At 39.0% G+C, this 144,179-nt stretch overlaps 1 protein-coding gene and 1 pseudogene across 1 annotated transcript; both read right to left on the bottom strand.

Moving 5' to 3' along the window:
- Window positions 1-525: 525 nt before the first annotated feature.
- On the bottom strand, window positions 526-78,946 carry ZC3H12C (zinc finger CCCH-type containing 12C). The gene is made up of 6 exons (XM_030828629.1): window positions 78,580-78,946; window positions 35,136-35,887; window positions 19,558-19,697; window positions 12,896-13,130; window positions 8,967-9,073; window positions 526-7,994 (listed from the first exon to the last, which is right to left on the bottom strand). Exons 1-6 carry the CDS (start codon window positions 78,601-78,603, stop codon window positions 6,598-6,600), a joined length of 2,655 nt encoding a protein of 884 aa, XP_030684489.1. The 5' UTR covers window positions 78,604-78,946; the 3' UTR covers window positions 526-6,597.
- Window positions 78,947-121,866: 42,920 nt separating this feature from the next.
- Window positions 121,867-122,496, bottom strand: LOC100600619 (annotated as a pseudogene).
- Between the last annotated feature and the right edge of the window lie 21,683 nt (window positions 122,497-144,179).

A 144,179-nucleotide genomic window follows, 5' to 3' on the forward strand; every position in this document is an offset into this window, starting at 1 on the left:
TCCTAGTAAATACCACTACACCAATATGAGTCTTTTTGATGCATTTTTTTTTTGAGACGGAATCTCGCTCTGTCACCCAGGCTGGAGTGCAGTGGCGCAATCTTGGCTCACTGCAACCTTCTCCTGCCTCAGCCTCCCGAGTAGCTGGGATTACAGGCATGCGCCATGAAGCCCAGCTAATTTTTTTTGTTTAATTTTTAGTAGAGATGGGGTTTCGCCATGTTGGCCAGGCTGGTCTCGAACTTTTGACCTCAAGTGATCTGCCCGCCTTGGCCTCCCAAAGTGTTGGGATTACAGGTGTGAGCCACTGCGCCCGGCCTTTTCAATACAGTTTAAATCAACTGGCAGCCCTCATAATCAGAAAAGAGGACGTCCATGCCATCTAGCATTATCTTACAAACTCCCTGGACGAGGTCCCTACCAACAATACTCTTAGCCAGACACCTGATGATATTTCAAAAGCACTGGGAACCAACACTATAATGACAGGTTCAGGAAAAAAAAACACTCTCATCATGCCTTAAGTTATGTCTAGTTGTCTTTGACATTTAATTTCAATTTTCATAGGAATTAATCATGGCTCTAACATTTACATTGATACTGACCATGTGTTTATCTTACACAATGCTCATAATGTTAGCCACTGAATGCAGGCAAACTAGAGAAGTATGATGCTTTTATTTATTTAGCATCTATGGTGCCATATGAGATCAATTTCTTCATTAAAGAAAAACAAACCAGCATAAGAAAAACGAATTAAAAAAATTTTTCTCTCAGTGGCAGAATCACATAGCTGTTTTGATACAGATTTCCAGTAGGTCTAAAATACTGCTTTGGGAATTGTAAAGATTCCATTACAGAAATACACAGAACAGAGGATAAATACAATCACATTAGTTTATCAGATGGTTGCACTAAACATCCTTTGTCTTACTTTTCCTTTAAGAAAAGTTCGCAGGATCAAATAAAAAATTCTACTAGCAGCATACGACTCTGGTTTGGGAGGAAAAAACCCTGAAAGGAAAAGATAAAATCAATAACCTGGTACACTTGCAGTGAAATGCTTTGTCTCTGCAGAAGTTTGCACGTTTGTGATGAATATTTCACATAAGGTAAGAAATTTATAATTTCAAAAAAACTTAAGAAATTTGAACACATATTCTTCACAAAAACGAACGATTGCTTTTCAATGCCTTTTTCCCTTGGAACATAAGCTGCTTTAAGAAAGGTGGCAAAAGCTTTAATGAACAACATTTTGTTATTCATCTAAAATACTTGGACAGAAAATTGGCAAATTTGGTACATGGTTCAAGAAGTAAAACGTTACGGATTTTATAAAACTAAGTTAAAACATGCACATTTTCTACTGCCAAATGGCCAATACCTTAAATTGTCTTTAAATCTAAAAGACTAAGGATCTTCGGGGAAAAGCCACTTCTAATACATAACAGTAACACTGCAACAAGAGTAATAAGTAAGTTAACAGAAAGTGTTAAGGAAAAACGAAGTAACCACTTAAAAAACAATAAACATTGTTAAAACCTAGAGTTGCATTCCCATTTTAAAAGAAAGTTTAACTATTTAAGTGGATAATGATGTTCATGCTGTTTAAATGTTCTTATGAAAATGATCATTGATGCAACACCCGGTATAAAGCACTGTGAATGAACATGCTCAGCAGCGTGTACTTCCAATGAATTCAAAATTCATATGATCATATGAAGAACATCATTCACCAAGGACAGTCCCAAGGCATCTAAAAATCCTAAAGATCTGGACAAAGTAGAGATACATTTTATTTCTTATAAAGAGTTACATTGTAACATGCCACTCACATTACAGCTACAATTATACTAGTCACAATTTTTAATCTTACAGAATAAAGCTATAGCATGTGAAATTACAATATATTTATCTTCTTTAAAATCATTTTTAAAGAATGGCAGATATGTCATTTATTAGAAGCCAAAACCAACAGAAAAATATAACTGGTAAATGCAGCCAAACTGTATTTGTGGCTAATGAAATGCTGCAACAGACTTTTTTTGGTCCATGAGACTTTTAAAAAACAAAAGGTTGGTAAGGGATTCCCATTTATCAATAGAAATGAGAAGTTCATGAAAAAAATTCAATACATATTAAAACATTTTAACAGAGTGCTTTTTTTGTGGCTAAACACAAGAAATATCTCTAATAAATAATGGGTGTAAACAGGTAAAAAAACTCGAATTAAGATGCTTTAATATGAATGTCTAACAATCCTCTTTTGAAGGACATCAAAAACCACCAGATTTTCTTTTAATGTCAAGTGAAATGCAATTATGATTTCTTCTATTAACATATACTAGGATTTACTGCTTGAGATCAGCAAACTATGGGCCACAGGCCCAATCTGACCGGCTTCCCGTTTCTGTAAATAAAGTTTTATTGGAACACAGCCACACTCATTTACATGCTATCTGTGGCTGTTCTTACGCTATAAAGGCAGAGATGAGTAGTTTTTACAACGGCATTTGAAGTCCATATGATTCCTGTATTATTTACTATCTGATCCTTTACAGAAAAAGTCAACCCCTGCCCTAGGGGGCTAAGATAGTGTATGTTTCTTTACTTTTATTAACACTCTGTTTTCTCTTATTCTAATGCATGTGTGTAATCCATCTCTTTTTAATACCTCATTTTATTTGTTGTTGTATACCTTGGAAACTTAACCGTTAGCTGAATTACCATCTTTAATATGTTTGGAACATAAGCATATGTCCAGCCAGAATCTGTTTGATTTCAGGTCACGTGGGAATTCTCCAGGAGTTAGATGACAATAAAATGGGTGCACTACACACCAACAGAATGGCCAGAAAACTGTACATCTTATTTTATATTGAATAAGGAAGTTGGAGAGCAAAAAGAATAATGAAAACCAAAGATACTTTAAAGTAAATACCATTGTAAATCAGAGGGAAAATAGCTTGAGAGTTTTCAAAACACACACACACACACACACACACACACACCCAGAGCCATCCTCCCACCTGTCACAAACTAAGAGCTATAACATAAGCAAAGTATATTTGTTTTATAAATATATTACTGTCTATATACATATAGATACATCCATAAGACATGTTAAATTATTTGTATAATCAATACTACTTTAAGTTTTTTGTGTATTTTAAAATTACACATTCTATTAAAAATATCAAAATAATTCTTTTAAAATACCAAGAATAAAACCAGTGAAGAACTGCTTTCCATCCAAGTGGTTCTAAATCTTATCATTGGCCATCCAGACCCCAGACTTGGTCGTTCACCACTCAAAGAAACATAGTTTAAAGTTAGCCATCAGAAGCACTCCCCCCAACCCCCATTTTTTAATACCTCATAACAAATACATATTTGTGTATATAGATATATATAAAATACTCCAGTTATATTACATATTCTCATAAATGAATTTTCATAAAAACACAAAGTTCAAGTTTCCACCAGTATCAAATATATTATACTGGTGTGCATTTCTTCCAAATGTGTAGCTCAATGACAAACTCTTATCAGGATATATAGAGAGATCATAAAAACAAGACTGAAAACGTTTGTATCCCATGCAAGAAAGGAGGAAATACTAAGGGCCAGTATTTGGCCACCTGGGTACTATTCCCTCTGGACTAAGACACAGAGACAACAGACTGGCTAATTACTGTGTAAAGTACAGTCAACTGTCAATTATTCAGGGGCAAAATACTCCAGTCTGAATCCTTTTTTTTTTCGATCTGTTGACTATTTCTGGCAATTTCACTTATTAACACATCTCTCTGGTTATTTATTAGCAAGTCTGGTAAAAGATTTGGTTAGAGAGAAAGTTTTGGCTAAAATGAAGGCTTGTGATCAGCTATGGATTTAATTTAATGATGGACTCCTTTGACTTACTGCTTTAGATAAGTAAGAATTGGCTATACCTAAAGTCTGCCAATTATCTCATTCTACAGCTCTGAACGCAACATTGGTGCTTCAAAAAAAGGGGACAAATTGTCCTCTTCACATAAGAAAACTGCTATTTTTAAACTCATAATTAATGACACTGAAGGATTTAGTGTGGGTAGTTCAGAGCTATTCACTTCAGTAGAGGTGAAGCTGGCTACACTATTTTCCCATAATTTAAAATCCATGAGGCAATGACAAATAGTCAGCTAATAACACAAGAAGGTCAAATTCAAAGTGTCACACACATCTCACTTAAGATCTCATTTAAATAAATGTAGTCAAGTTTGGCAAATGTTCAAATAATTAAAATGGTAAAATGAACAAAATGGAAGCAAAACCTACATGTATAATTTAAAAGAGATTTCATACTAAAAAAAGTCTCAGAATATGACTAAAATAAAAGATATTACACATTTGTAACCCTGTTTTTGGCACTGAGTTAGCCTCTACATTTAAACTTGCTTTATAGTGACCAACCAAATCAAGGAGAACAATTTCACATGTGAGTAGGGTTGCTTTCAGACAGACACCACTCAGAATGGGTTGTGTGGCCTCATCCATATTATTTCTGGGTACAGATGAGTGCCACACTCATTTCAAACACAACAGCAATAATTGTGTAGAATACCACTTTCCTGAATTAAGTTTGCTGAACACGGTTCAGATTATTGGTTATGTCAATATGCACAATGCCTTTTAGAAGCATTTACTATATACCCAAATCCTACTTCGTGCAACACACAGTGTCACACAAGTAGTGAAAATGTTATCCTAGTCAAAGGTGCTTGGACATTATTTTCAGGCAGCATTTTACCTTTATTTTAAGTTCACACTAGGTAAGTTTTAGGAGAAAGAAAATGCCAATAAATTTATGTAATGTGTTTTAATATATAAAACTAAGACAGACACTTTTATTTATCTAAATTGTTATTTTTATTTTCTAACCTATTCTAGACCTCAATTTTACTTTAAAAATTTGTATTTAAATAAGGGATAAAATGTTGCCCAAAAGTCTAATCATAGTTTACGTACTTGTGTTTTAACTAGATCTACAAATCAAAATAGTTCTTATAGTTAAAAAGATACAATTTGTATCAACAGTAAAAGGTACTTTCTGGTTTTTCAGGGCTTCACTTCAAACTGTAGCATGTAGAATAATCAGAATAGCCAGGGCATCTAAGCAGACTACAGAAAAAGATCTGAATGCGTCTGTTACATGAAGTACAATTCAAAACCCGGACGCAACAGTCAAGTGATGTCAATCACACAACTGTCTGCCACTGACTGCAAAATCTATCTTCTACTCTGCAGAAATGTATTCGCCGCTAGCAAAACCCATGACTTTGAAACCAGAAATATCCCTTACTAATACTAGAACAGACCTTAGTCTGTATCTAAAACTACACTATTTGTGGCAAGAGTCTGGCCTTAATAATATAACAGGCCCCCCAAGAAAACTACCTTCAGGAAAATGGAAAATATACAATATCTTACAAAAATTTTAAGTTACCATTTACAACTCCTCCATCACCATTTCTATAGTGCAGTTATCAAGAAATGTTGCATATCCTCAACACATAAACCCACCTCAGGCCAGCCTTGATAAATAGCAGGAAAGCTAGAGTATGTTAAATATAAAAGTTGCATTGTGAATAATTAGATTCATTAAAAACAGGCAAGTGCTGTGAAAGGGTTATTTTATCCAGTATTGTTGTGCCCCAAAACAAAAAGACAGACATATTAAAAATACAGGTTAATGGAAATCTAGGAATTCAATTCCACTTCTACTGTCAAGAAGCACATCATAGCTGGATAACAAAGCTCTAACCTGTAACAGTTACAGCTTTTGCCTTATTCATTTTTAAAAAATGGAAATATTTTTCCATTGATTGCATCTGCTTTCTTTTAAATTGACCGTATTAAATTAACTAATTTCTTAACAGAAAAAAAATCCAAACAAAAATAACACATCGAAAAGTGCCATATTGTAAATCATTCTAATATATATATACTGTAACCCATTTCAACATAAAACTGGTAACTTACATTTCGTTTAAAATATAAAATCAGTGCTGTAGTATATCTTTGTTTCTATAAATAATGATTATAGCACAAAGAAGCCCACTTTCCCCAAATAAAAATAACTTAAAAAGCTGTAAAAGAGTCTAACTAAGCTTGGCTCGAAAAAACAGTTTGCTAGGTCTAGTCAAATGTCCCACATTCTGAAGGTATTGTAATTGCTTGCAATTGATAGACAAACACCAAGTTAATAAAACACAAAACAAGGATAAAAAGTGCTGCATATAAACCCCTGATGCACCAAAGATTAATATCAAAGATCACAGATACATCTATTAAATCAAACTGGAAAAATTTCCAGCCAAGGATATAGCTTTAAAAAGGAAATGTTAAAAAAAAAAAGTTTAAATGTAAAGCAATCCCGTGATACTTCCACCATGTGGGGCTATACATACAGATTCCATGATACAGTATTTCACATAAATGGATACTATATAACCTCCTTGCTGAGAAGGAGATCACATGTGCTATTGTAGCAAACCTCCCTCAGCATTTGAGCTGAACAAAAAACTACTAAACACCACAAAGATGCATCATCTTTCAATAACCCAGCTGGGATTTCTCCACTAAAATGGCTGCGGCGAGCTGCTGGGCGTCTGTCATGTGAGGATTCCTTTTCATGACAATTCTCACAAGGTCAGGTGGGAAGATGTTGCACAAATTGATATAAATCTTTTCTCGGTTGTCTTGATACCTCGGGGGATCTTGCGGCATTCCACAGTATGGGATCCGCCAGGCTGGCTCCTGCTGCTCAGGGAGGCTCTGGAAAGTGAACTGCTCATAACACGGCTGTGTGGAGTTATCGGGCAAGGAATAAGTCTGCCGGTACCCATAGGCGTCGATCCCATAACCTGGCCTCTCCCAGCTTCCCAGGCCTTCCTGGCGGGAATAAGGCTTTCTTTGTCGTGAAGGAGAACTGTCATAAAGTCGAGAGTCAGAGATGCTGTCTATTCTCGTGGCCACCAAGGACCTCCCTAGGTGTGGTGCCTTAGAGTGTGCTGAACTTGGAGGAGAGGGGTAGTCGCCAGGACAGCTGGTCCGGGCGCCCACAGCGGAGTGCTGCAGGTGCAGAGCCAAGTGCGGAAGAGGAGGCTTGTGATGGAACTTTGGTTCTTCGTGACTGTAACTTTGCCCTCTGGTTAAGGGGTCGTGGAAATTCTGCAGGAACGGTTGAGGATTAAGGCGGCTGTGAGGGTGCATGTGTTGACACTTCAAATTCTCCTCTAGCTGTGGGTCGGGCGAGCTGACATAGGACTGGTCATTGTAACCCACGTAGGAGTCACTGCTCCCACAGCTCATGCTCCCTTCACTGCTGCAGTCAGAAGCTACGGAACTTATTCTATAATCTGTGTCTAAGGAGAAACGCCTTTCAGGGCTTCGTGGGCCTGAGAGACTCAGATTTGAGTATGCATTCAACATGGAATAATATCCGATGTCGACAGGTGAGTCACATTTTGGATACTGTTCATAAGGCATTGGCGTTCCATGATTTTTGGTTGCCATCATCATTGAAGGATATTGACCCTGTGGTCTTTGATCCTGAGGTGGGAAATGAACTCCAGATGGAAGGCCATTGCTTAAAGATGTAGTGCTTTGGGCTTTTGCAGTAGAAGTAGCTGGGATGCTAACTAAGGAAGGTACAGACCTGGTTTCCAATTTGTTTTTGGTGGGAAGCTTTTCTTCTAGGTCTTGGTAGACTTGAGTCCTTATGCTTGGATCTGATTGCCTCTTTGGAGCACCTCGTTTGACATCAGAAGTGCTATCAGCCTTGGTGCTACAAGGAACACTGTTGCTTTTCACCAGTCCTCCTTCGTTTGCAGTTTTGGCTGCCGTATTTCTAGACATGGCACGGAGTTCATCAGCCACTGACCGCTGTGGCTGACTGCCCCTTTCGGGATGGTAATATTTGCACTTGTGTCCATAGGTACACTTCTTTCCTAAGAAGAGTAAAATTAATTAGGCAAAGGAGCATACCATCAGATCCTGAAAACTCAGTTTGGCCCTATGATTTTAACTTGTAGAAGAGACAACAATAGAAATGGGAGCTGTGCTAAGTGTCACCCTGTTCTTTACTCTTGAGAAATGTCACTTCTCAGTCTTCTCATTTCTTTACTATCAAGAACAGGAGGAACTTGGCCGAATGAGTAATAATCACCTCCAGAACTTTTTTTTTTTTTTTTTTTTTTTTTTGAGACAGGGCCTTGCTCTGTCACCCAGGTGGAGGGCAGTGGTGTGATCTCAGCTCACTGCAACCTCTGCCTCCCGGGTTGAAGCAATTCTTATGCCTTGGCCATCTGAGTAACTGGGATTACAGGCGTGCGCTACCACGCCTGGTGAATTTTTTTGCATTTTAAGTAGAGACAGGGTTTCTCCATGTTAGCCAGGCTGGTCTCAACTCCTGGCCTCATGTGATCTGCCCACCTTGGCCTCCCAAACTACTGGGATTACAGATTTGAGCCACTGCACCCAGCCACCTCCAGAACTTTTGGCTAATACCTCCGTGTCCTCAACTCCTACCTGCCCCTTCTCTTCCAGTAGGACTTTATAATTAGGTAGGAAATTCTGTTTTGAAGAGCACAGTGTACTACTGTAGGGCGATAGAACCATGCTCATCTGATTTGTATCTAGATGAAAAAACTCCAAATTTTTCTTCACTTCAAAACTAACTTCATGTAGAATTAACAGTGTTTTTTGAACCATGTTTTAATATAAGGAAATGCATTTGTATTGAATCCAAACAGGTAAAAATAATTCTTTTTCATGGCTAAGACGTTTTCTGAAATTTAATTGGAATCCAAAGAACTGCATATTATGCCATCCAAAATTTTAAGTGTTTATTTTTGTTAACAAAAGTTTAATAATATATTGTGTTCTAAAGGCATATACCCAATATTCATAAAGCAAGTTACCATATGGACAAGGCTGCTTTTTGTGTTCAGGAACAATAGGTTTCTTCCTCAGAAAATTATCCAGACTGGGGCCATGTCTGCCAAGAGGGTCATCAGGGGGCATGAACCTGTCATGGAGATAATAAAAAAATGATACCTAAGTAGGAGGCTGATAATTTAATTCTAAAAAGAGTACAAAGATTTGTTCCCTCTATAAGGAATTTTTTTTGCAATTTTAATCCAAGTGTTTTGATTCCATGTTTACAGAGTAAAAAAGAAATCAGTAAATGAAGTTCTCATTTCTTAAAATTGAACTGTTTCGAGCTGAAATTGTATTTGTTTTAATTCAAGTAAGTTTTGAGTTGAGCATGTCCTATTAATTCTTCCTTCCTCTCAGTCTTGGGATTTTGTATGGGTTTTAGAAAACGATTTCAGTGACCCTTTAGGAGAGTTTTATCAACATACACCTCATGAAGTGGATTGCTGCAGGTGGGGTGAGGTGGAGCACCTGAGAAGAAGGGAGGGGGCTAGAACACAATGGGAAGGTACGAACTTACCAAACGCTGGTTAGTACCAGGCACTTTACACACTACCTCACTACCCCATGGCATCCTAACCATGATCCCACGAAGTATTAGCTCTATTTTACAGATATGTAAACTTTTCTAATTTAGGTTTAGATAAATTAAGTGATTTTTATCCAATGTTGCATGGCACAGTCAAGATTCAATTTTATCTAACTCCAATCTATTCTCTTCCCCTATTTGAATGCGCTTCTCAGTTGAGATAGAAAAAAATGCTAAGGAAATAAACCTACTATTTTGGATGGACTAAGAAAGAAGAGAAGGATTTATGGCATGAATAATGAAAAGAAGTTATGCTTGAAGAATTCTGCTATTCATTATATCACCATTTGAATTTAAACCCAAGTATTTACCTATAAAATGTGAATAATGGGAATAATGTATGAATCCTTATAGGAGTGTCAACATGGCTGAGTAGTAACACTTAGCAACCACAGTGTTTATTATTATAAAACAATATGGTAACATTACATGTTACAAAACAAGATAAAGTCACTCAATCCCACAATCTTAATACAATTACTTTCTAGGTCTGTGTTAGATTTAAGTCATTTTCATTGTGCACACATCATTTTACATGGTTTTAATCAAGCACAAATATAATTTTACACTTTGTCTTTTTAACATAAAAAAACTTTCCCATGTTTCTTAATAGCCTTCATAATAATTCTTTTTTTCTTTTTGACACAGAGTTTCGCTGTTTTACCCAGGCTGGAGTGAAGTGGTACCATCTTGGCTCACTGCAACCTCCACCCTGCTGGGGTTCAAACAATTCTCCTACCTCAGCCTCCCAAGTAGCTGGAATTACAGGCGCCTACCACTATGCCCAGCTAATTTTTTTTTTGGATTTTTAGTAGAGACGGGGTTTCGCCATGTTGGCCAGGCTGGTCTCAAACTCCTGGTCTCAGATGATGCACCTGCCTTGGCCTCCCAAAGTGCTAGGATTACAGGCAGGAGCCACCACACCTGGCATAATTCTTTTTTTCACAATAACTCTGAAGAGCTGAATAATATTCCAGTAGGAGATGTATCATAATTTGATTGATTTCTCTATTGTACATTTAGTTGCCTTTGAATTCTTGCAATTATAAATAATACAGAAATGAACACATATGGTCTTTATTTATTCCTCATTATATATTCCAAGAAATGAGATTTGTGGGTTGACGGAACACAATATTCTTGAGGCTTCTGTGAACCTCTGCCAAATAACGTATCAGTGCCTCTTCAAAGGCTCAAGGCATACACGAAATTATTTTTGTGAATTAAATGAGAAAATATATTCTTTTTAGATTCATTTGCATTTTTAATTAGCACAAGAGGTGGACTTTTTCTACATATTTATAAATATATTTACTTCTCATGAGACATGCTTGATGTCATTTGTTCATTCATCAACTTTTAGACTCTGATCATGACCAGAGTCTTACATTAGTATAAGAACTTTAAAAATGCAGGTACAGTCACGCACTGCATAACATCTTGGTCAACAATGGACTGCATATATGACGGTAGAGCTGAAAAGTTGCTGGTAACGTAATAGCACAATGCATTACACATGTGTTTGTAATCCATGCAACATTGGATAAAAATCACTTAATTTATCTAAACCTAATCATGCTGATGCTGGTACAAAGCTACTGTGCCCCCAGTCGTATAAAAGTGTAGCACATACTATTATGGACTGTGCATAATACTTGATAAACCACGATGTCACTGGCTGTGGGTGATGGCTCATGCCTGTAATCCCAGCACTTTGGGAGGCCAAGGCAGACAGACCACTTGAGGCCAGGAGTTTGAGACCAGCCTGGCCAACATTGTGAAACCTCGTCTCTGCTAAAAAGAAAACGAAAATTAGCCAGGTGTGATGGGGCGTGCCTGTAATTCCAGCTAGTCAGGAGGTTGACGAATGAGAATTGCCTGAACCTGGGAGGCGAAGGTTGCAGTGAGCTGAGGTGGCGCCACTGCACTCCAGCCTGGGTGACAGTGCACGACTCCGTCTCAAAAAACAAAAAACCAAAGAAAACAAAAAAATCCCCAACTATGTTACTGGTTTATATAGTTACTACATTACACTTTTTGTTTTTATTTTAGAGTGTATTCCTTCTACTTCTAAAATAATGTTAACTGTAAAACAGCTTCATGCAGTTCATTCAGGAAGTATTTCAAAAGGCATCGTTACCATAGGAGATGACAGCTCCATGCATAGTACTGCCCCTGGAGACTTTCCAGGGGAACAATATGTGGGGGTGGAGGACAGTGATTTTGATGATCCTGACCCTGTGTAGGCCTAGGATAATGTGTTTGTGTCTTAGTTTTTAACAAATGCTTAAAAAAGAAAGAAAAAAATAAAAATAGAAAAGAGCTTATAGAATAAGGATATAAAGAAAGAAAATGTTTTTGTACAGTTGTACAATGTTTTAAGCTAAGTGTTATTACAAAAGAGAAAAAAGTTTTAAAAACTAAGAAGTTTATATATTAATAGTAAAAAAGTTATAAGCCAAGGTTAATATATTATTGAAAAAAGAAAAGTATTTTTTGATAAATTTGGCACAGCCTAAGTATACAGTGTTTATAAAGCCTCTAGTGGTTTACAGTAATGTCCTAGCCCTTCACATTCACTCACCATTCATTCACTGACTCACTCACAACTTCCCGTCCTGCAAGCCCCATTCATGGTAAGTGCCCTACAGAGACGTACCATTTAGAAATCTTTTATACCATATTTTATGGTATATATACCTCTTCAGCGTTTAGGTATGTTTAGATATACAAACATATCGTACCATTGTATTACGTTGCCTACAGTATTTAGTACAGTAGCACGCTATACAAGTTGGTAGCCTGGGAGCAACAGCCTGTATGTATCACATTGCCTAGGTGTGTAGTAGGCTGTTCCAGCTAGGTTTGTGTAAGTACACTGTATGATGTTCACACCCACAGTGAAATCACCTGAGGATGAATTTCTCAGAACGTATCCCTGTTGTTAAGCCAAGCATGGCTTATTTAGTAAGCTATCAATGCTCTAAACTGATTTTAAAAGGTAGTCCTTTGAGGGTGAAGATGGGAATTCCCCCTGTGTCTGTTTCCTCAGGTTTTCCAGACAGAGTCTTAGAAGACTTCCTCTGCCTCAGGTGTTCTATGAGTGACTTACAGGGAAAGGTGGGGCCTGCCACTCACACCGGGCCCCCTCCAGCAATGATTCTGCAGTTTTCCTGACTCCCACTGAGGAACAGTGGAGAGATCGGTTGTTAGAAACCTGTGTGAGGTCTGGACAGTGGCAAAAAGAGAATTCTGTAGCAGCTGCCAGGGATAGTTATATTTTCACAGAAGCATTATCACTGGCAAGTAAATGGTTTTACTTACTTGTCATTGACAAATGAATACATTAATAATCGTTCATCTATGAACTTCTTCCATTCTGGTTTCTCATTAGCCAAATCCCTGTAGTTATCATTGGACACAATGATACCGTCCGACTCAAAAGCCAGCTTCACGATGAACCTGTCGTCATAGCACACCACTCTCCTCCCCTGGACTCGCCGGGATGGCGTGAACACCAGGATTTTCTCCTTCTCTAATTTACGTAAAATTTCCTGATCTGCAAGAATAATGACAGTAGGATTGCAGAAAGTAAATACACAGATAACACACATGGCAACTTTCATACAATGTGAAACTCTAAAACATAAGCTGTATATATGTAATCCTTTAATTAGCGATTATGATTTACTTTGTAGATACAGCGTCATTTCCAACTCTCAATAGTATTTTTTCCTTCAGGAATTTTAATAATCAAGACTTTGAAACTAGTTAAAAAATATGAACAGTGTAAAATTGAAACATGACTGGGCAAATTCTGACCGTCATTATGTGAAGCTTTTGCTTAAGAGCTGGAGCCATCAGCACGACCACTATGGACACAGCTTCTTCCACGTTCCCACTTGAATGCCATTCTAATAAAGCAGCTGTATGTTGTGTGGGGTTCAGGTGTGAGCAATACATTTTTTTCCTCCTAAGTTTGTTTGCATATTTTGTAGTTATTTTCTTCTAACTAGTGGGAGAGTATGAAAGGAAGTAGAAGTTGTCGAGGTAGAAAAGGGAAAAATCTTTAAATGCAGAAAGTTCAAAGACAGAGGAGGCAGTGAGGTCACAAGTGTTGTTATAAACATGGCTACAGTATGCTCCATGACCTTTCTGTGAGACATGGTAACGAATGCCAGCATTCTTGTGGGGTCAGACTGAGTAAAAGATAAGAAGACATTATGTGGAGAAGACATATGTTGATTAGAAAAGGCCAGGTAGAGATATGCTCATTTTGTCTGTGGTTGGCATATTCTTTTTTTGTGTGTGTGTGACTGAGTCTTGCTCTATCGCCCAGGCTGGAGTGCAGTGGTGTGATCTTGCTCACTGCAACCTCCGCCTCCCCAGTTCAAGTGATTCTTGTGCCTCAGCCTTCTGAGTAGCTGGGATTACAGGCACCTGTCACCACGCCTGGCTAATTTTTGTATTTTTAGTAGAGACAGGGTTTCACCATGTTGGCCAGGCTGTTCTTGAACTCCTGACCTCAGGTGATCCACCTGCCTCAGCCTCCCAAAGTGCTGGGATTATAGGAGTGAGCCACCGTGCCCGGCTGGTTGGCATACTCTTATAGCACTTTGTAACTCTATTGACTTGTTTTGTGATTTAAAAAAGGGTACTAGAGTTCATATGTTAATCAATGATAAAAATTCTCTTTCAACCATCCTTTCCTTCTACTTTTGCTCCTCTGTCCCCCATTTTCCCACCGTTGTAAGTTCTGGCACAGAGTGCAGGGCACAAACCTAAAGATGTCATGATTTTTTTTTTTTTAAAAGCTCACTACTTCTCAATGCTTATTAACTGGACTTACTAAGTTTTTTTCAATCCATCTCTGCAACAGATGATTACTACATACCTTCCTGGTATTGTGCTAGGTATAACAGCCATCAAGATTAAAAATGGCCTCTCCAAAGGAGCCTCAGTCTGACTGCACTGGACAAACACATAAGCCAGGTAAGCAAGGGTTGTAATTGCCACAGCAGAAGTGTGAGCTGGGTACAGATGGAAGAGTGACACGCGTCAGCTCTAATCCTGGCATACAGATTGATGATGCTCCTGACAGATGAATTCATTAAGACCAGACATTTGGGAGGCTGAGGCAGGCAGATTGCTTGAGCTCAGGAGTTCAAGCCCACCCTGGCCAACATAGCAAAATCCTGTCTTTACAAAAAGTACAATAATTAGATGAGTGTGATGGTGCACACCTGTAATCCCAGCTACCTAGGAAGCTGAGGCAGGAGAATTGCTTGAACCCTGGGAAATGAAGGTTGCAGTGAGCCGAGATCACGCCACTGCTCTCCAGCCTGGGCAACAGAGCAAGACTCTGTCTTAAAAAAAAAAAAAAAGACCAGACCTTTGTATGAGTGGAAGAAATGCAGGCATCAGCAAATCATGGACAAATCTCAGGTTCTGCCACTTTCCACATCAGACAATAACAATCTTGTTGAGCCTGTTTCTTCATGTTGTTAAATGCAGTTGATAGACTATGAGAAGTACAGAGTTAACTTGCGGCAAAGCAACTAGCACAGTGCCTGGCAAGCTCTCAATAAACACCGTGCTCTTCAACTTAATTTTGTTCAATAGATGTAACTGCCGATCTGGTTTTTTTTTTTTTTTTTTGAGACGGAGTCTTTCTCCGTCACCCAGGCTGGAGTGCACTGGTGCGATCTCAGCTCACTGCAACCTCCACCTCCCAGGTTCAAGCGATTCTTCTGCCTCAGACTCCCGAGTAGCTGGGACTACAAGCGCGCCACCATGCCCAGCTAATTTTTGTAATTTTAGTAGAGACAGGGTTTCACCGTATTGGCCAGGGTGGTCTCGAACTCCTGACCTCGTGATCCACCTGCCTGAGCCTCCCAAAGTGCTGGGATTACAGGTGTGAGCCACTGTGCCTGGCTTACTGTTGATCTCTTTTAGAAATGACAGAATACCAATGCAAAATCAAGTGCCCCGTCTCAATTATAGGAGTTGTCATATTATAGTTTTGTGTATTAACCTGATAAGCATTTTGAGGGCAGGTGCCATGAGTCATTTATCTTTGTATCCATCAGCATCCAGCCCATGAGGCACACCAGTAGGTGTTCAATGACTGTCTGTGGAATGAATGAGTTACTTAAACCTATATACTCTGAAGTCTTTCAGTTCTTTCATCGTCTTATGTTCATGAGTAATCTATGATACTTTATTATTTGTGAGGATGTCTACTCATCTATGCCATGTCTTGATCCTCACCAAAGTGAGTTGTAGATTAAGTTCGGTGGCCTCACAGTCATCATGTTGCTTAATTTGCATTTCTTTAATTGTTAATGAGGTTAGGACATTAATTAGGATGACAAATAACCCTGACATAATATGGGTTCAGTAAAACTAGTAAGTTAACTGAATTTCTAGTTCTTAGCACAGCACTTGATACATAGCTAGTGCTTGTTAAATATTTGATAAATGAATGGAAGATTGGCAAAAGTGCTAATCGGAATGTATGATGCTGACGACTTAAAAATATTTCTTATCAAGTGTCTTTTTTGGTGCAGTGAAAGAGTACTGGGCCACTCAATTTACCAGGTATTATCTGGTTGTGGGTTTTAGCCAAGAGAATTATTACCCTGGGGTTATAATACCTAAAAGCCTCTGACATTAGTTTGGCATTTTACAAAGCAATCTGCATACTGATGTGTTCCAGGGACTGGCATGCTGGTATTTTTAAAACTAAACTTAGACACACTTACACAGTGTACTACCATTTTCTCTTCTTCTCTTCATGTTCAAGAAGCTTTAAAGTCATTTACATGCTTAAATATTGTTTTTCTTTTTTTTAGTTTACTTTATCCCTTCCCCCATTATCAAAATATTGTTAAGTTCCCTGTAGAAAATTAGAAAGGTATGGACAAGTACTAAGAAGCAGGGAGAAGTAAAAACCTCACAAAGTTGCAACTAAGAGGCAATTACTCTTAACAGTTTGGTATATTTCCTGCTCATCATTTTCTGTGTATTTTGTTCTTTCCATTGTTGATATATGTGTGTGTATATATATATATATATATGTATATAGATATATATGTATATATGTATATAGATATATATGTATATATGTATATAGATATATATGTATATATGTATATAGATATATATGTATATATGTATATAGATATATATGTATATATATGTATATATGTATATAGATATATGTATATATATGTATATATATATGTATATATGTATATAGATATATGTATATATATGTATATATATATGTATATAGATATATGTATATATATGTATATAGATATATGTATATATATGTATATATATATATATGTATGCCTGTGTGTCTGTAGAGACAGACACACAAAAATGAAATCTGCCTTTTATGTAAAAGAGCATTTCTGCAGATCATTAAAAATTCTGCCTGAATATTCTAATGCATATTCTATCATATTGATACCTCCTAATTGATTGAACCATTCTTCTAATGAATAAACGCTTTTTTTCTATTCTAAATAATGATACTGCATGGGATGTCTTTGGTCATAAATATTTGTCTGTATTTCTGCTTATTTTCTTGGAACTTATTCTTAGAAGGGGAACTAGTGGATCCAAGAATATTAACATTTTAAGACCAACTACTTTCTTGACAGGTTGTAACAATTTCCACAGCAGCCTATGAGTAACTGCTTCAGGGCATTGAATGCTATCAGTTTTTTACTTTCTGCTATTTTTTTTTTTTTGAAATGGAGTCTTGCTCAGTTGCCTAGGCTGGAGTGCAGTGGCATGATCTTGGCTCACTGCAACCCCCAGTTCCTGGGTTCAAGCTATTCTCGTGTCTCAGCCTCCCTAATAGCTGGGATTACAGGTGCCCGCCACCAGGCCAGGCTAATTTTTGTGTTTTTAGTGGAGACAGGATTTCACCATGTTGGCCAGGCTGGTCTTGAACTCCTGACCTCAAGTAATCCATCTGCCTTGGCCTCCCAAAGTGCTGGGATTACAGGCGTAAGCCACCGCATCTGGCCATCTCTGCTAATTTGCTGGGTGAAAAATAACATTGTTTAGATTTGCATTTATTTAATTACTAATGGGGTTGAACTGTTTTTCTTCTTATTTGGTGCTTATATTCTGGGAGTTGTCTATTCCTAGCCTTTTGACGCTTATATACTGGAAAGAAGTTTTTTTTTTTTTTTTTTTAATCAATCTGTATGAGCTCTTTATATTAAGGGCATGATTCTTTGTTGGATTTTTTTCCCTTAGGCAACTTGTCAATTATCATTTTTAAGAAAGTTTCTCAAAATGCAGGTGCTTTAATTTTGATATAATTTTATCTCTCTTTTCCTTAGTAATTTCTTCTAAAAGTTTTAAATTTAGAAAATTCTTATGGTCTCTGATGGTTTGATTTTTGACAATGAGTCTTCAGCCACCTGGAATTTATTGTTATATGGTGTAAGATAAGGGTCTAAACAAGTACACTTTTCCCAAAGGTTTATCCAATATTTGGTACTACTGGTTGAACGATGACCTCTCTGCTTTACATTTATACATAGGCTGGGGTCGGGTTCCACTTTGGAATACACCATGACTTGCCTATTCATTCTTATGTTAATTTAACAATGATGTAATAATTATACATAAAAATGAAGTCTTTTTTTGAGATGGGGTCTCACTGTGTCACCCAGGTTGCAGCGCAGTGGTGTGATCTCAGCTCACTGCAACTTCTGCCTCCTGGGCTCAAATGATTCTCCCACTTCAGCCTCTCGGGTATCTGGGACCACAGCACATGCCACCACACCTGGCTAATTTTTTGTATTTTTGGTAGAAACAGGGTTTCACCATGTTGCCCAGGCTGGTCTTGAATTACTGAGCTCAAGTGATCTTCCCGCCTCGGCCTCCCAAAGTGCTGAGATTACAGGCATGAGCCACTGTGCCTGGCCAACAATTAAGTCTTACTCATCCCCTTTGGGTATATAGTAGATGGTCTCTTTATTTATTTTTGATTTAAAATGCTTGACAGTTTTCTTTACACAGGTGCCTCAGTTTTTGTCAATACTGGATGCAGAGAGAAGGACAAGAAAGGTTGGATGTTGATTGTAAATCACTGTAATTGAGCAAAATGTTCAACAACAATAATTAACAGTTACAGAGGACATCATTGCCTGAAACTCATATATTTAAAAACTACAAAATAATGCAAAATACATTTCTTTCTACTGGACTGAGGCACATCCTACAGTCTTACGTGTCTTTTTTGAACTGTTGTTATTAGAATCTGACCATCACCTAATGTCACAATAGCACATGAGAAAATTGGGGCCTAAAGGGGTTCATTGTGTAGCTCAAAGTCTTCATAGCTAGTGAAGGGCAAAGCCAGAATTTGGATCCAGGTCTTGTGACTTGTGGCATCTCTCTAAAGGTCAGAATTTCACAAAATTTGAAGTCAGAGTTTCCACAAAAGTAAAGAAAAAAAAAAAGCTGGCTTATGTAGTGATGATTAATGTTTAATTAATAAAACCAGATAGTTTTCAAACTCAAATACTGGACAGGCATGGTAGCTCATGCCTGTAATCCCAGCACTTTGGGAGGCCGAGGTGGGCAGATCAGTTGAGGTCAGGAGTTCGAGACCAGCCTGGCCAACAGGGTGAAATCCTGTCTCTACTAAAAATACAAAAATTAGCTGCATGTGGTGGCACGTGCCTGTAATCCCAGCTACTCGGCAGGCTGAGGCATGAGAATCGCTTGAACCTGGGAGGCAGAGGTTGCAGTGAGCCAAGATCGCACCACTGCACCCCAGCCTGGGTGACAGTGCGAGACTCTATCTCAGAAAACAACAACAAAAAACAATGTTTGTGTCCCACTGCCTGCACTGAGTAAGTGAAATGGATTTAGGATACCTGACAGTGTCAGACACCTGCATGGGTATTATAGGAAAGCTAGGTACAAGCAGCCGCCTGGAATAAACCTACCTGTAATGAGGGCATCAGGTCGGGATTGCTCTTTCCTCCAAGCAGGAACAAAAACTGTAATGTCTTTGTGGCCTCTTTCCAAAAACCAATCCACTGCCAATTTTATTCCTCTGCAGGAAAATACTTCTTTGTTTCCATGGCTGAAAGATTATTACAGAACACTTAAAACACAACAAAACCTAAATTTAAGTAAATTAATTCAAGTTTAGAAACAGAAAGTGTTACATAATTACAACGGTAATAAGAGATGTCAGAGTTAAAATGGAGTTTATAGCTCAGAGACACATAAAGAAAACTAAGTTGAAAATCAAGGTCTGTGAGGAAAAACAAAAAAGAAAATTGGGATGATTATTTTCCAGAGAAGAAACAAAAGTGAGTTTTCAAAGGTAAAATTGTAAAGGTTAACTAGTCAGAAAGACACAAGCTGTTTTTGATCAGAATAAAGAAAACAGAAAGGGCTTCCTTCAACCACAGCAAGAAGAATTTCAGTCAAATGTCAAGAACTCATACAGAAAAAAAAAAATCTGTAAAAACAGTGGAACTGAATACTTAATGAGTTTCTAAACACTTTTCTTTCTCAAAAGTTCTTAGTGTATATTTCAATACTCAACGACTGAATAAAGCACAAACTTTATCAGGTGACCAATGTAAAACAACATACTATACACTCACTGAAAGGAAAAACATGTTCACAATGCTTAATCTCATAGAAGAAACACTTTGCATATACTGCAGTGAAAAGACACCTAGTTTCTGTTCAACTATATTGTGTTGGACAAGGATTAATGATGACAAAAGGGCATTCAAAATTGGATTAGCAGCCTTAGTGCCTAAAAGAAAATGCCCAACTAAGAGTGTAGTCATTCAGTAAGTGTTTATCTAGCACCAGGCCCTGCTTGTACACTTGAACCTAATAATTCAAAAATAATACTCATTCCAATGTTTTTGAAGAAAAAGCCTCCTATTTTGAATGCAATAATTATGTTCTTTTATAATGTGAAGGCTCCATTTGTTATCTATAATGGAGATATTTTTTCTTCTTAGGACTAAGGAAGGCTGAATGAAATATTGAAGGTAAATGCTTTATTAACTTTGAGCATAAACTAAACATTAGGTATATTAATATTTTGTTCTAGAGTTCCCTGGGAAACCCTAGAACCATCTAACATATGGCTAATCATTTTTAGTAAAAAACAGAAATAGACTGACTTGCTTTGTAGATGTCGAAGGCTCCAGATACAAACAAGAGAAAATACATGGTTCCGTAGTCCTGTCCTAATGGTCCAGGGCATGATTAGATGGGAAATCAGATGCACTAGAAGTTTCAGAAAATGGGATAAGGAAAGGGAGATTTTGAGGTCATTTTCTAGATAAGAAGGGTGACCCGATAGCCTGGTGAATGCCCCAGCAAAAGGTACAAAGTGATATTAGGTTTCATGGAAAATAATGAAATACTGAAATCAGTCTTCCGAAAAACTGTAGAAAATGGTATCTCTAGAGAGAACACATGTACCAAGTATTCCTAGATGCAAAAAGTCAGCTTGCTAAAACCTCACTATAATTTTACTTTGCATTAATGCTTTGAAATCTATTGCATTATGTCTATGGCCATGCCACCCTGAATGCACTGGATCTTGTCTGAAATCTATTGTATTAAGCTTTGCTAGTAAACTAATGATACTTGGTTTACTGAGAGTTGAGCATTTAATTGCTTCTGGCTCTAACAACAGGCCTGCATAAACATTTCTTCCTGGTAATTTCATTGGGTAAGGATAACTGTCACATTTACTCACTCTAGAAATAGAAAATTCTATCTCCTAAGTAACTAAATAACTTTTACTTTCATAAAATGTGTGCAAACAGCAAACCATTTATAATTATGGGATAAAGATTCTATAGATGATAAAACAGGATACTACGCAATTCTGATAATAAAGGTTGTTTCATTATCCTCCCTCTCCACAAAGACTCACAGGGAAAAAACAAGAATGAGAATGAAAAACGGCACATTGTTAATGGTAAATACCTCCATCTTGTTGAAAAAAACATAATCCTCCATGTGTTTAGGAAACTGTGGTCAAGTTTTCTGTTATTTGCAGCTGAAAACATCCCTCATTGCTGTGCTAGGCACAGCTCTATGAATACCCAGAAAAAGAATATGTTTTATGGCAAAAACCATTATTAGGAGCAGAAAAGTTATTATGTAACAGTTAATAGGAAGCTACAGTCATTCTAAACTCATTTCCAAATTAGTCACACAAAAGATCACAGTATTACTAGAAGAAATGAAAAAAATCCACAACCATACTAATTGACAGAAGAAGAAAACATTTAATAAGGATATAGATAATTGGAATAATCAATTACAAGCTTGATCTAATGGACATATACAAATTCTCCACAAAACTAAAGAGAAAAAATTATTTTAAAAAATATGAAAATTTTATAAATAAATTGGCTATGTACTAGGTCACAGAACAGATTTCAACAGATATCAGGAATCTGTACCATACATACAATACACTGTTTCACCACAATATGTTATTACATTGCAGATATAACGTCCTTGTCAAAAAAATTAATGTTGCTATAGCAGCAAAACCAATTTACAATTTTAATTTAAAAAGATCCAATTTGTAATGTAATAAAAGCCATACAAATCTTTAAAAAAAGACATGCAAGAGCTTTATAGATAAAATGAAAATTGAAAACCTATATTAAAGGGCATAAGGGAAGACTTAAAAGAACAATATACTATTTTTATGGACAGTAAGACTCGATTAATAAAGATGGCAAATGATTTCAAATTCATCTGTATGTTGCAATTCCAATCAAATTCTCCAAAGGTTTTTTTCACAGAACTTGAGAAGCTAATCTTAAAATTAATATGGAAAAACAAAAGGCCAGCAATAAGGTGACATTACAAATCAACGAGGAAAAGATGAACTATTTAGCAAATGGTACTAGGGCAACTGGTTATTCCTGTGGAAAAAATAAAACTGCATTTTAATCCCACATCATATACAAAAAATAAATTGTTGATAGATCAAATATTTAAATATGAAAGGAAAAATTATAAAAGTTTTAGAATAAATTACCAGAGAATTCACATCAGGATAAGAAAACACTTCTTAAACAAGACATAGAACTACATGCTATTAAGAAAAATAGATATATTGGAGCACATGAAAGTTCTTTATACAAAAGACTCCATAATAAAAAAACAGGTCATAGCTTTGGAGAGGAGATTTGCAACATATAATACCAATCAAAAGGTTAGTGCTCAGAATATAAAGTACTCTCATATATTAAAAGAGGTAGCCAGTTGTTTTTTAAGGCAAAAGATATGAACAATCAATTCACAGAAGAGGAAACTCAAATGACCAATGAAAATAGGAAAAGATGTTCAATAGTAAAGAAATGCAAATTAAAGCCAAAATGAGACACTACTTCACACCCATCAGATTGGTAAAAATAAAGTCTGCAAACACCAGATGTTGCCAAGAATGTGTGAAAGTAGGAACTCATACATCACAGGTGGGAGTGTAAATTGGTATAACTATTTGGGAGAGCAATTTGGCAATACTTCCATAAAGCGGAAGGCGTACTTTCTCTAAAACACAGTAGCTCTGCATCCAGGTACAGTAAAACCCCACAGGAACTCGAAATTAGATTCAATACAATTGGCAGCTGCCTTTCATCCTCCTCCCAGCCTTAGATGGCACTTGGGGGCAAGCTAGTGTTCTTATCTTTTAAAAGGCGAGGGAAAGGCAGGTAAGTGGGGATGAGCAGGGTGGGTCCCTGAGTTACCAGGACTTTCCCAGCCAATATTCCCCTGATCAGGCCCCAAAATGAATGCTAACTGAGAAATCTCTACGATCGCTGCTGTTGTCTTGGAAGTCTGTGTCAGGCATCAAGATCCAGAATCATTCCTAGTATAATAACTTAAGCCTGAGCAGACAGTTACCTGGTGGCTCAAATCAGCAGATGGGACTTGTCACACTAGGAGAGGTTTTGGGAGACTGAACTTAATCTAACCTTACTGACGCATGATGAAGGATGTGACTCATTATACGTGCTAGATACAATATAAGGGACAACTGGAGGAGGTGCTGATAAAGAATTACAAAATCAGAGTGAGCCAGATAAAGAATGATGAAAAACAGGATGTCAGAGTAAGTGCCATGTAGCTACTGATGCAAATGAACTATCTGTTGACTATTTACTAAAAAAAGGACCGTAGCTTTAATTGCTTATAAATAGAGAACATTCACCATAGCTCTATAGCCACTTATGGGCTATCTGCATGGATGCAGGGGTTTTCCGCTCAGTAACAAAATTAGTTAATCCTATATTTATGAATTAGCATGTTCCTTTGGGCCTTTATTACTTTTTTATCCCAACAATTTGGCAATAAGGAAGATTGGTATATCTCAAGTGAGTCCTTTTGGTGGGTGAATTTGTTGGAGGATTTGTGGTCACCCGTGATTAGGAAAGAACCCTGAATGTTTGCCAAAAAGTCTCCCTCTGACTACTTTGGCTGAGTGGGATTTGGTTCCCAGGGAAAATTCCAAAGCCTTTCTGCAAATTCCAAGTTACAATTGAGCAAAATTGGTAACTCACGGAAGGTCTCATCTGATTCATCAAAGGCTTTAACAGTAGAAAAATATGAGATGCCTAGAATATTGTCAGTAGGTCTCTTTTTTAAAAATAAAAGGCTTCTTTTATTCTCTCACATTTGGCATAAGCATACTTATAAAAATCCTGCTTTGCCATGGTCAAAAGAAGGCTCATTTGAAGTAGACAAATTGATGTATTTACAGGAATTCTCAGAAAAACCCCACTCAAAAGGATTATTGGTATCTCTGGATCTCAGGAAATAAAAGAAGGAATGAAGTGGGCAGCCACAAAGAATGAATTAAGAAACTGGAGAAAGAGATTAAGTAACTGAAAGCTCCTTTCTCTTCCTCTGGGTTCTTGACCTCTCTCTGCTGTTGCTCTTTCTGCTTTTTCTGCTTCTTGTTGCCCTTCTTTGCCTCTATCTAGGTCCTAGAAGAGTGGGGCAATGACCTTCTGGATGGATGGATGATTCCCAATGGCTACAGGATCTGGAGGTAACTTCCCCTTGGAAGGGAGAAAATTGCTAGCCTTATTAGAATATTCTAATGTGGATTCCATCTCCAAAACTTCCCTAAACTGAACATGCAAAACACAGCTGCAGAGGCAGAAATGATGAAGAAGAAGGAACAAGGAGTCTGAGAACCTGGATAAGAGACTGTCCTAGAATTAAGGTATTAGGTTGGCAAGTGGTTGCCTTGGTAACTTGGATGAAAGGGGAGGCAAAAGGAGTAAGGATACCAAACAGCAAAATGAGACTGACACTACAGTGCCATACAAACCAACTTATTGTTTCTTTTTTCTTTTTTTTAATTTTACTTTAAATTCTGGGATACATGGGCTGAATGTGCAGGTTTGTTACATAGGTATACATGTGCCATGGTGGTTTGCTGCACCTATCAACCCATCACCTCAGTTTTAAGTTCCACGTGCATTAGGTATTTGTCCTAATGCTCTCCCTCCCCTTCCCTCCAACCCTGACAGGCCCCGGTGTGTGATATTCCCCTCCCTGTAGTCATGTGTTCTCATTGAATCAACTTATTTTTCCATCTCAATGTGAAGAAAATCAGCCCTACCCTTTTGTAGCTCCGGTGGCTCAAATGCCTTTTTAAAGTGATCCGGGACTGCCAGGTACATCAGACATGGTAGGAGTGCATATGACCTTTTCCCCAGCTGATGGTACCCATCTTAAAGTTATTTCCCAGTGCTCTGAAAAGATCTGGAAACATCTGCCAAGGTGCTCTGTGGCACACTGGCTGCTGCATAGAGTTGCTCTGGCTGACTGTGTTTGACTAATGGAACACGTATGATGGGGGCAAATGATAACCCCTCTTGTAAGGGAGTGCCCTGGCCTCAGGAAGCTGACTGCCTCCTCAAACAAGAAGAGACTATCTCCTCTCATGCCTTAGAAACCCACCGCGAGGTGACCTGGGAGAAGCTGCAATGCTGCTGTTGGGTGAGTCCCCACTGATTTTCATCAGTGGCTGACTGAGGCATTTTCTAAATTAACAAGGATGGATTTAAGGGCAGATCAGAATAGACCCTTATTCTTCTCTACTTTTATGGCAGCCTTGTTACTGGGAATTCAGGCCTAGGTAAAAGAAAAGGTATGCGGATGGTAAGGATAGACAAGTTTCTCAGGTATTGGCAATAGCAATCCAGTTTTGGAAAAAAAAAATGTAGAAAGATAAAGACAAAGAAACTTAAGACTGCAGTGTTACCTTCCCAGTTAGAACTGTACACAAGGGGAGCAAACCCCTTTCTGGGACTACCAACAAATAAGAGACGATCCTCTAATGAAAAGTCAATAGGTCACTACTATAGGAAGCTAGGACATTGGAAAAAGGGATGCTGGAAGAGACTGAGGAAGATGCAAAAGATGCAACCCAATCATGAAGCTTTACTACCCCCTCCAGAGATTTCTCCCCTCGGGAAATCAGACAGGAAATAACGGGCAAGTGGCGCAAACTAGGAGCAAAAGTGACATAATAGGAAAGCCTCAGTGCTGGAAATGGGACAACCTCATCTGTTTGCTTGTTTTTCGTGCCTTAATCTTTTCCTGCTCTGTCTTGTGGAGACTAGGGCCACGAATTCTGCAGTTTCTGTTCATCTTTCTTGTTTTAGCCTGACCCATTAAAACAAGTTATGGGGCTGGGCGCGGTGGCTCACGCCGGTAATTCTAGCACCTTGGGAGGCTGAGGCGGGCGGATCACGAGGTCAGGAGATCGAGACCATCCTGGCTAACATGATGAAACCCTGTTTCTACTCAAAATACAAAAACAATTAGCCGGGCGTGGTGGTGGGCGCCTGTGGTCCCAGCTACTCAGGAGGCTGAGGCAGGAGAATGGCGTGAACCCGGGAGGCGGAGCTTGCAGTGAGCCGAGATCGCACCACAGCACTGCAGCCTGGGCGACAGAGGGAGACTCCATCTCAAAAACAAAACAAAACAAAACAAAACAAAACAAAACAAAACAAAAACAACAAGTTATGGGTTTCTCTCAATCACCTTCTACCTTTTCTTTTTCGTCTGAGATTCCTGAGCCAATAGGTCCTCTGTTCGAAGAACATGCCTCTCTCTTGTTTCTTACTGCTGTTAATTTGTTGTGAAGGGACCTGCTGTGTAACCTAAGGGCCATCACATTCTGTACTCTGGGTATTTGGAAGATTCTAGGAGACAGGGCACTTGAGCTGGTGAGTATGTGCTTGTTTATATCAAGAGTAAGTATGTGCTCGGGATCTTCCATGCTATGGGCCACATTTTGAAGAACAGAGGCATCCTAACATCAGTGGCAACTAAAATCCCACATAGGATATGAGATGCTGATTTACTAGAGTCACTGCAACTCCCCCCCGCGCCAATTCTGCAATTTGTTGTAGAGCTCATATTGGATGATAAGATGCAATTAATCTGCAGACCAAGCTCTGAAAAGGACTACTACACTTTGGACTGGGATAATTGAAACCTCATTACTTCTATCCAAAAATGCCTACTCAGTTTCAAGTAAATGCAACTCCTTATGAACTAGACAATTGGAAATTAGGGTGAGCTAAATGAACATAAATTATCTTAACAAACATATGCTTCATAAGGCTTTCACTATTATAATTTTTCATTTTTCTGTAAATTCACTTTGTCTCATAGCTCTAACAAGATTATCTCTACTCAAGACTAATATATTGGAAAAGCACATAAATTCTACTTTTCTGTCCTCAACAGAAGGACCTAAGAAGTCAAAATAATATCTTGTATCCTGTAACACCATATGAACTGCCACCAGAGAATTATGCTTGTTTATTAATGGCACTACATTAGCCACCTACAATGGTTAATAGATAATAGAGGTGGGTTTTGTAATGCAGAGAAAAATTCAAGGGACCACATATTGTAATGCAATGTGCCTCAGTCTGGGGCCTAGAAGGGAAGATGATGGGACAACCACTTTTAGATCTGCCATATCTAAAAAACCATAATGTTACATATTAATGTTTTCTTTAGGTATATATACAGATACCATTAACTAGGTTAACCACAGAACAGGAAGGGTTATTTTAGAATTATAACTGTTACCTTCCAATGATAGACACGGGGAGTAATTGAAAAACATGGAAAAACCTAAAAAGAGAATGAAGGCGTCTATAAAAAGAGACTGCCTCTTTTTAATACTTTATATGGCAGTGAAGAAAAGAACAAAGGAACCTCTTTTCGGTTATCTTTTTATTTCCTCAAATTTGATTTTACTACAATTTGCATATTATATAATGCTTGTTAAAAACCTTGGAAGTTACGGGTGATCTTTATTTCTAAAACTTATATAATACGTATATTATTTACATGATTAAAGAAGACCTATTCTTAAAAAGTCTTTTTCACAAATCATCTAAAATCTAATGATACAAAGTACCTAGAATGGCACATTTCAGTACTCCAAACAGAAATGGCTCTTGAAGATACTGAAAATAACATAGCCTCTGGAATTTGACAGGAGTTTAAATCTTTTCTTTACCACTTTTCTGTGTGAGCTTGGGATTCTTATTCTGAATCTTAATTTCTCATCTTTAAAGTGAAAATAACCTCACCTACCTTATAGCATTGTGAGAACTGAATAAGGTGATAAACCTAGCCAAGTGCCTGGCACATCGAAGTCTTCAACACATGCTAGTTTCTTTACTTTCTCATGTCCTCTCAGTCTTAATGTTTAGAAAATGGAAAAAAGCTTGTTTTGGAATCAAAATGAAACCAATAAAATACATCTTTATTTAATAGCTTTAATCTCACAATACTAAACTGTGACTTTTAGAGCAAAATGCATGATGTGTAGAGATCACTAAACAGTGTTTTAAAAAGAAACCAAACAAAAGATCAAGTTAATTATGGGATTCAAAAGGACATGCAACTGATTTTCTATAACCTTCTATATATCATCTTTTATTTAAATTAAAAACTTGACCTGTAAGTTTGCTATATTCTAAGATGTACTTGCATAAGATACCCTCCACTAGAAAAATAAGTATGATTATAAAACTTCTATTACTTTAATGGGTAATTAGATTAACCTACCTATTATGATAAGGACACAAGTTAGCAGGGTTTGTCCATGAAGTGACTAGAATGGAAATATAAAGGTATCTTTTTAGGCTGGGCACGGTGGCTCACGCCTGTAATCCTGGCACTTGTGGGAGGCTTAGGTGGGAGGACTGCTTGAGCCCAGGAGTTCAACCAGCCTGGACAACACAGCAAGACCCTGTCTTTATACATATATACACATACACATATACATATACATATATGTGTGTGTGTTTTTAAAAATAATCTTTTTAAACTAGAAAATCATACTTGAATCTTTAGTATCAAAATCCTTCCAGTTTAGAAATAGTTAATTATATTAGAGAAAGAATATACATTTTAATCACAGAATAATTATAATATTAATAAATATTTATAGAACATTAAATTATTAATATAAAGTCCAGGTACTCTTCAAATATTTGGTGAATTAATTTTATTTTTTTCTCATATTTTAGGCCTGATTTTACAGAAACCATCTTGGATACATGAAAATAGATTTTAATTTTAAAGGACTCTAAAAAAAATGACTTTAAGACCTTCTTCACTGATATATTTTTCAATGTTTAATGATTGTTAAATTCTCTTACATCTATTCCGTAGTCCTTAAGCAGGGGGAAGAAGTGCAGCTGCCTCTCATCTTCAATAGGAAAATACAGAAACGTAGAAACAGGATATTTTACTTTCTCTCATTGTAGTCCAATTAAATTTCATATTTATTTGAGAATCTATAATTCATCTCATGGGGATCTGGAGTTTTTTCTTTTGTATTGAAGGCTCATAACTATTTATGCATGCCTATTTTGTTATTCTTATAGCTACTCAACATTATTGTCGCTGATCTCTTTTCCAATATACCAAAATCATTCTGAAGCTAAATCTCATTCACAGGATGCTAAATATTAAACATACCACCAGAAAACTAAATCCATGTCCCTTGTTATAGATCATTTAAATCAATGCTTATCAAGCTGTGTTCCAAACAGAAATTCTATGGCATGGCAGGACTTCTGGGGAGTAGAGAAGGGAATTTTTAAGTGGGAACACAACCCTGTACATCCTTCCCAGTTCAAACAGAACTCTGCTATTGCTTGATTTTAAATATTGGGCTTCCATGAAGAGATTTGCAGGATTGTACTGCTTTAAAGGAAAATAGAAGCCTGGAAGTCATCGATTTAGGACAACAAAAATATTTAACACCAAAATTACTATGGAAGTCTATTATGAAGTAATTATTACCCTTCAGTTGGTCATCAGCTTAACAGTAGTACAGTTGAGAGAGGTAGCTTTGAGAATTGAAAGGGCTAAGGAAAAAGGAAAGGAAAAAAGATTTCCTTCACTATATGAGGTCTACAATTTGAGGCAACATCTAGCTGGTCAAGATCCAGTCTAAAGATAATGAAGCAAATCTGTTTAGTAGATGTAAAAAGGTCTTATTAACGAAAGTAGAAAACATGGACTTTAATCACTTTTCCCCATTTTGTATAACTGGTAACACTAGTTAGGTGAAGATCTGTGATTAACTTTATTTCTATGTAATAGGATTACTCAGGTTGCCAATTTTTAGGTTAGAGTTTAAATAAGCACACTTGAGATAATAGGAAAGTTTACTGCTGACTGGTCTATTAAAGTACATGATATTGATGACAACTAGAATTATGTACTTAGAATTATAAAGAGGTGCAATGGAATCTAACTCTAATATCTGTCTTTGTCAGGCTCCACAATGATATAATTAAACAACAACAAAAAGCTAGCTCTGATTCTTTGATTCTTTTCATAGGCTCTAAGGATTTTCTTTAAAAACAGTAAGAGAAATGGGGCACTGCCAAATGAAGTAATACCTGTGACACTCACCTAGAGGGAATTTAAGCTATCCTTTAATGAATGTTACTTCTAGTAAACTGTGGCTTACAAAACAGTCTACTGAGAGGCTATTCAATAGAAATATAATGTAAGCCACATATATAGTTTTAAATCACTGGCATAGCACATTAAAAAAGTAAAAAGCAGCTGGAATTAATTTTAGTATGTATTTCATTTAACTCAATATATCAAATTCTTTAAATCCACAATCAACATAAAAGTTATTCAAATAGTTTACATATTTTTGTACGAAGTCTCTGAAATGTGATATGTAGTTTATATTTGCAGCTTATCTCAATTTGGGCTAGACAAATTTCATGCAGTTCTACTGCACATAATTTTGATATAGTTTTGTTGAGAGAGCCAAAAACAAATTTGTATGAATTCTGGCAATTTTTAGTCTCATCTGTAGTCTAAACCATACATTTGGACTAGGTGTACAGGATGATTTTTTTAACTATAAATCAGTGCTGTACTTACATGATACACAGGCAACAGGAGGGCAAAACCAACCAAACAATTGAAGGCAAATTTTAGAGCCTAGGCAAGAAAGCCTTCAGTATTCAAATTTATATCAAAAAGGGTTCTCAAGTTCATACAGCTTCGCAAAGATTAGATATAACAAAGGCTTTGTACTTTTTAAAAGATTAATCAGAAGTTTAAATCCTGATTATACCTAAATTTGCTAAACTCTGCTTGTATTTCATAAATATATGGGCTTAGTTCATTTTCTTGATACAGAGGAAAGTTATCACAGCTTAATATATTTTCTCTGTTCATATTCTGACTGTATAATCTATATCTGATTTCTGTTCAAACTTTAAGAAAACTACTTCAGTGATTTACCTGCAGTGCTTTTTTTAATACCCCAGTTAACAATCAGATGTGCACTAACACCAGCTGTTTTCCAATATGACTCTTTGGGGGACTGAGTATAAACTCTCAAGCAAATGGTTACTTTATTTCTCTATTCTGTGTCATTTGATTGGTATACAAAACCAATGATGTTCTTGGTGCATCTTTTTCCAGGAGTTGTCCACAATTTAACTTTTGCATATATTTGCAAACATCAGTGGGTCTCTTTGTCTCCAATCTTAGTGCTCAAATCCATTCTCTACATTTCTCTATAGAGTGATTTTTTCCTAAAGGCAAATGTTATTATGCCACTTTTTTCCTTGCTTAAATTCTTCTGGTAGCTCCCTATCACTAACAGAGAGGCAATACAAGCACGGATCCCATTGGCAAAAGTGGTTCACCTGAGATTATTAGCAAACAAAACATTTATCCTAATACTCCACACAAACATGCAAAAATAAGGCCTACCCATCAGTCAGGGGAGAGATTTAATCTAATCCCAGAAACCTGGGTTCACTACCCAAAAGGTAGGACTTGCCATGATAAAGGAGGGAAAAGTTTCAACCGTCTGTTCATATCAAAAACACAAGACTGGTGTGGTCAGCTTCCATTCTAACACTCAACAGAAGAATGTGTGCTATGGCATGATGTGGAGGTAGCCATGAAGCTCTGGGCTTTTTCTTTCATCATTCTTATTTTATATAAAATCTGGAAGAAGGTGAAAAGGGATATGGAGATTTAGTTAATTTTAATGAAGTCAGATGACTAGGGTCATGGAAGAATACTGAAGAACTCAAACACTTTCAGGTACCAAAGGGGTCTAACATCAATTTATCACATTCTCACTCTGGATAGCTCACTAGAATTTGTTGTTGTTTTTGAGATGGAGTCTCACTCTGTCGCCCAAGCTGGAGTGCAGTGATGTGATCTCAGCTCACTGCAGCCTCCGCCTTCCAGGCTCGTTCCATCCTTCCACCTCAGCCGCCCACGTAGGCATGCACCACCATATCCAGCTCATTTTTGTATTTTTAGTAGAGATGGGATTTTGCCGTGTTGCCCAGGCTGGTCTTGAACTCCTGGCCTCAAGTGATCCACCTGCCTCGGCCTCCCAAAGTGCTGGAATTACAGGCATGAGCCACTGTGCCCGGCCTTACTTGTATTTTCTTAACGACAAGTCATCTGAACCTAAAACCAGGGAAACATCTAGAAAGCAATGGATTCATTTAAGAAAATACATGAATTTAAACTAGAGGGTACATGTGGATACAGACTGATTCTATATTCCATAAGAGTAGAATGCTAGAAGATGTATTTTTAAATAACTCCTCTGGTAATTCTGGTATACAGCCATGGTTGTAGGTGTTCCTCAGGGATCTATGACCTTCCTTCACTATTCCCTCCTTTGGCAATTTTATGGCTTGTGGTCTTACATATTATCACTAAGGTAATCATTCAGACATTCTGGATTATTACAAGAGAAAGATCATTTTGTGGTCAAGTTTGGGCAAGATCAAACAATAGAGAGGTAATCTTACTGAAGCCCTTCTCAAAGCCCTATGCACATTCCATACCTCTATGACACTTGGCGAGATTCTTTCTACTCCATTAGAAAGGGTTGTTTGCATCCAAACTGATCTCCTACCTCCCATACATCACTGTAAAAATTATCAGTATAAGGCACAACTCTACTCTTGACATTCCTCTACTGAAAACCCTTCAATTACCCTTGGATTACAGAGCCAGCTTTAAATTCTCTAGTAAGATCTGGCTTTAACCTTTTCAACTTAGTTTTTCTCTATTTTATATGATGAAGAATATAGGCTTTTAAGTCAGACATATTTGGGTTTGAATTCCATTTTGTCTTGGCAAGTAATTCAAATCTTGTTGCATTTGCTTATAAATGAAAGAAAGAAAATACGTCCTCCACCCGAAAAAGCTATTTAGAGGATTATAGGTTGGTTCTCCTCATAGTCTATGTGAAAGAACTTGCTGTCACCTACAGAAAACAGTAGTTCCCTAATTTCGGCATACATCATTATTGGAAGGCATACTACTTACAAAGTGATGCCTGAGTTACACTTTGCACCTGACTTGGTAGGTCTCCATGGGGCTCTAGAAGTGCATTGTCCAATATAGTAGTCAACAGCTACATCAGGATACTGAGCACCTGAAATATAGCTATTCTGAATTGAGATGTGCTATAAGATATACACCAGATTTCAAAGACTTAAAATCAAAAGAATAATGCAGGCCAGGAGTGGTGACTCACACCTGTAATCCCAGCACTTGCGGGGCCGAGGCGGGCAGATCATTTGAGGTCAGGAATTTGAGACCAGAATGGCTAACATGGTGAAAAACAGGCTCTACTAAAAAATACAAAAATTAGCCAGGCATGGTGGCATGCGCCTGGAGTCCCAGCTACTCAGGGAGGCTGAGGCAAGAGAATTGCTTGAACTTGGGGGCAGAGGTTGCAGTAAGCCGAGAGCGTGCCACTGCACTCCAGTCTGGGTGACAGAGTGAGACCTTGTCTAAAATAAAAAATAATAATGTAAACTCTCTCATTAACAACTTTTTAAAGTTGATTACATGTCAGCAAGATATTTTAGACATGTTAGCCTAAACAAAATACATTAGTCACATTAATTTTACCTGTTTCTTTTTACTTTTTAATGTAGGTACTAGAAAATTGAATATGACATACATGGTTTGCATTGTATTTCCCTTGGACAGCACTGATATAGAATCTGCATTTTCAACAAGTCCCTCAGATGATTCTGTGGTAGGCATCCTCAGGTCACCTTCTGAGAAACTGCAAACGAAACTCTAAGCTCTCCAGAAGAAGAACTGATGCTTTTATCCACATATCTTTTTATCTTCACAGCGCTCTGAACATTGTGAGCAGTTACCAATAAGCTGATTGAATTTAGATGTGCTTTAAATATTGAGCCATCAAAATTACCAAAAAAATTTCTTTTAAAATTTTATTTTAAAATATATATATAGGTATAGGTAGAGGTGTTCCCTATGTTGCTCAGGCTGGTCTCAAACTCCTGGCCTCAAATGATCCTTCCACCTTGACCTCTCAAAGTGTTGGGATTACAAGTGTGAGCCACCCTGCCTGGCCAAAAAAATTATCACTGAAAGTTTTGCTTTTCTTCCCCCCAGTTCCTTAAGAATTATTTCTGATTTGCATTTCTTGAATGGAAACAACTCAAATTAAAAACAATTCAAACTACAGCTTTGTTTTTTTCTCAAATCAATAAAATACATAGTTTATTTTCTAGAAGAATTAGGGTTATTTAACTTCCTAAAGAAATAGACCATTTGACTAGATTCTAAAATTGTTGATTATCATCATGTCAAATTATTCACTTAAAACTACTGATTAATACTAAACCAGAAACACACACTAATTTTTATACCATAGAAATTTAGCCAGATGAGGACAAAAAAGACATATCTGAGAAAAATGGGTCTCTATACAGGGATAAATCAAGTAAAGATGGCTGAGTGTCCTGAAAGAAGAGAGATGGAAAACTAATGTTTTCTAATGTTAACATCAGGATGCAGAAGAATGTTGACTTTAATGACCGTGAGAAGGAAAAGAGCCACAAAATTAGAAATAACTTTTAAAGATTATTTGGTAGTAATTTTCAGTAACGATTTTTCCACTTACCTCATTGCCACATTGCTGCCATCAATAACTATTGGTCTCAGATTTTCACCGTCATCTGTTACAATCTCTTGCATTGGAGATTCAGACCTCTGAGATTCCAGGGAAGAAGCTTCCCGTGTTATAGTGTTAATTGTACTAACCGTTTGATCAGCCTCACTTTTATTTCCAAGTTTGACAAGTTCTCCCAAAATATCATTGATTAAAGCATCAGTACCGAGTTTGTTTAGTACAAGCTGAACCTGTTCTTCAGAATAACCTAACTTAAGTGCAAACTCCAGTTTTGTTTGGTATTCTCGCACCACATCAGGTGGTTTCTTTGCTTCCTTGGATGTAGTCTGGGACTCTTCAGGTTTAAAGTCTTGCAAAATTTCATTGCGCTTGAGTATGTGAGGCTCTAAACAGGGAGACCTGCAGAGCTGTCTGTGAGTCTTAGTTATCAAGCCTGGCTCTACTGAAATGCTACCCAATTGTTCTGACTCATGATCAGAATTTGTGTTTTCTTCAGAGTCACCAGAGCTTGCATTCTCTTCAGACACCTCTTTTTCATCCTTCCCCGCATTAACGGTATCCATACTTGGTTTTTCTACTGTTGACCAAGGTACAGCTGGACTTAACTGTGGGTCAGTGCTCTCCACATAAAGGTGGCCGAGGTCATGCCCTAGGTGATCCTTCAAGCCCATGAAGCTGTTACGTGTACTTGACTCCACTTTGCTGTTTTTTCTGTATTCCTGAATGCAAAGCACCCCGTATTCCTAGAGAAAAATGTAAAATATTTAGAATATCATAGTTATGGCTTGATTTCTGTCTCAATGGAGAAGTCAGAAGAGAATTACTCAACTACTGAATATCTATTAATACTTTATATTTTGTCTACATCCTCCTCTCCCTCCTAACACCCTTGCCAAGAGAGTATCATCTGCCATTTTTCAGATGAAGAAGTTATAAATTAGAAAGGCGATGTAATTCCTCCAAGGCAACAAAGTAAACAAGTAGTAGAACTGTATTTTTTACCCAGTTTCGTCTGATTCTAAAAGCCATGCTTTTCCCACTATATCATACTCCTTCTCAATCTCGATGGATCAGATTTTTCTACTTTTAGGATGGCTTATAATTCTAGAGTGACACATAGAATATTATCAAAAAGTATGTTTTTAATATGCATGACAGGTTATTTACATTTTTAACAGAATTCATAAGTATCTATAAATATTCTTTTAAAGAGAAAGCCACATAGAAAGAAGCCATTCACTTATACTTGAAAAATCATTATTAATCTGGATGAAGCTTAACAGCAATCTAAAGAACTTTCAAAAATAATATAGATACTGCAATGATATTCTAAGATAGCCAGAAGGGAATTAAATAATTACAAGGTGAGTTAAATTCTTCTTAGAGATGAACAGGGTTTTGCCCTAGTAATCATGATTTTTTGACTATGGAACATGGTAACATAATATAATTTCTAGCATTATGCTATCCTTATTAAGTGCCAGGGAAACAACAGTCTATTTCATTCCAGGAGAAAAATAAAAGTTTTATTCTATCTGCACTTATGGAAAGCAGAGATGATATCTCACATAAAATTAGCAGCAAACAATTAGGCATTTTAAATAAATAATGTTATCTCAGTTTCTTGAATTTTATGGCAGAAAATGCTCCTGTATGATATCAGATTAACTAGCCATTAATCTGCATTTGGTTAAAAAGTGATATTTTTTCCTATTTTTCACCATGTAAGAATACTTTTACTATTTAAAATTGGTTTGTTTTTTGCCATTTTACTATTTTTCCTTAAAGACTACTGGAAATGTTATTTCTCTACTAGGAATGGGTTAGGAAAATAAAACTATTTTCTCTGGTACTTCATTGTAAGAACTATATCCACATCGAAGATTTACTTTTTTTTTTTTTTTGAGACAGGAGTCTCACTCTGTTGCCCAGGCTGGGGTGCAGTGGTGTAATCTCAGCTCACTACAAACTCTGCCTCCCATATTCAAGTGATTCTCCTGCCTCAGCCTCCTGAGTAGCTGGGATTACAGGTGAGTGCCACCACGCTCGGCTAATTTTTATATTTTTAGTAGAGACAAAGTTTCGCCACGTTGGCCATGCTGGTCTCAAACTCCTGACCTCAAGTGATCTGCCTGCCTTGGCCTCCCAAAGTGCTGGGATTACAGGTGTGAGCCACCACGCCTGGCCTCATGATTTACTTGTTGAGGCAATTCTAGTATTCTACGCAGATACAGCATTAGCAAGCCAGCGATAGTTGAATTTCAGACTGCCATAGAACACCTACTTAAAACTAACCTGAAAAAGAAAACTGAGAAAATGTTTCTAAAGCTCTTCAACATCATATTTATACCAGAAAATAGCTATTATATAAATGTTAAAAGAAAATGCTAAGTGATTTTCTGAGAAGTCACAAATTTGAAAGCATACCTGGTAAACTTTAATTAGAGAGTCAAGTAATGAAATACATTTTATTAACTACGGTAAATACTAGAGAAGAGAACATGGAATCTTCAGCTTGATAACACACTTAACATTCCTTCAGTGTAGAGCTCCTACACACTTCTACAGGAGTTTCCTCAGGGCCTATTCCCTGAGAAGACAGACAACTTTAATACCATTGTTCTACTAATACAGGATTCATTAGTTTTAAAGAAAAATCAATTCCCCTAGCTCCGGATTGCCCAACTCATAAAAAGAAATATCCCTTAGGAGAGCTCTATATACATCTGCTTCATTATGAAGTTGTACCCACTTCAATTTTTTCCAATTAATATGGATAAGCATGAGCCCAATTATTTAGAATTGAAGGAAGGAATTTTAAAAACAGATTTTTACACCCTGTGATTTATTAACTACTGTAATATACTAACACCATAATGCAAGTAACAAATCACAGCAGCATCCTAATAAAGGGATACAGTTAAAAGAAAAGTCCACACCATGGCCTTCGTGGCGCTCCCACCGAAAGTATCTTAAATGAGGAAAACCTATTGGAAGCTGGGCTGCTTGGCAACCAGAAGCTGGTTGCTAAGCTGCACGCCTTTAACATGCCATCATGAATGCTAGCACAGTGAAAGAATAATTTGGTATGAACAAAAGCCTATAAAAGAGACCGGGACTTAAGTGCGTCTGGTTTACCCTCTGAGAACAATGCAGCTGCCAAACCAATCTGGAAGCTCCGACATCATTGTTCTGTAAACCCCACAATCTGCTCTGACTGCAGGAAGTGCATTTAATGGGCAACATTTTTGATCTCCCCTGAAAAGTTTGGGTTTTGTGTAAGTGCTGTTGTGAGATAATTCTTCAAGATAATGACTTGCTGACCAAATCCCTGAATTGACCTAGGAAATATTATTTAATATTGAGCAGTCTGGGGTTTGCTTTTTTTTTGTTTTTTTACATCAGACAAGATGAATACCTTATGAAAAATACAAACAATGACAAATATTAGAACGAAATGTTCTGCTTAAAGGATAAGTGAAATTATTCTTAATTTTCACATTTTTCAAAGTAACAAAATCAGATACTGCTAAGTTTTTAAACTGAAAATCAATCACTCTAAAAGGTATTTAAATCTTTCTATATCTTCTATCTAATATTTTAAAAAAGTGTCAGTGATACTACCTAAACCTACTATACCATGTAATTTTATTATATGGCTATCATGATACAAGGGGGAAAATAGGATTTTCAGTTTTTTTAATAACTAAATCACACAAACCTCATTTGTATACCAATGTATTTAGTGAATACCACATATTTTTAACATGTGATAATTTATGTAATTTGCACATAATTTTAAGTAAAAAGTTTACAATAATTAGGCTGACTTTTTAATGCTAAGGATAAATGTAAGCCTAACCTACTTAAAAAGAAATTAACATCCAATTTTTTTAGGCAAATAAGTCTTGTCTTAAAATATTCTGGTTGAACTTTTTTCACACTGACAGGCCTCTCTTCATCTTCTAGATTTCACTGGTTAGCTCAGAGAAGGTTATCCAATGTCATCGTGTACTAAACAAGCAGTTAAATGATTTTTAGTCCTTGCAAAACAAGAGGCTAAATAGAAACAGTACAAATAGGGACAAACGAGTTCAATTTCTAGGCCTATAAGCATACTACAAATTTGAAATAACCTGATTTGTATTGATCCAAATGGTAAAGATTTGGTTTTTAAAACTTTGATCTCTAGAATGCTTCCTTACCCACTTGTAATTAGCAAACGATTGCCCTTACTTAATAGGGCACCTAAAAACAACCCAGAATTTGGCAATATCTTGAAATCATTCAATGAAAAGCTACATGATAAAGATTTAAAAACAAGGTATTTAAATAGGCTGAAGTATTTGTTAATATAATGAAATATGTAAAATTTACAAGAAATTACTATGAGAAATTTAAGAATGGTATATAATCTTTATTTTCGTTCAGTTCTTTAAAAATGATTAATACAACTTTTAAAAGAACGAGAAAGACCATTAACAGCACAAAATGTATTATTACATGTAAAGTAGAAAATACTTTTCATTTCTTAAAAAATTATTAGACTTTTAAGTTTGCATTTACTAAAATGTAAACTCATATAAACCATCTTAAATTTAATCAATGAAATATTAACTAATAAGGGTAATTTTGCTCATTTCATGAAGCAGCATAGTCCAAGTTTCACAAAGTAGATCAGTTTTTACTCCCATAGTTACCAAAAAACTCCAAGAAATACAGCTAATTTTTAAACTGTATTATCAGGGCTCCATTGTAATTGACCTTAAGACACTATATTCTTGAACACAAAAGGAACTGGGCAAATATATAGTGATTTGTGAAGATTTCTATAATTATAAATCTATAAATTCCTTCCAGATACTGTATTGGAAACTCAATTTTTCTTGCTAAAAGGCAAGTTGAAAATTAAATAATATTATTTGTTGAAAAAGAAATGTTCATGCTAATTTTGTAGATGATGATGAAGTGTAGCCAATTCTTTTAATTATCAAAAAGAAACTTTGTATTAGCTGATTGCAGGTTTACAATATAATGGCTATTCACTAGAAATTTATTGCACACACTGAAATTCATCCATCCAGTGACCAAATTTTCGGAAAGTTCTCATTAGTTAACTTGGATATCTCTTCATCTCAAATCAGATTTAAAAAAAAATCCTTTTTCTATTCTAAAGAGCCTGATATTAATTAGGAATATTAGACCATAAACTTGTTAAGCCGATTTATTTGTTTGTAATGTAAAGTTACAATGCCATAAAAGTGGGTTCTGGTTGTTATCCAAATGGTAATACTATGAGAACAATAAAAATAAAATAATGAATATGTAATAAATACCTACTGCTGTGGTCTCTGTGTATTTAATTACCATTGTATTTGAGTGAGTGCTGTTGTCCGCATCCCTCTAGCTAACAAAGGAGGGATGTCCCTTTGAACAGATTGGTTAATGCTCTGGGGCAACAGATGTCTACTGGAACTGCAGGAGACCAGCAACTGGTGGCCTGCCCATCTTCGGAAAACTTTCAATAGACTTATGCATATGTTCGCACAATAGGGCATGTGGTCGAAATGAAAACCTCTTTTTAACCCGTTATGCGCTTTCTTTCCCTCCCAACTGATAGATGCAAGTCTTTGTTTCTTCCTCCCTTCCCCTTTACAGAACTCTTGAAGAAAATAGTTCTTGGAATGACATCTTCAATCTAATGTCTGAAACTAATGTAAGGGAGAAGAAAGGTGAGAGTGAAGAAATTAGAAACTATACATGAATACTGAGATTGCTGACAAAGCAACTGAATGCTTAATCATCGCATCTAAAACAAGTTGAAACATCTACCTACATCAATCCATCTCCCCAAGCTAGACTTTTAAGACAACAGAAAGCTCTATCAAATCTTATCATTTTATAGCACCTAGGTATGACAGTGATATCTTAAGAAACTTGAGACTTTGACAAGATAAGATTTAAATCCACCATTTAGCAAAAATATCGGAACATTTATTATAACTTGACTTTAAGCTCCAAATGATTATATGCTATGCCTAATGCCTTATAAATGTTCATGAAGCTATAAGTAATTATTTACATAACTCTAGACTAGAAAAGTGTAAAAATCTGCTTCGCAGACATATTTTACAAAAATAACTTAATTTTCTGGTATGTTGGCACTATGTAATAATTTGTAGACTTTCATTGGAGGTGCTTTCTTTCACAGAGTTCAAATTATACTCTGAATATTTAGCAAAGTTTAACTTCCAAGGCATTAAAGTAGCACAAATACTCACGTTAGCAGGAAAATACAAAGACATTGGTTTCTGTAGCAGCTTCAGCAGTAAACTCCTTAACACAATTTTAGCTGCAGACTTCCAGGCAGGCAAGAAGAACAATGAATGGTTGAACAGATGGAATGGCAATGTCTTTGCTTAACCTATTACTGAGTGGAATAACAGCCAATCATAGGCCAGAAAGCTTACAATTAGTTGGCCGGGCAGATGCAAGACAACCTCAGCACCCTGCGTCAGGTTCGTAGGTTTCTAAGATAAGCAAGTTGATGTCATTCGCAGGGTCTGCCCCGGGCAGCATGTGTATTAACGAGGGGTGTGCAGCAACAATAGGCCATACAAAGCTGACTAGTAGGCAGCTGCTCTATGAGAGCGGAGTCATTAGAGAGCAGGCTGCCAACAAGAAACACCTGGCTTGGGCAGACTTCAGCTTTTCCTCCTTGTTTTTAATACATGAAACAAAGAAACCAATTATATTTTAAAGTAGTAAAAGTTGCATGTTTCCAAAAAGTTGAGGCTATACTCTAGTCTATTAGCTTTTCATTTTTATTAAAGAAAATGAAGTGTGTCAAAGTAGCAATTAACTATTGCAGTAATCCCTGTCTTTAATAAATGAGTTACTGGTGACATGAGACAGAAGGGTATAGTCAAACTATTTCCCTGGAAATAGTGGAAAATCTGTATTTTTAAGTATTTGTTAATTTGTTGCAAGACAAGAAAACAAAAAGAAGAGATGATGAAAATACGATTGCAAAAAAAAGACTTGAGATCACAAATAGAACTGATTTTTAAAAATTCACTGAAAGTGTAGATAAAACACAAGTTCTAACTTTGTGCAAAATGAGTCACCTAAACTGTAGGTTTAGACAGAATTATTTAACTTCAACTTAAAATCATCAGAATAATCTATCCTATGTATGCCAAGCAGCAGTGTAAATTTTTTTTTACTATGGATACTAGTTAACCATGTAATTAAAGAGAAGCAAAGTCGTTCATTGTATTTTAATATACAACATAACTGTTTAAAAGTATTTGTATTTCATAAAATTTGTAAGATGTTAATACTCAAATTTCAGCTCAGGAACAAGGTAACATTATAAATACTATGACTTTTTGTAGTGTACGAAGTATATAAAAATAAGCCCCTTTGGTGAGTAAACTTGTTATCCCAGATTTATTTCAAAGTTTCAGGCTGCAGCATTTATAATATTGTGGACTACTTGGTTTTGTGGGCTGCATTAAGTTATACCTTGAGTGGCCTCTGATTATGAACAAAAAAAATCAATCAAAATGTAAATACTATAAGGTATTGTAAGGATATTTCCCTACTAAAGAAAAAGGAAATCTATAGCTGTTCTACTATTTACTTATGTGATGTAGAACACAAGCATGCACATTCCCTTTTCATTCCAGTGCAAATTAAAACAGTGAAGGCAAAGAACTGCTCTTTACATACAATTTTCTGCTATAGGCTGATTTATGCAGAGCCTAGACTTTTTCATTATATGATCATGAATTCTAAAGATATAAAAAGTATCCAAAACAATCAAAATCAATCTCCTTTTATACACAAATACAGAAGCTACACACAATTAGGATCATTTGTGAATAGTTGGAAAAAAGTAACACTAGTTTGGGACTCCTGGCCTTGTCCTTATTGTGCCTACTCAAATGCAAATGAGATCCTCTCTATTTACAAAATAAGATCTACATGGTTAAGATTTTTCAGTTACCGCACTGAAAACACTCCTTCTGCCTACTAAAAACTGAAAATTATTATTGTTTCCAGAAAGAAAACTAAAAGATAAAGTACCATATTACAGATCATCATTTGTTTACAGATATTTCCTCAAGAGAGTTCCAATATTTTACTGATGTATGCCATTCCAAAAATGGTAGGAAATTTAAAAATCAGTGAAAATATTTTTGAACTAAATATAATTACTAGGTTCTGAATGACAAACTAATTTCTAAAGTAAGACCTAGTCTTTCTTCTGCTAAGGGCTATAGCAATATTATTGAAATAGTTAAGGCGATGGTCTCATTTCATAAACCCATCAAGGATCAAGATAAAGCATCTCTAGTATTATCGCTTATTGCAAATTACAATGTGAATTACACAGAATTCAAATGTCACATCTTGGGTAAGCAAATGGATGTCCCAGAAATGAAGACAGATCTTTTTTTTTTTTTTTTTTGGTGGTGGTGATAGTTCTTTTTGAAATCTCTGAGTAAAAAAGATATCAGGCCTGAAAGGAATAAGAGAAAGGCCACTGTTATGGCTAATAAATGTAATTCTTCTGGTAAAACTGAGATTGAGTAGGATAAATATGAAAAATGTAACATACATCCACAAAAAGTAGTTACAACTGAAACCTAATAAAACTTAATAGCTGTGCACTGACTAGAAGAGACACTGAGGTCAGTATCTATGAATTCATATTAGAAACTCTTTCTTTCGTATATATCAAGGAAACTACTTGGTATGAATAGACAGTCTTCTTTTTTCCCTTGGGTTTTCTTCCTTCTCTTTATCCCTTGCTACTATAGTTACTACTTTACAGCTTTAATTTAGGAGGAGGAGGAATCTGCTCACTAATGCCTGCCACTGTGAACACAAAGAACGAGAGAAACTACCCCAGGGCTCAGCAGGAAGCCTGATCTCTAGCACTGGATTAAGCTTTTTTGCAAACAGCAAATAAAGGCAGTGATCTGAAAAAGCTAATCAGATCCTGCTGTGGTATTTAGACTATCTCGGTTGCTAGTATTGGATAATGTTAAGCACATTAAAACATCTGTAGGTGAAAAGACAGCCCCCAGGCTGGCTTTCTTAGTCACATGGCCCTAGTCCACTTCCCACTGCAGGGAAAATACAAACAGCTGGACTGGGCTCTGTTTGGGTCACTGCAATAAATGACTGAGCACAATGCACACTTATGACAGAAAAAAAAAAAAGACAGTGTAGTTTTAGGAGTATTACGCTAAAATCTGTCTTTGCCAAGGGTAGGTCTAATATTTGAAACTTCAGCCATTTGAGAGGGGCTCGTACTTTTTCTGACGTATGAATGTGAAATAAGTAAGCTTTGATGTGGGGGTATGGCATCAATTATCTTTGCCAGCAGTGATCTGAGTTCACTTCCTGGGACCACTCTCTTTAATATGTAATCACTTTTTTTTTTTTTTTTGAGAGTCTCGCTGTGTTGCCCAGGCTGAAGTACAGTGGCACAATCTCAGCTCAGTGCAACCTCCACCGCCCAGCTTCAAAGTGATTCTCAAGCTTCAGCCTCCGAAGTAGCTGGGACTACAAGCCCCAGCCACTACGCCCAGCTAATTTTTGTATTTTTTAGTAGAGATGGGGTTTTACCATGTTGCCCAGGCTGGTCTCAAACTCCTGGCCTCATGTGATCTGCCCACCTCGGCCTCCCAAAGTGCTTGGATTACAGGCATGAGCCACCACGCCCGGCCTATAATTTTTTTTGATCCTAATGATAACACCACGGAAGCAAGATTATTATATCAGATTTTCCCAACTGTCCCCAAAACGTTGAAATTAAAATTTTAACCAAAAACTATTATTTGTGAGTGTTAAAAAAAGAAGCAACCACCACCACCACCAACAACAAAAGCTAATTCATACACATAGTGTAAAAGAATAGAGTAAAAAATCAAATAGGCATTAACTCTAATATCTGAGAGTTATTATATTTAGGAAGTCAGACAGGCCATGAGCTCTCTTGAAGAAAGCTACTCTTCTGAGTGCTAATTGGAAAGTGTTAAAGACTAACTTTAAACCACAAAACAATGCTAAGAATATTGCCTGTATAAATTAAAGACAAATAAATTGCTGTAGATCTAGGGAGCACTGGTTAACAGAAAGTCGTAGGGTCAAATGTATCAAGAACCTGGTAAACATCTGAGACATGCCCATTCCAGAAAGTACTATTGAAAGCATTAGACATTCTCCTAATTCCTTTCTGTCCATGAAACCATGCCACTTTTCAGAGAAGAGGCAGATGCCGAAAGTCCCAACATTAGCCCATATTTGAAGCCAGCCCTGAATACAATCCACCCAAAGTAACTTCTGGAAAAATATACCTTTATATTTAACATTAACTGTAAGAAAAAAGATCTCAACTGTAATCAAGATCATATGTTTAAAATAAATCGTCAAACATAAATGACTTTATATAAAATAAAGCTCATAAGTGGAAAAGTATTAATATGGGGTAGAAAAAGTACATTAATATTAGTGTACTTATTCATTAAAATATGAATATTGGGTAGAAAATAACTAATATTATTAACCAATAAGGAAGACAACAAAAATCAATGAAAGTAGCATTATTGGAACATGCAGTGCAAATGAAAAAAGTTCCAAACACATTTTCTGCTCATACTTCCTCCAGTAACATGGCCATCTCTGCCATTTCTTACTGTTAACATTAATCTCATTACTGGAAGTGGGGGCTGAGGGGAAGGTAGATTAAAATTATCACCATGATATAGTTACCTCCATAACCATTAAGTAAACTGTTGGTATTTTAATAATAAGAACGAAAAACAGCTGGGTGCAGTGGCGTGCACCTATAATCCCAGCACTTTAGGAGGCTGAGGCAGGAAGACTGCTTGAGCCCAGGAGTTAAAGACCAGCCCGGGCAACATAGGGAGATCCTGTATCTCAAACATAAAAAATAAAAAATTAGCCAGGCATAGTGGCACGTGCCTGTAATTGTAGCTACTTGGAAGGCTGAGGCAGGAGGATCACTTGAGCCCGGAAGTTCAAGGCTGCAGTGAGCTGTGATTGTACTACTGCACTCCAGCCTGGGCAACAGAGGGAGACTTCATCTCAAAAAAAAAAAAAAGAAGAAGAAACAACAACTACTTCTCCTATCCAAATCATAAAAGAAATTGTATCAGAACTCATTTTTTTTGTAAATCATATTTGCTCCTAAAAATACTAAGCAACTACCAATAGGTAAATAAAAGTTAAAAGGGAAAAAGAATAAGATATAACAGATGCATATGAATTTTTTCTTTTCTTCACCAGCAGAAAAACAGGCCTTTTGAAAAAGGGCTTCGGACATTTATTGGAAGAAAACGAAGGAGCTCTCAGGGTCAGAAAGAGAACTCAACATTCAAGCCTTCAGGTCAGAGATGAGGACTGAACCCCGGGTTTCAGTTGCAGAGCTTCTAGACTATCTCTCTCTGATGATTCAGCACTATGTTCTCTGAGCTTGTGTTCTCCATTCAAGGTTCAAATTCCTGAGACAGAGAATCTGATGAGCACAGTAGAAGTCATGTTACTCACCCCTTTGCCGTACTACTGTGGCCAGATGTATGTGGGGCCATGATTGGCTGCCCTGTCAGGCCATAAGGAGATGGAGGGGGGCATTCCTTAGGTGGGGTGATATTAACAGAAGCAGAGCAGGAAAATGCTAGGTGGACAGAACATCAGACACCCAGTACGGAAGGATATTAAACACATTAGAGAGGCTGGGCATGGTGGCTCACGCCTGTAATCCCAGCACTTCGGGAAGCCAAGGCGGGCAGATCACTTGAGGTCAGGACTTCAACACCAGCCTGGCCAACATGGTGAAACCCTGTCTCTGCTAAAAACACAAAAAAATTAGCCGGGCGTGGTAGCATGTGTCTGTAATTCCAGTTATTCGGGAGGCTGAGGCAGGATAATCCCTTGAACCTGGGAGGTGGAGGTTGCCAGGGAGCCAAGATCACACCACTGCACTCCAGCCTGTATGACAGAGCGAGACTCCATCTCAAAACAAACAAAAAAAACCACACACACACACACACACACACACACACACACACACACACACACACTAGAGAGAGATTCTATATGGTTCCCATAAAATCCACCCAAATGACTTAAAAAAGGAAGTAGAAATGGAAAAACTTATCAGTCTTGAAGAACATATGCATTGCTTGGCTTCCATTTTCACATCTATGAGCAACAGTGTATCTCATTCCCAATTTCCCTTAAGAGCAGCTATCATTGTTGCAACAGTGCATTCTTAAAACCTCATAGACACCATTGTCTATTTCTCAATTGTTTCATTCATTTAATACATCCTGAACATCCAGTTAATCAATTCTTGATTATTTTTCTCTTCTCAATTTTCTCATTCCCATGGCCATGAGAATCCCTTAGGCTAAGCATTTATTACCCCAGGCTTAGATTACTTTTGTTTCTTAATTTATCTCCTTCCTTGAATATCCCTTAGGTACCTCCCTGCCAAAGTAATTTTCAATGACATCACTCTTCTGCTTAAAAAAAAAAAAAAAAATCTCAGCTGCAAATCACAAGTCTCTGGTCCTCTGCTTTGTTTTGTTTTCGAGGCTCTGTCTACAAACAGGGCCTCCTCTGGCCCTGTAATCTAATTTCCTACTTAAGGTGAAGGGACAGCAAAAGTGAGGGCACAGATGTCTCTTTGCCTTAAGTGTTGTCTTGCACTACTGCCTCACCTATCCAGAACAAATCTATTGTTCTAAGCCCAGCTCAAGGCTTATTTTTTCCATAAAGCCTTCTTGGACTAGTTCAGTTTTTCTTGCTTTCCAATTCCTTCAAACTTCTGTAACATAAATAGTCTGTACAGTACAATTTAGCATTTATTTATGAACCAGGATGTGGGCTTCTTGAGAGCAGGACCATTCACTCTCCCATAATCTACATAGTACAACCAATACGGCATGCAGCAGTGTGCTGATCTCTAGACGATCCTCAAGTGAAAAATCGACCAGTAAAAAAAAAAAATAGGCCCCTGCAAATTTGAATGCAGGCATTCACGAGAACAAAACTGCTGCTCTGCTAGTCTTTATTTCTCCCTGTGACAGGGTGAGTTTATCAGAGCCCTCAGCCATAGGCAAAGTTCTTGTAGCCCTGATACTGCCACTGGGGCTGCTTCCAACATTCAAAGAAGCTCAAGCCTCTCAGTGATGACGGGTCTTTTCCTGCAGTCTCCTCTGGATTCGCTTCCCAACCAGAGCTGCACCTGCGCAAGTTCCACTGCAGCTTCTGCCTCCCCACTTGAGGATGACTCTGATGGGTAAGTCTGTGAGGACCGGTCCTTTTCAACTGCACATTTCTCTTTGAGATCTGCCCACAAGCAGAAAATACTTGGGTGCTTTGCTCTCTAGCATGGCCTGGGACTGGATGGTTAAATCTAATTCTGGAGTTCAGTATTACTAAGCTCTTGATGCTGTTCTCTTAAATCACCTTCTCTCCAATAGTTCTATGGATGGAAAGGGCTGCTATTTTGATCTCCATGTGCTTGGCTCCTTTGTCTGTTTCTCAGTTGGTTGAGAAATAAGGCAGGAAAAAAACCCCTCAAACTCCAACAATAATCAAGAATAAAAAGAGTTTTGTTATAAAGTACTACTAAGAAAAATAAAGGGTAATAAAAACTATATGAATTAACTCTAATCAGACCACTTGTCTAACACATTTGAAGGGATTAAGTTCAAAAAAGAAGAAAAAAATTCAGTCACAAGAAAGATAATGCTCCTCAAAGTCAAAATTCTTAAAGTTTATGAAAATCTTTCCATACTATGTCATCAAGAGTAGATAACCTTCAATTCTGTTTAGAAACCAGAAACAAATAAAAAATAAATCCACAAAAACATTCCTTTCCACTGGTCTAAAGACAAAGAAACTCTTCTACACTCATTTTAAATGAAAATATAACCCATATCCCAGGACTTCATCCAAATATTTCCCAGTGATTAGTTTCCCATTTAGTGTTTTTTAAAAAATTCATTAAGCAAATAGCTCTTAAAAAAGATTATCTTCAATTCCTACAAAACCTGTAAATACTCACGGAATGAGGAATTTTAGAAAAGTACAAGGAATGCAAATGACATCCAAAGTGCTGATGTAATAGGTTCTAAGGCAGCTAGTGTATGGGAAGACTCATGAGTCAAAGAGGACATTCGATAGTCCCCCTTTATCTACATTTCACTTTCCTCAGTTTCAGTTACCCACAGCCAACTATGGCCTGAAAATATTAAATGCAAAATTCCAGAAATAAACAATTCCAGAAATAATAAATTAATACATTTTTAATTGTGTGCCATTCTGAGCAGTATGAGAAAATCTACTGCCCGCTTGCTCTGTGGCACCCAGGATGTGCATTATCCCTTTGTCCAGTGTATCCACACTGTAGACCCTACCTGCCTGTTAGCTGGCTTGAGGAGAAATGAAAAAACGTAGTATAGATACACCTTGACTTACAATGGGGTTATGTCCTGACAAACCCATCTTAAGTTGAAAATATCATCAGTTGAAAATGCATTTAAACATACTGAATATCATAGCTTATCCTGACCTACCTTAAATGTGCTCAGAACACTAACATTAAGTTACACTTGGGCAACATCATCTAACACAAAGCCCAGTTTATAATAAAGGTTGATTATCTCATGTAATTTATTGTACTGAAAGCGAAAAACACTTGAATGGTATCTGTGTACTTGTAGTACAGTTTCTAGCAAGTGCATATGGCTTCGCACCATCATGAAGTTGAAAATCTTAAGGTGAACAACCATAAATTGGGGACCATTTGTACATATGTGTATGCCACAGTTCCAGGCATCCACTGTGGGTGGTGGAACATATCCTTCGAGGATAAGGGAGGACTATGTATGATTTTTTTTTAAAAGCAGAAGGCACATGATTATCATTCATGTTAACAAAATACACTCATGGTTATGTTAAATATAACTGAAATTGTCAGAAAAAGATGACCAAAAATGTGTAATTTTATACAAAAGAAAATGTATCTATAAGACATCTTGAAATTATAAAATAACTGATGGTAGTTAAATGACACCGTATGGTAATAATATTCACAATATCACCATCAAAGCGCGGACAGACCTCATCTTATCTCTCCTTCGGATGCCACTCTCTCTGACATCCTCAGCCACCACCTGGTATGTGTTGCTCATCTGCACAATCATATCTTTAGGCTGCTTGTACCAAATGAGGATAGGTGCATGTCTTGTTCTTAAGTGTTAAATAATTTACTTAGGAAACTAATTAAAAACTGCTTGACCAAAGCGTTGTTAAAAAGTGAAATGGACAGATAGACTACAAAGAATAATTGCATCAGAATTAAAACAGAGTTACCTGTTTAGGTCTGTTTTTACTAAGAGTCTAAAAGAGTGTGTAAACAACATATTACCATGCTTGTACAGGAATTCAGGAAAAAAAATAAAATATGGTATATGGGAAATAATCCAAAAGGAGCTGCAAACCCACTATGACCCAAGAAAAGTACTTTGGTAATTTTACGTTTGCTCTCAACATAAACTCTTACTAAGAATCAAGGCAGAACTTCTTTCTACATCAGTGTTCTTGTAAGATGGGAAAATGAAAAGCTTGAGTTATAATATCCAATGGCCTCACACTACTGAGTTTAAATAACTGCATACTACTGCTTTTAGACAAGTGTGCTGGTGTGCAAGAGGCTAGAAAAAAAAAAAGGAACGGCTGTGTTAGAAAACACTCAGTGAGATTAGCACAAAAGTTTATAACAAAACTTTTCTTTAGAGTTCTATTCATATCAAAAGCTGATGTAATATTTGAGGCATTAAATTAAGAATTCTGAGCCTTTAGGACAAGATTCCTTCTAAATACAAATCATCATATACTATAAAAAGTTAAATCTAGAATATGAATCATCCTGACCAGCCGCCAAAGCATTTCGATTGTTAGTTCTAACAGGGCCGGGATTCTTGTGTTTTGCTTTCTGAAGTATCCCCACTACATAAAAGAGTGCCCAGCACACAGCAGGTGAATACAAATGTGCTAAATCAATAATAGCCTTTCAATACCTGGACCAAAATCTCTTTTCTGGATTTATTTGTTTACTTTCCTCACATAACCTATTCTCCAGCCAAACACAGGTACTTAGAGCAGCAGTTCTCTCAATTTTAGATATACATTGATATCATCTCAGGAGATTAAAAATATATTGATGCCAAAGTCCCACCTAGAGATGTTACTTTTATTAGTCTGGATGAAGCCTGGCCAGAGGCATTTTAAAAGCTTCCCAAGTGATTCTAATGTGTAGCCAAGGTTACAGAAATTGACTTAAGAGTTCCTTTCTACCCAAGTACTTTTCTCCAGTTTCACCTGTTAAAATCCTACCCATTATTATTGAAGATTAGCTAAATACCTGACTCAGCCATACCTGAAACACTGTTAAATTCATCTTTAAATTATTTGAGTTGTGCACAGGGTCTGGCATATGGATAGGAACTGATCAATGTTTAAGTGCTGCATCATCCTGGGAGCATGGCACACAGTAGAAACTCAATACACAGTGAGTGAAAAATGACACCCAGCTGATCCTCATCATTTGCAGATTCCCCATCTTTGCAAATTTGCCTACTTGCTAAAACTTATTTGTAACCCCTAAATTAACACTTGTGATTTTTAGGTCATTCCACAGACACCTGTGCAGGGAGACTGGTGAAAAATTTGAGTTCCCCAAGGCATATGTTCCAGCAGAGGCTGAATGAGAAGCTCTGCCTTAGTGTTTCATGTCTTTCTAAACAAGTCAAGTGTCCTTTTCTTTGAGGTCTATTTAGTGCTACGTTTTTCCCATTTTTGTGTTTTGTTGGTGAATTTGCTGTTTAAAATGGCCCCGAGTGGAGCCAAAATGCTGTCCAGTGTTCCTAAGTGCAAGAAGGCTGTGACGTGCCTTATAGAGAAAATATGACTGTTAGATGGGCTTTGTTTGGGTGTAATTTAGAGTGCTGTTAGCCATCAGTTCAATGTTACTGAATCAACAATATATATTAAATAAGGCATCTTTAAACAGAAACACACATAAAACAAGGGTATATATTGATAGGCTGATAAAAACGTTGTGACCAGAGACCATTTCCCTTAGCAAACGGGCACCTCCTAGGTGCCAAGCACTGAGGCTACAGTAAGAACAAAGCAAGTCCTCTCCTCTCCCCAAGGTTTCAGTGCAGTGTGTTTTAAGAGGCAGGGGAGAGAATTTAAATAATAAATACATGTCAGGTGACGGTAAGTAATTATAAATCAGGGAAGGCGTCTTAGATAAGGTGATATTTATGCAGATACCTAAACAAAGTGAAAGGATATGTATAACAGGGCTATGATTTGAATGTTGGTGTCCCTGCAAAATTCATATATTGGAAACTAACATCCAATGTGATAGTAGTACAGGTGGGGCCTTTGGGAAGTGATTAAATCACAAGGTTCCGCACTTGTGAATGGGATTAGTGCCCTCATAAAAGAGGCCTGAGCAAGCTCCTTCGCTCCACTATCACTCTGAGAGGATGCAGTGACAAGACCCCACTGACGAGGAAGAGGACTTCACTAGACATCGAAGCTGCCAGCACCTTGATCTTGGACTTCCCAGCTTCCAGAACTGTAAGCAATATGTTTCTATTATTTATAAATTACCCAGTGTAAGGTATTTAGTGATAGCAGCAGGAACGGATGAAGACAAACAGGAAAAAAGCTGTGAGATGAGAGTGTGCACGGTGTGCTCATTGAACAGCAAGGTGGTCAGGAGCCTCTAAGGGAAGAGCCAGAAGAAGCAGGAAAGGCAAGGTTAAGGGAAGCCAGGTCATGTAGTGCATTAAAAGACAATGCTTCTCGAGCTTTAAACTGCATTTGAATCATATAAGGGTCTTGAAGGTTCTGACTGAGGATGTCTGGAGTGGAGTCTGAGATTCCACATTCTAACAATTTCATAGGTGATGCTGTTGCTGTTGGTCTCTGGACCCCACTACTTTAAGTAGCAAGGTTTTAGGTCACATGAAGGAACTGGCTTTTATATTGAGATGGGAAACTGCTGGAGGGTTTTGAGAAGAGGAGTGATGATCCTGTTTTATATTACTATCTTACCAACTTGGGCTTACTTCCATACTTCCAGTTGTGTTCCACTGATCTTTTGCTATTTCTGTGCCTGCAGCACATGTTAATAACTGTAGATTTGTAATATATTGGGTACCCTGTGTGCAAGTCTTCTCATTTTCATATTCTTATCCTGGTTATTTTTGCACGTGCATGCTTCCAGATACTCTTTAGAATTGCTTTGACAAGTTTTAACCAAAAAGCTGTTGAGAGTTTGATGGAGATCGTGCTGCAGTAATAGGTGCTTAAAAAGCACTGCTGACTTATTAAATTGTTCAATCAATGACAGTTTATTGAAAATTTTAAAATCTTTCAATAGAGTTCCCTAGATTTCTTTATGGGGAACTTAATATATTTCTTAAACTTTTATTTTTTTTTGAGACAGGGTCTCACTTTGTCACCCAGGCTGGAGTGCAGTGGCGCCATCCTTGGCTTACTGCAAACTCCACCTCCCAGGTTCAAGCAATTCTCCTGCCTTAGCCTCCTGAGTAGCTGGGACTACAGGTGTGTGCCCATGCCCGGCTAATTTTTGTATTTTCAGTAGAGACGGGGCTTTACCATGTCGGCCAGGCTGGTCTCGAACTCCCGACCTCAGGTGATCCACCCGCCTTGGCCCCCCAAAGTGCTGAGATAACAAGCGTGCACCACCGCGCCCGGCTTGTATATCTTAATAAACTTTTCTTAAAATATTTTGCTTTTTGTTCTTGCTGGTGCGAATGGAGGTGTTTCTTCCCCCATTATATTTTCTAACTGGTTATTGTTGGTGTCTAAAGAAACACTTATTCTTGTATATAAAACTTCAGTGAAAAAGTTTTACATGTCTCAGTGAATTTTTAATGGTAGTGTTTCACCAAGGCGCTTGGGTTTTTCAGGTATATATAATAATATAAAATAATCAGATTTCCTCTTCCTTATCAATTTTTATACCTCTTGATCCACGCTTTTGTTCCACTGCATTACAATATTAAAGAACAAGGGTGATTTTGTGTTGTTTCTGATATTAATGGGAATGACTAATGTTTTAATACAACATATATATATATGTGTGTATATATATAAAATATGTGTATATGTGTGTGTGTGTGTGTGTATATATATATATATATATATACACGTGTGTGTGTGTTATATATATATCTCATGTGGGACAAATTAACCTCCCTATGCCTTAGTTTCCTCAATTGTTGAAAAAAGGATAAAATATGGTTGTTTTGAAATTTAATGAGCTAATAAATATAAAACTCTCAGAACAGTGCAAGGCATATAGTAAGCACTCATGTTAGCTATATGTAATTATAACTTTATATACATCTATACATATACATACCACACTACATACAGCCTTTGAAAAATCATTTGCAGAAATACATTCTTCTCCTACGTAAAAGGTTTAGAGAAAAAATTTAGAAATGTGGATTACATTAAAATGATCTATTAGACGATCACAAATTTTTAACTTATATTGTGAATTATACTAATAGATTACCCAATATAGAAATATGATTACTTTGAGGAGGATTACATATGCTGATATTTCACTAAGAATTTTTACATCAATAATCATAAGAATGGCTTGTCACTTTCTTTAAACCTATTTGCTTTGCCACCATTTAGGCACCACTATTTCGCTGATTTAAAAGTGGTATAGTATTCCATTCAGAACTTGCTCTCAATGGCAAACCAACTGGCCAGTGCCAAAGGAAGCTAGGCTAGACTGGACCACTTGTTCCTATAAAGGGACTACTATTTCCAGAGATCTGGCTTACTGGTATTCTGAAACTTTTCACTGAATACTTACTAATAAACTCCAGGGTACAGTTTATTCTAGTATAAAGTACAAAGAAAAGAGGATGAACTACAGGGTGATTTTATAATTTATGGATATAAGAACCAATCTATACCATGCCTTCTCCCTGAAACTAACCAAGGAACCTGTACAAGTTACTTAACCTCTCTGTGTCTCATTTTCCTCAAATATAAAATGGAGATGATAATACCACTAACAGCATAGGGTTGTTATGAAGATTAAATGAGTTAATATACATAATAACTTATAACAGTGATTGTCACATAGTAAATGGTGAGGTGTGTCTTTAAAAAAGTTTAGTGTAAAAATGAAATTGCAGTACAGAAAAATAGAAAACCTGACTGTCATTATTTATTCCATATTCTCATTACTATAATTCTAAAATGTCTCTCCTTAGTAAAGCAGAAGAGTATTATGCAGGCAAAAGCTTTAACTGTCCCATTAGTTCTTACCACATATTTATAGAACCAAGAAATCAAATGCATTAGAGTTAAAATGCCCTAGAGTTAAAATGCCCAACTCTATTCCTTTGTGCATGATATCTCAACATTTAAATTTTGGAAAATAAAGAAAATAATTTAGAATAATGTTTCTTAAAGGGAAAGGGAAATAACATTTAGTTTGGAAAAGCCAAACATACCTATCCTCTTTATTAAAAAAATTATTGAAGATTAAAGTGCTGGGATTAACACTTTGGCTAGTGCAAATAATTAGAAAATAATGTTAGAAACTGGTAAGGAACATAAGTGTAAGAACGCTCGGAAATGAGTGATTTAGAAGAAATACATTGATTTAATGGTGGGCAGGAGTGAAGGCAAGAGGGAGAAAACTGAAGTTTAATTAGAGGAAAATATAGCAGGCACCTGGAAGGAAACAAAGATTTTTCTTCCAGAAAATGAGAAAACAGGCCGGGCGTGGTGGCTCACGCCTGTAATCCCAGCACTTTGGGAGGCCGAGGCAGGTGGATCACCTGAGGTCAGGAGTTCAAGACCAGTTTGGCCAACATGGTGAAACCCTGTCTCTACTAAAAATACAAAAATTAGCTGGGCATTGTGGCAGATGCTGTAATCCCAGCTACTTGTGAGGCTGAGGCAGGAGAATCACTTGCACCCAGGAGAAGAATGTTGCAGTGAGCCAAGACCAGGCTATTGCACCCCCGCCTCGGAGACAGAGTGAGTGAGACTCCATCTCAAAAAAGAAAAAAAAAAAAAGAAAAAAGAAAATGAGAAAACAGGTGTAGTGGCTCATGCCCATAATTCTAATACTCTGGGATGCAGGGGTGGAAGGATCACTTGGGGCCAGGAGTTCAAGACCAGCCTGGGCAACACAGCAAGACCCCATCCTATGAAAAAACAAAATAGGCCAGGTGTGGAGGCTCACGCCTGTAATCCCAACACTTTGGGAGGCCAAGACATGTGGATCACTTGAGGTCAGGAGTTCGAGATCAGCCTGGCCAACGTGTCAAAACCCCATCTCTACTAAAAATACAAAAATTACCCAAGTGTGGTGGCGTGTGCCTGTAAACCCAGCTACTCAGGAGGCTGAGGCAGGAGAACTGCTTCAACCTGGGAGGCAGAGGTTGCAGTGAGCCAAGATCACGCCACTGCACTCCAGCCTGGGTGATAGAGCGAGACTCTGTCTCAATAATAAACAAATAAATAAATGAAAAAATAAAATAAAAATAAATAAACTAGCTGGGTGTGGTGGTGCATGCCTGTAGTCCCACTACTGAAGAAGCTGAGGCAGGAGGATCGCTTGTGCCCAGGAGTGCGAGGCTGCAGTGAGCCATCATGATGCCACTGTACTCCAGCCTGGATGACAGTGTAAGACCCTGTCTCTAAAAAATAAATACATAAAAATAAAGAAAACGAGAACTGAAACCTTCATTTCAGTTTAACAATATAGATGGTGGACAGTGAAAAATTATGATAAAATAAATGGCTATAGACAAATTTAGAGCAGCAGTACTCTCCCACCTCTCCTATAATTTCATTAACATTTAAATTTCTAGCCGCAGAAGTCCCCTAAAGTCATAAACTGCTACACTTTTCAGTTAGCTTTCTCCAAAGATCTATAAATTATTGAAAAGTTAAAGCCATAATATTTTTCCCCCTAAAATAACTGTTAACTAAAAATCATTTGTGTAAAAAAATGATTCTTGTGAATGAGTTTATTTTATTGATAGTGGTATAACTTAGACATATAACTTAAATATAAAATACCTTAGCTCTTGGGGTATTTTAGAGACGTGAGCTAGTTGATCAAATTTTACTTCAAAATTCTATACAAATAATACATTTTTAAAGTAATACTTTCATGAGTAGCAGAAAAATAGCAGCATGGTCCACGATTATCCAGTGAAACTAAATGAAAGGTTAAGCCAGTATCCAATGAATTAATTTACTCACGGAAGAAACATTTACCTGAATGCCTACTATGAGAAAGAGATGATGCTTAGTTAAAGATGGAGGTTACAAACATGAATTCAAGTTGCTACTCTTAAGAACTATAAAATGTATTAAGGAAACCAGATAAATGAATATCTGTCAAATACAGGGGATGCCTGCATATAGGGATATGTCATACAGTACAAGAGACAAAGACTTTGCTTCAGATTTGGGAAGCCTCTGAGAGGTGACATATAAACTGAGTATACAATGACAGTGACAAACTATTCCTATATTCCCTATGGTATATGTGTCTGTGTTAGGTAGAAGGAGGGGAGTAAGGTGAGGCAAAGAAAAAAAGGATTGTTGCCCAGAGAACAACAGGATCAAAGGTCCAGAGGTGTGAGAGATGATACAACATACAGAAAACTGTGTGATGAATACTCCCGGAGAAGCGGCTAGTCAGTCAGGATGTGGCTGGTTCATGGAAAGTCTGTAATGCTATATGGAGTTTCACCTTTGGTAGTGGGGAACTAATGAAGGTTTCTGAAAGAGGGAATAGTGTTCTTCTACCCACATTTTAGAAAGGTAATGGGAACCACTGAAGGTTTCTAAGCACATATTTCTATTTTAGGATGACAACTCCAGCTGTATTAGCTTTGGGGAGGCAAGAAACTCAAAGAGGACAATTTAGGAAGGTCTTATAATAGTCTAAGTAAAAGTTGACTAAGTTACCTAAAGTTATGCAGAAAAAAAGAGAAACAAACATGAGATATTTTCTAAGATAGAGCCAATGGGTTGAGTCAGGATATGATACTAAAGACAAGAGGAAGGAGTTATAAAATAACTGATGGCACCAAATGATACAAACACATCACAGAATGACAGAGAAGAGGATGTGGGTCAAGGTTACTAATGGTCCCTGAGAGAGCTATTTCTGCAAAAGAAAGAGAGATGGGATAAACAGGCATATTTTTGTAACATAGGTCTCTTTCTCAGTCTAATGAAGTCTACAGACTTCTTTTCAAGGTAAGGCTTTTCAATGCATAAAACAAAAACATAGGATTGAACTGCAAAAGAAGCCAATTATATTATAGTCCTCAAAATGTTAAAAACTGTGGTACAGTAAAATATGTGTTTTTACTAACGCATTAAAATAACAAGATGTAGCAGCAAATCTATTAACATGATTTTGACATAGTTAAAAGTGTAAATATTTCAGGATATTTGTTTCAACTGTAATATGTAGGGATACATCGTTTCTATGGGTGAATACTGCTATTAACATTGGGTTTGTTGCTTACATTCATAATTAAGGGAAATGCTAAATTTCAATTAGAGGTTGTAGAAAAAAAGATGAAAATTTTTTCCCATCCCCAACATCACACAATCTCCAAATTCTATCTATCGACTCTTTGGAGAAGCATGGAACACAGGTTAAAAACTCCTGGCTAAGAAATAAGTATGCACTAGAGAGAGATGACAGCATATGTTTGGCAAGAAAAGAATAAGATATAGAAGGATTATTTTGGGGATGGCAGGGAGGGATAGGAATAGTTTCAAAAGAAGACTTTTTTTAAATCTTTTTTTTGGGAGGGGTGATAAGAACTTTAAACCAGGTGACTGGATTCAGTGGGGCAGGAGAGATGACGGGTATATGCATGCACATCTGTGTATGAATGAATTAATGAATCAATTAGAACAACAGAAAGAATAACTTACAGAAAAAAGAAGGAATAGCAGTGAAATGGGGAAAAACAACAGACTTGGTTCAGTCAGGCAACCATTAGCTTTCCATCCCATAATTCTCTGCCCAAACCAACCACTCTCAACTCTGCAGTCCTTCTTGGCCTCTACAACACCCAGCGGGCCAGGACTAACTGGGAGTGGAGAGTGAAAGGCAAGGAAAAGGGCCTCTGGCAGGCAACTACCAGTTATCAGAAGGAAGCAGGAGGTTAACTTCTGTGGCTCTTCTACCTCCTTTTCTAGTCCTTCTTTAATCCTTCTCAGCACTTAATGCTGCCATTTGGCAATCTAAATACTTTATTCCTAGTTGCTCCTTCCATTATCTCTTCCACCAAAAATCAAAATTGCAAAAGGGATCGGGTGTGGTGGCTCACACCTATAATCCCAGCACTTTGGGAGGCGGAGGCAGGAAGACTGCTTGAGCCCAGGAGTTCCAGACCAGCCTGGGGCAACATGGCAAAACCCCATCTCTACAAAAAATTAGCCAGGTGTGATGGTGCACATCTGTAATCCCAGTTATTTGAGAGGCTGAGGTGGGAAGATTGCTTGAGCCGGGGAAGTCAAGGCTGCAGTGAGCCAAGATAGTGCCACTGCACTCCATCCTGGGTAACAAAGCCAGACCCTGTCTCAAAAGTGTATGTATACGTTCCAAAAGGAAGATCAGTGAAGGTGTTAAGATGCTTACATGACTAAAGTAATTAAACATCTATATATGTGAAGGATTTTTGAGGAGGGGATGTAAATGCAATGGATATTATGAAGACAGCAGTCCTAGTATGTTCCTGATCTGTGGACCTCCTTCCTTATCCCTGCACCTTTCCTCCTCTATGCTTGTGTATGTTCACATGCATAAGTGTTCACGTGTACATGTGTGCATGTGTGCATGAGCGTGCACATGCACTAAAAGATGGGGATGTAGGGAGGATAAAAGCAGCTTACCCTATTTCTCACTTGCGGAAAATACTTTTACTCCATTGGATTTGGTAATCAAAAAGCTACTGGGGGCCAGGTACAGTGGTTCACGCCTGTAATCTCGGCACTTTGGGATGCTGAGGTGACAGGATGGCTTGAGCCCAGGAATTTGAGACCAGCCTGGGCAACACAGAAAGATTCTGTCTCCACAAAAACTGAAAAAAAAAAAAAAAAAAAAATCAGGCAGGCCTGGTGGTGTACGCCTATACTCCCAGCTACTTGGGAAGCTGAGGTGGGAGAATCCTTGAGCCAGGGAGGTTCAGGCTGCAGTGAGCTGTGATCGTGCCACTGCACTCCAGCTGGGGTGACCAAGACTTTGTCTCAGAAAAAAAAAAGCTACCGGGGAAGCAAAGATCTGGCAATTAGACAAATGAGTCAAGTCTTCAGAACTGGTGTTTCTAAAATAAGTTACTGACTTTTATTTTACCTTCTAATTCTGATTTTTTTTTTGAGATAACAAAAAAAGTTGAGTAAGAATCTATCACACATTGAAGGATATGAGAATTCTATACACTGTATGTAGGTTTATAAATTATATCAGGATTTTGATCATATGTAAATCCATGTTTAACTGTCCTGATCACATTAGGTGTATACCATCAAATAAGTATCCAATCTAGTAAAATGCACATTCATTTGCTATCAAAGCAGGAAATAAACAGTTATGATCTACCTGTTATTTTGAGGAATGCTCAGGCCCAAGACTCAGCACCTGGTAGCACACTTGCCAAAGTAACACTCTGGCTTCTGGCTGTCACTCAGGAGTTCCAAAGTGCCTTTTCCACCTGCCACATCTTCACTCAGGTGCTATCACAGCATGGGATGATCTCGAAGCTAAGCTACAGCTGCCAACCTGGTATGTACTTCCCAGACATCCAGGCCAGCAGTACAATTTCCCACCTCAACCAAATCCACAAAACTAATTTTGTGAAGTTTTTTCTTATAAGCTGATTCCCAATTTTTCTTTAAAAATCATACTTTAAATTATACTACCTACACTCTGAAGCTCGTCTTTCTTTTAGTACAGAGTATCTTTCTAATTTGTAGAACCCAAATTTGCCTTCAAAGATTAGCTGCTTCTTGTTCCCTACTCATGTTCTATTCCAAAGAGGGGTTTGAAAGACCTTAGGACCAGTGAGAGGCTCTCTCATTAATGTACTCAGAAGAACTGACAGAACACTAAAGAGTAGGCAACTTAATGGGAAATAAAAGGGCAGTGATTTGATGCATTAGTTGTCTGTTCATTGTCTTACAGGAATCACTAGAATTGCCACCCTTCTCCATTCTCAAGAATGTGGAATAATCTCTATAATTCCACTATTCCTATGGCAGTTTATTCATTCCATCCATAAGCAGGACAGGAAAGAGGAGTTAATTATTATTTCCAAAGCTTTAAAATCTTGAGTGTGAGGGTGGAGAGTATTCAGAAGTGCTCCTAGAAATACTATTAAACTGGTAAAAAAGAATACAGTGGGGGCCACAGAAAAGCCATAGGTGCTGGCTCAACTTCCAATCCCCAAGAAATCCTATAAAACCCATAGAACGGAGCATACCAGGGCCAATTGGTGTGGAGAACTATTAATATCACAGGGAAACTCCATTTAAGAAACTCAACTAGGAAAAATACGTTTATTTTGAAAGTTACACCATCCCTATCCTTACACAAAAAGGACAAAAAGCCCTGACAAGCAGAAGTTTTATTTCTCTTATCCACGGGCCTTAAATAATGATGATGGTATTAAACTCCAGGGTTTAGGTGTTTAAACAACAACAACAACAACAAAACAACAACAAAAGCAACTCCTGTATCTCAGGTATTCATGTAATAATTTACTGTGGACTGCTTGACTTCAAAGTTGAGATTCAGGCAGACATTTGTGCCTGTAACTTTTGAAAAATAACTTTTTCAAGGCATTGAGGAAAAACTCAAACCTGGAAAATAGAAATATACTCTCATCATGATGCATAAAAATGAGAAGTTAGAGGCAGATAGTCAAAAACAAACCAACCAGCCATCTAAAAATCCCACTATCTGTAAATTAAAATGCTCTTCCAAATAACTGTAGTTAAAGAGAAATAAAAATTACAGACTATTTAGAAATGAATGACAATAAAATTATAGCCTATGGGATATGGCCAAACTGATAGTCAAAGAAAAATTTATGTTGTAAACGCATCTAATAGAAAACAAGAAACAAACTACATAAAATACTTAAGTTGGAAGGGTTAAAATGAGCAGACAAACCAAATAAAGGTGAACAAGGGCATAAAATTAAAAGCAGAAATAAATAAATTAGGAAGCAAAATTAAAAAGTAAAACCCATTAACAAAATGAAAAGCTGGTAACAAATGATGAAGGAATGAATGAGTGAATAACCTCCAGAAAGTATGACCAGGAGGTCAGGGAACTCCACAAATATATAACATTACCATTGTAATATTCAATGAGATGAAAGGGATGCTTAAAGTGTGCCATTTCTGCATAAATCTTTATGCCAATAAATTAAGACAAAGCTGACTTGGGAAGAGGTTATAAATATGAATAACCCTCGAAGGAATGAGAGCTTTATTAAGGATTTATATACTCGATTCCATTTCTAACAAAGAATCCTTTACCCACAGATTCTATGGACATGCTATAACAAAACTTGAAGCATCTAACAATTCCTATGTTTCTTAGATTATCCTACAACACTGAAGATTGAAAGTATCCCAACTGGTCTATGAGGCTAGCCTAACTGCTGACAAAGCCCAACAAAGATGGCACCCAAACTAACCAAATATATGAACAGATTAATCTTATATGCAAAAGTTCTAAATGTAAGAAAGAAATTATACAGTATATTCAAATTATAATAATATATATTAACCAGGTAGGTTTTATTCTATGATAACATATTTCCTAATATTGAACAACTTTGTTAATTCAACTTATTGCATGTATTGGTTAACAGCTCTTAAACTGGATTGAGTGTGGAAGATGAAGGAAGTATCAAGAACTTCTAGATTTTTGATTTGAGCGGCTGAGAAGGTAGTAACATTTAGACTTAGAAAGGAACAGATTTAGAGGAATAAAAATTCTGCTTTAGATAATTTTAGTTTCAGATACCAATAGCTATCCAAGTGGAGCTGTCCACAAGACAGCAGTGTACAAGAGAGAAGTCAAGATCGGAGATATAAATATGGTAGTCATCAGCACATGGATGGTATTTTAAAATACAGTACTGGATGGACTATTTTGGAAGAGTGTAGAAAAAGAGTCCAGGAGCAAAATGTTAGTAACCTAAGAATAGGAAGACATTACCTAAATTTGTGAATACCTTATTTTCATGTAGTATATATGCCACTAAACTTAATCATTTTTTACATGCTAAATTAGGACTTCAGTACAAAAACTATTTAATAAAAACCTCATGATATCACAAAGTGGTTTGTCTGCCAGCCTCTGAAAAGCTCCATTTTAATAGCACTGTCATTTTCGGTGTTTGCAAATTATCTGAATCTTTTTTGAGAGAGCAGGAGCTTTCAAACAGTGCTCTTGCAAAGATATCTAAGGAGCCAGGTAAGGAGGGCATAAAGATCATGATCTTAAGACTCCATTAAGGCCAGCATGGTGGCTCATGCCAGTAATCACAACACTCTAGGAGGCCGAGGCAGGAGGATTGCTTGAGCCCAGGAGTTCAAGACCAGCTTTGGTAACACACTGAGACTTCATCTCTACCAAAAACAAAACAAAACAAAAAAAAGCCAGGTGTGTTGGCACGCATCTGTGGGCCCAGCTACTCGGGAGGCTGAGGTGGGAGGATGGCTTGAGCCCGGGAAGTTGAGGCTGCAGTGAGCCATTATCATGCCACTGTGCTCTAGCCAGGTTGACAGAGAGACACTCTGTCTCTGAAAGGCTGGGTGTGGTGGCTCACACCTGTAATCCCAGCACTTTAGGAGGCCAAGGCAGGCGGATTGCTTTAGCTCAGGAGTTTAAGACCAGCCTGGGCAACAAGGCAAAACCCTGTCTCTACAAAAAATGGAAAAATTGGCCAGGTGCAGTGGCTCACACCTGTAATCCCAGCACTTTGAGAGGCCAAGGTGGGAGGATCACCTGAGGTCAGGAGTTTGAGACCAGCCTGGCCAACATGGTGAAACCCCGTCTCTACTAAAAATACAAAAATTAGCCAGGTGTGGTGGTGGGCGCCTGTAATCCCAGCTACTCGGGAGGCTGAGGCAGGAGATTTGCTTAAACCTGGGAGGTGGAGGTTGCAGTGAGCCAAGATCACACCATTGCACTCCAGCCTGGGCAACAAGAGCAAAACTCTGTCTCAAAAAAAAAAAAGGAAAAATTAGCTGGGTATAGTGGTGTGTGCCTGTTGTCCCAGCTACTTGGGAGACAGAGCTTCTGTGAGCTGAGATCATGCCATTGTACTCCAGCCTAAGTGACAGAGTGAGATCCTGTCTCAGAAAAAAAAAAGACTTCATTTGAATAAATGGTTTTGTACACACTGTATCATTTACCTTTACTCATATTTTATAGATACGGCATAAAAAATGAACAACAGTGATAAAAATAGGTCTCAAAATTTATACCACTGACACAAAGATAGAATCATTAAAATTTCAGCCTTCCTGGATTTAAACTGATTGACAATATGTTCAATTCAAAAAGAGACCACGTCTTAAATACTGAAAATATATTGTTGAAGATGTTTCATAAAAGATACTTAGGGGTTTAATAATTTAAGGGAATCCCTCTATGGCATGTAAGTCTATTTTTAAGTTTATCACATTTGACCATTATAGGTATTTTCAGAACATGTGTATATAAGCAGGACATACCTGTGTTAGAAAACAAGAAGTCCCATTAAAATTGGAAAAAAAAAGGCTGAATGTCTACTCCTAACCAACAAACTCTCTAACCAACACTGTTCTCTGATTTCAGCCAATGCAATAAGACAAGAAGAAAATAGGTATAAATTGAAATACTGAAAAAACCCTGATAGTATTGGGTCATTATTATAGATCCTGAAAATCACGAGACTCAACTGAAAAGTGTTGGAACTAGGTCCTGCAATTTATCTAACAGTACATTAAAGGGTTCATGCAGCAAGGTAGCCAGATGATTATATAAAAACAAATAACTTTCTTTTATATCAGCCACTACCAAGTATAAAATATAGCATATAATGAGGAGACATCACATTCATAATAAAAAATGATAGCTAACATTTCTCAAGAATTTAAGTGCTTCAATATATACCATCAAATAATCTCTACAACCGTTACCATGACATTACCACGATATGTATTATTATCATCATTTTACAAAGAAAGAAACTGAAGCTTAGGAACATTTTATAAGAAACTTACCCAAGATCACATACACAACCCCCAAGTGTCACAGCACGAACTCAATCTCAGTCTCTCTGACTGTACAAAATGAGCTTCTTAGCACTATTATGCCCATTCTTATCTATCAAATGAACATAAATAGGCTGTGTGGGGAAACAGTGATGGGTCCAGAGAAATGGACACATACATTGCTGATAGAAATACAAATTGGTATAACTTTTCTAGATGGCAGTTTGCATGACCACATCTAGGAATTTGTTAAAAATGTATTCAATAATGTTAAACAGACCTATATATACATTTATCACACTGTTATTACAATAAAAAAACTGGTGACATTTTAATAAATATTTAACAATATAAACATAATTAAATTGCAGTACTTAAATATGTTGAATGCCATTCAGCTAATAAAAATAATCTCTTAAAAGGATGTTTATGACACAGGAAGACTCTTATGATACACTGAATGAAAAGCAAGAACCAAACAAAACTATATATGCATATACTTTTAAAAAAGAATGTGTTTATAAAGATTAATAGATTTTTTAAAAGATGAAAAAAAGAATTATAAATTTTAAGTCATCTCTAGGTGAGAATTATAGGTGATTTTCACTACCATTTTATGTTTTCTGTATTTCACATATGTAATAAAATGCTAAAACAACTCAAAATTTAACCTTAAAAGATAAGCTGAAATAGTCAAAATAATAGAAATGTAGTTTAGAAAACACTTCCCCCATTTGAAACTATTTTTTCATATGCATGATTTAACATACTTTATGCCCACTTTTTTTGTTGCTTAAGGCACTTTTCTATCTTAGCAAAAATAGAAATAATGTATTTTAACCTAAAACAGACATTTTTTGCTCATTTTATATCTGTTCCAGTCATTTAAAATTACACCAAAATTTCATAAAGTATCTAATACATAAGATCATCAACTCAATGGGGCCATCAAAGAAAATGATGCCAAAGATTTTTTTTAAAGTGTAAGTCAACAATGAGGAGACAGCCTCAACTATATGGGAGAACTGTTCCCTGTGAGTGCATAATAAAAATAAATTATAAAATAAAAGCCAAGATTTGAAACAGATTAAATCATGGAATAAGGATAAAATTAAGCCCACATAATTTTGAATAGGAAATGAGTACAGATGACTAAGAACAAAGAACAAAAACTAATTTTAGCTTCACCCTATAAGACATAAAGTAATAGATTTGAAATCTCTTTGAAAAACCCAAAATATAAACTGACATACTAAAAGCAATAAAAGTGAACTTGATTTTATATCTGGTTATTTCAGTTACTCAGAACACAACTAAGAGCCAATGAATAAGTAGAAAAGCAAAACAAAATCTCTGTCTAATCAAATCAACGACACTGCCAAATCATTTCAGAATATTGAGTGCCTTCTATGTGTCAAGCACTTTTATACTCATTATCTTGAATCACTGAAGACAACTCTTCAAAGTAGATCATGTTTGATGGATAACAAATCAAAGATAAATTGAGATTCTCGCTGAAGGTCACAACCAGTAAACGGCAGAGCTGGGATTCAAATCCAGGTCTACCTGATTTCAGAGGCCCCACCTGCTCTCTCCACACCGTGCAGCCTTTCAGGTCTTCAACCTAGATTATCTGAGTATCCTACAGCTTTTAATTACTGCCTCAACATTTTTTACTTAATATATAATGTTAGCATGTTGTCATCCAGGTTAACAATCCACAGTGTAAGTCTCTCCTGCAAATTACAGGGAGGGAATGATGATGTCAGCCAGGAACAGCTAACATCAAGGAGACAAGACCCCAAATCACTAACATGAATCCATATAAATTGGTTCTGGCCGGGTGCGGTGGCTCACTCCTTAATCCCAGCACTTTGGAGGCTGAAATAATCCCAAAGTGGATTACGTGAGGTCAGGAGTTCAAGACCAGCCTGGCCAACGAGGCAAAACCTCGTTTCTACTAAAAATACAAAAATTAGTTGGGTGTGGTGGTGCATGCCTGTAGTCCCAGCTACCGGAGAGGTTGAGGCACGAGAATTGCGTGAACCCGGGAGGCAGATGTTGCAGTGACCCAAGATCGCACCACTGCACTCCAGCCTGGGTAACGCATTAGAAGTGGAGCCTAAAGATATGACTGAATTGCTGCAATCTCATGATATTCTAAAAAAAAAAAAAAAAAAAAAAAAAAAAATTGGTTCCTGCTGCCCCCTACCATCTAAAGCAAACAAAACGCGTAACAAGTATTGCCACGTCGCTTAGGATAAATTAGAAATCTCAATAACTGCCAGGCGCAGTGGCTCACACCTGTAATCCCAGCACTTTGGGAGGCCGAGATGGGCGGATCATGAGGTCAGGAGATCGAGACCATGCTGGCTAACATGGTGAAACCCCATCTCTACTAAAAATACAAAAATTAGCTGGGCATGGTGGCGGGCGCCTGTAGTCCCAGCTACTGGGGAGGCTGAGACAGGAGAATGGCATGAACCCGGGAGGCGGAGCTTGCAGTGAGCCGAGTTCGCACCACTGCACTCCAGCCTGGGCGACAGAGCGAGACTGTGTCTCAAAAAAACAAAAAACAAACAACAAAAAAAGAAATCTCAATAACTTGGGCCAAGCTACTTAACATCTCCAGGCATCAGTCCCATTACCTGGAAGATAAGCAAAACGGTACATACCCAATAGAGTTGTAAAACTAAATAAATAAGCAAAGCTCTCAATATTGGGACTGGCATAAATTGAGTACCAATACATGTTAGCTACTATTATCTTTCATAATAAGTGAAATCACAGGCTACATATTATTTGAAAGAAGAAAAATATACATGTGTATAAATTCTTCCATTTAAAATAGTTAAAATGTTTTGCTCTTGAAAACTTTAAAGACTACCTTTTTGGAAGATTCACTTTTATAATATTTTACTAAGAGAAGTAAATAAGGTTAATTATATTCTTCAAAGGCAGATGTGTATTGCCCCTCAAGAAATCACACAACACATTCCAAGTTAAATTTTAAATGTTTGGGTATCAATTCTATCTGCTCGGCATGTATTATTGTAACCATCTCTTACTCATCCATAGGCATACCTTGAAAATATCGTGGTTTTGGTTCCAGACCACTGTAATAAAGTGAATGTCACAGTAAAGTGAATATCACAGTAGGGCAAGTGATGCAAATTTTCTGGTTTCTCAGTGAATATAAAAGTTATGTTTGCACTATTCTATAGTCTCTTAAATGTGTAATAGCATTATGTCTAAAAAAATGTACATGCCTTAATTAAAATCAGTTTATTGCCACAAAATTCTAATGATTATCTAAGCCTTCAGTGAGTCATATTCCTTTTGCTGGTGAAAGGTCTTGCCTCAATGTTGATGGCTGCTGACTTATCAGGGTGGTGGTTGCTGAAGGATGCGGTGGCTGTGGCAATTTCTCAAAACAAGATGATTATGAAGTTTGCTGTATTGATTTCCCCTTCCTTCCATGAAAGATGTCTCTGTAGCATGCAACGCTGTTTGATAGCGTTTTACCCACAGAACTTCTTACAAGGTTGGAGTCAATCTTCTCAAACCTTGCCACTGCTTTGTCAACTGGGTTGAATTTTTGAAATCCTCTTTGTTGTCATTTCCACAATGGTTCACGGCATCTTCACCAGCAGATTCCAAATTAAGAAACCACTGTCTTTGCTCATCCAGAAGACACAACTCCTCATCTGTTCAAGTTTTATCATGAGATTGCAGCAATTCAGTCACATCTTTAGGCTCCACTTCTAATTCTGGTTTTCTTGCTGTCTGTTCCACATTTGCAGTGATTTCCTCCATTGAAGTCTTGAAAGCCCTCAAAGTCATCCATGAGGGTAGAGTCAACTTCTTCCAAATTCCTATTATTGCTGCTATTTTGACCTCTTCCCATGAATCACAAATATTCCTGATGGCATCTAGAATCACAAATATTCCTGATGGCATCATCTGGTAAACCCTTTCCAGAAGGTTTTTAGTGTATTTTGCCCAGATCCATCAGAGGAATCAATCACTATCTATGGCAGCTGTAACCTTAACAAAATATATTTTTTAAATAATAAGACTTGCAAGTCAAAATTATTTCTTGATCCCTGGACTGCCAGAATGGATATTTTGTTAGTAGGCATGAAAACAACATTAATCTCCTTGTAAATCTCCATCAGAGTTCTTGGTGGTACCCTGTCAATGAATAGTAATATTACATATTTTGAAGGGAATCTTTTTTTCTGAGCAGTAAGTCTCAACAGTGGGCTTAAAATGTTCAGTAAAGCATGCTGTAAACTGATGTAAACTGATCCAAGCTTTGTTGTTCCACTTATAGAGCACAGGTATAGTAGCTTTAATTAATTTAATAGCATTGGGCTGGGCAAGGTGGCTCATGCTTTTAATCCCAGCCTGGCCAATATGGTGAAACCCCGTCTCTACTAAAAAAAACATAAAAATTAGCTGGACGTGGTGGCGCAGGCCTGTAGTCCCAGCTGCTCGGGAGGCTGAGGCAGGAGAATCGCTTGAACCCGGGAGGCAGAGGTTGCAGTGAGCCGAGATTGCACCACTGCATTCCAGCCTGGGCGACAGAGCAAGACTCTGTCTCAAAAAAAAAAAAAAAAAAAAAAAAAAATAGCATTAATTCCCAAGGGCCTTAGGATTTTTCGAAATGGTAGATGAACACTGAACTCAAAGTCACCAGCTGCATTTGTCCCTTAGAGAGTCAGCTTGTCCTTCAGCCTGTCCTTGCAGTCAGGCATTGTCCTCTCCTCTCTAGCTATAAAAGTCTTAGATGGCATTTTCTTCCAATATAACGCTGTTTGGTCTATAGAAAAATCTGTTTAGTGTAGTCACCATCGATTATCTTGGCTAGATCTGGATAACTTGCTGCTTCACCTAACACTCTTGCTTTTTTCCTTAAACTTCATGAACCAGCCTCTGCTAGCTTTGAACTTTTTTTCTGCAGCTTCCTCACCTCTCTTAAGCCTTCATAGAACTAGGGAGAGTTAATGCCTTTCTCTGGAATAGGCTTTGGCTTAAGGGAATGTTGTGGCTGGCTTGATTGTCTATCCAGACCATCACCAGCAATACAGAGAAAGTATAGCTGATACTTTCTCCGTATCAACAAGAAGGCTGTTTCCCTTTCATTTGTGTGTTCACTGGAGTAGCACTTTTAATCTCCTCAAACTTTTCCTTTGCATTCACAACTTGGCTGTTTGTTGCAAGAGGCCTACCTCTTGGCCTGTCTTGGCTTTCACATGCCTTTCTCCCCAAGCTAAATCATTTCTAGCTTTTGAATTAAAGTGAGAGAACCTGAATCTTCCTTTCACTTGAACACTTAGAGGCCATTATAGAGTTATTCAGTGGCCTAATTTCAATATTGTTGTGTCTCAGAGAATAAGGGGGCTGAGAAAAGGAAGAGAAACAGGGCAACGGCTGGTCGATGGAGCACTCAGAACACACACAACACTACTCGATTAAGTTTACTATCTTCTATCGGCACCCCCCAAAATTACAGTAGTAACATCATGGATTACAGATCATAGATCACCATAACAGATAAAATAATAATGAAAAAGTTTGAAATATTGCAAGAACCACCACGATGGGATCCAGCAACACAAAGGGAGCAAATGCTATTGGAAAAATGGCACAGACAGACTTGCTTGACCTATGGTTGCCACAAACCTTCATTTGCAAAAAAAAAAAAAAAAAAAAAAAAAGCAATGTCTGTGAAGTGCAATAAAATGAGGTATGCCTGTACTTCCTTTTGTTTATCATACCCACTACCAGCAGATTCATTTAAAGTACTATATTGCTTTTTGCTGGGCACGGTGGCTCACGCCTGTAATCCCAGCACTTTGGGATGTGGAGGTGGGTGATCACTTGAGCCCAGGAGTTCAAGACTGGCCTGGGCAACATAGAGAGACCCTGTATCCAAAAAAAAAAAAAAAAGTATCATATAGCTTTTAATAATAAAAACACATTCATGAAGTATTTACTATATGCCAAACTCTGCAGAAGAATCAGGATAAAATAACATGGCTCAAAAGTCCTTGCCCTCAGGGAGCCTAAAGACTACTAACAACGTAAAAATCCTAGGTACAGTATGGTGTACTATCATTATCATTTTGTACTATCAGTTAATTCTTATGACTAATCTATAGGTAGTATTTTCTCTATTGACAGATGAATAGCAGAGACAGAAAGCAGAAAAGAAATGAAGAAGAGCTAACTATCATCTAATATGCAAGTGTTATGGGAAAAAAAGTATTTTGGAAACACAGGGAAGTAAGCAATTACCAATTACTTTTGCGGAAGACTGGGGGATTAGGAAATGCTTGTGTTTTTTTTTTTTTTTTTCTTTTTTTCTGAGACGGAGTTTTGCTCTGTCACCCAGGCTGGAGTGCAGTGGCACAATCTTAGCTCATTGCAACCTCCGCCTCCTGGGTTCAAGCAGTTCTCCTGCCACAGCCTCCCGAGTAGTTGGTTTTACAGGCACACGCCACCACACCCAGCTGATTTTTGTAATTGTGATATGTTTTTACTTAAAAATTCATGTACAAATTCTGTAAAGTATAACTACAGAATCAAAAAAAAATCGGGTGAATATATATCAAAATATTAACCTGAAGTTATTTCTGGGTAAGGAGATTTTAGGTGGCTTTCATTTTCTTGGTACTTTGCTTTTCTTAACCAGCTTGTACTCCCTTAATAATTCAAAATATAAGTAGAAAAGTCAGCATTAAAATGAGATACTAATGCTCATCATCAAACTGTCAAGCACTTTCAAAGTTAATACTTAGTGGCTCTAACGTGGGATGAAATCAGTACTCTGACTCTATGTTAATGGTTGTACATATCAATATAACTTTTCTGAAAAGCTTTTTGGCATTAAAAAACCTAAAAGTTTATTCTGTTTTATCACTACTTCTAGGAATCCATCCTAAGAACACAGATGCAGAAAAAGGAATTTCACTGGGCTAGTCAACTAAAGCATTATAATATTAAAATACTGGGGAAAAATACATGTCTAACTAAAATAGTAGAATGATTAAATAACACAATGTTAGAAATATTTTTAAATGTCATGAGAAAATCCTTAGTGTACATTAAATGAGAGAGCGAAGGTAGGATATCAAGTTCTATAAGTAATATAATTCCAATTATACAGGAAAAAGATGTTATCTTTTTAGAACCAAACTCCTAAGAAAGATGACTTCATTATTTTGCTTAAACCTCACAATACTAGACAAATCTATTGACACGTATTAGGTTACACAGACTTGAACATAGTCATGCGTCACTTGACAAAGTTATGTTCTGAGAAATGCATCCTTAGGTGATTCTCCTTGTGCAAACATCACAGAGTGTACTTACACAAACCTCTAGATGGCTACACAGCCTACTACACTCCTAGGCTATATGGTACAGCCTATGGCCCTGGGCTACCAACCTGTACAGCATATTACTGTACTAAACACTGTAGGCAACTGTAACACAATAAGTCTTTGTGTATCTAAGCATAGAAAAGGTAGAGTAAAAATGCAGTCTATAAGATAAAAATGGTACACCTATATAGGGCACTTACCATGAATGAAGCGTGTAGGACTAGAAGTTGCTCTGGATGAGTCAGTGAGTGAGTGGTGAGTGAATGTGAAGGCCTAGGATATTACTGTACATTACTGTAGATTTCATAAACACTCTACACTTAGGCTACCCTGAGTTTATCAAAAAATTTTTCTTTCTTCAATAAATTACTCTTACTGTAACTTTTTTACTTTATAAACTTTTTCATTTTTTAACTTTTGGACTGTTTTATAATAACACTTGGCTTAAGACAGAAACACATTGTACAGCTATACAAAAATATCTTCTTTCTTTATATCCTTATTCTATAAGCTTTTTTCTATCTAGAAAATTTTTTACTTTTTAAACTTCATTTAAAATGAAGACACAAACACGTACATTAGCCTAGGTCTACACAGGGTCAGGATCACCAAGATCACTGCCTTTCACCTCTACATTTTGTCCCACTGGAAGGTCTTCAGGGGCGGTAACAGGCACGGCACTGTCACCTCCTATGATAATGCCGCCTTCTGAAATACCTCCTGACAGACCTGCCTGAAGCTGTTTTACAGTTAACTTATTTTCGTATAAGTAGAAGGAGTATACTCTGAAATAACAATAAAAAGTATAGTATAGTAAATAAATAACCCAGTAACATAATCATTCATTATCTTTCTACCATCAGCAGCACCGTAGGTTTGTTTACACCAGCACCACCACAAACATATGAGTAATGCCTTGTGCTATGACATCAGGAGATGGCTATGACATCACTAGGCGACAGGAACTTTTCAGCTCTATTATAATCTTATGCACCACTGTCATACATGCAGTCTGTTTTTAACTAAAACATGATTATGCAGTGCATGACTGTATTTGTTTTAACAGGGACTTAGCCTGGCTAAATTAATTGGAACCCTCATTCTGCTATTATTAATTGTGGGAACTCGGGTAAGTTATTTAAACACATTGTGGTTCGGTATTCTCATCTGAAAAAAGAGGTACTGAAATACCTCTTCATGAGCAGGTAGTCAGCATTAAGTGTATTAATACATGTACAGCACTTAGAACAATACTTGGCACAATAAATGTTTCATAGCGTTCTCAAACTTAAACCACAATGCAGTAAACCTAGTGATATCTAAGCTGAGGCCTGAATAAGGTGTGACCCAGGCAAAAGGTGAGGGAAGATAGTTTAAAATGTTCCAGGTAAGCAGGAAGACCATGCGATTTTCTACTTATTCCATATCCACCCTTAGAGATTCGATACTTATCTTAAAGGCAGAATGCTTTGAATGTTCAGGTATCTGCTTACGAGCTCTGCTTCAGGCTACATCACTGGGCATAAGAATTATTGTCAGTGTTGTAATGTAAAACCGTGTATATTATACTTTAGGTGCAATTAGTTTCCATTTTCCCTTCAGAAAGTAAAACAATCCTCTGATGATGCTAAGAATAATTAAACAGAGAGAAATTTGCCATAATGTTAAATGAGTTATCTCTGGATTATGGGACTACAGGTGTTTTAAAAATTCTTTATACTTGTCTACATTTTCTAATTTTTTCCATAATAAGCACATTACATTTCTATAGTCTGAGAAAAGTTATAAAAATCAATTAAAAACATTACTCATTAAAAATGTTTGTTGCTTTCACTGAAAAGTGCTCCTTTTTGTGAACTACACTGCTGTTACATCATTTGCCATGCTGGACTGAAACTGTCTTTTGATTTGTCTCTTTAGTGAACCCAAGCAGCCTGGCAAAAAGACATGGTCCTTGCCTTCAACTTATCTGGCCAGACAGGATTTATGTATTGTCCTATTACTGTCATACTTTGTAGAGGAAAGGCTTCTCGTCTTACATACTCACTATGCATCACTTAATTTTCAAATGGTGTATGTCAACAAAACAACATACATGACGACACACTTTTTAGAGAACAAACTAAAAACAATCCTATTGAGGCAGAACTTGCACAGTGGTTAAGATCATGGGTTATAAAGTCAGACTGCCTGGGTCTGAACTCCTTTCTGCAACTTACTAGCTATATGACTTTGGGCAAGTTACTCAAACTCAGTGTCTCAGCTTCCGCATCTATAGAGTGGGGATAATAGAAGCAATGCATAAAGGTGTTCAAGGGTTAAATGAGATAATGCATGTAGACTTAGCATGTTGTCTGGCACATCAGTGTAAAAACACGACTATTACTGTGTCACCTATAAAAACCAAAACAACAGTACAGAATTGATACCGCCACAACACATATCTGAAGTTATCTTTATGCTGTCAGATGCCAAAAATTACTATGTGTCAGACATTTAATTTACACATTGATCCTACAAAAATTTTAAACAAATCCTGAATCACCAAGAAATTAGAGATCTATTCTGGGGTAAAATAGATCTTTCTTAAAAAATCACATTCTTGATTGATCATCCTTTCTCTGAACTATTAACTGCAAAACAGCAGCAGAGATGATAACATGTGTTTTGTTGAATCTTCACATGTTTTCGCTTTGCAAAGTCATGAGATTTCATATGCTGCAGGTCCATGAGGCATATTAGCACTTAAAACACAAGAAGCTTTTTTAGAACATTTGGTAGATTTATGATCAAACCCCGGACTCTCAATATTTTAGGCTTAAATTTGGAATCCTGATTGAATTTTCATTATTCACTGACCGTCTTATTTACTTAATATTGCTCTAATAAAAACTATACTCCAAAACTCTATTTGCCAACTTACCCACTCACTACTCCTATCATCTGCCCCCTGTGCCACATACTGGACCGCCCACTCCCTGCTTTCCTGCCAGGGTTCACTGACTCATTTGGAAATGACTCCCAGCCAGCTCTACCTACTCAAATCCTACCTTTGAGGCATTCCCCAGTACCTGAATTTATCACTTCTTTTTTCACGGAACTTAGTACATTCCACTTAGCATTATGTTCTGTTCATAATCTATCCTTTTAGAGGTTGGGGGCCTTACACAGCAGCTAGAGTGATAATAAGTAATTATTTGCAGAGGGAACAGAGCATACCAGTTTCAAATGAGCAATAACTGCAGATTAGTGTTATTCTACATTCCAACAGTAAAAAGATGAAAACACTCCCTACTTAATATCTTGTTTGTTTCTTTAAAAATGCTATCAAATCAGAATTAAAGAATCCTAAATTTATGTACAAAAACAATGAAACACACTAAGAAGTTATAACAGCAACACTTTTACATTTGTGATAGTAATTAAAATTAATGTAGAAACCACTGTGGTCTGCTAGAATGAAGACCTAGTTGTAGAATAAGAAAAATGTTTTAAAGATAAAATTTCTATTAACAACTTGGGATCCAATTTTGCAGACGTTGGTAACCCATGAAAACCTACCTCCAGAGAAGCCCATAATATAAAATAGGGTATTTTTATATAGTCTGGTCATTAAACCAAAAATTTAGTAAAAGGAAGTGACTAATAAAAACTCCCATCAGTATAGAAACATTCCAAGTTTCTGTTTCCTATCCTTTAATATTTCCCATTATACTAAAATAGTTCCGTTAGACTTCCATTATTAAATAAAGGCTAAAAAACGCCAGTCACTTTGTTGTTGTTTATTTAAAAGTTCATTTTACTTTGGTTATAATGTTTAAGTACTTTTATGGTGACCAAATACTAGAAGTAGAATCTTGTAACTTACTTTAAAAGTAAAATAGACTCTTTCATGTAAAAATATTAAAACATTTTGAACTACGGGTACATAGTCAACAGGCCATTCTATTTTTATAGTACCATCAAGTAGACAGATTTAGGTAACTGGAAATAAGCATGCCAAATTGGGAAGAAAACAGGTGAACAGGGGGTCAAGTCTGAAATAGGCATCTTCCTGGGCTTATCACACTAAGATTAATTTTACAAATGTTTGATGAAGCTATCATGTAGCTTCATCAAACACCAGAGAACACTAAACACCAGAGAACACTAAACACCAGAGAACACTAAAATTAAGAAACTGCTACTAAAATTCATTGTATATGTGATTAAATAAATGTAAGTCATACCCTCTAAATCCTAAGTCCATTAAGACAAAAACATTTATAACACACTATTTATGACTTCTTGTGGTTCTTGAAAAGTCAAAAATTGTGTTTGAGGTTTATCTCGTTTTCCGTTTATAATATGCATTTTAAAAATGGAAAAACTCAAGCACGTAACAAGTGAAAAACTGAACAACGTTGCCAAATTTCTAAACATACAATACTTAGCTCCAATTATCTCTGCATCTGTTCTAAAACGGTTTAAAAAAAGTCTGAATCAATAAGCGCCTGATGGGCCTGGGATACTCCAATACAGTCTTGTCAACCAATAGGAAAACTTTTCCTAAATCTGGATTCGTATTTCATCTCTTTATCACAAAACACCGAGCACAAACCGAGATTGTTAACGGATAACCAAATGGCAAGAACCCCAGACAGAGTAATCAGGACTTGGATGTTAGGGCTGTCTTTAAGGACTTTAAACGAGACAGCTTAGGGAAGAAAAGCGGGATTCATTTCTCCAAGTTATATTTGTAACACTTCTTAGTAGGGAGTTAAAAATGTGAACAGCCGAGCTAAAATGAACGCAGCGTGTAAAAGGGATCTGGACTGGAGCCGGGGGGTGAAGGAGGGACGAGGGGGGGAGTGAGGGGCTTTCGTGACGCCCGGCCTGGGGGTGCTGGCGATCTGGATGGAGGGATGGATAGTCAAGCGAATGGCCGGGGCTGGATCCGAGATGCCAAGTGATGTCTCGCCCCATGAGCGCGCGCGAGTCTGAGCCGCTGGGGCAGCTCAGTGTGTCCGTTTCCATCCGCGGCGCCCGAGCCCGCCTCCATGTTCGCGATCTATGCCCCCAGGCGGGCGGGGATCGGTGCCCTAGGCCGCGGGGCCGGGGAGCCCGGCCTCACCTCGCCCGAAATCCCGGCGGGGACGGCGTTGCCCGCGGGAAGGATGCGCCGGGCTTTCCACTCGGCCCCACCTGAGCGGCGGGAGCTCGGTGACTCGACCTCCGGAGCCCGCCCCGCCTGGGCCTGGAGATCACACGGCGAGGTCGCTGCGGCCCCGGCGCCCTCCGACTGGCGCCCGGGCGCGGCTCCGCGGCCCTCCCCACGACCGGGCACCCCAGGACCGCCCTCGCCGCCGTCCGCGCCCCCCACCCGCTTCCCGAGGACAAACCTGGGAGCCGCCACCCGGCATAGCCAACCCTGCGAGAAAGCGGCGAGCGGGCGGCGGGGCCCGCAGAGACAGCGGCCACCTCGGCCCCCCCGCGCCAAGCCGCGCCCGCCCGCGCGCCCTCTCCGCGGGCCGCAGCCCCGGCGCCCCCTCCCCGGGTTGCACAACTCACACCCCCCACGCGCGCGCACTCGAATCTGTTGCTCAACCTACTTGCATTCTCTTCTCCGCAGCCATCACTACATGCCCTGGAGCTGGGGCAGCCCCGGGGCCCTCCGGCAGGCGGCCGCCTCTCGCCTCAGCCCTGGGCTGTCGCGGCCGCCGCTAGGGCGCGGGGCGAGCGCGAGGATCCCTCATGCCTCCCGCCCGGCCAGCTGGCCGCACGCCGGGGCCCCGGCTCGGGCGCGCCCGAGCGCTCGGCTCGGCCCTGCCCCGCCGTCCGTGCCGCTGCTCCGCGGGCGAGAGCGAACCCGGCTCCGCGCTCCTCGCCCGCCCGCCCGCAGCCACCGCAGCCGCGCCGCTTCCTCCTCCCCTTCCCTCTTTTCCTTCTCCTCCGTCGCCGCCTCTGGAGCCGAGGTTGGCAAACCAGCACCTGCTGCTGGAGAACGCCGAGAACTGAAACAGGAAACCCCGAGCCAAGGGGAAAACCCGAGAGGCGTGGAGAGGGGTGAGGGGAGCTGCTGGAACCTGTCGGGCTCGACCCAGCCGCTGGGGCTGCCCGAGGTTCCCGCGCCGCCTCCCCTCGCGCCCATTCCCTGCCCCGGCCCAACCCAGGGGTCCCGACCTCTCCGCGCCGCTCCCCCGACCTGGTGCAGGACGGCGCCTTTCCGCTCGGCGACACCTTCTCCACCCAGCAATAACACTGATCATGTCCCAGGCAGTCAAGGAGATCGACGGGCCGCCTTCTTAGGGCAGGTTCCCCGTAGTTCTTTACTTATCAATACTCCGTGATGAGGAAAAACCACACCCTGCATTAGCAAGGCCAATAAAAGAATTTAAACAAATGAAGCTGTTGGGATTTCACCCAGGGATAGGACTTCTTTCAGCAAGGAAATTGGCTTTGATGGAAATGGCAATCGTGTCAAAATCGAGGTTGAACCCAAGATACATCCAGATCTCTTTCAGGAGATCGGAAGGAAACAGCTCTTTGCACAGAGGTGGGCGCCTGAATCGCAGGCTGAAAAGCACCGGGACCAGAGAGCCTTTCTACTTCTGTGAATCGTACAACACCCAGCACAAACTTAAGTCAATGTTTCAGAAATGTTCAAGTAACCTTATTCACCTGTCCTTGGAATCATTACGAGGAGCCTTGGGCAGGATGGAGTCTCCTTCTGGAGTGAGAGGGAGGGTCACTGAATGGGTTGTACCCGTACCATGTGCCACGGGCCAAATAGCCTGCTTTAAATCCACTGTCCCGTTTGTCACCACAGCCATGTGAGCTGGGTATTAGAAACCTCTTTATCCATCAGAAAATCGAGGTTAGAAAATTTACCTGCAGTTACACAGCTTGAATGTGAGGTATTCAGGTCTGTTACATCTAAAGGACGCATTTATTTCACTGGACCACGATTCATGCCTTTGGTCAACTTTTCACCTTTCATAAAATTAGTTATTGCCTCTGAGTTGTTTTCAGTAGGGCATATATATGGTTTAAGCCTGGATCTGTTGAATTTGCTTGGACTGCCTAATGGTAGTGATATTCATGATGCTTATTGGGGTTCAAACTTGATAATTTTCAGTTTAATATTCTCTACCAAATATAGGCCTTTATGGCTCAGTTGAGCAGCACAGATGTCCCCATCTTTTTGGCCAGCATCACTTGCTCTTTAGCTGTTGATGATGGGGTCCCTTCTGAGAGTATCCTACTGGCTGGTGCACGTGGGCATCCTGACTCTGCCTGTGAGATGAAAGGAGACTGTCTTACTGAGCCTGTTTTCCACATCAGTAGACCAGTCGTGAAGCCGATTAAATAAAATTGCAGGTAGGCAGGTAGGCTGGCTTCTCTGGTTCCGTGGTGCACACTTTTTTTTTATATAGAGTCTGACCCTGTCGCCCAGGCTGGAGTGCAATGGCCCGATCTCAGCTCACTGCAACCTCCGCCTCCCAGGTTCAAGCGATTCTCCTGCCTCAGCTCCCCAGTAGCTGGGATTACAGGTGTGCGCCACCACACCTGGCTAGTTTTTGTATTTTTAGTAGAGACAGGTTTTCCCCATGTGCCCAGGCTGGTCTCAAACTCCTGGCCTCAAGTGATCCACCTTCCTTGGCCTCCCAAAGTGCTGGGATTACAGGCATGAGCCACTGTGCCCAGCCAGGTCCACATTTTTTTGTACCACCCTGAAGACCCTTAGGAAGATTGGTAGCCAGCTGTTTGCAGCCGGGTCAGATTTTATTGGCAGGAAAGTAGGGGCTGGGAAGGCAGCCCCTTTACACTGTGCCAAAACCTTAGAGGTCTCTGGAGCAGAGTTAGAGGCCCTTAATCTTAGGATCTCTAAGGGACTTAGCAGGGACTTAGAACGAGGCTGGCTGTTTAACGATAAGTGACAGCATCTATGGCACGACTTTAGTGATGCCAGGAAGTTCCCCCACTCCGCAGTATACTGCCCACACAGTCTACCTCTTACTTTGTATCCCACAATTGACTCAGCTGAACTCCATTCAATATTGATTAAGCCTGGTTAAAAATCAAGGTAAAAGAGATGAGTAATAGTTATAATAACTAACATTTAATGAATGCTTACCATGTTCCAGATACTATTCTAAGCACTTTGCATGCGTTGTCTCATATAATGCCCGCAAACCCCTTATAAGGAAATACCTATCACTATTTCCATTCCACAGACGAGACAACTAAGACCAAGATTATAGTCAGTAAATAAAAGTGCAGGGGCTAAAATGCAGACAGTTTGACTCTAGAATCAGGACCCATTATGTGAATAAGATACAGTAACTGCCCTTATTACTTTACTATTTATTTGAAGAAATAAAAACACATGAAAAGTTAAAAGAAAACTAAGAAGAGAAGATAATTTGTAAGTGTCAAATGTGAGTATAGGTAATAAATGCCATGAGGTATCAGAAGACAGAGGAATCACTTTAGGTTGGGGTGGTTAGGAACACTTACACAGAAGATGAGTCGGGGTTTCAAAAAGGGGAGATTTGAGCTGGATTGTGATGAATGAGTAGTATTTGGTAAGTGGAGAGGATAAGGATGTGCATATTCATAGAATTGACGACATATACAAAGAGTGCCAGGGAAATTAGGGGAACAGGATAACAGCTGGAAAGGAAAAGTAGGACAAAATTACAGAGATCTGCAAAATAAGCAAGGAATACACTCTCACTCATGCACAGAGTGAGAGAGCAAGAGAGAGAAAGAGAGAATTTGGCTCCATGTAGTCTATGTACCAGTAGGGAATCTGGAAGGATTTTGGTCAGAAAGTGATAATGTCCCATTAGAGGAATACCAATATTGTGATGGTCACTGGATGGTTTGGAAAAGGGAGGGAAACAAGTTTGCAGGCTAATATGGGAGAATTGACCTGAAATCACGAAGTGGACAGTGAAAGAGGGAAAAGAAGAAATGGGCTAATGAGACACTGTGGTGTACAAATCATAGAGGCTTTGTGAACGATTGAGTGCACTTAGTGGAGATGGTCTTAAGAAAAGGAAGAAGTCTAAAATGACTTCATGAGTGTGAATGTGAAACCTGTAGTACTAATGGAAAAAAGGGGCAGTGTATGAGTACAGAAACTACTTTTAAAAACGTTCAGAATAGTTTGGTTTTAGGCATGTATTTGAGATAACAGCAGGATATGCGTGTGGAAATATTTTATAGTCCTATCTCCAAAAGGCAGATAGTTCAGTAAATGAGAGTGTTCATTGTCTACTATTGAGAGCATCCGTATGAAAATTTAAAATTTTCACTATTACAACAATAACCAGGCATGGCTGTTCATCTTTAATAAACCAAAGTGGAAAGAGAATTTCAAATAAACATTAAATGTTTATATGACTCAGTATTAAATAGGCATTAGGGAATTCCACTCATATTCTCTTTTTACCTCCAAATTATATTGACTTAGAGAGAGAGAGAGAATGAATGTATTGGGAAGAATTTTCATGGGTTCAGAGGATGTTAGGATAATAAAAAGAAACTTAGAGATCATTGCAAAATTGAGGATCAAATTCTGAACATCTGATAGTAGACTTCAAAACAGGCATTAGGCAAATATGGCACTTTAGCTGTTATTGATTCTGGATAGCTAAATCTTTTATAGTTACAAAGTTAATTCTGGACCTTGGATTGAGACTTGGAATTGCACATAATTAAAGAACTCTAGTGGCTGTGGCTTCAGAGTAGGCAAAATCTTGGAATAGACTCACTAGTAAAAAGCAAATGCTTTGGAAAGAGCAGCTAGAGGGAGAATGGTCACAAAGGCAGCAGTCCTGCCTTCTAAAATATGGCTCTTAGGTAGACTTCCACACACCTAGATTCACATTTGAGCCTTAAGAGTTAGAGTTTCAGATCCTCCTCACATCTCACCTTGGCTGCCTTAGTCCAGAACTTCCAATTACCTTGTCAGCTTATCTAAGACCTCCCAGGGCTTCAGGTGGTCACCCTCACGTGGCACACCTCCTGGCAACTGCTTTTAGTTCTATTTAGAGGTTTCCCGGTGGTGTCCTTAGAAGTTTTCTCATTGAAAACGTGTGGACCCCATGGCTGCGCTTGGTGTTGCAGGAGAGTTCTGTCTCCTGCTTTCATGTCTCAGGCTTCTACCATTTCTGCCAAAACACTTACCTTAGTTGAAGCAATATCAGCAGTCCCCCGGAGGCACCTTCACCTCTGTCTCTTTGGCCAGCACCTGATTTCCTCTAGTTGAAGAGCTTCACATGCATAACCAGGTGACTGTTGTGATGTTTCATTCACGGTTTCTTTTATGTCTTTTAGAGAAGTTCTGGTTAATTCCAACAACCCATGAAACGTCAAGCATTACCACATTACAACCATTTACTCAGCACCTGCTGTGTATAAGGCAGACACTGAGGGCTGAAATACATCCTTGCTTATGAGCTTCAGTAACTGGCTAGAGTTCCTTTTTAGTACTGAGTTCTTAGGGAAAGGAAACTAGAGGACACAAGAAATGTGCTGCTGACCAATCTCAGGGCTTCTTTCTTTTGGTGGGTAACCACAAGATTCCTTACCAGCAGCATGACTCTGTTTTTTCCCCAGTATTTGTAGGAGGCCACCAGAGAGACAGGATTGCAAGGTTTTAAATACGCTAGTGTCATGAAGTCATGGATTTTCTACCTGAAACAGATAGTGCGACTGCCCTCCTATAGCCATGTTTGGCCGGTGTAGGAATTTTGAGAACAGTGAACACTTAATACTCAGATGGCATTTGCCACCCTGACAAGGACCATACCTGCCATTCCATTGTAGTTCGCCTTGCCCAGAAGTTTTAAAATTTTTCTTTCAACCTGGGATTTCAAGTGTACTACAGCATCCTCTTCACCTATACAAGCATCTGTTGTTTTAAAAGGAAACTGGTAAGTAGAATTATAAATGTACAAAATTTAGATAGTTAAAAACAGAGTTATAGAATTTGCAGGTTAGAGTACATCTTCTGTTAGAAGACTGTATTGCAGAAATGTTAATTGTAACATTATTTGCAAAGGCAAAAAGTATTAGAATCAGTCTAGATGTTCATTAATGGGAGACTTTAAATAAACTGCAGTGTCTCCATACATTGAAATACCATTCACCTGTTAAAGAGGGTGGTGTGGCTTTATGTGTATGGAATAAACTTCAAGATACATAGTTTGGTGAAAAGGGAAGGTAAAGACCAATGTCTACTACCATTTGTGTAAAAAAACTCTGTGTTTGCTTATATATGCATATAATATCTCTGATGAACACACAAGAAACTGGTAAAGCTGGTTGTCTCTGAGTAGAAGAACTGGATAATTGGGAAGGAAGGGTGGAGAAGAGTCTCACTTTTTACTCTATACCCTTTCACAGCTTTTGAATTTTAAATTGGGTACTTGAATTCGCTATCAAAAATATTTTTTAAAAGGCTGCATTTATTGGTGATGTGTGCTCTGTCCATGCCTTTCTTTTGCATTCTGTGAATAACCAGCTACTGTTTTTTTCAAATAGTAGCCCAGTCACAACAAAGAGGAAGTTATAGGAGTCCTGTGAGTTGCACGTGTGAAGGCTGGGGCTTCCCAGGCAAGGGAAAGATTCCTATGGTCATATGAAAGGGGAGATCCCATTATTGCTCAAGGATTCCCAGCCGGCATTAAACGGTGTTAGTCATTGTTTTTACAACTTAATTGTCAAAAGCTCTAAACCCAGATTCTATGAAGATTTTTGTTGGGAACTGCTTTACCCAAGGGGAATATCCAGGGATGTTCTTGTGGGCAGACACAGGAGGAAGTGTACAGAAGCTGGAGGTATCACAGTGGGTCAGCTGTAGGCATGGGGTCGAGGGAGCATGCGTGTTTGTTCATAACACTCATCACCTAGAATTGTATTTGCTTATTTGATTTATTATTGGTCTTCCCACATGAGAATGTAAGCTCCCTGAAGCCAGGAGCTCTGTCTGTCTTGCTCCTTGTGGTGCCCTTAGTTTTTCTGTGCCTGGCATGTGGAAGACACACAGGTTGGCGATGGACAGTGGGAACCCTGATGACTCTCCAACTTGTGGCTGCTTGTTTAAGCATTAATTTGTTAGAAGATAGTAAAGACATGGCTATGGGAACTAGGATTCAGGACTCCAGTCTCTGAAAGTTAGGATTCAAATCTCAGAGGAACTGGGGAATTAGAAAAATATTCAAGCATGAGGAAACAAGGAAGGAGCCAACTACTGAACTAGCAGAAGAAGGCAGGGATTCGATTAAACAAGAAAAAAAGAAAAAGATGAGCAACTGACTAGCAAACATATTAAAACAAAACAATTCTCCAAACAAACAGCAACTAGCACAGCAATAAAATAGGAGAGAGAGCCCATAATTAGGGCTGCAGTTTACAGGAGCAGCAGGATTATCAGCAGGGCAGGCTTGCTGCCAAGTCACTGAACCACCGGAGACTTGAGTAATTGGGATGGATCAGGTCACTTGACTTAGGGTCTATATTGTCTTCAGAGTCTAGGATGGGGGCAGGTAAGTGAGCTTAGTGACTAAGGACAGAGGCATAGAGGGGAAACAAGCAATCTAGTCCCAGGTACTCACTTCCAACTTTAGAGTGGAAGTCAATGGAAAATGTATACTTACAGCTATTTTGATTGAACACTGAATTCTAGGAGATTTTCAGCCCAAGATTATCCAGGAGTCAGAAATACGGAATCTAGCCAGAAAGGAAATGTTAAGCACATCTCTATGAGTCCTATAAGCAAATGCCATCGGCCTTGGTGGGCAGCGATTAAGGCCAGAGAGATAAATAGGCTAGAGCCATCCAGTAGTTTTTAATGGTTTCAGTGGGTCACGGATCACATTCAGGGATTTGGTGGAGGTGAGCTCTGACCTTAGAGGAGCGAGTTGTCTTCTGCCCTTTCTGTTCTGTGGTCAGTCTAGAGCACACAGGTTTAAACTTACAGGCAGAGGTAAGTCCGGCTGTACTTTGGGATACATTAGAGCCATTCACCTATTCCTCTGTCTCATGGTCCTTCATTTTAGTTAAAAGGCTTACCTTATTTGAAACAGTGTCAGTAGTGCCCTGAAATGTTTCTCCAGCAGTTCACTGGTCATGTGACTTCCTCTAGTGTTTGAGTCTTATACACAGACCTCTGAAGCTTTATTGAGAAGGGCTAGGCCTTCTGATTCATTCTTACAAGCATCTGTTTTTAAAAATGAGCATTGTCTGTCTTTGGCAGTCCCTACTTTCTAATGGAGATTTTGCTAGAGAAATACAGAAACTTGTCATTTTATTTTGGATAACTACAAGAGGCAGTTAAATGTTCAGTAAGCTTTGGCAAGGACAACTTGTTTATGAGAAGACGCTGTTCTGATGAAATGTGCTACCACTGCTTTTTGTGGCTTACTTTGCTAAAACATATGTTTGCAAGAGCATTTTAGAGTGTTGGTAGGATAGTGTCTATATAATTACCTGTATTATCTTAATGGTCAGTTCTCTATGTACAAAAATGGGAGCTGGCTTTTTTTAAGACTCTTTTATACATATAGCCAACTAACAGTTAAATTGAGGCTCAAATGTTTCATCTGTATGGACCTTGAAGAAGTGTTAATGGAGATGGATTTTACTGCCTTTAACATCTGGTTCATTTTAGTATTTTAATATATTATTTTAAATTGTAACAGAAAAACATGCTCATTATAGAAATTTTTTAAGGAACATAAAGTTTCAAAAATGTAAATGATCTCTAATCCCATCACCCAGAGATAACCAACCACCTCTTCTTTCATTGTCTTCATGCTATACCTATGTTCTACTACTTTTTTTATTTTATTCAATCAAACAACTGTTTGTTGAGTGCTGGCACTGGACTCAGAATCATAAAAATAAAGGACATGGCCCATATCTTAAATAAATTTAATAACTCAGTCACCTGGTATCCCGAGGGCTTGTTCTCAAAATAATTCTCTGTCCATTTTGTGGATTTTTTGATTGAATGAATGTTTACTGAGCACCTGCTGTGTTCTGGGCACTATTTGGATGCACTACTACTTCCTAAGTCAGACTTTCAGACTTGGAGAATTCCTAAGTTGAAGGCAGGTGCTGCTTTCTTCGGTGTATCCTGCCAACTCCTCATCTTTTATGGCTCTCTCCTTTGCTTATTCTCCACTAGAGACACTGACCTTATTGTTCTTTTTGTCTCTCTCTCTGGAGCATTCCTCCCGCAAAAAAAAATCTACAAGGCTTATTCTCTAATGTCCTTTGGATTTCTGCTCAAATGTCACCTTATTAGAGAAACTTTCCCTAAACACCCTATCAGAATATCACATGTATCTTCCCTCCATCTGCATTCTGGTCACTACCCATCTCCTGAACTCTGATTTTTTTTTATCACATATATTAGGTGATTGTAAGTGCATATATAAATATATATATATATTTGCTGAGAAGGGGACCAGATAGGATGCTTATGGCTTCAACCTTCACTTAACACAGGCTGAAAACTGTAGACTCATGATAGTATCAAGATTTTGATGGCTGGGGAACAGATCAGGATCAGAATATAAGTATGGTAGATTCTGTCTTGTCAATAAATAAATAATTTTATAGGAGAGGCAGAGTAGTGGTATATGAATGGAAACTTGTTTGCCAAAGGTGAAAATGTAGGAAAGTTTATTTGAACAAGGTAAAAAGAGAACAGACATGGCATCACTATTGGGATATATCACAGGAAATGCAGACAGATGGTAAATATATAGGTGAGACTTTCTGTGGAGAGATCTCTAAGTGGGCACAGTGAGAAACAGCAATGAGTGAAGTCTTTAGCTATCTAGGAATGTTGTACATTGTTATCAGCCAGAAGCAGAATGTCTCATAAAGTCATGACTTATACTGTGGATTCTGTTTTCCTTTGGCTTCTGTGATACCACTTCTTTCCTGGATCCTCCCCTTACTATCCTGATCAGTCTCTTTGGGGTTGTTCTTTGTATGTTTAGTCCTACAATGAATTTCTCTTGATCCGTTATCTTTTGGCTCCCCCCATATGCCCTGGCTTTTCTCACACATTCCTGTGTTGTTAGCTACTACCTACGTTCTGATGATTGCCAAATCTATCACTGTAGTCCATTGTACCTGGCACGGAGTAAGTGTACAATAAAACCATCACTTGATTATTCAAAATTAATAAATGGGCTTTGTTGAGCTTCTACTGCGTGTCAGCTATTGTTGTAGGTGTTGGAAAAGTTTCCTGCTCCAATACAGCTTATATTATTTACCCAACATACAATTAAAGACACAAAATGTACACATAAACAAATGAACAAAATAATTTCACATAATAGTAAGTGCTCAGAAGAAATAAACTGGAGTGGAGTACTGACAGGTCTGGAGCTGGCATGTGGGTGGTAATCAGAGAAGGCATCTTTGAAATGCCATTTGAGCTGAAATGCTGTTCAGGAGCCAGCCTTGCAAAGCAATTTGCAGGTGGAGCATATAGCAAGTGAAGGAGCCTCCAGACAGTATAAGCAGTGTATTGGAACTTGGTGAGGGAGGGGAGTGTGACCTCAGTAGAGGTGGCCCCTTCAGGTGAGTCCTGGGTTCAGCAGTTTGCCTCAGGAACCCACATCTTCCCATTGTCTTACCCCTGGCCAGCCTCACTTATTTTCCTCACTTGCCTGGTGCTTGTAAACATTTACGTTCATGTCCCTTTCCTGCTCTTGATAAATTGCACTGGCAGTTATCAAAAGCTCCATGTTTCACTTTACTTCCTGGCCTTCACATCAGCTGCTCTCTCTGCCTGCAACATCTTTCCCCAATAGCTCTGCGAATGAAGATTTAACTCGGCATTTCATTCCATTCTAGAAAGCCTTCTTTGATCTCATCTATCTGGGTTACATGTCTTTCCTCTATACTCTCAGAGTACCATGTGATAACCAAGGCACAGAAAAGTTGAATAACTTGTCCCAAATTACATGACGGAGACAGGATTTGAACTCAGGCAGTCTAACCTTATTCTTAACAGCCTCATGAGGCATGGTTGTTAGGAGAGTTACGTGGGGGATGCAGCCACGGCTTAGCACAAGCCATGACATTTAGAAAATAATCAACGTTAGGTCTAATTACAGACACAAGCTCTGTTCCTGAGAAGCTTATGGTTAAATGAGGGAGCTAAAAGCCTAGTAAACAAATGAAAAAGTTTTGACAAAACAATTTGAAATTCTAGAAAAATGTTTATTATAGTTTTTATTGTTTCTCTCATTTGTATCCCTTTCTATAAAGTACTTGCCACTATTAACAGTGATGATGAAATTCTTTGAAGAAGAAAATATTTGAAAAAGAGAAGATCTCGTGGAAAAAAAAATGATGAATTCGGTTATAGACATGTTGACCTTGAGATGCTTCTGGAATATCCAATTAGAGATGAGCAGTAGGCTGGACAAATGGCAGCACAATTCACCCTGTTACTTAAGCATCATCCTTGATTCTTCCCTTCCCTCACTTCCACATCTAATTCAGCAACCTGGCCTTGTTGGTTCTGCTTTCAAAATATATCTGTAATCTGTCCTCTTCCCTTCTTTACCACAACCCTGATCAAAACCAACAGTATCTCCCTGTGCCTCGCTTTCTCCATCTGTAAAATGGGGATAGTGTTTACCTTATGGGATTGCCATGAGCCTTCAATAAAATAATTTATATAAAACACTGAGCATATTACCTAGAACATAGAGGAAGGAGGCACCAAAAAATAGAGAGAGGACCAAGACTGTGTGGAGCCAAGGAATCAACGGAGCAAGTATTTCTATAAGAAAAATGTTTATCAGAAGTTAAGAAGATTGGGAACTTCCAAACATGTAATGTCTTGTTCTGTTAGGACATGTTTTCCTAAGGGTGGTGAAATAGAAAGTTGAACAAGGTTATTCTACGCAATCAGTTAATCAGAATAATGTATACAATTATCTCCAGAAAGATTGAGTCAACTAGAGTCTCTTGATTAGAAGCAACAAGAGTCAGCTAGAATCTGGTTGACTCAGATCACCTCTGTTGAGTCAAAAGTTTTTGTGCCAGGTCATCTTACAGGCTGCTGCTGACCAATCTGTGGATTGGCTTTTTTTGGGGTCCGTTACCCAATCCTGTTCAATCCGTGGAGACCAGAGGGGTAAAACAAAACCACCATGGTCTACTAGGGCTGCCCTTGGGGCTCCAGATTGAACAGTTTCCGTTAGAAATGGCTCTTGGCTCTGGATGTGGCAGGCATAGTTATGCTGAGGAAAAGAATGAGGTTTGAAGTCTAATGCCTGGTTTTGAGTCCCAACTATGCAGTTCCAGTTGGGACCAGCTGTGTACTGTGAATAAGTTAGTGAATTTCTCTAATGCTTGGCTTCTCCTTTAATAAGTAGATATGTTCTAAATGCAGCCGGGTCTGGTGGCTCCCAGCACTTTGGTAGGACAAGGTGGGCAGATCACCTGAGGTTGAGAGTTCGATGCCGGCCTGGCCAACATGGTGAAACTCCCGTCTCTACTAAAAATACAAAAATTAGCAGGGCGTGGTGGCAGGCGCCTGTAATCCCAGCTACTTGGGAGGCTGAGGTAGGAAAATTGCTTGAACCTGGGAGGCGGAGGTTGCAGTGAGTGGAGATTATGCCACTGCACTCTAGCCTGGGTGACAGAGTGAGACTCCATCTCCAAAAAAAAGATATGTTCAAAATGTCATAGATGTTTGTTTTGGAAAGCACTTTATAAAACACAACCACCCTGAATCATCCATGTCCTGAATAACCTTTTAACTTACTAAGACAAACATTTTTAAATAGAATTATTAAGTTAATTGTTAAAAACCCGTTGTTAAGATACTTTGCTAAAGTGGCACTACTCTCTGGGAATAGGATGGATATAATTTTCTCAGATGGTTTTCTTTTCTTTCAGAATTATAGGAAGAAGAAATTCCTTAATGCTAGTGAGAGATAATATTTGGCCAACTCCAACCAGAACGGTCTACACATGCACAAGTCACTGCTATGATTTTATTTCCTAAGAATTAGGTTGAAATGCAGTAGACTAGCCAAGACTATCCTTTTTTAAGAAATTAATTATTTTTATTGGCAATCATTATATATACTTATGGTGTACAATGTGATATTTTGATATTTGTATATATTGTGGAATGACTATATCAAACTAATTAGCATATGTATTATCTCACCTACTTATTTTTTTGTGGTGAGACATTTAAAAATCTACTCTCTTAGCAATTTTCAAGTACTGTGTACAATATATTGTTAAGGATCTTCTTTAAAGAAGCAAAATTGTATTAAGGAACTCTGACAAGAAAGTGGAAAGAGAATTAATAAAATGAGAGCAAGTTCAACGGGGCCAGAAGGTTGACCTAGGAGTCTTCCTTTTTTTTCTTTTTTCTTTTTGAGACAGTCTTGCTCTGTTGCTCAGGCTAGAGTGCAGTGGCGCAATCGCGGCTCACTGCAACCTCCACCTCCCAAGTTCAAGAGATTCTCCTGCCTCAGCCTCCCAAGCAGCTGGGATTACAGGTGCACGTCACCACATCCAGCTAATTTTTGTATTTTTGGTAGAGATGGGGTTTCACCATGTTGACCATGCTGGTCTTGAACTCCTAACCTCAGGTGATCTGCCCACCTCAGCCTCTCAAAGTGCTGGGATTACAGGCGTAAGCCACTGCCTCCAGCCTGACCTAGGATTTCCAAGATGTTCTCAGTGGTTGGGAATTTCTCCCAAAGCCACGCCCCCTCAGTAGGCCAGTCAGCCGAGGAGAGAGAACAGGCTGGAAGCTGCAGTATGGTATGAGGACTGCAGAGGTAAGAGAAAACTGTTAAATGCTGATGCACATTGCATGTTAATACACAGTCATTGCCTCCTGGAAACTACATTCTGGGATTTAAAGTGAGAATACCCCAAACTCACAGCACATGTTTTTGCAATCTCAAGGCTGACAATTGCCTTGCCATTGCAAAACTTGTGCTTCTGTGTCCTTTTCTCTCTTAACTAATTAGCCTATGCATTACCTTGGCTTGCTTGAGAAACTACCTCATTCCTCAAGCTATAATATATAGCTGGAGTAAATATTTTTAAAAATAAATATTTTTTTATTTTAAAAAAAGTCCAATATTTTCTAAAGTAAAAACAATGAAATAATCAGGATTCTGGTCTCATGTGATAGAATTTATTAAAGAGTATTGGTATGCCTGACAGTCTCTAGAAGTGCTGGAGAACTGAGCTTGGAGGCTGTGGAGCCTGGCACTATGACCAACATTATGCAACAGAAGTATCCCAGGAAGATATCAATGCCTCTGCCAGACACCACAGCTTGTCTTACCTCCAGCCTGATGCTGGCACTAGAGGTGGCCACTAGAATTGTTATGCTTGCTGCTTCTGCAAAATGAATATAGCTTCTGTCCCTGCTATTACCCTTGCCAGAATGGACTCCTTGAGGTTCCTCCTTCTTTGGTCATGAGCTCTGGGTTCAAAATGTGAGGGGAATGCATCCAATCAGATGACTCAAAGCCACATGCCAGCATCCTAGCTGCAAGAGAGGCCAGGCAAGCTAGTACTTAGAATGTTCAGCTTCTAGAGTGGGAGGTGGGCTCTACCTCATGAGGTTTCTCATGCATAGCGAAGGGGCTTAGATGCTGGGGAGCCAAAAACATTAAAAATATATACAAGGTTTGTCTTCTGAGAATGCTTGATTTTGGTTAATAAGCCCTTGATTTAGTTAATACAAGGTATTTTGACACACAGCCTCTAATATTTTAGACATTTCCTTTATGGTTCTCAATTCTTGTTGGTAATTCCTGCAAGGTCCCCAAGAAAGTGATTCACAAGAGCCTTTTACCTAAATAGTTTTTCTCAGGAATATTATATAAATAGTATTTTTAGTTCAAAATCTTAATATTTACCAGCATTAAAAATCAAGATATGTTTTTGGTTGCACAAATATAATTGTTAATATATTGAATAATTAGCCATAAAAATAATGAATCAATTGGACACTTTTATATTTAAGATATGCCAAAATTACATAGCATTAAAACATGTATTATCATGATAATATATTAAACAAGGAAGGAGTATCACAATAAATATTTATTTATTCTTACATATTTTTTAGATTTCTGTCTGGACCTCTGACAATATACAGATGTAGTAAAGAAGATTCAATCTCTTTTTGTTGCTGGTGGACTATTTTTGTAGTCCAATATCTAGACTAATAAGAAACTCTCTTATCAAAGCTACCTAATAGTTATTTCACAATTGATTAGCAATGCTAGTCGTGATGCAGATACATGACACATGTAAAAATTTCTGATATCTATGGCCACTGTTTATTCTCTTCCAACTCCTGGTGTAATTAATTTAGAAGTTAGGAAATTTATAAGCCAGATGGGAATTAGGCTATGCTCAAAAGCCCAGGAGATTTTTGTCCCTGTGTTTTTGGTTGTTCCATAGTGAGACCATATTTTCCCCAGTGATGTTAATGAAGGGATGAGTGGCCTTTCGTTGGTGCTTACTCAGTCTTTGTCTTTCCTGTGAGTCATTATTGTTTTCCAGCTAGATACTGTGGCCAGCCCCGCTTTCAATATGTCATTTTCATTCATTTGGAAACTAAAGAGCTGTGCTTTGCACCACGTCCTCGATGTCAGCAAAGCCAGCTCTGTTGGACTAAAATGCAGAGACATGTTTGCAGCTAGTGCAAAGAGCTGCAGGCTGCCTATCTCAGGGAAACAGCTGCGTGGAGCATGTTAAAAGCTCCATTTAGAAGAGTTTGAGGGCTGTATGCCTGGAGCTACTAGCACCTCAAGGCTGGCCTTGGTAAGAAAGCTGGCCTTCATCTTTGTGACTGGGAGATACAGAACGTACCATGTAGGGGAGATATGAACTCCCTGTAAAATAGTGACATGACATATATCCCTAAGTGTCCCATGGGATGGTCATCTTGTAAGGGATAAATGAGTTAATACATGTAAAACAGAAAGATTCTTGGTTATTAAAATGATCTAAGCTTTTCACATAAGTTATCTCATGCAATCTTTATAACCACTCTATTCAGATAAGGAAACTAGGTCTAGAGATGCGAAGTAAATTTCCCAAGGTCACACAGCTAGTCAGTGGCTGAGTTAAAATTCAAACTCAGTTCTGCCAGACAATCAGAGCCCTTAACCTTTACCAATGAACTCAAATTCAACACCTGGAATTATATTCTGTTAGTGACAGCAGGGGCAAAGTACTATAGTTGACATGGAAAGAAAAAACAGTATGAATTAAAGAGAACTGTCCTGAGCATGCCCTAGTGTGATGCTCAGATAAAGGAAGGGGCCCCTGCTATAGTTTGGAAGTTCCAGAATGGAGTCAGTTGAGCTATGTCCAGAAGCCATTTAAAAGTCTGATGAGGGATTCTGTTGACTTTTGCATTCTTCAGTGTATTTACACCCTTCCCCAAATTACTTCACTATGTAAATAAACCTATAGGTGTGGGAAAACTGAGTGTGTGATAATTAAGATTGGAGACAAAGAATTTAAAAAGTCAAGATAGGAAAACCCTTCGGTTAGTGATAATGATCATGGCACCTCAGTAGATGTCTAATAAAGTGATGAAATAACTTAGAGATTATCTCAGAATGTTTTGTATGTAAAGCACGGATTACATCAAACAGAATTAAAACCTTTTAGATCATAATACAAATAATTTATGGATGAATAATTTTAACGGGTGATTTGAAAAAAACCTGGATCCTTCTAACAAGAGACATGTGGTTGCATAAGACAGGAAGATTTACTGCAGTCAATTCTCAGAGGCCTCAGAGCTCTAGTTAGCATGGCCCCAGGCATTTTATGGTTTTTACAATCTATTTGCCTTTAACTATATCAGCTTCTAAGGGCTGATATCCTTCCGGGAGTAATGCTGTAAGGAAGTTAGTGTTGTCCAAGACCCTAAGGCACTGCTATTCAGAATCTGTCCTTAATAGTAACAGAAGTGTGTGATATAGTTTGAATATGTGTCCCCACCAAATCTCATGTTAAAATGTAATCCCTAGTGTTGGAGGTGGGGCCTGGAGGGAGGTGTTTGAGTCATGTGAGTGGATCCCTGATGACTTGGTGCTGTCCTCTCAGTAGTGCATGAGTTCTTGAGCGATCTGGTCCTTTAAAAGTGTTTTGCATCTCCCCCCACTTTCTCTCTTGCTCCTGTCTTTGCCTGTGATATGCCTCCTCCCGCTGCACCTTTATCTTGAGTAAAAGTTCCCTTAGGCCTCCCCAGAAGCTGAGCAGATGCATCCTTCCTCTACATCCTGCAGAAGCCTGAGCCAATTAAACCTGTTTTCTTTATAAATCACCTAGTCTGAGGTATTTCTTTATAGCAATGCAAGAACAAGTTAGCACAGGATGTCTCTGGACAAGGGGTGCCTCTGGGCATCAGGTTGATCACTTAGTGGGTAAGTGGGTAAAGGGTACACTTCGAAAAGACTATGGTCTCCTAATTCCAGCAGGATTTCCTTTCTTGGACTCCAAAAATTGGTTAGTTGCTTCTCTGAATTTTTCTCACAGCATTTTGCATGGTATCCCACTGTGACTCCCGGCACGACTTTATGGTACAAGCTGGTAATGAAACCACCTTTGCAAAAATCGTAACTGAGGAAATTATGACAGTGTAAGAGATCAGACTTCACCAACTCCATCTTGCTTCTGACCTCTAAGCTGTCCTTGTTCATTCCTGGGCGTAGGCCAAACTAGCCTTGGAAAGGAATTTAGTTTATAGTTTAAACTCTGAAACAAAATTGATAATAGCCCTTTCCCGAAAAACCCCTTCTTGCCTGGGGACCAGTCTGCCTTTGTGAGACTAACAAATTAGCTACAAAATTAGAAATTATGCCATGCCATACGGCCTCTGGCTGCAAGAGTCTGAACTTCCCCAAATTGCTCCTGGGAATAACATCCCTGTTGCAAAACCTAAGATCAGTGCTTGAGATATTTTGCAGACCCTGCATTCCTATGCAGCAGATGACACCACTCAGACCTACAAATAATCTGGCTCAACCAGTTCTGCAATCCCACCCAGGAGCAGAAGTCAGCAAGAAAGAACTCACTTCGACCCCCTATAATTTCATCTTCAACCTGGCCAATCAGCACTCCTCACTATCCGAGCCCATACTCGCCAAATTATTTTTAAAAACTCTGATCCCTGAATGCTTGGGGAGACTTATTTGAGTAATAATAAAATTTGGTCTCTTGCACAGCCGGCTCTGGGTGAATTACTCTTTCAACATTACAGTTCCCCTGTCTTGATAAATCGGCTCTGTCTAGGCAGCGGGCCAGGTGGACCCACTGGGCAGTTACAGTAGCTATAGTTTGGATCTGTGTCCCCACCCCAATCTCATGTTCAATTGTAATCCTCACTGTTGGAGGTGGGGCCTGGTGGGAGGTGATTGGATCACGGGGGTGGTTCCTCATTAATAGTTTACCATCATTCCCTTGGCGCTGTTCTCATGATAGTGAGTGAGTTACCGTTAGATCTGGTTGTTCAAAAGTGTGTAGTCCCAGCAGTTTGGGGGGCCGAGGTGGGCAGATCACAAGGTCAAGAGATCGAGACCATTCTGGCCAACATGGTGAAACCCCGTCTCTACTAAAAATACAAAAATTAGCTGGGTGTTGTGGAACGTGCCTGTAGTCCCAGCTACTTGGGAGGCTGAGGCAGGAGAATCCTTGCACCTGGGAGGCGGAGCTTGCAGTGAGCCGAGATCACGCCACTACACTCCAGCCTGGCAACAGAACGAGACTCCATCTCAAAAAAACAAAAGCGTGTAGTACCTCCCCACTCCTTCTCAGTCCTGCTCCTGCCATGTAAGATACCTGCTCCCTCCTTGCCTTCTGCCATGAGTGAAAACTCCCTGAGGCCTCCTCAGAAAGAGATGCTGCCATGCTTCCTATACAGCCTGTGGAACTGTAGGCAAATTAAACCTCTTTTCTTTATAAATTACCCAGTCCCAGACATTTCTTCATAGAAATGCAAGAATGGACTAATAGAGCTGGTTTACTTGTTTGTTTCTTTTCTGGAGGCGTGGGCTGCCAGCGTTCACTAAGGTATCTCCACTGCTTTGGCACCTAGCAGGCATTTGATATGTAACTGTTGAATGATGGATGTTAAGCCATATAGGAACAGGAAGTTTTTAAAAGGCCATGGGAACACGGTGATCTCTAATTGCAGTTAGCACAGCTGTCCCTATGAGTTGTTATTTAAAATTCCTTGCATTTGAATTGCAATGAATTATGATATAAATATTGTATACCATTATTAGGTTCAGTTCAGAACCTACATTTACTGTATGCTGTGCCCTGTGATGAATAAAACATGGTTCTTACTCTTAAGGAGCTGCCATTCTAGTGGGATAGAGTGAACCTAAATAAATAACTATAACCTAATGTCATATGACCAATGGTAAAATTGCTTCCTATGTGTCTGAATCTGTTTTAAGTACTGTGTATTCTTTATATAATTTAATTTGAACAATTCTATGGGATAGATAGTATTACTGTCTATCAGGAAAGTTTGCATATCAGAAAACTGAGACCCAGAAAGATTATATACATTGTTCAAGACCACATAGTGACTAAGTGGTACATCCAGGAGATGAACTCAGATGAATTTGACTTTGGAAACCAAGCTAGAAACTGTTGCACTCTACTACTCCAGTACAGAACAGGGAGGGATTACTTTGGGGAAGGAGGAAAAGAATAGAGGAGATACCAGCAGGCATCTAGGAGAAGGTGTCCTAAGCAGTAATTTGAATGATAAATGGGAGTATGCCAGATGGATGAGTTGGCAAAGGAAGGGTAAGAGGGAACAGCATTTGCAAAGACATAAAAAATTCAAAGACAGTGTGATCAGGGAACTGGGATAATTAAGTACTAAGTAGAGCATGCAAGGAACAGAGTGGGTGAAGAGGTAGACAAAGATCATGTCAGGGGAATTAGAACATCCTCAAAAGTCAGTAGCCTTTGGCAGAATCTGCCCCTTAGCAGAAGGTTGCAAATGAGTAGAACTTTGATTTTCATCACCTTGCTGTTCAGCTCCTTGATGGGCAAATAATTAATGTCTGCAGGGGCCTCTGGCCCAGAAGGACCAATATTGGGGACTAACTGAGCTGTACAAAGCCTGGAATTTCAACAGAAAAATCATGGGTTTGTAAAACAGCTAAACCTCACTTAAATTGCAAACTCCATGATTGTTTCTGTCTTATTCATAATCTCTAGTATATAGCATAATACTTAATACGTAGTGGACTCTCAATATATTTCAATACATTTATTGCATGAATGAATAAAAGAGCAAGACTTAAAGGCTTTAGCCTAAGAAAAATAGAAGAAAAGCAAGAAGAAATGGAGATGTGAACTTAAGAGACAGCAAGTAAGGGCTGGAGTGGCCATGTTACCTGATAATGGTGAGGTAGAACTTTCACTGTGAATAGAGCTGGGAGAACCCAGAGAAGTCAGCAGGCTTCTGGGCTGCAATTTTGACTTACCCTTATTAAGAAAGAGGAAGCACACACAATTTCTTTTAGGGTAGTGAAGACCTTCCTAGTCCTGTATTCTTTTTCTCTCTTTTTGTTTTAAAGAAATGTTACACTTGAAACTTCATGTAAGGAGTAGTCATTAATGAGCCCAGTGATTTTTTAATAGGAAGTCAAATAGTAAATTTTCTATGACTATTTTTTGCAGATTTTGTTGATAGACATCTTATTTGACAGTTTGATTTGATTCAAGGCTATAATATAGGACCTAGAAGAAGAGAGGGATTGCATGTCATAAAAGAGAATTTCTAAATAATACCACTCTCAGGAAGGCTGATAGAAGCTGGGTAGGAGGTGGGTAATGTTGAGGTTGCCTGCCCTGTCCAGGGATTGATTCGTCAGTGGTCTCTGTGGCTGGTTGAGATCGAACCATGCTTTGAAAATAAAAACAGTAGAGGTCAGATTGTCATCCTATTATTAATATATAAAATCTTTCAGTACATCTTGGATGATTATTTCTACCTCTACATGGAAATGGATCAGAGAATCATAAGTACAGCATCTATGAGATGTGGAAGGTGGGGTTTGAGAGACTATTCTTCCCCATCTAACTTTTCAGAATAAAAACAAATAAATAAAGAAGAAGAACCATCAAAAGCACACACATCAGTTAAGTAAGTTGTAAACAGACCTCAAGATTCTATTCTCTGATGCTGCACACAAAAAATAATATTTTTCCTGTCATTAAGAAGGAAACAATGACCACAAAAAATTAGGAACACTTTGGTAGAACTCTATTAATAATGACAATTCTATGGCATCGTCTTTTCCTGGCCAATGTCCTGCCTGCCTGCCAGAATGATGTGCCCTCACAGTATCATTTACACAGCTTTATATTACCAGACACAAATACTCCTTCTCTCCTAACTTGTACAATATTTGTTAGTTATGGTTTCCTTTCTGGTAACATATGTATATATATGTTATTCCTGTGCAGCCTGTGGAACTGTGGGCAAATTAAACCTCTTTTCTTTATAAATTACCCAGTCCCAGACATTTCTTCATAGAAATGCGAGAATGGACTAATAGAGCTGGTTTACTTGTTTGTTTCTTTTCTGGAGGCGTGGGCTGCCAACATTCACTAAGGTATCTCCACTGCTTTGGCACCTAGCAGGCATTTGATAGATAACTGTTGAATGATGGATGTTAAGCCATATAGGAACAGGAAGTTTTTAAAAGGCCATGGGAACACGGTGATCTCTAATTGCAGTTAGCACAGTTGATAAAGAGGAAGAGACAGGTTTCAGAATTTTGGGGTTGCTTTTCTGGGATATTTTCCAGGACAAATTAAGAGAAAAACGTACTTCTAGATAACAAATCAAATTAATTTACAGTAAGTAGTTACTTTATGTTAAACTTTGGAGTTTAGTTTTGGAGATTATCAAAGACATATACTTTCAGACAAATACTATATATATATATATATATCTAAAATACATATAAAATACATATATAATACATATTATTAAACCTCTTTTCTTTATAAATTACCCAGTCCCAGACATTTCTTCTTAGAAATGCGAGAATGGACTAATAGAGCTGGTTTACTTGTTTGTTTCTTTTCTGGAGGCGTGGGCTGCCAACGTTCACTAAGGTATCATATATATATATGGTATTTTTTTGAGACAGGATCTCACTTTGTCACCCAGGCTGGGGCTCAGTGGTGCAGTCATAGCTCACTGCAGCCTTGAACTCCTGGGCTCAAGTGATCCTCCCACCTCGGCCTTCCAAAGCACTAGAATTATAGGCATGAGCCACCGTACCTGGCTAGTAGTTCATATATTTGAAAATGATATCAAAGCAAACGTTTTCCTTTTTTACCTAGCAAAACCATAAGTCACTGACTTTTTGAAATTCTTTCTTTTTCTTCCCTTCTTTCCCATCACAACCTCTTCTATTTCAGAATTCCTGGAGAATGTGTCCCAGAGAAACAAATGTGACCTCTCTCACAATGTTGGTCACAGACTATAGAATACATGCTTTGCCTTCTCTTTCACTATTAAGAAACCAATGATATTGCCCAACTCTGAAAAGTTATTAATCCAAAGGTAACATTAAAATGTTCTCAGGAATGTATTTTAGATCTACTCTAACTTTCATTCATTCAATTGTTAGTTTCCTTCATTCAACAATTATGCTGGGCAAGATATTATGTTAGGAACTCAGAATTAAAGATTAACAAAGGACAGTCCTTTCCTTAGAGTCTGTGGTTTAGTGAGAAGACAAACATTAACAACACATGATGACTGTGATATACAACAAGGTTAGAAGGCCCTGTAGGACCATCAAGAATGAACTGGTAGGTTCTGCTGAGAGAAATCAAGAAAAGGCCAGGTGAGGTGGCTCATACCTGTAATCCCAGCACTTTGGGAGGCCAAGGTGGGAGGATCACTTGAGCCTAGGAGTTCAAGCCCAGCCTGGGAGCAAAGGGACACCCCATCTCTACAAAAATTTTAAAAATTAACCAGGCATAGTGGTGTGCATCTGTGGTCCCAGCTCTACTCAGAAAGCTGAGGTGGGAGGATTGCTTGAGCCAGGAAGGTTAAGGCTGCAGTGGGCCATGTTCATACCACTGCACTCCAGCCTGGGCAACAGAGCAAGACCCTGTCTCAAAAGAGAAAAAGGAAAAGTATTTTGGAGAAGAAAACATTTATATTTAATTTTGAAGACTGAGTTATAATTTACTTGGCAAATAATACAAGAAAGAGCATTCCAGAAAGGGGGAATATCAGAGGGAGAAAATCGTGGTACATCAGAGAAAATGCCAGTATATCATAATGGTGAAGACAAAAGTCATGCATTCTGGTAATGGGGGAGTTGTGAGTCAGCTGGAGAGGGTGTTTGGAGCAACATCAGGAAGGACTTGAACTGCTGTATTTGCCAATAGGGAGTTTGAACTTTACCCTGCAGACCATAGGAGCCACTCAAAAAGTTTAAGCAGGGGAAAGGCAGTATAAGCATTTATTTTAAGAAAGAAGAAGCTAGCTTCAATTTAGAGGCTGGATTAGATAGGAAACTAGATTAGAATCTAGCTTCAATTTAGAGAATAGATTAGATAGATAGATTAGTGGTCTTCCCCTAGCCAACAACTGGGTAATGAAGGACTGGTGTGGGACTAGTCTCCTAGACCCAAGTGCTAGGAGTAGAATGCTAGAACTAGGTGACTATCAGGATTGTGCCTGGGAGAGATAATGAGGTTGAACTGGGGTAGGATGTCCACAAAGAACCATCAGCACTAGAGTCAGTGACCCAGAAGAGACAAGAGCAAAGCATATCAAATTGGAATACATGGGCACAGGAGGTGGCCTGAGTAAATTCCAGGGCTGAAAGCCAGCCCCCGTGGTAGTCTGTCCTGTGTTCCTGGCGTACGGCTGCATATTCTCACACATGTGTGTGAGCTGAATGGGTTCACTGGAAGTAGCCAGAAGGAGACAGATCAGAGGCACAGAGACTCGTAAATGCTGTTGAAACTGTCCAATCAAGAAATATTAAAAATCAGAAGGTGACAGAGTTGATAAAGAGGAAGAGACAGGTTTCAGAATTTTGGGGTTGCTTTTCTGGGATATTTTCCAGGACAAATTAAGAGAAAAATGTACTTCTAGATAACAAATCAAATTAATTTACAGTAAGTAGTTACTTTATGTTAAACTTTGGAGTTTAGTTTTGGAGATTATCAAAGACATATACTTTTAGCTTTAACATAACTTATATGGAGACTCTCTGGTAATAGACTCAAGAATCAATTTTTTATGGACTCCATGCCCTGGTTCATAAGAAAACCATATGGATATAATGTAGGAGAATACTTATCTCCTTACTCTCTGTGGCAGGGGATATTCTCCAGGTCAGCTACACTAATTTCAAATTATGAACATACAAATTAGAAAGAAGTAGGGCGGGAACGCATACCACTGGTGGTTGTCATCTGACTTGTCAGGAGACCACTTGTGTCTATCCTGGTTTCGTGTGAACATAAATAACCAGAGGCTATATTGAGCTCGAGCAGCTTGGCCCAGAGCCACTTCCTGCCTCCAGAAGGAAAGGGAAATGACGGGGCATTACAAGTCATAAACAGTTGTAACGAGGTGCCCGCACTATCTCTCTCTGCTGGAGTTGCTCCAGTGAAGCATTGTATGGTTCCAAAATCCAGGCATGAGAGCATCTCCCTCTCTGCCCAGTGGTTGGTTCACACGTGTCCTGAAGTGAGACTCATGATTGTCTGAATGTGACCAAATGCCTTGCTGTGTGAGGACTCCAAGCACTAGCCAGGCAGAGATCCCTCTCCTGCAACGTCCTGGCAATGGCTGGCTGAGGTATAATGTTCTCTCTTTTGCGGGAAACAGCCTGCAGTGGCTTCTGCACACATTGTGCTGCCCCACACAGTTGTTCCCTTCCTTGTGCTGAATTAGAACCCTTGGGAATAAGGGCCAGGCATTTAATCCCCAGACACAATTGCCTTTGTCCTCTGTCCTTCTCCTAGTACCCACTGACCTCATCTCTTCGTTCTCATTACTCTTTTCCAGATAATGGGGTGCTGACTTCCCTTCTAAAGGTGGACACCCTGATGATGCAGGGTAATATGGGTAGCTACACTAATTTATTCTATTTCTCTTCCATGCTGCTCAGCTAGAATTCTTGTCATCCTGCCCTCTAAGTTGCTACCCACACCTTCGTGAGAGCGTCTTCAGGGAAAACAAGAAGGTAAACAATACAACATGGTTCTCAAGCAAGTGTTCACTTCTCCGTCTTACATTCTTCTTTTCTAACTTTTCAATGAAAGGAGTAACACAGTCAGCAGTAGAAACTAAATGGTTTCTGACAAAAGATAGTCACCTTATACTTTATTCGTGTATGAAGTGTATTCACATGAATTACAAGACTGGTTCAGGCTGAGGCGGTTAACATCTATTAGTAGGAGCTAGGCAGAGCAATTGGAACAGCCCTTCCAGTTAAAAAAAAAAATCTTACAAAAACAGGAACTGGCCAGGCACAGGGGTTCACGCCTGTAATCCCAGCACTTTGGGAGGCTGAGGCAGATGAATTACTTGAGCCCAGGGGTTCAAGACCAGCCTGGGCAACATAGTGAGACCCTGTCTCTATTTAATTAAAAGCAAACAAACAAACAAAAAAAACAGGCCGGGCACGGTGGCTCACGACTATAATCCCAGCACTTTAGGAGGCTGAGTTGGGTGGATCACCTGAGGTCAGGAGTTCATGTTCTGACCAACATGGCGAAACTCCGTCTCTACTAAAAATGCAAAATTAGCCAGATGTGGTGGTGGGTGCCTCTAATCCCAGCTACTCAGGAGGCTGAGGCAGGAGACTCTCTTAAACCTGGGAGGTGGAGGTTGGAGTGAGCCGAGATCGTGCATTGCACTCCAGCCTGGGCGACAAGAGCAAAACTCTGTCTCAAGAAAAAAAAAATTTTTAAATAAATAAAGAAAAAACAGGGACATTTTCCACATTTTAGTTTAATGAGCTCTTAGTTTTAATACTGCAATTATCTGTAAATATAAGTTCGGAATCCCTACCATAAGGGCTATGAAGAGAGGACTTCTTCTCTTTACAACATTCATTGACCTATTGATTTTGTTGTTGTTTTTTTCAGAATTAAATAGCTTTATTTTATATAAAATATAAATTGGATAATACAAAATATATTTCTCAATACATCTAAATTTATTTACCTATAATATGTAAGTAAATGTATATAAAACATAAGTAACATATGGTTATCTTAAAGAATTAAAGCTACATATAAAAATAAAAAAGAAAGTCAAGTTCATGTAAAATTCTACTATCCTGAGATAACCATCATTCACCTTTTGTTAATCATTATTTTCATGTATCTTTTTAGGAGTACGTATAAAAATATACATACACATACCTAATTAAAATATATATAGTACATTAAATACATGTTTATATATTGTGACCCATATTAATGTCTAGTGAGTCCTTTTTTATCTTATTTTGGTTTTCTTTTTGAGACAGAGTCTCGCTCTGTCCCCCAGACTGCAGTGCAGTGGCATGATCTCAGCTCCCTGCAAACTCCACCTCCCGGGTTCAAGGGATTCTCCTGCCTCAGCCTCCCAAGTAGCTGGGATTACAGGCGCATGCCACCACACCTGGCTAATTTTGTGTATTTTTAGTAGAGATGGGGTTTCACCATGTTGGTTGGGCTGGTCTTGAACCCCTGACCTCAAGTGATCCACCTGACTCGGCCTCCCAAAGTGCTAGGATTACAGGTGTGAGCCACTGCACCCGGCCTAGTGAGTCCTTTTTTAATGATTTTATCCACATTAATATAATTCTATAGAGGTCTATTATTTCTGTTTTTGTTTGTTTTGCTTTGTTTTGTTTTGGAGACAGAGTCTTGCTGTATATCCCAGGCTGGAGTGCAGTGGTGGGATGTCGGCTCACTGCAACGTCCGCTTCCTGGGTTCAAGTGATTCTCCTGCTTCAGCCTCCGGAGTAGCTGGGATTACAGGCACTTGCCATCACATCTGGCTAATTTTTATATTTTCAGTAGAGATGGGGTTTCACCACGTTGGCCAGGCTTGTCTTGAACTCCTGACTTCAGGTGATCTGCCCGCCTCGGCCTCCCAAAGCGTTGGGATTACAGATGTGAGCCACCGCGCCTGGCCTAGGTATATTATTTCTATCTATCCATCACATAAAGATTTTTTTAAATTGTTTTCAAAAATGAGAACAGATTATATTATAAATGCTTTTTCTGGCATCTGACTTTTCTCCTTCAACAGTAGCTCCTGAAGTTCCTCCAGATCTTCTATTGCTCTAGGTCATCCTTTGGAATGACTGTGAGCATACCACAATTAATTCAGCCCAACTGATGGACATTCACTTTGCAGTCCCTGTCTCTTACATGTGTCCTAACATTTTGGCACTTTTATTTCATAGGGTAGATTTCTGCAGGTTTTCGCAGTGTAGTGTTATCCTGTTTGCCTAACACAGGGTAGGTTTCTGGGAGTGGGACTGGGAAAGTTGATAAGTATACATATTTTAATTTTCATAGATGTTGCCAGATTGCTTTCCATAAATGCTGTAATCAATTTCAAAATTCACCCTCCATATATTTTAGTATTGTCCCTTATATCTCCCCAAATGCAAATGTTAAAGTTTTTTTTTTAGGTTCTGCATTTTGATGGGTGTAAAATAATACCTCATGGTTATGCTACTTTTAATTTTCCTGACTATGAATGAATTTGAACATACTTTTACATAGTTCTTGGGCATTTAGATTTGGTTTTTCTTTGAGCTATCTATTCATATCTTTTGCTTATTTTTTCTACTAGTTTTTATTTTTACTTATCCAACCCACTTGTTTGAAAGTACTCTTTATATATTACAGGAAATTTAAATGGTGGTTTTCAACATGGACTAAAATATTCATCCCAAGAATAGTAATAAGTAAGCCAGGGCTAGCTACTAGAAAGTCCAAAACATTAACCTGTGTAATTGAGAAATAAGTGAAATTTACACCAGCCTGATTCCAGAGGCTAGGCTGTCACTCAGCAATATTTGGTGAAATGTATAGATTTGACAGGAGATTTTTCATTTAGCTCCAAATAACTCTGCAGAAAAGTGGCCTACGCCACGTGGAAACAATCCTTTTGGTCCATCTTATCTCACTGGCTCAGGAAAAACTTTGTCAAGACTGTGGCCAGTCTTGACATTGCAATCTTCAGAGATAAATACCACATTTACCAGAGGCCAAGCACCTGAACAATCAGTGTGCACCTTGCAGGAGAGGCATATCATGCTCAACTTATTATAAATATGAATCAGGTGGGCGTAAACAGGTCTTATTACAATATGATCCTGGGAGGTTTTGTTTTGGAGGGTGGGGGGACATTGTGTTATGAATTTTATTTTAAAATCCACATAGATATTAGATAAGCATGAGGAAAAGAACCATATTTACAGATAATTAAATCCAGATGAGTTATACATTTTCATTCATCCTGAAGATTTTGTCTGGGCATTCCTTCCTCAGCTGCCGTCTTGCAGCTACTGTTTGTTGATTCATAGATGACACAGCCTCAGGAGAGCAAAACAATCCCAAGGAGCAGCTGCAAGGTAAGGGAGTGGCAGCTGCAGGCCCTAGAGTAACCTCCCAGGAGGTAGTTGTGGGAGTGGCAGCAGCCGTCTGATCCTGGGAGCTGAGTTACAGTCCCTTCCACACGGCTGTAAATCAGGTGGGCTAATTCCCTCTTTTCTCTCATTTTTGTCTCTAAGAAAATTAAAGAGGCTTCAATGATTGGAAACAAGATAACTTGTTTTCTTAATATGGATTTCTCAGTAGCATAGTATCTTACAGCATGCAAAAGTATATTTGGTAGTAGGATGCTGTCCTATCACAGTCTAGGAGAAAAATATCTGTTTCTTGATGGAATGCTCCTGAGAACCTCCTGGGCCTGCGAGAAGCCATGCTCCCTGGAGGGTGCTTCTGGGCCTGAGTGTAAGCCTTATGAAGCCCAGTGCCGAATTTGTCTTTCACTGCTGGTTGAGGATGGGAATCAGAATGGGCTAGCTGTGGTTCATCTGTGCTGAGGTACGTTAAGGCAGGGCATGACATAACACTTTAAGATGAAGACCCTGTGGGCCTTTAAGACAAGCAGTTCAGCAGGCACATAGGAGCCTCTATGGCCCAAGCCAGCCAGCTGAGAAGAATGCACAACCATGGCAGTAGGGAAGTACAGGAGGTTGGAGTTATTAAATACATGTTGGTAAGAAACAGGCTGAGCTCTAAGCCCCAAAATGTTTTCCCAGGAAAGGAAATAACATTGATAACATTAAGGAATTGATGAATAGGAAGCAGGTAGAAAGAGAGAGAGAGAGAGGTTTTCACCCAGGCTGGAGTGCAGTGGCACCATCACAACGCACTGCAGCCTTGACCTCCAGGGCTCAAGTGATCCTCCCACCTCAGCCTCCCAAGTAGCTGGGACTACAGGCACATATCACCACACTGAGGTAATTTAAAAATTTTTTGTAGAGCTAGGACCTTGCCGCATTGACCAGTCTGCTGTCAACCTCCTGAGCTCAAGCAGTCCACCCGACTCGGCCTCTCAAAGTGCTGGGATCACAGGTGTGAGCCACCATGCCTGGCTGAGGGAGATTGATTCTTATTTAAGCACATTCTTCAGGAAATGTAAGTAGAAAAATTAACCTGTGAAATATCTCTAAGTTTCGGGGAATCATGGACATGGGCTAGGCCCTGATCATTTATCAGGTTGTTTTTAGAAACTCCATTTTAACCAAAATGGCATCCTGCTTTCTTTGAGGGAATGAAGCAGAGGAGTGCAGGTGTCTGGCCTCAGCCCCTTCTCTGAACTGAGTGGCCTCCCTTGTGAAAGAGTGATCTTTTTAGTTGGATTGAGGCAGCTTATACATTCTTGTGAGGCTTTGAGGTTCACAGCACACTCCAGCTGCTTAATAAGATTCTGGTCTTCAAGGGACCCAGCAAAAGTACAGCTGAATGTAATCAATAGATCATCTATCTATTGATCATCTATCTATTTACCTACCATCTATCAATCATCTATACATCAATCAATCTATTATCTATCTTTTTATTTATCAATCATCTATCTATCTGAAAAAAAACAAACTAAGACCAAACCAAACCCACACTCTTATTAGGGATAATTCCTGGCATAGCTCACTTCTCCTTGAAGCTTGAAACTCAATAAGGCGTATGGGTCACCTACTTAAGAACAGAATTTTTTATAGCAAACTTGGAAAGCAGATTAATCACATTAGTTATAGGCAAGTTGAGGGAGTTTATGTTTTTTAAAAACCTTCAGGTTTTGGCCAGTCATGGTGGCTCACACCTGTAATCCTAGCACTTTTGGAGGCTGAGGCAGGTAGATCACCTGAGGCCAGGAGATTGAGACCGGCCTGGCCAACATGGTGAAACCCAGTCTCTACTAAAAACACAAAAATTAGCCGGGCATGGTGGTGAGTGCTTGTAGTCCCAGCTACTTTGGTGGCTGAGGCATGAGAATTGCTTGAATCTGGGAGGCGGAGGCTGCAGCGAGCCAAGACTGCGCCATCGCACTCCAGTCTGGACGACAAGCAAGACTCCGTCTCAAAAACAACAACAAAAAACCTTCAGGTTTTGTGGGGTCTTTAAGGTAGTTCATTTTTTGGAGAGATGTTACATTAGGATTCCCACCTGCTAGAATAAGCTTGGGGACAATGTGAAAGAAACCTCGTGTTGCCCTCCTCCTCCTGTTGTGCAGTGATTCTCCACACATCTTGTTTCCATGCGTTGATTTTATATAGGAGAGACCATAAATTCTAGATCACAGAACTTCTAGCAGAAGGATGCTACCGAGCAAGGTGTAAGACACAAATATCATTTCCTATGGGCAAGCACGCGCAGCTAGAATAGGAAATGTATTGTCCAAGGAAGGAATCGTGGATGTTAAATCTCATGAATTGTCTGGCTTGAGGGGCTTAGCTGGGAGTTTGAGAGTGTGGAGGGGAATGGGGAGTGGCTGTTAAAACTGGAAGAAATAGGGGAGCTACTAGGCAATGCTAACAAAGCAGAAGCAATGCTACAACTAGGTAAGGAAAAAAAGACAAAACAAATAAATATAGCTGTTATAGAAAGTAGTTAAGAGAAGTAAAAGTCATTACAAAATTAAATAAAAAATACAGGCTTTTAAATATGACTAAACATGGTAAAATGTTACAAACAGGAAGGACAAGATAGGTTAAATATCATTAAGATAAAATAAAACCATCATACCTAAATAAGATATTTAACTATATATATAAAACAAGATAATAAAAAGAATGCAATTAAGCCATTTATTTTCTCAAAATATTAAAAAAGTGAAAATTCCCTGAATTAAAAGGGAAGCTAAAAATGGGTAATACATAAATATTCTAAAGCTTAGCATCTCCATCTGGGGACAAACCTCCTAGGCTTCCAAGATGAGGCCACGGGTAAGTCCACAGGGAGCTGAAGGCTGAGAACAAGAACTGTGGCCTCTTCCCGCTCCTTGCACTGCTGGCTTCCCCCCATCCCCTGCTTGGTTAAGTGCTCTGTGTGTGGAGGTCTGCAGTGTCTACTTATCCTTGTTACTAGCTCTCCAAAGCCTGGACCGGCACACCAACAACCATCCATAGGATGCTGGACAGTATTATCAAAGCTTGGACTGGAGGACAGCCTTCCAAGACACCAAGGAAGGGTGTAATGCTTTAAAATACTGCAAGTTTAAAAAACAGTGAATAGAATGACATGTTCTGCGTTTTAATTCACCTTAACTCTTTTTTTTTTTTTTTTTTTTTTGAGACAATCTTGCTCTGTCACCCAGGCTGGAGGGCAGTGGTGTGTGATCTTGGCTCACTGCAACCTCTGCCTTCGGGGTTCAAGTGATTCTCCTGCCTCAGCTTCCTGAGTAGCTGGGACTACAGGTGTGTGCCACCACATCCAGCTAATTTTTGTATTTTTAGTAGAGACAAGATTTCACCATGTTGGCCAGGCTGGCATCTTAACCCTTTATATATTATACCCTCAAATTGTCTTACTCAGTTAGTGAAATCTTGTAGTGGAAATGAGCGTAATCTAAGCATGTTTTCCTGTAGTAGAACTGTTAGCTGAGATGTTACTGGAGAAGAGAGGGTTAAATATAACCTGAGAATTCCAGATTCCCAATGTTTGGGAACACATAAATCAGTTAGAAAGGCAGTTGGTGACTGGATTCGGTGTGGGTGTGATACAGACCCTACGATAATGTTCCCTTCACCAGTGTTTCACATTGGTTGACACATGTCAACTGGACACATGTTTTACACTCCAGTATTTCACTCCTAATGCAGTGACCTAGGTTCAGATGACTTCCAGTAATAAAGAGGTATTTGCCTGATTCAAATCTCAATAGAATTTAGGGAAATTACTTACAGCTTTTATTGCTTCATGGAAACATGCCAAATCACATCACTTCGTTTGTACATGTTGTTGTATTCAGATGGCTTTCCATATGCTGTATGTGTAAAAATGTTTTCTGGTCTTTTTTTTTTTTCTGGAACCAAATCTATAGCCAAGAGTTTAGTAATACATGTACAGTTTTATGCATTTTTCAAGAGATTACTTAAAGATGCATTCATGTACGAGTGATTGTTTTCTCCTCAAATTTGTGGTACCTACTGCTCCATCTTCCCTTTCCACTGATGGTCTTTCTTTCTACTTCACTGCAATATTGAGGCAAATGTGAAAGAAATAGCACAAGCTCCCACCATCACATTTACCCACTTATGTTCATCTGTTCCCATAAATTCTGCCTTCCTCTGGGACTATTGGTTAACACTCTGTGTTCTTAGCTCCACCACTTGGATACTAGAGCCATTCCCCTCTTGCTTACTCAAGAACATGCCTCCAACGATCATCCTTTATTTTTCTTGTAGCATCAATTTTTCCCTTTCCACTCAAGCATAACCATCAGCATACAAGCATGCTGAGATTTACCCCCCCACACCAACCGCACCACTTTTCTGCCATTCTATACTCTGTTTTTCTTGTTGTTGTTGTTTGTTTATTTTCCCAGAAGCCAGAGTGGTTCTGTTAAAAACTGGATCAACATCACATTATTCTTCTGTTAGCAATCTTCTGATGCCTTCCTATCTCAGTCAGAGCAAAGGGCAAAGTCTTAACAATGGCCAAGAAGGCCCAACATGATTTCCTCTCTTCCTCATTTGTTCTGCTTCAGCCAGGCTGGACTACTTGCTGCCTCTTGAACATGCCAGGGGTGTTTCCAACTCAGGGATATTACATTTGCTTTCTTCTGTCTGGAGTGCTCTTTCCCATTTTCCTACTCCCTCACCTTCCTGCAGAACTTTGCTTCAATACCACTTTCTCAGTGAGGTCTACCTTGACCACACTATTTAAAATTGCATCCCCTATCTGTAGTCCCTATCCCCTTTCCTTGCTTCAGTCCCCTCTTACCCCCTCCAAGATTGATCACCTTCTAATATATTATATATGTTATTTATTTATTTAATTATTTTCTGTTTTTCCTCCACTAGAATGTAAATTTCATGGAGGCAGGAATGTACACCCAGTGCTCAGTAAAGGGCCTAGCTTCTCAGTTAATACTTGTCATCTGAATGAAAGAACCTGGAAACCACTAAATTCGGGGAACTTTGTTGCCATGTTTATTGCTCTGTACCCAATGAGGAGGATACTGTCTGGCTCACAATAATTTTTTAATATTGACTTGTTGGATGAATCACGATAGAAACTGAAAACTGAGAGAAACTGTTCAGCACCATTTCACGGCACTGAGCCAGTCATCTCCCACCAACACTTCTGAGTTGGCAATCCAAGTTCTTTGCTTTTACCTGTTTTTGACTCTGAAACGATCCTAGATGAATTTATGGTCTTCACCTTCGGCCAAGTCCTCAAATATTTCCAAAAGATCGGGTGAGCCTGGGGAAGAAGGGGAGTGTGAGTCTAGATTGGGGAAGGGTTGGAGTTACAACTGTAGGGCCAGGAATTCTGCCCTGAATTCTGACTATTGGGTTGTGGGTTTACTTATTCATTCGAGAAATATTCATAAAATTTCATCTATGTGCTGGACACTAGATATACAATTCGCCCATTTATCCTTTCATTTAACAATGCTGAATGTTCCCCCTGTTCATGCAACTCCAAGTTGTCTTCACACAATGGCTAAGTGTTCAGATGCAGGGGGTGGTACCTTGGCCCCAGAAAATGGGGAGGAAGTGAATTACAATCCCCTCCCGAAGGGAGGTGGCAATTGGGACAGGTTCATTCAACTGGAAATTGTGGTTCCGCTGGGTGTCCTACCTGATCCACAGGACACTATGAGCCCAGAGGAATAAGCCCCAAACTGTCCTGTGTTTTAAGCCTTCTTTGAATTGGAGATGTTACTTGACTATCCTTTGATGATAAAATAATTAGATCTCGGATTCACCTGGCAGCAGTTTTTATTCCTAATTCTTTGTTGCCAGCATCTCATCTGAGCTAAAAAACTAGAAGATTGTTTGACATTGTTCTACTTTAAGAATGTTTGTCCTTAGAATTTGTTTTGTTTCTGGTGGTGGGATTTATATTTTTGACCAGAAATATATTATGGATAAGAAACTTCTCTCAAAAATCCAGTAGCTAATACAGAACAGAGTGCTTTGTACATAGATATTCAGCAATGATTTATTTTATTCATTGTGTGTTTTTGTATACAAGGGAGAAAGTCTATATTTTCTTTCCTATAGATACCATCCCTATCTTTTTCTTATTTCAATTTTTCTCTGCTCACTAGAAGCCTATACAAAAAAATTGGCAAAAAAAAATATATATCACATAGTAGGATACAGACATACATCCTTTCTCTTCACTGGTTTGAATGAGAAATGGGCTGGAGAGATAGGTTTTTTTTTTCAAAAACCTGCTTATGAAAGGAAGACAAGAGGGTGGAATAGAGTTAAGGGGAACTTTTAAAATAGGAAGTGGGCCAGGCGTGGTGGCTCATGCCTGTAATCCCAGCACTTTGGGAGGACGAGGTGGATGGATCACTTGAAGTCAGGTGTTCATGACTAGCTTGACCAACATGGAGAAACTCTGTCTCTACTAAAAGTACAAAATTAGCTGAGCGTGGTGGCAGGCGCCTGTAATCCCAGCTACTCAAGAGGCTGAGGCAGGAGAATCGCTTGAACCCGGGAGGCAGAGGTTGCGGTGAGCTGAGATTGTGCCATTGCACTACAGCCTGGGCAACAAGAGTGAGACTCTGTCTCAAAAAAAAAAAAAAGAAAAAAAGGATGTGAGTGCCTTCACCGTGGTATGGCCTGAGGCAAGTCAGTTGAGAGGAAGAGATTCAGAATATGTAGAAGAGAAAGTAAATAATTCAATAATGAACAAAGGCATGAATTAATGTGCTGAGGGAATAAGGGTGTTGGGGGCATGTGGGAGGATGGAGGCTTGAAGAGAAGGTGAAGACTTAAAATATTCCCTGAAGCCAATAGATGGGGCTGGATGTAGGCACAGGGGAGCACCGCTGAACTGCTGGCTGAGGCCCTCACATACTCAGTAGCACAGGGACAATAATATCACTTCAGAGGAACTGGAATTAGAAAGGGTCCTTGTGAAGGCCTGGCCTGCTACCTGCTACAGGGGCACTTAGGGGCAGTAACATTTGTTATTGTTATTGAATTTATGAATCATTTTAGGGGAAAATATATATATTTTTCGAGAGACAGGGTCTTGCTCCGTTGCCTAAGCTGGAGTACAGTGACATGATCATGGGTCATTGCAGCTTTGAATTCCTAGTCTCAAGTGATTCTCCCACTTCACTTGTGAAGTAGCTGGGAATACAGGTGCACACCACCACACCTGTTTAATTTTAAAAAAAGTTTGTTTCTGTAGAGATGGGGTCTTGCTATGTTGTCCAGGCTGGTCTCACACTGTGGCCTCAAGAGATCCTCTACCTTGGCCTTCTGAGTAGCTGGGGGAATTTTTTTTTTTTAATTTTCATTCTAAATAATTTCAGACTTAAAGTTGCAAAGCAGTATAACAATTTCTGTTGACCTGTCACCCACATTTACCAGATATTAACATATTACAATACTTACTTTATCACTCATTTCATAATTCTGTTTCTATATATGTATGCAAATCATTTTTTTCTGATGTTTGAGAGTTGCCACATAATGACCCTTTACTTCTAAATATTTCAGTGTGTATTTCCTGAACATACTCTTACACAGTGAAATTGTCAAAATCAGGAAACTAACATCAATCTAATACTATTTCCTAACCTACAGACCTTGTTCAAATTTACTTTGTTGAAGTTTTTAAAAGCGAATTATTATTATACCTGCCATCTTTCAATAGATTGGAAGAGCTTGTTTTTTTTTTTTAAACTAAGACTATTGCACTGGTATTCTTAGTAAGTCAGTGCAAAGGTCATAAGAAAGCATAGCTTATTTTTAAAGAAATAAATGAAGTTTTTAACAACTGTATGTTCAACTAGAGAAAAGATGTGGATTGATTTAAAATCATTTGCAGTGGTTATAGGAAAAGGCTCAGTCTATTTAAATAAGATTGCTAATGGGGTTTTTGGTAATGGCAAAAAAAAAGATGCCTGGGTCATTGTTTTTACTGTAATTTGTTAGAATTCAGGATTACTTTTAGAAAATTACTAAGGGAGGTGTAGAAATAGTGACAATCACGTTTCTCATCGCTCTTGTAAAATGTGAAATTTGTATTTCTAGCATGTAAAAATGTCATGATGTGTACAAAGAGCTGTGAGACCTTGTCACAGTCAATAGCCAGGGTCTGAGGGTTGAGGAGAAGGCAGGGGGCTCTGTGTTTCTATGCTGAGAGGATTGTACAACTCCTGAACAACAGAAAGCAGAAAGGATGACATGCTGGATGGGTAGCTGTTTTAGATGAGAAATGACTGCGTGCTGCCCTCCTTTTGGATAGCCTTTCATAAACCCTTAGCGTCCTGATAATGCTGCTCATTTTAACTCCATGCCAAGGCAGTGTATAGATTCTTTTTTCTTATTTATTTAAATTACAAAGCCAGTACACATACATTTCTTACTCTATTGAGTCTTATGAAATTGCTGTTTTTGTGGGTTAAAATAGTTGAATAAGCAGTGTAAACTAAAAATGAAATTCTAAGCCCGCCAACCATCTGAATGGACCCTCTCTTCTTGGCCAAGGGCATTCCAAAGTTAACCTAAAAAACTAGTTCAGGCTGTGTGATGACAAGGGAGAGTCAGACATGTCTCATTATACCCTCCTTCCTTTTGGAATTCAGACCCAGCTGATCAGCATTAATATCAATACAGAGATCTCAAGACTGATAGAACAGACTCTTTAAGTCTGATAAGAAACATTTGCAATCTGTTTTCTCTTAAGCTTGCTACCCAGAGGCTTCATCTGCATGATAAAATCTTGGTCTCCACAACCCCTTATCATAACCCAGACATTCCTTTCTATTGATTCCAGGTATTTAGATAATAACTCAACCAATTACCAGTCAGAAAATCTTTGAATCTGCCTATGATCTGGATGCCCCTGTGTCCAGTTGTACTGTCTTTCTGGACCAAATCAATGTGCATCTTACACGTATTGATTGATGTCTTATGTCTCCCTAAATGTATTAAACCAAGTTGTAGCCCAACAACCTTGGGCACATGTCATCAGGACCTCCCAAGCCCGTGTCATAAGCATGTCCTTAACCTTGGCAAAATAAACTTCTAAATTGATTAAGACTTGTCTCAGATATTTTTTGTTTTATGGCAGTAATTCCACATAGTCCAATCAGATAAATGAGGTACAAGCTAAAGTTCAAACAATAGAAAATACATGGAACAAAATGTTAAATGGTGTCTTAGTTTTTGCTTACTCCCACTACCCTTCCCAGAGGTAACCTCTGTGAAATGTTTCAAGTGTGTCCTTCCAGTCTTTCTCTGAACATTTACACAATATCCACATATATTCAAAATGTGTAAATAAGCTTATTGTGTATGCATTGTTTTTCAAATTGTACTATGAATGTAAAATTTTTGTTAGGTCAGAAAATTTGGTCTGTTTTCTTCTGGTAATAGTTCCATGACTTCCCATATGATTGTTTCATGGTTTATTTAACCATTTGCTTATTAATTCCCCTATTATATTGTTCTATTTTTAAAGGCTTTAGCCAATACTATAATGAAGATTCTAATACATATTTATTTGTGCATGTAGACAAAATTTCTATAAAACAGATTCCTAGAAATGGCATACCTGGGCCAGAGGCATATGGATTTGAAATTTTAAGTACTATCAAATTCCCTTTTGCAAAGAGTTTACCCATTTATTAATTAACAGTGCTTATTTTCCTGCATCTTTACTTATTTTAGGTATTATAAACCTTTTAAACTCTTATTAACCTAGTGGGAGAAATATAATATCAAGACACTGTTTCCCCCTTGATTATCAGTTAAGTCAGACAACTTTTGATAGGATTTTTTGTCCAGTTATGTCTCCTGTCAGTTACCTTTGATTTGTATATAGATTGAATATTAATTGTTTTATGTTTTAATATTTTACACCAGCATTGTCTTTTAAATTAATTTACAGAATATTTAATCATCACGTTTTTATTTTTATTTAATTAAATCAGTGTTTTCAATTTTGAATTCTGCAATTTCATAATTTAAAAATTGCTTTACATTCTTAAGATTATAAATTTTTTTGTATTTTATTCTGATTTTTAAATTTGTTTTTCACTTTTAGGTCTTTAGCACATTTGCCATTATTTTTTGTATATAATGTGAAGTAAAGGTCTGGTTTTATTTTTTCGAGTAGATATTTATGCTAATACTATTTGTTAAATAAGTACGTTTTTTCCTAACTGGTTATACATGCCACCTTTATTGAGAAAACTAAATTCTTATTTATGTATGGGCCTCTTTCTGGATTTTTAAATTATTTTATTTATCTACATATTTCTACATCCATATCACACTAATGTAATTAATATAGTTTCAAAGTATTTTTATTTTTATTTTATTTTACTTTTTTCAAGATAGCATCTTGCTTTTTCGCCAAGGCTGGAGTGCAGTGGTGCAGTCATGGCTCACTGCAGCCTTGATTTCCTGGGTTCAGGTGATCCTCCCACCTCAGCTTCCCAAGTAGCTTGGACTAGGTGCATACCACCATGCCCAGCTAATCTTCTGTATATTTTGGCAGAGATGGGGTTTTGCCATGTTGCCCACGCTGGTCTTGAACTCTTGGGCTCAAGCAATCCTGCTGCCTTGGCCGCCTAAAGTGCTGGGATTATGGGCATGAGACACCACTGTTGCAGGAAGTCAGGGACCCTGAACGGAGGGACCAGCTGAAGCCATGGCAGAAGAACATAAATTGTGAAGATTTCATGGACATTTATTAGTTCCCCAAATTCACACTTCTATAATTTCTTACGCCTGTCTTTACTGCAATCTCTGAACATAAATTGTGGAGATTTCATGGACATTTATCACTTCCCCAATCAATACCCTTGTGATTTCCTATGCCTGTCTTTAATCTCTTAATCCCGTCATCTTCATAAGCTGAGGATGTATGTCGCCTCAGGGCCCTGTGATGATTGTGTTAACTGCACAAATTGTTCGTATAGCATGTCTGTTTAAACAATATGAAATCTGGGCACCTTGATAAAAGAACAGGATAACAGTGATGCTCAGGGAACAAGGGAGATAACCATCAAGACTGACTGCCTGAGAACTGGGTGGAACAGAGCCATATTTCTCCTCTTACAAAAGCGGATAGGAGAAATATTGCTGAATTCTTTTTCTCAGCAAGGAACAGCCCTGAGAAAGAGAATGCGTTCCTAGGGGGAGGTCTCTAAAATGGCCGCTCTAGGAATGTCTGTCTTATACAGTTGTAGATAAGGGATGAAATAAGCCTCGGTCTCCGGTAGGGCTCCTGGGCCTATTAGGACGAGGAAATTCCCGCCTAGTAAATTTTAGTCAGACCAGCCGTCTGCTCTCAAACCCTATCTCCTGATAAGATGCTATCAATGACAATGCATACCCAAAACTTCATTAGCAATTTTAATTTTGCCCCAGTCCTGTGATCTCCTCTGCCCCCATTTGCCTTGTGATATTTTATTGCCTTGTGAAGCATGTGATCTCTGTGGCCCACACCCTATTCGTACACTCCCTCCTCTTTGAAAATCACTAATAAAAACTTGTTGGTTTTGTGGCTTGGGGGGCATCACGGAACCTGCCAACATGTGATGTATTCCCTGGACACCCAGCTTTAAAATTTCTCTCTTTTGTACTCTTTCCCTTCATTTCTCAGACTGGCCAACACTTAGGGAAAATAGAAAAGAACCTACGTTGAAATATTGGGGGTGGTTCCCCTGATACACCACAACTGGCCCCAATGTGGGTTTAATCTGTATTTCCCTGATGATTAGTGATGCTGAGCATTTTCTCATATGCCTTTTGGCCATTTGTATGTCTTCTTTTGAGAAATGTCTATTCAGATTCTTGTGTTTTTTTTTTCCCTTTCAGTTCTGTTGAACTTGATGCCCATTTTTTAATAAGTTTCTTTGTTTTCTTGCTATTGAGTTATTTGAGTTCTTTATTTTGGATATTAATCCTTTATCAAATGTTTGGTTTATTGAGTTTTGGCAATTGGATTGACTCAATTTTACCACCCCCAAAATAAGATATAGAATATTAACATGACCTTAGAAAATTCTTTCATACTCCAGGTTGAGGCTACAGTGAGCCATGATTGCGCCACTGCACTCCAGCCTGGGCTAGGCAACAGAGCCAGACCCTGTCTCAAATAAATAAATAAAATAAAATAAAACAAATTCTCCCATACCCTTTTCCAATCAATTCCTCCTCTTTCCAGAGGCAACCACTTTTTGATTTCCATCCCCATTAATTAATTTTCCCTGTCTTTGGATTTCATTTAAATGGAACCACACAGTATATATTTGTTATGTCTGTTTTTCTTTTTCACTCAGCATGATATCTGCAAGATTCATACATGTTGTCTGTATCAGCAGTTGTTTCTTTTCATTTCTGAGTAATATTCCATTGTATAAATATACTACAATTTGTTTATACATTTTCCCATTGATTGACATTTGAGATTGTTTCTAGTATTTGCCTATTATAAATAAAGTTTTTGTAAGAATTCTTTTTTTTTTTGAGACAGAGTCTCACTCTGTCAGCCAGGCTGGAGTGCAGTGGTGTGATCTTGGCTCACAGCAACCTCCACCTCCTGGGTTCAAGGGATTTTCCTACCTCAGCCTCCCAGGTAGCTGGGACTACAGGTGAGCACCACCATGCCTGGCTGGTTTTTGTATTTTTAGTAGAGACTGGTTTCACCATGTTGGCCAGGCTGATCTAAAACTTCTGACCTGAAGTGATCTGCCTGCCTCCACCTCCCAAAGTGCTGGGATTACAGGCATGAGCCACTGTGCCTGGCCAGTTTTCATAAGTATTCTTACATAAGTTTTTCTTTTTTTGTGAATATGTGTTCACTTCTCTTTGGTAAATATGTAGGGGTGGAATTACTGGTTCATATGTAAATATATGTTTACCTTTATACATAACTGCCAGAGAGTTTTCCAATGAGGTTGTACCATGTTATACGCCCACCAACAGTGTATGTGAGTTCTAGTTTCTCTTTATCCTCATCAGTATTTGGTTTAGTCAGCCATCCAAATGGATTAAGCCATTTCAGTGTGAATGAAATACTGTCTCACTGTAGTTTTAGTCAGCATTTCCCTGATGTCATTCAACAAATTTTTGTGAATTTATTGACCATTCACGTATCTTCTTTCATGAAGTGACTGTTTAAATCTTTTGCTTGTTTCTAAAATTGGTTGGCTTTCTGTTATTGAATTTTAGGAGATATTTTTATGTTCTGAATTCAAATATATTCTTTGTCATACATATACGGTGAATATATTTTTTTCCTGTATAATGACTTGCCTGTTTATATTGTAAATGATATCTTTTAAAGAGTGAACATTTAAAATTTTGATGAAATCCAGTCTATTAATATTTTATGAATGTGTTTTGTGTCCTATTCAAGAAATGTTGGTGGACTCCTAAGGTCACAAAGATATTTTTCTATGTTTTCTTCTAGAAACTTCATAGTCCTAGTTTTTATGGTTAGGTTTATGATCCATCTTAAATTAATTTTTGTACATTGAGTGACATGAGATCAAGGTCCATTTTTTTCGTGTACAAATATTCTACTGTTCCAGAAGCATTTGTTTAAAAAAAAATGACCCATTGAAAAAAAAACCCGAATGACCCATTGAATTGACTTGGTGCCTCATTCAAAAATCAATTCAGCATATCTATTACTGAACTCTGTTTTCTGTTCTACTGATTTCTTTATCTATGCTTATGCCTATACCAAACTCGTAATTATTGTAGCTTTTTTTCTGAGATGGAATCTCACTATATTTCCCAGGCTGGAGTGCAGTGGCACTTTCTGGGCTCACTGCAACCTCTACCTCTTGGGTTCAAGCGATTCTCCTGCCTCAGCCTCCCGAGTAGCTGGGATTACAGGTGCATGCCACCATATCCAGCTAATTTTTTTGTATTTTTAGTAGAGATGGATTTTTACCATGTTTGCCTGACTGGTCTCAAACTCCTGACCCCAAGTGATCCACCCGCCTGGGCCTCCCAAAGTGCTGGGATTATAGGCATGAGCCACAGCACACTGCCTATTGTAGCTTTTTAGTAAATCTTAAAATTAAGAAGCAATTTCTCAAAGTTGTTTCTAGTTCCTTTGCATTTCTATATAAATTTCAGACTCATCTTGTCAATTTTTACAAAAAATTGACTGTAATTTTAATAGGAATTGTGTTGAATTTATATGTCAATTTTAAAATAATGGACATCTTAACATTCCAGCTTTCAGAGAATTGTCCATAAACATTTATTTGTTCTTCATTAATTTCCTTTAGCAATGTTTTGCAGCTTTCAGTTAGAAATCAGAGACAGAGCAGGAGAGATAGAGATGGAGGGAGGGAGGGAGCAGAGAGAGAGAGAGAGAGACACTCACTGTGTTGTCTAGGCTGACCTCAAACTCCTGTGCTCAAGTAGTCCTCTAGGAGCTTGGGATTTCAGGTATGCACCACTGTGCCTGGATAAAATCTTACATATATACATATATTTTGGTGTTTATATCAAGCAAATTTATTTACTCAAAATGTCTTTAATGTTTGAAAACACCCAACCTCCTACAACAACCGAAAACTCTGCTGAGTTGGAATCTCGCACTGTGGTGGCTTGAGAACGTGCATGATTGTGAATGGAGTAAGGAGCCAAGGGTGGGTGGGGGCCACCACGCATCAGGGCCACCGAGGGAGGGAAGACGAGGGGTGGGAGGCTGAAAGCCCGGGAGGAAGCAGTGGCTGATGGGAGACATGGACCCCAAACCCCCAACAGAGTGGACCCAGCACAGTCTGGGTGAGGACGCCAGGCACCAGCTGCCCCCAGGTGACCTCCCTGTGGGGGTCTTGTCCCTCCTGAGGCCGGATCTCGCATAAATACACAGGTGAATGGGACGGGCCAAGCCATGGGAAGCCTCACCCCAGGATGGAAGCACTTGAGTGGAGGCTGCCTGCCTTGGGGAGTCCGGAGGAGCAGCAGCCGGGAGAGAGCTGGGGGACTGGACTCCAGCAGGGCAGGGGCATCCGTCCTGCAGGTGACGGGGGTCACTGTCAGTGTGTCTGCCTCTAGGGGCTGTCAGGGAGGGGGCTACTGCACCAGCCCGTAGGTGAGGTACCTGCCCGCCATCTCGCTGGGCCAGATGATCATTACCTGCCCATGCATTATCCCCAAGTAGCACGCCATGGCATCCCCCGCCTGGTTCCTGGGCAGCTGGCTCTCTCGGAGCTTATATTGGGCCAACAGCACTGTCACCTCCTCCTTGGTCATGACAACGTACTCAGGGACTAGCTCGTGCTCTGTGATGTTGATGAGCAACTTCTGCTGCAGTAACTGCTCTAGGATGTACTTGGGAGCCATGTTGACCAGGCACTACTTGGCGGAGGGCGTCATGCCCTGATGCACCACGATGAGGACCCGCGTGATGTTCTCCCGCTGCATGCGCTGGCAATACACGTTGAGGGGCTTGATGCCCACCTTGGGCTCCTCTGGAAAGAACACAGACATCTCGTTGGTGGGGTCATTGTTGTGGGTCACCAGCACGGTGAGGTCTATACGCCGTGGCTGCCCCTCACTTGGCTTGTCCCCAGACTGGGCTTTGAACTCCTTCAGTGTCTGGTCAAGCTCGTCCTAGGTCACTAGGTAGCCACGGTCATGGCACAGCTGCATGACGGTCTTGCGGATTTTCCAGAGCCAGTACGTGTCCTCCTCGTCGTCCATGGACGCCCTAAAATCTTGCATATTTTTCACTGGATGCCTTTTTAGGGATTTGATATTTTTTAATGGTATTTTTAAAAAGCTTTATTTTCCAGCTGTTTGCTGGTGGCAAATAGGACAATAATTAGACTTTTTATATGCTCCAAGAATTCTGATTTCACTTATTAATTCTAGTGTTTGTTTTGGGTAGATTCAATAGGATTTTAATAATCATAGTGTCTATCAATAACAATAGTTTTGCTTCTTCCTTTCCAATACTTATGCATTTTATCTTATGGTCTTGCTTTATTACATTGGCTACTACTTCCCATTCTTATATTTTTTATAACTTTTTAAATTTTATTTTATGTTTTGAGATTAATAAAATTCAAGACTGGTATGTCTTACATTATGTCTTCAAGTTAGATTATATTTTTTCTTTGCTTTTTCTTTTTGAGACTGAGTCTCGCTGTGTCACCCAGGCTGTAGTGCAGTGCACCATCTTGACTCGCTGCAACCTTCGCCTCCTGGGTTCAAGAATTTCCCGCTCCTCAGCCTCCTAAGTAGCTGGGATTATAGGCATGTGCCACCATGCCTGGCCAATTTTTGTATTTTTAGTAGAGACGGGGTTTCACTATGTTGGCCAGGATGGTCTCAAACTCCTGACCTCAAGTGATGCATCCTGCCTTGGACTTCCAAAGTGCTGGGTTTACAGGCATGAGCCACTGTGCCTAGCCAGATTATATTTTATATTGTGGCAAATATATATAACAAAATGTATTAGTTTAACCACTTTGAAGTGTATAGTTTTGTGGCATTAACTACATTCACATTACTGTGCAACTGTTACCACCATCCATCTCCAAAGCCTTTTCATCTTCCCCAGCTGAAACCCTGCACCCGAGAAACACTAACTCCTCATTCCACCCCTCATCCAGCCCAAGGGAGCCACTATTCTACTTTCTGTCTCTAGGAATTTGACTACTCTAGGTTCCTCAAATAAGTAGAATTATACAGTATTTGTCCTTTTGTGACTGGCTTCTTTCATTTAAACATAATGCTTGTAAGGTTCACCCATGTTGTAGCATGTCACAGAATTTTGTTCCAAAAGGCTGCATAATTCCATTAAATGTATATAGTACATTTTGTTTATCCATTCACTTATTGATGGACACTTGTGTTGTTTCTGTCTTTTAGTTATTGTGAATAATGCTGCTATGAACATTGGTGAACAATGTTCTCTTTCCTTTGGGTATATATCCAAGAAATGTAATTGCTGGATTATGTAATTTTATATTTAATTTTTGGGGAACTTCCATTCCATTTTCCACAGTGGCTGCAGCATTTTACATTCCTACCAGCAACGTACAGCAATTTCTCCACATCCTTGTCAACACTGGTTAATTTTTGTTTAGTTTTGTTTTTACACTAGCCATCCTAAGGGTATGAAGTGGTATCTCACTGTGGTTTGATTTGCATTTCCCCAATGCATAGTGATGTTGAGCATCTCTTCATGTGCTTATTTGGTCATTTGTATGTCCTTCAATAAATATCTGTTCATGTCCTTGACTCATTTTTTTATCAGATTTTTGTTGTTGTTGTTTTTCTTGAGTTGTAGGATTTTAAATGTACCCTGGATATTAATCCCTTATCAGGTATGATTTTCTCCCATTCTGTGTGTTGCCTTTTCACTCTGTTGATAGTGTCCTTTGATGCACAAAAGTTATTTATTTATTTATTTTTTTGAGATTGAGTTTTTTGCTCTTGTCTCCCAGGTTGGAATGCAGTGGTGCAATCTTGGCTCACTGCAACCTCCACCTCCCAGGTTAAGGCAATTCTCTTGCCTCGGCCTCCTGAGTAGCTGGGACCACAGGCATGCATCACCATATCTGGCTAATTTTTGTATTTTTAGTGGTGACAGGGTTTTACCATCTTGCCCAGGCTGGTCTCAAACTCCTGGCCTCAAGTGCTCTGTACACCTCGGCCTCCCAAAATGTTGGAATTAAAGGCATGAGCCACCATGCCCAGTCCAAAGTTTTTAATTTTGTTGAAGTTCAGTTATCTTTTTTTTTTTTTTTTTTTTTGGTCTTTACTGTTGGTGTCATGTCCAATAAATCATTGCTAAATTTAATGTCATGAAGCTTTCCCCCCTGCTTTCTTCTAAGAGTTTTATAGCTTGGATTATACCCTTATCCATATGAAATGTGTGTTTGGTCTGTTCAGCACATTTTGCTTTGGGTTCTACTTTGCTTCCTTACCAGTGTGGAAAGTCCCAGTGGGCAAAGTACGGTATGGAATTGTGGCAGCTGAAAGAAGCAGGAGGCAGGCAGGCAGATGTGGGCAAACTCTGGCCAGAGTGGAGGTACTGAGAAAGTAAAGGGACAGAGGACAGGCTGAAGTCAGGAAGAATCATCAAGATTTCTTTGTGAAAGCAAACACTCCCTTTCTCTAAAGTTCCACGTTTTAACTAATGGCTTGGGACTTCCTGGTGGATTATGCCATAGATTGTACTGTTTGGGGAGCAAGGGCTCTGTTGGCTAAGGCCACAACTTTGTCCTTTATGGCTCAAGTATCTCTTGAGCTTAACATGGAGTGGAGTTGCTGCACTGTCAGGGCACGTAGAGCAACTCCATGAGTATTATGCCATGAGAACAAAAGGATGACATTGTTGACAATAATGGGGAAATGGAAAAGCAGAATTGGTTTAAGGATGTTTAAGATATTTTAAATTTTTGATAAATATTCAAGGCAAAATGTTCTTTTATGTAGGAAATTAAATAAGCCCAGAGGGGTACAACCTCCAAGTCTAAAATTTAATAAGAAAAAAAGTCCTGAGTATAAGCTGAGCATTCCAATCACTTTGCAAATTAATAAACACATTCATTCTTTCAATCATCAATTAGTATCAATTATATGTCTATATTCTCTTAACAAATATTGATTACTTGTCTACTATAGTCTACTATGTCTACTACATGAAAATCTGCAAAATTATTCCCTTCCTTTCTCTCTGTTTCTGACTTCAGATCCCCAGTCATGAGATGAGACTGACATTTGTGTCCTAGAGTTAGGTAGCCTTTGGCAGGGCCCTTAAGACAATGATCTGGTATAGAATCTAAGACAGAGAGCCATTGAGATGAGAAGGTAAAATACAGAACTGTTCAGGGCAATACAAGTCACTGGTCATTTTATTATAAACAAGTGGGATTTTAAAAAGATGAATTTAATTTTAAAGCAAAAGCTATATTCGGCATAACTAATCTTCCTCTCTTTTTCTCTAGATATCTTTAGGAGACAAGTATATACATTTTTAATTTTGTATAAGATTGTTCAGCTTATTAGAACTAAAATTTTGATGTGGCAAATCAAAGAGACAAACTTTTTAAATATTATTATAAATATCTCTTTTTAAAAAGTCTATTTTTAAGAGTAATTTTAGGTTCCCAGCAAAATTGAAAATAGAAATACAGAGAGTTCCCATATTCTTCACGCTCCAACATCCCCCACCAGAGTTACCTTTGTTACAACTGATGAACCTACACTGACACATTATCATCACCCAGCCGCCTTGGTTATAACCAGGGTTTCTCTTGGTATTGTATATCCTATGGGTTGGGCAAATGTATAATGACATGTATCCACTGTTACACTGCCATACAGAGTATTTCACTCCTCTAAAGATCCTCTATGCTCCACCTATTCATCTCTTTCTCTCCATTAACCTCTGGAAAGCACTGATCTTTTTACTGTCTCCATAGTTTTGTCTTTTCCAGAATGTCGTATAGTTAGAATCATACAGTATATAGCTTTTTCAGATTGCCTTTTTTCTCTCAGTAACATGCATTTAAGTCTCTTCCATGTCTTTACATTATATGATAGCTCAATTCTTTTTAGTGCTGAATGGTATTTCATTGTATGGATGCACTATAGTTGATGTATCCAGTTATCCAATGAAGGACATCTTGGTTGCTTCCAAGTTTTGGCAATTATGAATAAAGCTGATATATTTCTTTTTCCTTTTCTTTTTTTGTTTTTTTGAGATAGAGTCTCACTCTGTCACCCAGGCTGAAGTGCAGCGGCATGATCTTGGTTCCCTGTAACCTCCGCCTTCTGGGTTCAAGTGATTCTCCTGCCTCAGCCTCCTGAGTAGCTAGGATTACAGGCACGTGCCACCACACCAGCTAAGTTTTTATATTTTTGGTAGAGATGGGGTTTCTCTGTGTTGGCCAGGCTGGTTTCAAACTCCTGACCTCATGTGATCTGCCTGCCTTGGCTTCCCAAAGTGCTGGGATTACAGGTGTGAGCCACTGTGCCTGGCTGATATATTTCTTTTAAGTAATAAATGTTTGGAGATTATATATATTATAATATATTTTAATATATTAATATTATAATATATTTTTATATATTATATAAAAATAACATATAAATCTGGATCCTTGGATGTGGTCTTCTTCTCTCTTCTATATATATAGTCATATCCTTAATGATTTCATCTAGTTTTCCAACTTACATATAGTGACTACTCTCAAATTTATATCTCATCCCAAACCCCTCTTTTCTGAACTCTGTACTCATATATCCAAAGGCCTACTTGATATATCTACTTGGATGTCCAATAGACATATTGAACTCAATAGATTAAAAGCTGAACTCTTGATCTTCCCATCCATCCCCTGCTTTCAATCCGCCGTACTGTTTCATACTGCCAAATCTGTTGCTAGAATCATCCCAGAAGTAGGGGCAGGGGAATTCCCACAAGGGAGTCTGGCAAACCGTCTGGAGATGGAGCTGGTTAGGTTTCTAAAGAAAGAAGCACTGAAGGCCAGGTGACCAGTTCAAAGCATTTACTGGGGAAACTTATACAGAGTGCTGCAGCAATCCTTGGTGTGGAGAGCAAGGGGAAACGGGTGTTCTACATAGGTATGTCTGCTGTGAGGGCCTCAGAGCATGGGCTTTATATGAGGGTTTAAGGAATTTGACTCAGCTGGGGCCAGTTTCTTTCAGTGTTTTGGGCAACAGCCTAGATACCTTTATCAGCACCTGGGAATGTTCAATGCCTTGGATTGGGCTCAAATCTGCTGGGAAAAACCTGCAGCTGCCTGGGTCACAGAATGGTCAAGGCACTCTGATTTTCAGTCAGGACACAGAAAGAAAGCAAGGGTGGATGAATGGAAGGAGGCAGAGAGTGGAACTATAACCTTTTCTGGGTTATTGATGTTAACTCCATCTTTCTAGTTGCTCAGACCCCAAACACTGGAATCCTTGAATGTCTTTCTTTCTTTCTTTTTTTTCCTTCCTTCCTTCCTTCCTTCCTTCCTTCCTTCCTTCCTTCCTTCCTTCCTTCCTTCCTTCCTTCCTATCTCTCATCTAATCTATCAGAAAATCATGCAGCATCTTTGGTATGCTGTATATCCATAATCAGATTCCCTTCCTGCCCCTGCCAGAGCTACCGTCTGTTTTAAACCACCTTCATCTCTCACCTTTGGGAGGCTGTCATAGCCTCTTAAATAGTCCTCCTCTACCCCTATTGCTAGTCTCAATACTGCAGCTTGGAGTTTTCTTTTTTTTTTTTTTTTGAGGCGGAGTCTTGCTCTGTCGCCCAGGCTGGAGTGCAGTGGCGCGATCTCGGCTCACTGCAAGCTCCGCCTTCTGGGTTCACGCCATTCTCCTGCCTCAGCCTCTCCGAGTAGCTGGGACTACAGGTGCCCGCCACCACGCCCGGCTAATTTTTTGTATTTTTAGTAGAGACGGGGTTTCACCGTGGTCTCGATCTCCTGACCTCGTGATCTGCCCGCCTCGGCCTCCCAAAGTGCTGGGATTACAAGCGTGAGCCACCGCGCCCGGCCTGGAGTTTTCTTTTATTATCATTTGACTTTGAAATAAATGCAAAGTTACAGAAAAAGTTGCAAGTTCAGTACAAATAACTTATGTTTCTGGAACCGTTTGAGCATAAATTGCTGACCCGATTCTCATCACTCCTGTCCTCCTGAATACTTTAGTGTGTATTTCCTACAAACAAGGACATTGTCCTGTGTAACCATCATACAACACTGAAATCAGGAAACTAACAACGATGCATCTCCATTACTTAATCCTCAAACCACATTCAAGTTTCACCAATTTGGTCCCAATAATGCCTTTTTTTTTTTTTTTTTTTTTTTTGTTTGAGACGGAGTCTTGCTCTGTCGCCCAGGCTGGAGTGCCGTGGCGTAATCTCGGCTCACTGCAAGCTCCGCCTCCCGGGTTCATGCCATTCTCCTGCCTCAGCCTCTCCGAGTAGCTGGGACTACAGGCGCCCGCCACCACAATAATGCCTTTTATAACAACAGGATCGGTTCTACATTGTGGGTTGCACTTAGCTGTCATGTCTTTTTAGAGCAATCTTTCCTTGACTCTTAAGACCTTGATACTTTTGAATATCTCAGACCAGTTATTTTGTGAAATGTTTCCCAATATGGGTCTGTCTCACGTTTCCTCATAAATAAATTCAGATTATGCTTCAGTAGCAGAAACATTACATAAGTTAGCCATGTTTTTCTTGTTCTATCCTATAAGGTGGCACAAAACTTTAATTTGTTCTATTCCTGATGAGGTTCAATTTGATATCTTGGTTTCTGCCTATTTTTTCCGCTATAAAGTTACTATTTTCTTCTTTGTAATTAATGAATATTTTGCATGCAGTTACTTGGAAACTATGTAACTATTTCATTCCTCATCATACTTTAATTTATCCTTGTATTTATTTAAATTTGTATGGACTCAAGGTTTATTTTATTCCACTTTTCATTTAATGTTATCTAATGTTATTCATTTTATTATTTTATTCCTACTTTACTAATTGCTGTCATTATTTTGATGTTTGAATGGATCCTGATTTGGCTAGAGGAAACCCTTTAAAGCTGGCATCTGTGTCCTTTTGCCCTGTCCCCATCATTCTTTGAACACTTTCTGGCTTCTGGCACAGTGAGATGTTCCAGGCCCATCCTATACTTTCCCTGTCTAAGCCTTGGAATCAGGCATTTGTCCAAGGCATGCTGGTTCTTTTTCATTGCAACCCCTCCCCTACACAGACATCATTTCTCTTGCTCAGGGTTCTGACTATCTTCACCAGGTTGTTACTGCCTAGGATGATGCCCTTTCCCTGCTTGGGCTCTGACATCCCGTGCCAGGCTGACCCCACACAAGGATGCCTCCTCAAGCTGCTCAGGCAGAGTCCTTTGAATCAAAGTAGATCATGTCACTTCTCTGGCTCAAAACCTCAGAATGGTTCCCATTAGTCCACACAACATGCTGCAAGCATATTGTGACCGGATCATACCTTCTTTGCCTTTCCCATCTCCTTCTCTAGTCTCTCTCCTTGCCCACACCAGCTCCCCTCCTGCCAGAGGACTTTTGCTCTTCCCCCTGTGAATGTTCTATCTCCAGAAAATGACTTAGCCAGCTGATCCATGTCCTTAAGGTCTTTGTTGAAATCTCACATTTTCAGTGAGGCCTACCCTGACCTTCCAATGTAATATTGTAAACTTCCCTTAACTTGGGTAAATATTTTTTCCTTTCTGCAAAATGCATAAATGGACCTGTTTGGCAATGGGAGGTGATGCCCGCAGGACATGGGCCTAAAAGGAAGAGCAGAACCAAAAGAGATCTGAGCTGCTCTGTTCAAGAAAGAGAGGGGAGTTTAAAGTTTGCTTAGAGACCTCCCCAGGGAAGGGGTGAGGCCTCTGGGGGCAAGTAGCAGGATAAGATATAAACAAGATTCCAGAGGTGATCTGGGAACATTTAAGAACAAAGGTGCCTGGTGCTCCAGTTGTTTGCTGGACATTGCAGCAATGCAGCTGTCTTGTAGGGGTGCACTTAGTGTTCGACTTGCAGATTCAAAATTTGGTAGGAACAGCTCACTGAGGTGAAAGGAGCCAATGACAACATAGGTACCGCCTCCTGGGGAGGACACTGGCCATCTCACAGCATATGAAATGATGGGTCAGGCTGCTGAAACAAGCTGTTAAAGGGAAGATTGACTCCAGAAGGCTGGAGGCTTTAGGGACTCATAGGTATAGGTGATAACTATGCAGGCAAGAGTCCACCTGAAGTCCATCTATCTGATCTTGTCCAAATGAATATCTATTACACGCTCGGAGAGAGTTCGCATTCAAAGAATTCCACCTGAAACTGCCAGATGTGGGAATGAAGAGAGTCCTGGGTTGTGATAGAGCCTTCTTCTCAAACTGGGAGGATATGCAGTTTGCTGAGCAGAGTAGAGAACCACAGGATCAAATGTGATACACTTTCATATACCGTGCATTTAAATATCATCATATATTAAAGCAGAGGTGCCATGGAATAGACTGCAACTTCAGAGGAATTTCGTATTTAGATTGTGCCCTCTGAGCCCTCATCACTCTCCTCATCACTGGAGTTATTATAGAGTTTGAGAAGCACGAAGTAAGGTTAAAAGACTGAAGCAAGGGTCCTTTCCCCATCACTCTTGACCTTGGGCAAGTCACCAACTTATCAATTTTTAGGCTTATAAAATAAGGAGGTTGATGAGATGATTTTTAGTTAGGTTGATTTAGGAATGATCTCAGCCTTTCTTTCTCTTTCCATCTCTCTCAACATCTCTTTTTCTGTCTATTCTATGCTCATCCCCTCACCATTTGCCTTCATCTGCATTTTTATCTGCAAACTTTTCATTTTTCTTATAACTTTGGCCTTTACCTGGTCCACCATGATTGCCTCGACTTCCTCTACTTTATGACAGTTCTTAATTTTCCGTTTCTGCCTTTGCTATCAATTGCTCCATCTGTCAGTTTCCATGGACTATGTTTTACTGGAGAGGAATCTGATTGGCTCAGCTTATCCTTTTGAAACAGTTCACCCAGTTCATAGCTTGCTGGCAAGCCAAAAGATGAGGCACTCCAAGCTCAGGTGCCCACATTGATTCCATCAGTTACAGTCAGGGAGAGACAGGCACTATGTTAGATATCGTTGCTGCCATCCCTTAGCAGGGCTGGGGGGAAGTCGTATTTCCTTAGAAGGGAATGTGATTGGCATGAATAATATTTTAAAAAGTCAAGTTTAATCGCAAACCTCTGACATATCAATTCTATGATAAATCAAGATATTGCATTCATACCTGGGTTCACTACTATTATCATTTTGATATTTCGGCCCTTATTTCACACCTGGGTTCACTACTATTATCATTTTGATATTTCGGCCCTTATTTCCTGTATGTTAAGGTGATTTCTAATATTCATCTATGGAAAGAAATCCTAGACAATGAATACAACATTACCTTAAGGTTGTTGAATATTTTTGGCTCAGGAATGATACAAGTTAATTTCCTATCCATTGCTTTTCATTCAGTTCAACAAATATATAACGAATGCCAATTCTGGACCAAGCATTGCTTTAAGGAATGTGGATATAGTAGAGAACAAATCCTTGCCTATGTGGCGTTTACACTCTAGTAAAATCTAAACAAGTTTGTGCTTGGTTGTTTCTTGTTTTTAAAAATATTTTAATCAGAGAATTATATAACAAAAACTCATACATATCTTACCCTGTTAGATTTCAAATTTTGCCACACTGACTTCAAGTATTTATTTATTTATTTTTTTCTTTTTTAAAAGAAAAACGTTGTATATAGTCTCAAAACTCTCCATGTATCTTCTAATCCCATTCCTTTTTCATTTCCCTTTCTCAGAGTGCTGTGGTGTGATTAGTGTTTCCCCTGGAAAATTCATAGGTGGAAGCCTAACCACCAATGTGACTGTATTTGGAGATGAGGCCTCTAAGGAGGAAATTCAGGTTAAATGAGGTCATAAGAATGGGTCCCTAATCTGATAGGGCTGGTTGCCCCATAAGAAGAGGAAGAAACACCAGAGCTCTCTTTGCCATGTGAGAATATAGTGAGAAGGTGACTGTCTGCAAGCCAGGGAGAGAGCCCTCACCAGGAACTGTATCAGCAGAAACCTTGATCTTGAACTTTCCAGCCTCCAGAACTGTAAGGAAATAAATTTGTGCTGCTTAAACCACCCAGTCTGTAGTATTTTCTTATGGCAGCCTGAGCAAACTAAGGCACAGAGGTCAGCTGTATTCTGACTTTGGTGTTTATCAACTCCAAGCAGGATTTATACTTTACTATATTTATGTAGAGCTGTGAACAGGAATATGTAGGTGTTTTTTTTTTTGTAGTTAAAAAAAACTTTTATAATTAGTATCATGTTCTACATACATTGCATATTCTAAAAAGGTGATCTATTTTCATCTCAGCTCCTTTGAAAATTTCATAAAAATTATCAATTTTCCCACAGAAAAATTTATAATATTTTGCATACAACTTCAGACAGTTCACAAACCGTGGAGCTCTATCTGAGCCCCAGATGAAGAACATTTGCCCTGATTATAATTTTTTTTTTTTAGAATATTCATCCCACCATATTTCAAGGTCCCTAGTCATCTAGAACTAGAGTCAATTACATCTATTATTCCATGCTTACTGAGACTGAGGAATGGCCTCACATTTTAGAAAGGTTATTTATTTGAGACAGAGTCTCACTATGTCACCCAGGCTGGAGTGCTGTGGCGTGATCTCGGCTCACGGCAACCTCCGCCTCCCAGGGTCAAGCAGTTCTCCTGCCTCAGCCTCCCAAGTAGCTGGGAATACAGGTGCCCGCCATCACATCCAACTAATTTTTGTATTGTTAGTTAGAGATGTGGTTTCACCATGTTGGCCAGGCTAGTCTTGAACTACTGACCTCAGGTGATCTGCCTGCCTTGGCCTCCCAAAGTGCTAGGATTACAAGTGTGAGCCACTGTGCCTGGCCGAAAAAGGTTATTTAGTAATAAAGATTGAGAATAAAAATGATTTTCTTTTGAGTTACCAGAAAATTAAATTATCCACACACCCAATTTTTAAACTTTTCCAAATAATTGAGGTTTAGCAACAGAGAGTCACATAGTAGGAGTATTGGCTTGATGAGAAGTATATGCAAATTAATAGAACATACACTTTATTTGACATGGTAGGAAGTATTTTAGCTATTACAAATAAACAGAACTAAAAAAAGTCATGTTCCTGTAATGCAGTGCCTTGATTGTCACAATTTAATATCAAGTACCATCTTGTTTCCCTGTAAAATGTGAGGACACTTATGTACCTCCCTGAGAAATTGGAAAGCAAGGGATTAAAAAAAAAAAAACCCGGTGTGAAGTTTCTTGGATAGGATGCCCAGCATAAGGATATAATTGTTTTTTGGCATGCTGATTGGTGCCTCTGCACTGCACTTTCCTTCCCTTGGATGGTGACAGAATACTGTGAAAGACATTCAAGGCCAAGTGAACACTTACAAATGAATTACCACCTGCCATGAACACAGAAAGAAATATTGATGTTAAATAGAGCTATTTGAGAACTCAAGTAGGGGAAAAGAGTGTGGAACCAATTGAGATCCGATGAGCCTCACCAAGCTGTAGAAAGACAAGGTTAAACTGTCCTGCAAAAAAAAACAAAAACAAAAAAACCCAAAAAAACAAAACAACAACAACAACAACAAAACCACAGGACTGGAATGAAGTGGGATATTATCTGAGAGATTTCCATCCTTTTTTTCTGTTGAAATCTAGCATTGCCTAACTTTATGAAGAAGCACAGGAAGCTATGGAAACACATTCTGAGATTCACTGTGGAGCAAATCTTGAAAGAAAATGAAAAATGTTTAACTATCATAAAGTTGAGGAATAGAAGTTAATATATATAAAGTAAAAGAAGACAGAACGAGAAGAGCAAAAACAAAGATAATTTTTAGGTTTTTGTAATACAAAGGAAGCAAAATGACAGAGAAGGAGAGGGAGAGGAGACTGAGTTGTCAATACTTGCAGCGAGATGGGCATTTCTAATATTATTCTAATATGTGATTGCTAGGTTGCACACGTGCAGACACACACACACACACACACACACAGATTGAGCTTCCCTAATCTAAAAATCTGAAATTCACAATGCTCCAAAATCTAAAACCTTTTGAACACTGGCATGAGATAGTGGCACTTTTGCTTCCTGATGTTTCAATGTACACAAACTTTGTTTCATGCACAAAATTATTTAAAATCTTGTATAAAACTACCTTCAGTCTACGTGTATAAGGTATATATGAAACACGAGTGAATTTTGTGATTTGGGTTCCATCCCCAGGATTTCTCATTATATATATGCAAATATTCCAAAATCTAAAAAAATCCAAAATGTGAAACACTACTGAAATGCGTTTTGGATAAGGGATATTCAACCTCTATACGTATATATTTTTCTCCTCTGATAGGATTTAGGAGAAGAGGTAATATTGACAGGATTTAGGAGGAGGGAAGGAGTGAAAATAGGAAAACCACATCTTGACTGATTCCTCATAAGGCTGGTCTTCTCCTGAGACTGTTATACTAGTCGGGTTCTCCAGAGAAAAGAACCAATAGGATGTGTACATACAGAGAAAGAGATTTATTTTAAGGAATTGGCTAATGTGATTATGGAGGCTGGCAAGTTCAAAATCTTCGGAGCTGATGTCCCAGTTGGAGTCTGAAGGCTGGTAGGTGGCAGGAAGATGTTCCAGTTTGAAGGCCATCAGGCAGGAAAATGCTCTCAGGAAGATGGGTCAGCTGTTTGTTCTACACAGACCTTCAACTGATTGCATAAACCCCACCCACATTATGTAGGGCAATCTGCTTTACCCAGTCCACCAACTTAAATGTTAATCTCATCCAAAACCTCCCTCACAGAAATACCCAGAATCATGTTAGACCAAATCTCTGAGCCCCCTGTGGCCCAGGCAAGTGTGTCAGCATAAAATTAACTGTCACACTATGGTAGGTTGAAAAATGGCTTCCCAAGGAGATCCACCTCCTTATCTCTGGAACCTCTTACCTAGCAGAGGAGTGGGAGGGGGGTCAAGGCCTTTTGCAGATGTGATTAAGCTAAATATTTTGAGATGAGGAGATGATCCTAAATTATCCCAGATTTGCCCTAAATGTAATCACATGTGTTTTATAAGAGAGAGGCAGAAGGAGATTTGACACACCCAGAAGAGGCAATGTGACCACAGAGACAGAGACTGGATGGGCACAACCGCAAGTCAAGGAATGCCAGCAAGCACCAGATGCTGGAAGAGTCTCTACTAGAACTTGGAGGAAGCATGGCCCTTCTGACACCTTGATTTCAATCCACTGAAACTGATTTCAGGCTTCCTGCTTCCAGAACTGTGAGAAGAGAAATTTTCTCTTGTTTTAGGCCTCCAAGTTTGTGTTAATTTGTTCCAGTGGCCATGGGAAAATAATACGGAGACCAAGCAGAGAATCAGCCCAGATAATCACGCAGCAAGGGTATCAAAGATTATACACAAGACAATTTTTGAATGAGGGTTTTGAGAGTCAGAATCCTGGTGGGCTCCCCTTCTGTTAGCCTCTTTGACATCTGACTAGTGTAACCATGTAGGTTTCCCGCATGGAATAAAAAGTATATGAGAGGCCAGGTGCGGTGGCTTACACCTGTAATCCCAGCACTTTGGGAGGCTGAGGTGGGTGGATCACCTGAGGTCAGGAGTTCCAGACCAGCCTGGCCAATATGGTGAAACCCCGTCTCTACTAAAAATACAAAAAATTAGCCAGGCATGGTGGTGTGCACCTGTAATCCCAGATACTCAGGAGGCTGAGGCAGGATAATCCCTTGAACCTGGGAGGTGGAGGTGCAGTGAGCCAAGATCGTGCCATTGTATTTCAGCTTGGGCAACAAGATGAAAACTCCATCTCAAAAAAAAAATATGAGAAAAGAGTTAAGAATTTGTCCTGCCTTTTCAGTAGAATTGTGTTTCAGAACAGTCAGGTAACCCAACTGATGAGGGAAATCTCTTTTTTTTTTTTAATACAGGCAGAAATAATTACAGGGTTAGCATATCACTAATTTTCAACCCCTAATTAAAAAAATGGAGGCATGGATCAAGCAAGAATCATCAGTGCTCACAAAACCCATTAGATCAGTGGTTGTGAAGGTTGGCTGCTCATTGCAATTACTGAGAAGCTTTGCAGACTATTGACACCTATATCCTACCACCAGAGAGTCTGATGAAATTGGTCTGAAATGGTTTCTGGGCATCAAGATATTCAGGAGATCCTAGGGGATTTCTAATGAGCGGCCAGGTTACAAACCATTGCATGAGGTGAAAGGAATCGGTTATTTACATGCTGCCAAAATATCACTCCATAACCTCCTTTCTGAGCCTTGGTTTTTCTCATCTGTAAAACGAGAAACTCATACCTATTTTAGAGTGAAATTGTTCTAAGGATGAAATAAGCTAATGAATGCAAAGTGTTTAGGGAAAAGACCTGGTACACAGGAGGCGCTTCTGCTTTAGGCTCCAACCATCTTCCTGTCAAACTGCTGTTAACAGTAACCTTCTCCTGCCAATGGGATAGTCTGCCTCGTGCCCTCAGTATGCACACAGAAATACTGGCATATACGTTGCTATTTGATTTCTTCTCTCCGAGGGCTTCTCCAAAGTCTAAAACCCAAGTTGCCGAGATGAGAGCAGTGTCTATGTATGAGATGTATCCTGTGATCTCCACCTCATCCCTGAGATCTGTCCTGCCAAGCTTGCACACTCCCATTCAGACTGTATTTTCCCCCCATCCCTATAGGGACTCATTCCACATCAGCTTGTTTCATTAAACAATCATTTATTGAGCACTCATTAGCATTATTCTATGCACTGGAGAAACAGTGCAATGGACACAATACTTGTACTCATGGATTTTATCCTCAGGGAAGTGACAGATAAGTCTTTTTTTTTTTTGAGATAGAGTCTTTCTCTAGGGTGTCACCCAGGGTGGAGTGCAATGGTGTGATCCCATCTCACTGCAACCTCTGCCTCCCATGTTCAAGCGATTCTCCTGGCTCAGCCTCCTAAGTAGCTGGGATTACAGGTGCACACCACCACACCTGGCTAATTTTTGTATTTCACCATGTTGGCCAGGCTGGTCTTGAACTCCTGACCTCAGGTGATCCACCTGCCTTGGCCTCCCAAAGTGCTGGGATTACATGCATAAGCCACCATGCTGGCCAATTTTAGATAAATCTTGGGAGGAAAATAAAACACAGCCATTGGATAGAGAGTGATTTTTTTTTTTTTTTTTTTTTGTAGAGGAGATATTCCAGCTGAAGAGAATAAAGAGATGGGAGTCACATGCTTTTCAGGTGGAGGCAACAGCTGGTGCAGAGGCCAGTGCTAGAGTGAACTTGGGATGTTTGAAGGAGTGAAAGAAGGCCTGTGTGACTGGAGCTGCGTGGGGAGAGATGAGGTCAGAGAAGGAAGCAGGAGTTAGATCACGCAGGGCCATGGTAAGGAGTTGGATTTTATTCTATTGGAATGAAAAGCCACTGAAGGACTTTCAACCAGAGAGCAAATGCCCTGTTTTTCACTTTAGAAAGATGGTTCTGACTACTGTGTGGGCACCGGGCCATAGAGGGACAACAGTGGAGTTGGGCCAACTAGTGGGAGGTCATCATAGTAGTTTACAAGAGATTATGGTCATTTGGGTTAGAGTTATAGCAATGGAGATAGTAGGGACTGGCAGGATGTGTGCAATATGTTAGAGTTGAACAGCAGAACTTCCTAACTGAATGTGGGTGTAAGGGAACAAGAAGAATCAAGAATGGGCTGGGCACAGTGGCTCAGGCCTGTAATCCCAGCACTTTGGGAGGCCAAGGTGGGCAGACCACTTGGGGTCAGGAGTTTGAGAGCAGCCTGGCCAATATGGTGAAACCTTGTCTCTACCAAAAATACAAAAATTAGCCAGGTGTGGTGGCGCATGCCTGTAATCCCAGCTACTCGGGAGGCTGAGGCAGGAGAATCACTTGAACATGGGAGGTGGAAGTTGCAGTGAGCTGAGATGGCGCTGCTGCACTCCAGCCTGGATGACAGAGACTCCATCTCAAAAAAAAAAATAAATAAAAATAAGGAATCAAGAATGACCCCTAGATTCTCAGGCTAAGCAACTGGCAACTTGTGGTGTCATTTAATTAGATGAGAAAGACTTTAAGAGGAGAGGGTTTTGGAGAAGAAAAAAATTTTTTTTGTCATGTTAAGTTGAAAATGCTTATGTCATGACCAATTGGAAAGATCAAGTAAACGATAGATGTGAAGTCTGGAACTCAGAGAGATCCTGGCTTGACTCATACATCTAAGAATCATTGACCTATAAGATAGTATTAAAGCCATGGGAAAGAATTTGGATGGGGAAGAAAGAAAGGTCCAAGGACAGAGACCTGGGGCAGCCCAACAGGTAGAGTGACAAGTGTCACAATCGTGGCCTGGAACTCTCTGCACCTCCTGGGCTTGCTCTCTAATGCTACCCACATTCTTGGCCCACATCAAAGCAGGGGCTCTCTCTATTTGTCCCAGTCAATACTGATTTTGTCTTTATCTCAATCCCAGCCGCTCTTCCAATCTGTCTCCCTCACTGTGGCATTTAATCACACATGGAGCTTTGCTTGGGGACTTTATCTCTTTTGTGTGCATTAGTCTTGTCTCCGCAGCTAGCTTGCTGCCTCCAGGAGGGCAGTGAACATGCTTAATAAATCTCTGTATCACCTTCAAAATCTAACAGAGAACTATAAAGTGCTCAGAAACACATGCTGATTGATAGGGTAATGCAGTTTGGGAAATGCCCCATGAAACCATGTTGCCATGCTGTGTTTGTGACCCCCATATCTGGCACACCTCCTTCCATGGTGGTGCCACCTAGGCAGGCATAAAGCATTATCTCCACTATGGGAAATGAAATAAGCACCAGAAAACCTCCCAGCAAGTCAGGTGGGGAAAGCAAAGCACAAAGAAGTGAAATTACTTTCTTGGTAAATAGACGCATACAAGGAAACAGGAACAAAACACCAGAGCACAAACAAAATCCAATCTCCATTAGAAGGGAAAAGGTCTTCACACTCACTCCCAGAGGCTGAGCATAAGATCTATTTGTTGAATGAGGCAAGCCAATTTGAACACTAAATAGAGCCAGCCCCCATTGCATTTGTAGAACACTGACATTTCTGAAAAGTATGTGGCTGAGTATGCTCTCTGTGCTTTTCTTTCTTGCTTGAATATTGCAAGTTGCCTGCTGCTTAAATAGCTGTTGGATCATCATTAGCTGCGGCCAGAATGCCAACTCCTTACAGCTTTCTCAAAGCCTGTCCAGAGTCCGATCAGCAGCACAAAAAGACAAAGAAGCTCACAGGCACGGAGGACAGAGAGGGAGGAAAATGGAAGGGAAGCTGTGCATTGAATCCAGAGAACAAAAACAGAAACCCATAGCAGCAGATGTCAGTGAGGAAGAATACGAAAATGCTGATGAATGAAATGGAGCTGAAACTATCAGAAACAAAGAAAAGATAAGAATATTGTGAAAGGAACAGACAGGCACAAAATAGAGCATGAATCAAAGATGAGAGAATGAATGGAAAGTAAGAAAAAAACAGGTGAAGTGCAGGTTAGTGGGAAAATTATACACGAAAGTGGAAAAAATAATAACTCTTTTAAGGGTATACTTTACAATACATCAGGGCCTTTGGAATACTTGACCAAAAATGTTGAATAATAATGTCTTTATAGAATTAGACTTAAAACATTATTAAGTAACTTTAGTGGTGTAGCACATGGTTGAACTTATTTGAAAAATCAGAAAAATTAAAACACAATTTGTGTAATTCATGAAAGCCACAAGGAAGGAGTTGTTTTCTGTTACTGTAATTAATACATTCTTAACAACATGTAGGTGCTTAGGGCAAGTGAGTTGTCATTGATAGTTCTACTAGCAATGAGACAGAGCTATAGACCATGTGGTGTACAAAAACTAATGTTTTTGTACAAAATTCCTGAATACCAAAATTCAGGAAGGAAAGAAGTAGTTTCTTTCTGAGGCCTGTATTACAGGGAGAATTTTAAAAAAATTTATCATAGTCACATTCACAACATTGTAGCATATAAAGTTGGAAAGTCTCTTATGAACATTGTTCATTCTCTGGCTCCAAAAGCAAATCCTAAGATCTAATATAGTTGGAAAATTTGACAATGATCAAAACAGGTTTATAAAAGCTAAAATACCTTGCTACTATCATTGAGAATCCAGCCAATTTTGAGTGACAGATGAACACCCATGTATCCAGTCTGCCTAGTGTCATCAATCCAGACAGCAGCAAGGTCATTGTAAGTCCCACTCATAGACCCTTTAGGCTGCTGTGGGTGAGAAGGGAAGTCCTTTTGATGTTTTCCTGGTGAATCACATGAAGGACGGTGGGGAAAAAATGGGATCATTGGCCACAAACTAAACAGTTGTCTTGTTTCACCCAAATATTACTTTTGGTCCCTGTTGGCATAACTGAAATTAAGAAAGGTATCATGAAAAGTCTTTGATTTGAGATTTAGGATAGTTAGCAGCAGTGTCTGCCCACCCTCTCACTCTAATAAGCTAAGTGGCTTGTTCAGTGGCCAAGTTTAGACCCCATAGTACACTGATCTACAGTCTGCCTCTAAGGCTCCTGGGAACTCTTATTAGGTTTTCCCGTCAGGTTCAGTGTAGACCCTGGGTAAGGTTACCCTAAAATATGGAGAACATGAGCCATGGCCTTGGGCTTGTTTAGGAAGCTCCAAGGGTCCTGGGGAGGGGGGAGTTGGTACTTTGTGAGTGACTCATAATCCTGGAAAAAAAGTCACTCCTTGGTAGCTCTGGTTCAGGTTTTGGCTCAGAACAATGAAAGACCCTAGAACGAGACTGCAACAAATGTGGGGTTCCCAGCAGCTCCTCAGCAGTATTGACCATTCCCATGGCCATTTGCTAGGGGAAATGATTGGGGTAGGGAAGTTTACATATTTCCTTCTTAGAATTTGGGAATCAGAGCACCCATAACGAGGAAATAATATAAGTAAATGTGAGACCCCAACAGAAGGCCTGTGTGGCACGCTTCCACCTTTTGGTCAGAGACTGGCGCACTAAACTACAGAGAGGTTAAGGGTCTTGCTCAAGGTTGCAGCTAATCAGCGGGGAAGCCTTACTCTCTTGTCTCCATGAAACTTCATTCCTCTGTACAACCCAAACCATTTTATGCCCTCACAGGACAAAAAGGGATCCACAAGAGAATGCCCCTAAATCCCTCCCTTGACCCTTGGCAGGTGGCCCCTCTCTATTGCACTTTACTTAACAACTTGTCTTTTCAGAAGTGGCCTCTACTCCTTCTCCCAGGGTGTGAGGCAGTGAATGGGGCACTTTCTCTAGAGACTGAGCAGCCCAGCAAGGGTTTTATCAGAGTGCAGGGAAGTTGTGTTTGAAACGACGCTACATTTGTCTTAATAGGCACGACCCTTATTCCTGGGACACATTTTTCACTGTCATGTCTGCCTGGTAGCCTGAATTAAGAAAGTGATTCATTTGAGTTTCTCACATTCTCTCTTTCATGACTAGAAGAACCCGTGGGTCATTTATAGTTTGGATCGGGCCCCTCTCATCCTTTATTTATAAAAAAGCATGAACACGCTCCCTGTTCACAGGGAGGCCTGGTTCACTTTCACCCAATTTCCTTTTGTTCACAAGGTCAGTATTTTTGTCTTTTCTCCTCGCATAGATTATTTTTTACATATCCAGTGGAAAGGAAGCTCAAAGATGACCTTTAAGGGCCCTCATCACTTTATGGCTTATTAAAGCCCATGCAGCTTTGTCCTTTGTCTGTCCGCCTCTCGTGTGGCCCAGAGTGTTTTTCTCTGAAGAGTACAATGACAGGAAGTGGATTTTGGCTCACTATAAAGACAAGTCTATAGCAGTTATAGATGCCCGAAAAATAAATGAGTTGTCTCCGGAATTAGTGAGCTTCTCAGCCTTTGAGGTGTATAATGAACACGCAATGGACAGTGGCCATGTGTGACAGATAATATCATATGGGGTTCTCGCATCAGATTAGGGGGTCACTCAACAATAGTAAACATTTGAGTATTTTTTTATACTAGAGATAAGGAAAGCAAAGATCAGTGAAGCAGTCTAGCAGGGTTAGCTTAGAAGGTCCCTCAAGTCCCTTTCAACTTCACGCTGTATCTAGATGCATTAAGATACTACCTGAGAAAAGTCTTCGAGGCAGCTTGTTTCTTAGAGTTGTTTACCTGGAGTGATCTTTAGAGATAATTTCTCTGAAGCTTTAAAAAAATAGAAAAATGAAAATAGTTTCCAAAAGGTGAATTTTTTGTTTTTTTCCAAGAACACACAGCTAGTCATGTTGTTGATCTAAAAAATATATACGTTCCATGGATTACAGAGTAGGAAGAACACTTTTGGCATGACAGTGTTCTAAATTTCCCTTTTGACCGTGGTGGAAATTCCTACTTCTGTAGTTGCTATTATAGGTGCAGTTTAGGAAAGGGCCTAATTTTTCTCCTCTGTGTAACACTGATTCATGGGACAGGGGAAGAAAGGGGTGGTGTGGGATGGGTTTCTGTTAAGACCTCAGATGCATCACCTAAGAGCAAGTAGTATAGCAACAAGCAGGAAGGCACTCAGTTGTTTCCATGGCATGATTTAAGGGGCTGCCATGGTTACAACTCCATCTATCAACGCCACTCATCTTTTCACAGGATGAGTTTCATGGCTTTCAGCCCTAAAGGTATTTGTAGTCTTAAAGAGGTCTCTATTTAAACACCATGATTAATGTAGCTAACTCTATCAGTTGATACTGTAGTCATCAGCACTTTGAATATCTTTTGTGTGCGCAGCCCATAATGACTTCATTTAATTAACTAGCTGATAGATAACTGAGAGAAAGACTTTGCAGGGAATGGGATGCCAACTACATAACTTGAGGTTGGGTACCAGGACGATTAGGAGGATGAGCTTTGAATTCAGGTAACACTGGGTTCCCATATCAATGCTGCCATTTATTAGTACTATGACCTTGGGAAAGTTAGTACATGAGCCCAAGTTTCCTTATCATAAAATAGGAATAATAATAATATCCCTTAGGGTTATTTTGAGAGTTGGTGGTACCGGGCACATACCACAGATGTTAATTATTTCTGCTGTAACACCAGAATTGAAGAAAGGGGCTGGAATAAGGGAGAGAGAAGACACTAAAGAAAACATGCCTACAAAACACGTTTGTCCAAAGTCCACTTTATCCAGGTCATCTTATCTCCCAAGGAAAAAATCGGTCTCCGAAAGAAGGCCAGGGAAACAGCCCTGCAAACTCTATGGTAAAGGTCTTCCCTCGGAGGGAGTATGTGCTGTTTAACATTCAACATGTGCCATGTGAAACCTCCTGTTCTCATTTTTCCTCCTTACCTCAACCTTCCTCCACTTCAGCCTTTTGGAATTTCTAATATCCAGATAATGACACATGTCATTCTTCTGCTTGGGAAACATTCTTGGCTGATTACTTCTAACTTGAACGTTGGGTGTCAGCTTTGATGTAACTTCCTCTGGGAAGCCCCCCTGCCCCACTAGACTGAGCTGAGTGCCCCTCCTGTGTGCTTCCCCACATCGTCTGCCTGAGAACTCATACCACTCATTATGATTGCTTGTTCATGCCTGTCTTCCCCACTAGGTTGTGGTCAGTGAGAGCAGAGACCACATCTGGTTTACTCTCCATAATATCCCCTAATCACCACCTAGCATAAGTGGTAATGAAG

The sequence above is a fragment of the Nomascus leucogenys genome, chromosome 15 (assembly GCF_006542625.1).
Source record: "Nomascus leucogenys isolate Asia chromosome 15, Asia_NLE_v1, whole genome shotgun sequence".
In the NCBI taxonomy this organism is placed as follows: domain Eukaryota; kingdom Metazoa; phylum Chordata; class Mammalia; order Primates; family Hylobatidae; genus Nomascus; species Nomascus leucogenys.

Coding starts and splice junctions, on each gene's coding strand:
- ZC3H12C (XM_030828629.1), bottom strand. CDS start 78,603: ATGGCTGCGGAGAAGAGAATGCAA. Junction 35,888..78,579: donor CTGCGGAGAAGAGAATGCAA/GTAGGTTGAGCA, acceptor ATTTTTCTCTAG/GAATACGGGGTGCTTTGCAT. Junction 13,131..19,557: donor ACCTGATGCCCTCATTACAG/GTAGGTTTATTC, acceptor TTATTCTTGCAG/ATCAGGAAATTTTACGTAAA.